Source organism: Arvicanthis niloticus, chromosome 5, assembly GCF_011762505.2.
Source record: "Arvicanthis niloticus isolate mArvNil1 chromosome 5, mArvNil1.pat.X, whole genome shotgun sequence".
NCBI classification, from domain to species: Eukaryota; Metazoa; Chordata; class Mammalia; order Rodentia; family Muridae; genus Arvicanthis; species Arvicanthis niloticus.
This window is the reverse complement of record NC_047662.1, coordinates 96,284,358-96,428,536: the sequence shown is the minus strand read 5'-3', so window position 1 is coordinate 96,428,536 and position 144,179 is coordinate 96,284,358. Positions and strand designations below refer to the sequence as shown.

The following is a 144,179-nucleotide window of genomic DNA, read 5'->3' as shown; positions in this document are numbered from 1 at the left end:
TTGGTCACAGGAACACACTGTGACTTGTCAAACATAGAAGCAAATTACTAATTCTTTAGAGGAAAAGAGAAGAAAGAGCCTTGATGACTTAGGGTCATCAATCTTTTATTTATTTATATTTATTTATGTATTTATTACAAATGGAAGGTTCTTGAGGAATCTAATTCTGGACCATAGACTTCACTAGAAAAAAAAACTGCAGGCTCGTTCAGTGCTATTTCTCTGCTTGTGGCTAAGGCAGCCTGGTCCTCTGTCAGTCTTCCGAACTACCCCCATCACTGAGAGATGCCTGAAGTCTCCCTGTTGTAGCCAACATAACTTTCTGGCCATTTTTCTCTTCTGCCACTGTAATTTTTGTGTCATGTGATCATCCCAGTGCTTGCTAGACTCATTTTCACTTCCACACACCTTCCATCTCTATAACAAACTATTGACAGCATGCAGCTTCCACAATTGCCCTTTCCAGAACCACTGGCAGGAAGATTTCCTTATCCAAAGCCATTCCTCTTTGTTTTCCAACGTCTGTACTTCCATCCTATCTGCCATCAAATCCTGGAGATCTCCCAGTACTCTCTACCACTGCCATTTTCATTGTCCCTTCCACCAAATTTCCCTCCAAACCAAATAAGCTCATGCCAGGTTCCCTGGGTGCCCACCACTCCCTGCTCTCCACAAGGTGGCAAGGGTACCCATTTCACAATGCAAAATGGAACACACCACCTCCTATTTAAAGAGTCCTGGTTCCTTCTTGTTCCTGAGATTAAAAACAACATCCCACCTTGTCATATGGCCCCAGACTTTGTCTCCAGCTTCATTTCATGCCTTTCTATCTTTTTTTGTTTTGGGTTTGTTTTGTTTGGTCAGACAGGGTTTCTCTGTGTAGCCCTGGCTGTCCTGGAATTCCCTCTGTAGACCAGGCTGGCCTTGAACTCAGAAATCCGCCTGCCTCTGCCTCCCAAGTGCTGGGATTAAAGGCTGCGCCACCACTGCCCAGCTTATGACTCTCTATCTTGCTCACTATATTCCATGCTTCCTGTCACCTCTGAGCCTTTGCAAACACTCTTCCCACATCTGAGATGCATTTCCTCTCCTTGCCTAGTAGACTCCTAATCATCCTCCCAATCTCAATTCAAAACATCTTCCCTTTTCATTTTTCAGAGAAGTCATGCCTGATCCCTGTACAGTCAAACTATTGGAAACACCATTGTTACATTCTCTTACATCTGTTTGAACTTTGCATTCATCAAGTGATTATAATGCGTGTTTATTTGCTGAGGTGACAGGCTCTGTACAGTGGCATGCCTATATGGCTTCTGGATCACCAGCATCAACCAAAGTGCCTTGTGCTTATTAAAAACTGGGAGAAAAACAGTTGTAGAAATATTAAAGAGAATCTTCCATATTTGCCTTTCTGTTTCTTACTGGTGCCACTACTATTCATGTCATATACATATATGTATATATATACATATATATGTATATATATGTATATATATGTATACATATAGTGTGTGTGTGTGTGTGTGTGTGTGTGTGTGTGTGTGTGTGTGTAATAAAGGTGACTAAAATAGCTCACACTCCATTGGTCAATTCTTAGTCACTTAGTTTCATGTTTAAGCAATCATCTCTAGCCTCTCCTTCCCAATCTGTCCCTTTCAAATTAGTATGTACCTTTCTCAACCAGTCATCTCAAATAATTTATTTAGGGTCTACAAATTGAAGTTGAAAAGTTCTTACCTTAACCTTTCCATCTCTCTACAGATGGTACCTGACCCTGCTTTCCTGTCTCACTTGTCTCCTAAATATTCCCACTTGCTCCTACTGCTGTCACATCTGCAGGCTTCCTCTATGATCTCATGCAAGTCGTACAGCAAACATGTATCAAACGCATCCCTGGAGTCATGTGGGGCACCTATGGTGCAGCCCAAAGTGAAAGACTGGTGAGCATCCCATTCTGCTTACCCTGTTAGGTCTCACCTTTGATCAGGCATTTGCTCATGTGAACCACCTTCCCTCATCCCATTTACCCTTCTCTATCCCATCTCCATGTTCCACCTCTCACTGTAACCAGTCTTCACCTTGAGATCATGTTGTGTTCTATAGTGTGAGCTCTCACATTGTTTCCTGCTCTTCCTGTCAATGAGAGAACTGGGGGAGGACAGAGAGGACAGAAGACACTCCCAGGTCTGCTTCAGTGAGAGAAGGCAGGGCACTTCAGTCAGCTCACATAGGCAGAGCTCAGGCAGGGGTTTACCACCAAATCTGTAGTTCCCAGACTGAACAGATTACTGTATCCTCATAAGCTATTGTGAAGATGCTTGAAGAATCTGGTTCACAGGCTGAGAAAGAAGAATGAGCTACCTGATGCCACTTTGTGAGCACGAGGAGAATGAGTTATCTGTGATCATAAAGGTCTGTTCATTTTACATGGCAACTAGTCTTAGCCACGGGACCAGATTCCTGGTTAAATTGTGTGTGTGTGTGTGTGTGTGTGTGTGTGTGTGTGTGTGTGTGTGTGTGTGGTGAGAAGTTGGGGTTGCATGTGCACATCTGCATATTGAAGAAGCTGATGTCCAGTGTCATCCTCAGGCATTCAGGCATTCCTGACTCCCTTTTACAACCAGGTTGTCTTGTTGAACCTAGGTCTTGACAATTCATTAATTGGTCAAAGATCACCAAGAACCCTCTATGTCCCCACCACCCCCAGTACTGGGATTTCAGGTTATATGATGCCCTGCCTGGTGTTCCTTGGTAGTGTGAATCAAACTCCAACCTCATGCTTGTACAGTAGGCACTTGCCCTGCTTTGTTGTCTTGTTAATATTTAAGCAGTCAGTGCTACAATGTCAGGCACTGCTCTGGATACTTTGCATATCTCAGCTTAATCCTAATAATTCTGACAATATTAGCTGGAGCTAGTGTCAGCTCCTTGTCTCACAGGTAAGGAAAATGGAGCAGATTTTAAGACACTCAGTCAAGATCACATAGCTAACAAATGGCAGCGCCAGAATTCCGACCAAGGCAGATGGTCTTGAAGCCTGCAGTCTTAATGCCGCAGCCAGCTTAATGAAAAATAAAAGTTGTCTTTTAAAATTTGCTAATTCTATTCACTGCTGCAAGGAGATCTCTTGCAAGCTGTGTGTGTGTGTGGGGGGGGTAGGGTCTTCTGTGTGCTTTGCATCCACCCCACTTGAATTTCAAATCATGAGTTCGAGTTTACTGTCTTCTTTTCTCAGAGTTGTGTCCTATGTAATCCAGTAGATCGGCTGCTTTTCCTAAGGCTATGACACCTGGACATTATTTTTTCTAAATGCTCATTAAAGTTTCTGATTTAAAAATATGACTAATAGCTTGCTCAACAGTGGGAGGGGGACATATAAGGCTGGTTTTTGGAGTTTTGTTTGTTTGTTTTATTTTGTTGTTTTTCTTGTTTAGCCATTTGAGAAGCTACTTAACTAACCCATTTTCCGGCCCATATCTATTTTGCTAGAAAGATGTGATACATACATTTTTAAACACTGATTTTATGGGGACTAGAGAGGTGGCTTCATGGTTAAGAGAACTTACTGTTCTTGCTGGAGACCTCTGATTGATTCCTAGCACCTATGTAGGAGCTCACAACCACCTGCAACTGTAGTTCCAGGGAGCTCTAAGATGCACTTCTGGCCTCCATGGGCACTGCATGCAAATGTGCATGCAAAACACTCATATGCATACACATAACTGTTTTAAACAATACTCTTTTTAAATTTTGTGTATGCGTATATATGTCTGTTTGGACATATACACATGAGCACGGGTACCCAAAGAGGCCAGGAGAAGATGGTTTGGATTCCCAAACCATCTTCTTTGGATGGTTTGGAGCGGGTGTCACGGGTGGTTATGAGCTACCTGATGTAGGTGTGAACTGAATTCAAGCTCTCTGCGAGAGCAGCACACACTCCTCATGGCCGAGCCATCCCTCCAGCCCTGTGATAAATAAGTTTAACAGACACGATAATAAAACCAGGGCACACCAAGAATGAAGAATTTTAAAGATTATCTACCTGGACCTCCAGTCAACAACAAATGAAGAGACTCTTTGTGAGCCCATGCTACTTTTATAGCAGTAATAGGCTACTCAAAAAGCACCTGTTGAGTCCTTTATTTGGAAACACTGCTGGAAGAGGCCATGAGACTTACTGACCTCCATTGCCCAATGTTCACATCACATAGTTGAGCCTAAGAACTAGGACCTACTTTTACAACTTCAGACACTTACCTACAATTACCTGCTTGAGATCTTTATTTAGGCATTGACAAAGTATTTCCAATTTACGTTTCAAACAGTGCTTCAAATTGTCAACCTGTTCCTAAATCTGCCCCTCCCACAGTCTTCCCAACCTCAATAAGTGACAAGGTAATGAGTCATCCTTATTCTCCTCTTAGATTCTGTGGATAATCCATTTGAAAATCCTGTAGGTTTTGCCTTCAGAATACATCCAGAACAAAACCGTTTCTCAACCCCCCTGCTACATTCTTGTCCAAGCCAGTGTCACCCCTCTTCTGGACTAGTGGGTCTGGGCTTCCACCCTCAGATCATATGGTACTGCTGCTGGAACCCCGGTTGGTAGATGAGCCCTTCCCCCAGCTGTGGCAAAGATCAAAGTCTATCAAGACTGGATAGCCTCTGGCTTGGAGCAATATTCGAGACTCCCTTGTTGGGAGGTTTTCTCCTTCTCTGACCATGTCCAGGGAAGCCCCCACACTTGCCTCTGCCTAAGGAATGTCACATAGGTTCAGTTAGTTTGTAGGATCAATTTCCTTTCTCCTGACAAAACCTGTTCAGCCAGCAATCCTGAAATGCTTTCCCAGGCTAATGAGGTGTGTCAGGTACCTTAAGACCCCAGCCAATGACCCTTGCCCATCCTGGATATCCTTGCCCTTGGTCCTTCAAAACTTTATAAGACGTCAGGCACCCTAAGTAAAGTTGATCTGCCTATTGACAAGCTGTCCCGGTGTGGTCATTCACTATATGTACACACAGAGTTTCCGAACCCCCTGTTCAACATCTCTGTTCCCATTGCCCTCAGGGACTGAGAGCATCCAGGAGAACCACACACAGCTGCTCAGTGTGAGCTTGTAAGACTTATCCACAGGCAATGGAGACCACTGCTCCCAGAGGTACTTGGGATTTACACTGTCCAAACAGGATCCTAAGAGTCGTTAGCCAATATCCAGACTGAAGATAAAAGCTCTTGCCTGTTGTATCACCTATTTCTTCAGGAGTCATTTCTTCAGCCTGAAGCTTCCCATCACCACACACCACTCCTTATCTCTCCCCTTCCCATCTGCTGCCCAACTCCCCTCGCCTACTACAGTGCTCCCTGCATAAATTATACTCCTCTAGCCACAGCGACTCTATCGGAATGTTCACATCATTCCTCTGCTGAAAATCCTCCATCAGTATCGTCTCAGTAATAAAATAAATCTCTAAGGATTGGGACAATGGCTAGCTGCTCCCGCAGAAGACTTGGATATCAACAGGGCGATTCATAACCATCTGTAACTGCAGTTCTGGGGGGATCCAACACCCTCTTCTGGCTTCTGTGGGCACTGCATGCGGTACGCACACATACATATAGGCAAACACACATCCACATAAGATAAATATTTTTGAAATGAGTAGTCAGTCTTCACTGCGGCCAGAGGAAGCTGCATGACCTTCCCCACCAAGCATCTGCTTCACCTCCTTTTGTTCTCCCTGGCATCTGTTCCACTCCACTCTCACAGCTGCCACGATATTCCTCAAAATACAAGGCAGTCACCCCTGTCAACATCTTGTTACAAGAGTTTCCTCCACCAAGAAAGTTCTTCATGTGGACGCACTTGCCTAGTACATGTCTCTCAGATCTCTGTTTAAATGTTGTTTGCTATAGATGCTTTCTGTAACTAATATAAGCAAGCGGCAGACACACCAACTTTGTGTCACTTTTTCTCCACAATCTGTCTCTTCCTGCCATCGGGACATTAGTCCCCTAAGAACAGGAGCATTGCTCTGGATACCCTTGAATCCTCAGAACATAAAACAGGTCCTGCATACATTAGGCATTAAACATATTTGGGGAAGAAAAGGTATTGGGTGTTGAGTAGAATTTCAGTACATCATGCACATGTATGAAAATGTCATAAAGAACCCACTATTCGTAACTGATATATGCTAATACATTTTTAAAGTATTGTCTTATTCCAACAAGCTATCTTTTGAGTCTCTGGATACAAAACACACAGGCACAAGTTCTGCAAGCAATATTTATTCTGATTTGGGTTTTTTTGTTTTGGTTTTTTTTGTTCTTGTTGTTTTTTAATTTTATACCTTGGGAACCCTCACCTGGGGGAGAAACAACAGAAGCAAAATAGAAATTGAGTTGTTGTGACTTTGCTCCCTCACATTTGCCAGTGTCATAAAGGAGGGGAAAGTGGATAATATGCGGAAGTCAAGAAACAATAGAGCTTTGCCGTCCAGAGAGCTTGAGGATTGTGCTGCTGGCTCACATGGCTCCTAGTCAGGTTGCTAGGCAGAAATCTCCAAAATATGGAGCACAGTTGCTATCATTAGTGAAAACTCAAGAAATGAAATTTAAAGTCGAGAAGATTTTGTGTAACAGAAACCGTTGATATTTAGAACCAACGAAAGCCCAATAAACTACTCACTCAGTCATACAGAAAGTAGACGGGTTTCTGTGCCCGTGGGAAGGGCTTTGTGACAAGTTTTGGAATGTACAAAAAGTGAGATGGAAAAGTGTTGGATTTGTAGTTCCGTGAGGGATCAGTGGACCATGGAAATGAAGCCAATGTGCATATCTCTCCATCTTCACACATATAAAACTTCCCCTTCCAGCAGCAGGGCTGGAGATGGCAGGCACAGTTGACTTGTAGAGAGATACCACCCTCCACTTAGCTCAGAAAGCTACTACAACAGTCCTTCCCCCATACTTAGCATAGCTCCCTCCCTTCTCTAAGAACTGTTGTAATTTCTTCTTTGTTAAAAAAGTAAGTCAGCGCTTCTAGCAGTCAGCCTGCGTGCACGCACGCACTTGTAAGCAACTGCAGATGAACTAGTGTTTGCTGTTACTAAAGATGGTGGGTAAGTGTGGGCTGCTTCCCACACCAGGCTCCACAGAACACTTCCTGGTGTTCAGCTCTACCCTGAGGCTTCATGATCTCCCACAGTGAAGTCCCCAAAGGCCACCTCTCTTTTACAGCCCCCCCTGGTTTAGCTGCTCACCCTCACAGTCTGCTTCCTCAAATGCTTCCCCAGTGTCCTGGAGAAGTGATATCCCCTGCCACCTGCCTTCTGCTCTCTCACACACTAAGTCCCTTTGTTCTTTATTGATCCTAGTGGAGGAAACTTCCCCATGACAGATAGATTCCTCGCCACTCCCAGAGAGAATCAGTATTGCTTCCCAAAGGGGGCCTCTCTCCCTCTTTGACTTCTCCCAACAATTCCCTCTACAATCTGCTGCAGTATTTTCCAAAGAATAGTCCCAGACTCCCTGAGCCAAGAGACTGGGTCTGGGCAGAGATTCTAACAAGCTGCCTGGGGGAGTTTGCAACATGAGTAAGTTTAAGGATGTGCACCCGTCCACCATGAGGGAGCATCTCCACTGTCCCTGCTTCTGTCCCAGAGGTCACCACTCCTCCTGTGTAGAGAAAGTCAGGCTTGAGGTCACATAAAGGTCAAATCAGGTCTAGTTTCTGAGAACACCAGTATTTTAGGAAATGAAGAAATGTCCAAACTGCGTTACAAAAATACGATGATCCATCCTAAATGGTTAATATGAAAAGATAAATTGATACATAGATACAGAAACATGGGTATACACAAGTGTATAAATTACAAAATTCACAGCGCCCAATAGCTACTGTCATCCTGTCAAGGAGCACAAGTTTCAAGTCAAGTGTGATGGTTTTGTTTTCCATTAGACCCAGTTCATATCTAACCCCATTTGGAAAGAATATCAAAAGCCAAACTTTTGAGGCTGTTGTCAAAGGTGAGACAACAATGTGACCCTTTCCATGAGGGTCATTACTCTGAAAACAGTAAGTATACCCTTCCATGAATGTGCTTCTGGACCAGAGTAGTGAAAAAAAAATCATACTCCCAAAGAAGAGGTATGCAACCCCCCACGCAAGCAGACAGCTGGAATCACTGAAGGCAGCAGTCCCTTAACCACGTTGTTCTGCTTCTGGGAAACTCTGACTCAGCTGATGCACTCCTCGGAGAGGAAAGCATATTCGCTGGGTCAGGGCTGCTCTCCACTGTGGCCACATTCTCTTATCCCTTTTCCTACTTGAACCCCATCTTGTAGGCAAGCCTTGGTTAGACTTTCCAGCCTGGTCTCTGTTGTGTGACAGAAAATGAAGAGAAGCTGGACCAGTGTGGTACTTTTTACAGCCACGACAATGGGCAATGAGAAGCTCCCAAGGAGGAGGTGAATGGCAGGGTCCCAAGTCCCTCCTCACCAAGCCTTGGCACCCTGGAGGGTTGGGGTTTGTATACAGGAAGGGAGGCTGCTCTGCCTGCCTTGGTGACAATCTTCCTTCTAGCTCACCTCATGTGAGTCCTGGCAACCAGCGCCACTCACTAAGGAAGAGAAGTGCGCTAAGGGAAGGGAAGAATAGACATACCTTGGGACCGTACCATGACCCAGAAGAGGCAGGATGATATCTGACCGGCCTTTGGAGTTCTGTTTGTTCTCTCGGGATATTTTTCTCCCTAGAGAAAAATAAAAATCTCCGTACCTGAAGGCACTCTGCTTCGCTGCCATCGTATCCTAGGAAAGCAGAGTCTCCTTGGCAACTTGTTCCTGGGTTAAGAACGGAGGAAAGCCTGAGGCAGATGCCTCCAGCAGCCAGGGGTGAGGACAAGGGTCTCCACACAGACTCCTTCCTCCCCGCAAACCCGGCTGTTCCGGCACATCAAGCCATCCATAACAGTGGATTTATTTAGCTGTGATGTTTCATCGCCATTAAGCTACAAAGAAGAGACGATTCTCTGATTTTATTTATAACCTGAAGGGATTATTTTTGAGTTAAGGCTTTAAGAATTCAGATCTATCAGGAAAGAACAGCTTGTGTAACGAACTTCCTGTTTTCATCATATTTGGACACCGAGCCTCCTTGTTGCCTGTTATTATTACACAGTTAATATGAACTGCCTGGCGTTTATTTTTAGCAGGACTGACTCTATTGTAAGGACTGCATAACTGCTTTCAAAATGGGAAAATGTAATTACGGGATCTAACACTAAGTTGGGGATATTCTTAGGTCTTTTCATGAGGCAGTGGCTGAAAAAAATGAAAATAGACCATTTTAAATGGCTAAAGAAAACAGAGTTATTTGATCCAAAATAGCCCATTGAGCCTTTTACAAACTACACACCTCACAGAATAAAGTCTCACTTGAGTTGAAGTGACCTAAGCATGATTTATTTCTTCAGGGTAGCAAGAGAATAAGAGGGAAAATCAGTACAGAACGAAGGCAGGAAGGGTATGACACCATTTTACAGATTAGAAAATGATTAAGATGGCCCTAGAAGTCCCAAAACACCTACGAAGAAATTGAGCCCTGGAGAAAATAAATGTTCACACTGTATTTCTTCTGCTGTGTGTGCACAGCAAGCAAGTCCACTGTTTCGTGGGCACAGATGAAGTCTCTGGCCAGTGTACTGTTTAGGATTGCCTCTTCATACTTGCTGTGACCTGAATTTAGTTTTTCCCACAAGTCACTCTGTCACTACCCACCTCATCCATGGCTGTTCATGCTTTCCATCCCATTATTCATTCATTTACTAAACAACAAAACTCTTTTAAGTGTCCAGATATGCCAGCCTCTGGGGAAAACTTTTGACATGTTCTAGAAGCACAAAAAGGAGATACCTAACCCAGGGGGTGGGGTGTGGAAAGCCTTCTAGAGAAGACGACATTTGAAGCAGAGTCTGAACTTCAAGTTAGACTTATCCTGGAAGTAATAAATAACAAATAAAATAACATATCAATATAAATAAAAACATTACAAATCAACGAAGAACCTTTGGGCAGAGAAAAGTCTGGAAAAGTCTGGCAACATCAATTGGAAACTGAACGAGAAGAATAAATAGGGTAAAAGCTATAATATCCGTGGGGGTTTTGCCGTACAGAGAGCAATGCAAAGAGGTTTCTGTAAACCTGTGAGTGATGGTTTAAGTAGTTTTGTGGCTGCATTGCTGTGTAAATGGCCAGACAAGACATGGTACACACACACACACACACACACACACACACGCATGCACATACACACACTCGACTATCATTTGGTTTTAAAAAGGAAGAGAGTTATCTAATCTATTCCCCAACACAGACAAAGCTTGAGAAGATTGTGTTAGTGAAATAAGCCAGTCATGGAGAAAAAAAAAACAAGTATTGTATGATTTTACTTATATTATATGTAAAGAATTTTAACTCATAGAGACTGAGTCAAATTGTAATTTTCAGAGTCTGAGGAATTACTGTTGAAATGTGTTCATAGTTTGATACAGTGGTGATGGCTGGCCAACAACATGAATGTACTCGATGCTACTGAATTGGGCCCTGAAAATGATTAAGTTTTATGGTATTCAAGTTTTATCACAAGTTTTACATTTTATACAAAAAGAGATATCACTGCAGCTGCTGGGTTGATCTATCTGTCTAGAGAGAAAGAGGGAAGAGGGAAGGGAGAAGGGAGAGCACAAATCAGGAGACAAACCAGTCCATTAGTAGTTCTTATAATTATAGGACAGATAAAAATTACTTGAACATAGACTATATATAAATAAAGACAAAGGAATAAAGCTGAGATTCCTTTTGGCTGTAGCACTACAAGAAAAGAAAAAAATATATAAAGTCTAGATTTCTGGCCCAGAAACTAGATGGATGGTGACTGAATCCAGTCACCAAAAGAGTGAGTGAGTGGGGGAAAAAATTATTTCTCATGGAATCATTCTGAAAGTAGATGAAGTTGTGTCATGTGAATAAAGAACTTTGCAACATAAATAATAAAATTGAACACAGTTGAGGCTAGAACTAGAATTCAAATTCGCCTTGTGAACCTTCAAAGGGAAGTCAACAAGACCATAGATGGGACAGATGAAGCTCATAGACCAGGGTAAGACCTGGGGATGCTGTGTCACATATAGACCTGGGGATGCTGTGTTACATATTGTAAGTAGTTTTTCAAGTGATTTTGCCTTTTGACTAAGTGTTTTCCTGTGGCTGCTTTCAATGGATCCATCAACATGTCCCGCATCATTCCTGAGACAACTTCCGCTCCCTTATCCACATTCCTCCACCGCCTTCAGAACACACGGTGCTCTTTGCTTCCCTCACAGGCTCATGTGTTCCATCTTGGATGTTTTATCCTGCTTGGCCTGGAAATTTTCAACTCATTCATCAAGATTCACTCTTCTCAAGTCTGCTAACTTCTTTTGACCTATGTTGGAAACTGTGAGGATACCAATGAACACGATACAACCTCTGCCCTGGAAGGGTCTATGTCAGGTAGGGCAGGCCATAAAGAATTATAATAAAAAAGGTTCTGCCGTAAGACGGTAGAATGGAAAAACAGCAGAGGAAAGGAAACTGCTTCACTGGGGGGGGGAGGGGTGAGAAAGAAACACACAAACATACACACAAACACACACAGAGATAGACACAGAAAAGCACAAACACACACAAAACAACACAAACACACAGAGAGACAAATACACACCCAAATACATACACATAGAGACACAGAAAAATGAACAGACACCAAAAAACACAAATATATATACACACAGATAAACACATACACACAAACACATACAAACATACACACAAATATATACATATATACAGACACACACACACACAAATACACACACACACACAAGAAAGCTCTCACAGCTTTCCAAGAAACTATCTGCCATTTCCTGTTGAAGCTCATTGATCTTTGTTTTGCCACTGTGAAGAATTTAGCAAAGAATACTATATTGTTGCATTAGTTCTTCAATTCAGCTGTGAGCCTCTGAAGTTCATAATCCTTCACTGAACTCTCATAGTGCTTAGTCCAAAGTATGTATTCATTATACATTTGTTGGTTGGTTGGGTGAGTGGGTGGGTGGGTGGGTGTGGGGGTGGATCAATGAATGGATGGATGGACGGATGAATGGAGATGTATTATTAAACCTCTAAGTTGCTGTGACAAGGAACTCATTGAAGTGCTGTTACTAGCTGCCTGTGAAGTCTATACACATAATAGACATAAATTTATGTGATTCTCTCATTATTGGAAGTACTTTAGGAAAACAGGACTGATCTTTGATAGTGTTCAATCCTTTTGAAGTCACCAATGTGACATCGTTAACGTTCTAATATCACACTAGTTGGTGGGTATATGCTTTAGACTTGTTGGTTAAACTTTATAAAGTAGACTCACGATGGAGAAAGGTGTGATGTAGACACATTGTCTTCTCTTCATTAACACTTCATTCCCTGAGAATATCAAGATTGGACCTAGCTCTGTTAACTCAGCCACTCTAAAGGGTTAAGCTGAGTATGAGTTTCCCATCTCAGTGATGTGTTCATGGTTTGAAGAAAGATGGATGCCTTAGGGGCAAAATTCCCAACCAGCAATCCTTCTCTGAATACTGGCTCTACACAAAGTACACAGCCTGTGAGTGCTTCTGAGAATACAGAAGATAATGCATCCCTGTCCTCAAGGGTTTGATGGTCTGACTTAGGAGGAAGTTATAGACTGATGAAATTTGAAGACATAGTGCTTAGGATGTTCACAGCAGTGTGTGGTACATGGAACGGAGAGGAAGGAAGAGAATGAACTCCTGAGGCTACCTCATGACTCTGCTCCTGCCATACCTGTCTCCCGCTTTCCTCAAATGCACCAAGCACACACCTGCTTTACAAGTTTTGCACAAACTGTTCCCTCGGCATGCAAACTCTTCCTGAGACACTTGTGTCTCTCTTTCCGATCTCTGCTCAGATGCGAACTGATCACGCTGCTTAAAATAGCAAATTCCACCCCCACACCATTCACCCTCTCCCTTACCTACTTGACTTTTTTCCATAGCAATGAACACCAACTGTCAGACCATATAATTCTTAATTTATTTTTATTATTGACTGTCTTCCCTCCCTAAAATACACATTCTGTGAGGGCAAAGGGTAAGGGTCGACCTGTTCTGTTTGGTGTATTCTAGGCACCTAAAATGATCTCTACATGATATTAGGACATTTTGTTGAATGAATGAAAAAGTAAATGAATGAATGCTGTTCCCAGTATGTTTATAGAGGTGAGACATAGAAATGATTCTCTGCAGATTCTCCACAGTTGTTCACGGTTTTCCTTCATAATACTCACCTATCATCATTCACTAATTTCTTCCTGGGATTTGGCTGAGGATATTGACTTTAATTCAGTTGTGAACCTTATGTCATGATTTCCTTAAATAGTAATGCTTTAGATGCTATAATAAAATGAATCTCCTTAAGACTCAAAAATCCACGAAAAACATCCTTATCTAATTTTAAATTTTAATGAATAGTTATACTGATGAGTAACTAATTTTGATATTTATAGGAAATAAAATGCATCTTTTTTTTCCTTTACAAAAATCTAGCACTTTAGGAACAACAAATTCTTGGAGGAAAAAATTCTAATGAGATCATTAAAGTTGAAAAACATATCTCCTAGGTCAGCATATGCGTTGCAACTGAACAGACAACGATGGGCTCTTCCTCCTTCCGCCCATCAGTGTCTCTACATGAGAAACTGTCCTCAGAAGAGAAGGATGGTTAAGCTTTGTGTTTCACGGTAAGTGAAGCATAAAGAGAAACACAATTTAGCAAGCTAATGTTTTCAATTCAGAAAGAACTTGTTATCTTCTCAATCCAGAAAGAACTTGGGTTTTGTTTTATTTGTTTTTGTTTTGTTTTTGTTTTTGTTTTTGTTTTTTAAACACTGGGTCTTACTACATACCCCTGGCTGAGCTGGAATTTACTATGTAGAACAGGCTGGCCTTGAACTCACAGAGATCCACCAATCTCTGCATCCCCAGTGCAAAGATTAAAAGTGGACAACACCACACCCAGCCTTCACATCATTTTTTAAAGGATAGATTTTTAGGTGACACTATATAAAACATCCACAGCAGTCATATTTGGGGGTGGGGGGAATCAGGAAAAAAGGGGGGTTATTTATTCCAAAGGACAATTTCTACACTGATTCTCAAAGAGGTTCAGAGATAATACTATATAATACTAAGGTGTGGCTCCACGAGAGAACAACTCTGTCAGGGACAGAGACAATCCCGTGTCTACTTCCTGACACTACACCAAATTACTACAGTGCAGAGATACAGAATGGAGACTGTCTATTAAGTGGTCTCCCTGCTGCATCCTGAATCTCAGGTGAGCCTTTGGAAGGCACACAGACACAAGGCACTTCAGGTTGGGATTCTGTGACAAGTGCCTGAAGTGCCGGTCGTCTGCTCTGCTGATTATGCTTGAAACAGCAGATGTGCAGGAAGAGAGGCTGGCGTGCCACTGGCACGTCTCTGAGAACCTGCCTTGTGCTCTTGCCACCGTATTTGTGCACAGAGGTAAGCTGCAGGGGTTCTCACGGGCAGTGCCAACGCTTCCCTCAAGCTGCATTCCAGCGCACTCCCACACTGACAAACCCTCTTCACAGGACCCGGAGATGATTTCATCTTATGCCTTTCTTGAGTTGAGTATGGCCAATCAACCACATAAAATTTTTCAAATTAAAACAACAAAATCACCCCAAACCCTCATTATGGCCTCAGTTGAACTCCTGTTAGGTCTGTCAGAATGAGTTGACAGTGGTGAAAAAAAATCTTCAAATGGACTGGAAGGAGCTGACTTCATGGCCAAGGTTATCTGACGTCAACTGGAATACTGGAGAGTGTCCGCCGCAGTCAGCAGTCCCAGCTCTGAGAGAGCTGATGCAAAGCTGCTCTTTCTAACAATAGTTAGTCAGCAGGTTCAGCTGCCTCTGTTACAGTTTTGTTTATTACAAACATTACAGAAACATTAACAAAACTCAAAATTATAAAAAGGAAAAATTCGCCCAAAATTCTGCCATCCCACAAACCAAACTGTTGACAGTTTTTCCCCTGTTCCCTTGCAGTCCCTGTCCCTGTCCATATGCAGACAGAATTTTTAGTTGTGATCTTAGCACAGCTACAATTTGGTGTTCAGGTCTGTTTCCATTAGGGTTTTTTTTTAAAGCTTTTTTTTTTTTTTTTTTTTTTTTTTTTTTTTATGGTGTGTGTTGTTGCTGTTGATTCTGGGGCTGTGAACACTTTACCATTCTTAATGACTCCTGTAAGATCTGAAGGAGTGGTGATGGGTTTAAAAGAACCATCAACAGAACAAGAGCTATTTTTAAATTCCCAGTTGAAAGGATAGCGTCTCTAGAATTAAATCTGAATGGAAAGGATTCCTCTCACCCTTTGTTCTCCTATCTGGAAATCTTTATAAATATTTTTTTTTCTTTTCCCCACCATCAAGCATGGCTTTGTTGCCTTAAGAAAGTGTTCTTGCCCGTGTTTTTCTTTTCAAGGGCTTCATTTTGAAATTCCTTTTCAATATCTAGGGCATTCACACATAGAGACGTCTTTCCTTGCATCTGCCCTAAAAGATCTGTGTAACTTGGAATTTCAAAGGGTAGGTACTAGATGCCATGCCCTGTGACTTCAAGGTGGTGTGTCGAACTGTCGACGAGTTGGGAACCCAAATGCTTCGCATTTTAATATGCAGCACATCAGACTCCAGGTTCAGAAGTCTCAAAACCTCAGACCTCACAACTCAGCCACTGCATGGTTTGAGGGACAGATCTCCTGGGGCAGAAAGACCGACAGATTTAAACTTGTAAAATCCCTCTGGAAATCTGAGGTTTCTCAGATACCCACAGACAGTTTCTCAGAAAATTGGAAATCTGAAGACCCAGCTATACTGCTCCTGGGTATATTCCCAAAAGATGCCCCACCATGCCACAAGGACATGTGTTCCACTATGTTCATAGCAGTTTTATTCATAATAGCCAGAAACTGGAAGCAACCTAGATGTCCCTCAACCAAAGAACAGATACAGAAAATGTGGTTCATTTACACAATGGAATACTATTCAGCTTTTAAAAACAGGACACCATGAATTTTGTAAGCAAATGGATGAAACTAGAAAATATCATCCTGAGTGAGATAACACAGACCCCAAAGAACATACATGTACTCACTGATAAGTGGATATTAGCCAAAAAGTTCAGAATACCCATGATACACCCCGCAGACCTAAAGAAGTTACACAAGAAGGAAGGCCCAAGTGAGGATGCTTAAACCCCACTGGGAAGGGGGAACAAAATAGTCATGGGAGGTAGAGAGAAAAAGGAACCTGAGTGGAAAGGGGAGGGGGAGGGGAAGAGGAAAACAGGATCAGGTATGGGGAGAGACAGAAGAGAGGCCCAGAGGGCCAGGAGAATGAATGGATATCCACCTTAGTCAAAATACCCAACAGTGGAGATATGGTACCTGAAGAGACCACCTCCAGTAGCCATATAGAACCTCTAGTGTAGGGATGGGGACACCAACCCACCTATAAAACTTTTGACCCAAAAGTGGTCCTGTCTAAAAGTAATGCAGGGACACAGATGGAGCAGAGACTAAAGGAACAGAAGACTAGTGATCACCTCATTTTGAGACCCATCCCATGGGCAGGGACCAATCTTTCATACTACTAATGATGCTATGTTGTGCTTGCAGACAGGAGCCTAGCATAGCAACCCTCTGAGAGACTTTACCAAGCAGTGGACTAAGACAGATGCAGATACCCACAGACAAACATTGGACAAAAGTCAGGGACCCCTGTGGAAGAGTTAGGGGAAGGATTGAAGGCCCCCTAGGAGATGATAACCCCAACAGTGTCAACTAACCTGGATCCCTGGGAGCGCCCAGAGACTGAACCACTAACCAAAGAACATACATGGGCTAGTCTAAGGCACTTGGCACATAAGTAGCAGAGGGATGCCTTGTCTGACCTTGGTGGGAGAAGATGTACCTAATTCTTCAGAGACTTGATGCACCAGGATGGGGGAGATACCAGGGAGTGGCTGCTCCCTCAAAGATGAAGGGGAGAAGAGAAGAAGGAGAAACTCTGAGAAAGGGGACAACATTTGGGATATAAATAAATAAATAAATAAACCCTGATGCCCCCCCAAAAAGAAAAAGTAAAGAATGAAAGAGAAAAGACAGACACACAGACAGAACATAAACCTGAGGTAGGGTAGATTGAGATCTTAGATGAAGAAAACACTGCACCACAGAAGCTCAGCATGAGAGTGCAGAGTTGAACAGAGGGGATGTTATTGGATGTGACTAGACAAGGTGGAGGGTTAACAAACAGGAAGGCAGGGTTTATGGCGTACACCTAGATCAAGGAGACAGCATAGCCTTTATAAGTAAGCAGTCTTCAGGGCATAAATACGAGCATGTGGTTATGGAGGGCATTTACTGCACACATTATCAATATCCACACATGAGCCAGAAGGGAAGGCTTTACCGTTTCTCTCTAAGCCTCACCCCAGGATGGGCAGAAGGGAGGCTTTGCCATTTTCCCTTGGGCCTGAGACCTGCGTCCTTGACTTGACCACGCCCATATCAGATAACACACATTCACTCAGGACTTGATGCACCGACTGCTTCCCCTTCATCCTACACTCACCCTTGACCTTGTAAAGTAGAATCTCAGACTCACCCATGGACTGATAACATGTCACAAAATGTCCGGAGTCTCTCCTTCCTGATAATACCTCTGATTATTATGAGTTGTGCCTTTCAAAGTGAAGGAAGGAAAAAGAACTGGAGGATGGGGGGGGGGGGAAGCAGTGAGAGAAGGGTGTGACAGCTGTGAGCAGTGTTGACACCTCTTGGAGATAGGCAGACATGAAGTGCAAATCACCTGCCTGGGTAATCCAGACGTGAAGCACGAAGTCAAGAATGCCCCATGTTTTGATGAGTAGCCTAACGTCAGTCTTCTATATGCAACCCTAGAGCCAACACCCAGGGCTCCAAAGGGGGATGGTGTTGAGGTAATACCAACTTGGTTTTAATCACAACACTTTGCCTCTAGGACACTTTCATTTTTAATGCTATAGTCTGTACTGTTTGGTTTTTTGGTTTTGGGTTTTTTTTTTTTTTTTTTCAAGTACAGGATTCACTCACTAATGAAGTAATTGAAGAGTAGGTTGTACCCTTATGGATTGGCTTTTCAGAGAAATGGACCTCCCCACTTCACACTGGTTCCAATCGGCATCCTTAGATCTTGGTCAATCAGATTGCTCACCCCTCTTCAGGGAAAACAGTGAAAAACAGAGAAAAATAATTAAAGCAATATGGGGCAAACAGAAACAAAGGAATTGAGGTACTTGGTAGCCTAGTGTGTACAGAAAGTTAGGATTTACCACCCACACACAGTTTATAAGTTCTGGGGCGTTTTACTCCCACCCTCAAGGACATGACATGAAGCTAGACCTTAGGAAAGGCTTTCAGATCAGATTTAGCTCAAGTCATCCAAGTCCTGTGTTCTGATTTTGCTTTCAGTTCCCAAAGCTAGAAGAAGGGGTTAGCATGGAAAGCTATTAGGGACAGGCCAGGGGTGTGGCTAAAACACCCCACAATGCACAGGTAAGCACCACACTACATCAGTTCCCGGACTCACAATGCCAAGCATGCTGAGGCCAAGGAACCCTGCTACAAACTGACAGGTGCAGGTGGGAGACACACTGAACAGCAGGTAGGAAACAAGCCTGATGAAAACTGGATCGTGATAAGCTTTGGGTTTCATGCCAGGAAGCTAGGACTGTTGGTGAAGAGTCATTGAAGTCGCAGTAAAACTTAGATTTTCTTCAGACACACTGAAAACTAAATCAGAGGAGGCTGAGTAGATGCTGCAAAATCCCTTAGCTATAGCGTGCTGCTATAGGTACCCAGAGGGAACTGACAAGCCTCAGATAAAAAGGGTTCCCAGAAGTCAACACGTATGTTAGATGTGAAACAGCAGGTGCTGGAAAATGACCCGCTGTAGGGAGGGCATGGAAAGCTGCTGACTAACTCCCAGGTTTCTCACATTATTGGTTAGATTATGTTTAGAGGCAAGGAACACAAGAAGGGGAGGGTTGAGGTGCGAGTATAAGGCATCTAGGTAGAAGTTTCACAAATGTCTCAGGAATTCTTTGGAGGAAATAACTAGATGACAGAATCCATGCAGTCAACAAGTACTGTGCTAGCAACGATCAGTGGTTAGCGGTTTGCACCTCACAGTGATTAGCTCCTTATGCAAGCAAACTCTTAGACGAAAACTTAGCTTTTCAGTTGAAGAAGAAATTTGGCATTACTTTTGAGGAGGTTTCAAAGAGCCTTAATGGTTCTGTAATTTCATGAGATGGAGGGTTTCCCTTTTTGAATCTGGAGTCAACTCCACTTAGAGTTCCTCTTAAGGGAACCATACCTGTGGAGTTAATTAAGGTAAATAGGTTGGCAAAGGCTTCAGCCAACTACTCAAGCAAAGTTAAAATAATTTTGGCAGCAGAGCTTTCCTTCTGGAGCCTCCAAAGATGGGATGATTTTAGGGTGAATGAAATATTGGGTTGTAGCAATGAAGAAAGCTAAGGACAGAAAAATGCAGAGAGGTAGGGTAGGGACATAGATGATGTGTTTGGTAATGGAGTCACACACGTGATTCCGAATGTCTTTGGACACATATGATAGCAAGGAAGTAAATTCCCCAAATATGCATCACTAGTGTCCCCATTGTTGAGCCCAGAACAAATAATAGTTTATGTAATTTAATTTTGGGAAAAGATGAATTGTTTTTGAAACAGTTATAACTTAATGAGTCCTTAGATGTCTTGATCTCCGTTATATCTGAGATAACATCTTGATAATATGACCTGGAATTTATTTATTTTTGTTGCTTTCTGATCTCTTTTATGAAGCAAGAGATAAAAGGTTGTTCTTGGATAGTCCAGCGACATGGTAGTATAATCACCATTTGTTAGGACTGTAAAGAGTTATTAGTGAAGCCTTCAGAATAAAATATGCTTCCATAAATTTTTGTAGGTAATAAATGTGTTCCCTTCAGTTTAACCTTATCCCTAAGATCTCACAGACTTAATTGCATATAGGGGCAGATGTGGGTGAGAGTATATGTAGTCCAGTGATTGAGCCCTTGCCTGGCATGTGTGGGGCCTTTGGGTTCAATCCCTACCACCACACATACACCAGAAAGTTACACAGGGGACAGAGGCAAGGACAATTTTGAAAGTTCAGAGCAAGTTTAAGGAAAATTGTTTATTCTCAACCAGTCGTTTTATATTCAACACAAAGATGAAGATAAGTTCCAAAGAGCTAATTCTCCAAATCGGCACAGTGCTGCTCCTGGTTGAAAATGTAACGGAGGCCTCCGAGACTGCCCCACAGCCTGCCATCTGCCTTTATTGGACTGTGATTATAAGTGAGTTTGACCAGATATTTTCCTCTTTCATTCAGACGGTCGTTCCTGGAGAAGTACCTTAAAAGGAAGAATAACTATTGCAGTTTCCTAATAGATGCTGCCCTGGTGGAACTGCTGCCAATTCTGGCTCTCAAGTCCCCTGAAATTATGTCAGCTAATGAATAATTAGAAAACACAAAGTTCAGAAGGCTGTCAAAATACAGAATCGTCTAAGGTATCAGTACACCCTGACAGAAAAGTCGTATATAAAAAGGCCCAGATGGGCCTCCCCAGGAGCTGTGGTACTTTACGTTCTGCGAAATCTACACTGAGGATTTTTATTCATTTAGTCAGCACCGCCCCGTTTTCACATCAAAGAATCTCCATTAGTCTCTGCAGCAGTCTTGTGACCTAGTCTCTGTGGCCTCCCATTTAGAGACTGGAGAGCAAACGCTAAACTCCAGAGTCATCTTTCTAATAATGGTGCAGAATTTAACCTTTTATTATTATGATGTTCTATAACCCATTATGCCAGGTAAACTCATCATTTTTCTTCCTGATTTAGTTACTTGAAAAAGTATCACAACAAAACAAACAAAAACTTTGCACCTCTTTTCTCTCATGACCAGTGAGTCTTCAGACTCTTGCAGGTGTGACCTATGGCATCATCTGTCTGTTCTGCTTGAGATCTTGTTACTGGTGGCAGCATCTCTGGGTCCATCCAGACTAATCAAACAAGAAACCTCATTCTGGTTCACTGGGTGATTCATGTGCACGGGAGTTTGAAGACCATATCTCCAGTGTAAACGAGGAGCTTCTCTCTACCCCTCCTACCACTCTTGCTCACCGGGCTCTCGAGTCTTGAACCAGAAGCGTTTGCTGATGTGCTAACAAGAGTCTTATTCACTTCTGGTCTCTCTTCAGTGCTTCACCACTCAATTCCTATTTGGAAACCACAGACAGATTAGAGTCACTCTACCACACTGGTTCCTCACCCACCTTCCTGCCAACCCTCCACTCAAAGTTACCACTAGATCTCCTGTACCTGCTAAAAGTCATCATAAGGGTTGGAGAGATGGCTCAGTCAGTGAAATGTCTGCCTGGGAAATAGGAGGAGCAATTTGATCTCCAATATCCACATGGAAAGATCAGGCATGGGCTTATCATCAATCCTTCAGCTCTAGGGATGCTGAAATAGGAGGGTCTCGGAGACTGTTGGCTGGACAGTCTAGACAGTCAGCTAGCTCCAGGTTCAAAGACTGTCTCAAAAATTAAGGTAGAAAGCAATTGAGGAAGATACCAGACATTGACCTCTGACCTCTATACACACACACACAGAGACAGAGAGAGAGAGAGAGAGAGAGAGAGAGAGAGAGAGAGAGAGAGATTTTTAATTTAAATATGTCATTTTTAATCATTTCCATTTTATTTTATGTGTATGTGTACCTAAGTGTATGTCTGTATGTATACAACATGTGTGCATGCGGGCAGGTACTCTCAGAGGCAGAAGACAATACAGTATTCCCTGGAAATAAAGTTATAGGATGCTGTGGGCCACTTGATCTGCATGGTTGGAACCAAATAATGTGTCTCTGCAAGAGCCGCAAGCTCTAGTAACCATCTGACACCAGTAGTGGTCATTAAAAGCACATACTCCAAACCACACATTCTACAAGCCCTCTATGTGGACTAGCTTGTATCTTGTTCACGTGAGTTCTATAAAGTTGTTGCCATATCGTCCCCGTCGATAGCTATGAAATAACTATGGTTGAGCAAGTTTTGGAAACTTTCTCAACCAACCAATAAATAATACAATCAGGATGAAGTCTGCAGCACACTGCTTAGTTTTGTCGCCAATGACTTCTGCACACATGTGCTAGAGGAAGACACTCCATCCACCCAGGAGCCGGGCAGATCATTTGCATTTGATTAATCCTTTGTAACCTCCAAGGAGCCTGAAGCAAGGTTCTGCTGCCAGCATCCCACATATTACAGATGAACTAGGAATTAGAGAAAATTGAACCAAAATTCAGTTCATTCCAAACCAAATATACTTTCTACCACGTAGTAACGTTTTCCCGTCCCTACATTTTCCATGTGCCCTAATTTCACTATCTTTTAAGAAAAATACAGAACTTTCTCCTTTCCTGAAATGCCATACAGATCGTCCCTGCTCTCAGTTCTAGCCAGGTTTTGCCGTTTCCTTCGGGCCCCATCTCCACCTCCTTGAGCGTGTGTCAATGTGCCTGTGCCTCAGACCAGAACCCACTTCCTTCCAGCAGCTGCTTACTGTTCTTGAGTCTTTAGAAGATTGATCTAAAGAGACAAGTACAATTAGAGACATGGCGGTAAGAAATCTCAACGTGAATATTCATGAACAGAAAAGAAAGGCAAGTGTGATCTTTAAGAATTGAAACAAAACCTATTATCCCCGGTAAGAGGCTGAGAAACAGACAAAAATTAACATTTACTATTTTATTACTTCTCCTAAAAATCAAGCAAAACCTTGTTAGGAGTTGATTTCCATGCAGAATGCCCTCTGAATTTCCTACTAGCTCCTCGGTCACTTTCTGCCATGCTGCCTATGTCATTCCTTCTATTTTATCTTCCTTGGTAGCCATTACCTATTATAAACAGTCCTTCTGGTTGGCTCCCATCTGTAATAGACCCAAAATGACCTCAGTGTAATTCCAGCTTTCTCTTACTCCCCGCCCTACGGCATCTCAACAACTGTCCCACTTTAGAGTAAATGAAATGCAAAGGAAAAGAAGCAGCATGCTTGCCTTAAAGATTTTAAGGACTCTGGAAACACTAATAAGCCATGGATACTTAAGTTCTGGGTATGCTCCTCGAGCTCTCTCTGCCTTACCTTTGGATACATAGTCTCTCACTAAGCCTAGATCGAACTGATCCACCAGCAAGCTCTTGAGATCCTCCTGTCTCCACCCCTCCAGTATGGAGAACACAGGCCTACACCGCCATACCTGGATTTTTACGTGGGTAAGGGATTCAGAGGTCAGCTCCTCAGGCTTGTGCCAAAAGCACTTTACTGACTGAGCCATAGCCACAGGCCACAGATAGCCTTATAATTCAGTAACTATTGTGCCAATACTGACTCCCAGGCCTAAATGAAGATCGGTGGCACCTGTTGTTTTAATTCTTCTCTTTAAAATAAATAAGTGCTTTAAAAGCTGAGATCCGAAGTACGTTCCCAAAAGTGTTGAGAGACAAGCGATCAAATGGGATGCAGCTTTTGGGCCTGCATCCTTTCTACACAGGGTGTCTAACAGAACTCTTTAATGAAGCAAATTAGAAGTATATGGTGGCTATTCCTAGTTGTCAACTTGACTACATCTGGAATAACTACAACCCAGAAATGGAGGGCACACTTGTGACTAGATCTTGAGCCTGAAGTACACAGGCTTCTGACCTGAATCTTGACATGGGAAGACATAAGCTTTTGATATAGATCTTGAGTTATCCTGGCCAGTACACACCTTTAATCCCAGGAGACAGAGGCAAACAGATCTCTGAGTTCAAGGCCAGCCTGAGATAGAGCAAATTCACCTTTAATCTGGGCCACACCTTCTGCTGGAGGCCAACATAAGGACATTGGGAAAAGGGAGGCTCACTCTTTGCTGGCTTGCACTTACTTGCCAGCACATCTGTTAGAGCACATCTATTTCTTCAGGAGTCCAACTTCTACAGAAGACCAGCTGAAACACCTAGCCTTGTGGGATTGGGCAACAGCTAGATTCTTGAGCTTCCCATTCACAGCTGCCGACTGTTGGGTTAGTTGGACTGTAAGTCATTCCCATAATATATATCCCCTTAATATATAGAGACATTCTATAAATGCTGTGACTTTAGAGGACCCTGACTAACACAGAAGTATTTGTTAGAAGTCAAAGGAAGCCCCCAAACCCAGAAACAAACTTCAGTTATACTGTGGGATTTTTTTTCTATTCTTCTCAAAAGATCATTGGAAGTAAGTAGACAGATTATTATATATACAGTGCTGTGACATACATACATACATACATACATACATATGTATATACATACAAAGGGCCTTAGAGTCTATGATTTAAAGCTAGACCACACATTTCCCAGTGCAGCACAGTACCCATCACATGGCACTACCTTAAAAACATCTCTTCTAAGTTTTCAGACAAGGAGATCGGAAACCCCTAAGCAGTGGAATGATTTAATGTAAGTCACTGGATGATTTTGTAGCAGATCACACCAGAACATCAATCCACCATCCCTTATTTGGTGTCATGGCCACCATTGGTTTCAACATAAGCAAATGTATTGGGGTGGGGCTAGATGTAAATGAATAGCAAAATAAAATATAAGCTGCTTGGGGGACTGTTCTTATCACCTGATCAGAAGTTACAGAATCAAAAACACAGTTGTACATAAGACTGGGATGAGAGATCATTCGCTCCAAAACCAACAAAAACTCTTCCAGGAACAAACAAACAAAACTCACTCTGTATAACTGATGGCCAAAATGATAACTCTGGGGATAAAAATCAGTTTTTAGTGATAGAAAATTAGTCCATATAAGGAAAACACATAAACTGGCAGAATGCAGCAGGTTGGCTGTAAACTGAAATCTAGACCAAATAACACTTGAGGATACTTTGAAAAGACTCCAAAGATAATAAAAGTACTTTTTATGACACATTTTTAAAGCACAAAACGGGCTGAAGAATCTGCATAATGATTTAATAATTCAGGTCTAAAACAAGTACACGCAGGAAAAACCATCAAATAACAAGTTGAGTTCATTAATCATTTTTTTTTTTTGGTCATCCTGTGGTAGGTGGGGGTGCGGGTAATCCAGGAAGAGTCATGAAGCTTTGTAAGCGTTTTTAGTGGGTTTTGAAGCCTACTTCTGTGTCAAGTGGTGCAAATGTCCATGAGTGGGCAGGAACCTGGTAAAGGCTGAGTAATATGTGTAATGAACATATCTGCACCACTAAAAGGAAACTATTCTCAGATCTATATTATGAGACCACTTCCGTCCAGGACAGAAAAATGCCTTGTCACTATTGGTATAGAATACCACAGTCCAAATTCCAATTAAAATACTGCTAACTAGCACCAAGCATGGTGCTGGAGGTGGGCAGAAAACACTGCCAAATTCCATTCTAGGGAGAAACTCATCTCTGCCTACTTACTTAAGTAATAACTTAAAAGAACTGGACAAGAAAAGGCAAAACAGAGGAGAGCTAAAGTAGTCAGAAGGAACATGAAGGGAACATAGAATATCAAGACACTTTTTTGAAAGTCATGCTAATCTAATTAGTTAATAAAACTTCTGGTGTTCCAGCTGGGCACTGCTGGCACACAGAGGCAGGCAGATCTCTGTGAGTTTGAGTCCAGTCTGGTCTACAGAGTGGGTTCCAGGACAGCCAGAGCTACACAGAAAAAAAAGCTGTCTCAAAAAAGTGAAAAAAGGAAGGAAGAAAGGAATGAAAAAAGGAAAGAAGTGGAGGAGAGAGAGAGAGAGAGAGAGAGAGAGAGAGAGAGAGAGAGAGAGAGAGAGAGAGACTGACTTCTGGCATTCCAGTTCAGTCTGTGAAAGAGGATTTTGCTATATACCCTGAAGAAAACATGAGTTTCATTTACAAGTGGTGCTGGGGAAATTAGATTTAATGTATAGAAAACTAAAAGTAGATCTCTTTCTACCCAAAATAGACCAAATGACTTCACATAAGACCCCTGGGCCCTATGAGCAGAAGGCATGGGGGGAGCATTCGGAGCCAGGCATAAGCAATGCTTTGCTGAATAGGACTGAAGCTCTTCAAGAAAGAGCAGTGAGTAATGGGAATGCATAAAATGACAGCATCCCTACAGAGCAAACAGGACACTTAAAGTAGAAAAACAACCTACGGGACAGGAGAAAATTCTTCTCCAGCTATGTGTCCAACAGAGGATTAATGTCCAGAATACATAGAAAACTAAAAAGCAAAACAAACAAAAGAAAACCAAAGAGCAAACAAGGATCCATGGATAGGCAGATGAATAGAACAGATAATTCTCAAATAATGACTAGATGTGAGGATGATCAGACTGTGACATCTGTCACCCTGCAGAGGTTGATTCAGCTGGCCTGGCTTGTTAGGCTGGTGTCTCCTTCCTCTCTCTGTTCCATATGCATCCCCCTCCCTCCTCAAAGCTACCCTATCCCAAACAAAGGAGGCCCAGCCTTCAGTCAAGGGCATACAAGTAGCTCTGCTTCCTGCTAGAACTGCCAAACATGTCCTCAAATAAAGAAGAGAAAATGGCAATATACGAGAAAATGTTCACCATCTTGAGCCGTCTGGGGAATGCAAAGGAAAACTTCATGACGGTCCCACCTCACCCAGTCAGCATGGCTGTCATCAAAACAATAAACAGCAACAAATACTGGTAAGAATCTGTGAGAAAAGGGGTCTTTCTTTTACAGTGTTGGAGGATACGTAAAGTAACCCAGCCACTATGGAAACCAGTATGGAGGTTTTTCAAGAAACTGTGGACACAACTGCCATCTGGCCCTGCTACACCTGGCTCGCTGAGATAACTTAGCATGTTTTTCTGGTATCTGCAACTTAAGAGGGGAAAAAAGAAAAGTAAAAGGGAGGTTGTCTTGAGCATGCAGGTAGGGGAAGAGAGAGAAGGTCTCTGTGTCACGCTACCTTCCCCTCCTCAGTGCTAGCCAGCCAGTAGGTGAAATGCTTCCTCCCTATGGCCAAGCACTATGGTGCTGGATCATCTGGCTGCAGCTCACTATGTATAAATTTTTTGTGACTGAATGTCAAGTTCTCTATCACGTGGCTATAATTCTAAGTACATCAGTCCTCCACATTAATGAGTTCAATAAAAATAAATAAATAAAATTATTCTCAGATTTGTGTCTGAACTGAAAATCCATAAACGCTACATAGAATTTACATTGCATTAACTAGTATGACAAATTTAGAGATGATTTAAATTTTGTAAGAGGGTGCGCCTATGTTGTAGGCAAATACCATCTTTTTATTGGACCCAATGGACTTAAGATTTGTAAATTTAGTATGTGGAGTCCTGGAGCCAATCCCTGCTACCTACAAAATGACAAGTGTTATGCACCAGAAGCACCATGTTCTATCTAACTTTATATCTTTCAAGCCTAACCATCACCTAGTTAACTTGGAATCTTCAAACCATGACCTAGCTAGCACAAAGTAAATGATCAAGAGATACTTATACATCAAACTTCTGATTAAAAAATGCAGTCAGTTGCAGCTGGGTATGTAAAGCCCAGACTTTTAAAACTGAAGCTTAAAGGACTGCAAAGAACAACAGAGGGAATTCTCTCCAGTCAGTGCATTTGCAGAGACATAGAGGACCCCTCTGTGGCCAAGATAGAACAGGATCAGGGGCTCTCAGAAAATCAGCACACCAGAAAAGCTTCCAGATGTCAATCAATGCAAGCCCAACCCTGGCTAGTTTCAGTGAAAAATAATTTCAATGAAAGCCAAGCCTACAGCAACTCACAGAATCAATGCAGCAGCTAAAGAAACGGGCTCAAAATGCAAACAGAAATCAAGAAAGGTGACCAGAAGTCCTGCCAGGACTGCATATCAGGGACATCTCAGATCTTGGGCCCTCCCTGCTGAATTCTGAGGCATCACTTCTGAACCTCATTGCCACAGCAGGTTTTACCACAGACTGAAGCCTGGGGGCTCTGCTAAAAGTGCTTATGTAGCCACCACCAGGACCACAGGAAACCTTATCATATCCCTGCTTCTTTAAACAACACCTTGAAGATTCCAACTCTCCAGCAGGAGCAGCTGGGGTTGAGGCCAAGTTAGAAGAAAGAGCAAATGCCTGAGGGCTTTGTCTTTGTAATGGGCCTTGCTTCTCTCTGAGATACAGACATGGAAAAGAAGAAACAGAATGCTAGAGAATCACAACATAGTGTTTTCTACAAAGTTGTGATCTGAGGAAAGGATCTACAGTCAGGTTAGGAGGCCCACCCAAGTTTCATAAGGACTACTATACCAAGCTGACCCTGTTCAACAAGAAAGCAGAATGCATTCCTGGAAAAAGTAGTCTTTTCATAAAGTACAACACAGTAAATTGGAAAATTGAGTTTCGTTCCTCTCCAAGACCCTGACATGTCTGTGGCCATAATTTCTTAACCACACTGTCAGGACACCTGTCAAGTACTTCTTCCTTTATCCGCTGATGTATGTGATGCTATTCAATAAAACAGTGATGGTGGTTACATTGATTAACTCTTTGCTAAGTACAGAGGAGTCATGCTACAGATATTAGCTATGCACACATTTCACATTCTAAATGACTTTAGTGTCATAGCTCTGTGAAATAAACCCTGTGGTGATACCCATTTTTATGGATGAAGAAAGTGAGTTGAGAGATTTCTTAATTCGCCTAGAGAAACACAGCAAGTTAGCCACCAGACAAGGAGGAACAAGGGTCGGCTTCCACACCTGCTCTCTCCACCATCGTGTGTGTGTGTGTGTGTGTGTGTGTGTGTGTGTGTGTGTGTGTCTATGTCGGTGTGGGTATGTGCATGTACACATGCATATACATTTGTGCACATATGAGCAAGTTCGGAGGCTGAGAGTCAAAGTCGGTCATTTTTATTTTCTGTATTTCTTTAATCTCTCTTGTTCTGTAGCTCTGGCAGATCTGGGACTCCCTCTACAAAACAGGCTGGCCTCGAACTCATAGAGATCCACTCACCTCTACCTACAGAGTGTTGGGATCAAAGGCATGAATGACCAAGCCCAGACTCTCTAACTTTATCTTTTGAGACAGGGTTTCTCACTGGAGGTGAAGCTCATCAACCTGACTAGATTAGCCATCCAATCAGGTTCAGGGATCCTTCTGTCTCCTGCCTCCCACTGTTAGTGTCACACATGTGTGCCACCAGCTTTTGACATGGATGCTGAAGAACTGAACACAGGTCTTCATACTCATACAGATGACTGTACTGACTAGGCCATCTCTGCAGCCTCACCACCTTCTATTTAAAAAATTTCCAGCAAGTCCTGTTGGATGGCTGGGATTTATCATTCACCTCTTTAACCTGAGATACCCACAACAGAAAATCAGCCTCTTCCACGTCTACACAAATACGCCGCTGCCGCTTTCTGTACTTCCACAAGCTTGCCTTAACCATCATCCCTTGAGACCAAACAGGTCTGTGGCTGATTGTGAGCTGCTGATGGATCTCAACATGCTGCACTTACTGACAAATCAGAAGAATGGTCTACATTACCATACTTTCCAGTGATACCGTGTCTACCCACACATGTACATTTTAATGTAGAAGATATCTGAGATATCACTATTTGATATCAGCACTCTCTGGGGCCAATACATTTTTTGTCACTTACTATGAGTTGGCAATAAAATTATAGTTAAGTTGGTTGATGAGAAGCATTCAGTAAATCAGTTCAAATTAACGAATATATTGGATATCTTTTCTTGCTGCTCACTTGTGCTCTCTTATTCTTCCAATATTTTACTGTGTAAAATTTCAAAAATACAATAAGTTGGAGGAAGCTTAGGAGGAGATCCCAACTCCCACCAGCTGGACCCAGCCCCTAGCATGTACTTTACTGACCTTCTCACATCTATCCATCTGTCCAAAGCTCTCCTTGTCAGTCCACCCTATTGTCAGTCCATCCTATTAATGCTTTATAAAGTAGCCTGCAGTATCAGAGCCTTTTCCACTCCTGTACTCTGCCATGCGTGACATTAACTGGAGTTTAGCACGTATTTGCAGCTCCTCCTTGAGACAAAAATACCTGTTTGGTGAAATACAAAGTCCCCAGTGCAACACGGAAGAACCTGACGACAGCCTGTCTGATGAATCCAATCTTAATCAAGTTATATAATATTCTTATCACATAGAAAAGTTCCCTTGTGTTCCTTTCCATCGTCTCTCAACCCACACTCCCCCAGAGATAATCATTCTTTTTTTTTTTTTCAGTTTGTCATCACAGGTAACTTTTTCTTGCTCTAGAAACTTTATAAAAATGGAACCATAAAATACTAGCTTAGTCTACTTTTTTTCCCACTGGGAATACATCTTGAGTTTGAGATTTTTTTTTCATGCTCCTGCATATATGAGTAATTTGCTATCCTGATTGCTGAGTGGCTTTCGTCGTTTGAATACATCATTTTTACCATCATTTCTTTACCCACTCACTTGTAGTTGGCCAGCTAGGCTGCTTCTCACCTTTATTTATTAAGACTTGAGCTGTAATGAGCACCCTTGTGCTAAAGCTTTGTGGATTATATTTTGCTCCTCTTGGGAAAATACAAAAATGAAGTTCAGTGCTGTCGTTGGATGACAAATAAGGTCCATGTTTTGCTAGTAAAGAATTTTCTGGCTACTTCCCTAAGGGGTTAAACCATTTTAGACAATTTCCAATAATAAACAGACGTTCTAACTGCTCCCCATCCTGGCTGGCATCAGATGAGACCAGACCTTTTATTTACCCATTCTGTTGTATAAATATTATTCACTGGGTTTTTTTTTTTTAGTTTATTTTTGCAAATTTCAGTTACATGTGTCTATGTGTGTGTGCGCACACATGATTTCAGGTAACTGTGGAGGCCAGAAGAGGACACTGGCTCCCGAGGAGCTGGAGCTACGAGTGTACCAGAGCTGCCACATACACACTGAGAGCTGAACTGAGGTTCCCTGCAAGAGCAGTGCATGGTTTTAACTAATGAGCTGTCTCGCCACCCCCAGTTACGGTTCTAAAGTACATTTCTCAGATAATATTGTTCTTGAGCATATTTTAGTGTCCTTATCATTGGGCATTTATACATTCTATGAAATATAAAATATCTTTCAAATCTTCTATTCATTTTTATTAGATTGTTCTATTGGCATGATACGTTAATAAGAATTAAATTAAAAGAAGTCTTTCAAGTGCACAAAGCAAAATATATACACTGGCTGCCTCGGGTCACATTCATTAGCCCTCATATTAGCACACAGATTAATAGAAATTTAATAGCCTGTTAAGAAATTCAAGCCCCAATTTTTCACCAATATAAAAAAAAAACAAGTTTAAATCTTGTACAAAACCTTCACAGAATATATGAACTAGATGTGTATACATGTTGAACTCTTCACTAACTGTTAAATTTCATGTTCTACATAAATATTCTGTAAAACTAGACATAGTTACAAATCCATGCTTATAATCCTCTAAGGTCCCTACATTTTATTTCAGTTGTCTGGGCTCTTGGAATTTCAGAGATTTGATTCCGATTCTGTCTGTCTGTCTGTCTGTCTGTCTGTCTGTCTGTCTGCCTGTCTGCCTGCCTGCCTCTTTCTGCATGTGTGTGTGTCTGTATCTCTTTCTGTGTGTATCTGTGTGTACGTGCACATGTGTGTGTGTGTGTGTGTGTGTGTGTGTGTGTGTGTGTGTGTGTGTGTGCCTGTGATCATGAAGGCCAGAAGAGGGCAGCAGATTCCCTGGAGCTGTTGTTGCAGGCAGCTGTGAGCAGCCTGATTTGGGGCCTTGCAGTATAAACTCCACTCCACCCACTAAACCATCCTGCCATCTCCCAGATTTCCTGTCTTCCAAAGAGCAAACCTTGACTGATCTGTCTATGTGACTCAATTCTCCTAACCAATTTTGGTATTCTGGGATCATCTCACTTATGCTCTCTGATTTCTAACATAACTCACTTTGGACACAGTCTACATCACATCATCCAACTTCACACATCAGTAGACGTGTGATAAGTGCAACTCAACAATATCATAAGGGGATGAGTAAAATAATAGTAACAAAAAGCACAGAGCTGGTTATACAGAGGAAGAGATGAGGAGACTGGAAGACCTGGGATTATTTGTTTTGTGAATAGGGTGAGCTATATTACACAAAGGGGAGCATTATTGGTCTGAGTGCCACAGGAAGAAAGGGATCACAGTTGGGCCTCAAGACAGAACCTTTAGTATGAGCAACTTCACAACCAGGAAGCTAAGTCCTAATAGGACTTCCTAAATCCTTGCTGATTTTTTTCTTCAAGTCTGTCTGATTCTTTCACACCATCTGAAAGCATATGGTCAGGCAATGGTGGAAGGGGCTACTATTACCACCTTTCCAAGATAAAAACACAACATGGTTTCCCTGAACCCAATTCAGAAGCACACATGATAACATCTGATGCTCCCAGCCATCAGCTGAGTCCAGGTGCAAAGTCTGTAGGAACATGATGGCTCACAGCCAAATCAGTTAGCAGAACTGCAGAGAGGAATATTGCTCATGAGGGTGGAAGAAATGTGAATGAATATGATGAAGCAGACAAGTAATAGAGATTCCGTATAAATATGACCAGAATCCCCAAAAGACTCCCATGAGTGAAGGCAAAGGAGATCAAAATGTAAAGGGGAAATGAGTCATAATGTGACCCATTATTGCTGAAAACAATGATAACTGACTCCCTTTATTGTGCGATGTAGTCACCCTCCAATCACATGAATATACATACCATGCACTATATGAAGGAGAGAAATGCAAAAACAGCTGAATCAAGCTGTTCTTTGGGTAAAACTTAGTAATTTACCTCACCTCATTTTAAGTAGGTAAGTGAAACTTTTATCAAAATAAAAGTATTCATATGCTGAAGTCAAAAAAAGGTTTGCTATTTAGTTTTTAATACGTTTCTATTATATTCCACGTCTTCAATAAACATTTATTATATAAATAATTCAGGACTTATGGAAGCAGAAAGAAAATGAATCTTTTCTCCCCTAAGATAAGACAAAGGCTTTCGAGTTCATCAAGGTAACAGGGCAAGCCCAGGAGCTAAGGGAAGTCCATGAAGTCTGAATAAGCACGAGATACCAATGAGCTCTCTGCAAAATGACAGAGAGAACAGACATAGGAGAGGTGAGATTTACAAGCGGAAATGCTGAAGGAGGGGGACTCACAAGAGCTGTGCCCTAACAAATGATGAAGGGGTTCTGAACGTTTTCAAGTTGAGAGTTGACGAGAAGGGGGACAGTAACCATATTTGCAGTTTTCATGTTTTGTTAAAAAAAAAAAAATCATGCTGAGAAGCTGAAGAGATGGCTCATCTGTTAAAAGCTCTGGCTGTTTTTCCAGAGGACCTAGGTTTGATTCCCAGAACCCACATGGTGAATAACAACCATCTACAACTCCAGATCCAGTGCCTTCATCTGGCCTCCACAGACACTAAGCACACGTGTGGCACACAGACATATTTACAGGCAAAACACCCATATACTTAAAAATAACAAAAAAAATTAAATCATGATAAAAGGATTGAAGACATAAATTGAAGAGACTGAGCCAGAAGCTTACAAAAGGGTAATTTATTATGCGACAAATATAAATTTATATGAAGTGCTAAGAACTTCAAGGAGTAACTATAGTTAATGGAGCACCTATCTTACAAAATCACGAATGGGAACACTCAGCTCAGATGGGTAATAGGTATGGGAAGAGCAAAGGACTCTTGTGTGGAAGTTCTCCCTGGCAGCCATGTGTTAGATGAAGGGCCTTTACTAGTACCTGAGTTGACAGAGAATGCCTTGAAGGTCCTATGAATGGATTGCACTATGCCTAGCTCATGAAAGGCAGCCATAATGAACTAGGAAACAGGGAGCTGCAAGCCCTTGCTCTGAAGGTACTGAATGATGTGAGAATGGGAAGATGTAACAAGAAACTCTACAGCAGGTAGAAAGGCAGACCTCAGGATGTCCTGTGGACCCATGTCAATGGCTGGATTGATAGGCAGAGTGGCAGTTATAGAACTTGGGTGTGGACATAAAAACAACTGCCCTCTTATTAACTTGAACTTGACAGTCTTTAAGAGTCAAATGAGTTGTGGTCTTGGATTCTCAAATAATGCACTTTGTCTTTTCATTTGACCTACAGATACTGCAGGAAACTTGTGGAAGGTATACAAACCAGAGACACAAATCAGGTCACCCAAGAAAACCATGCTTCCTCGGGCCATGCATTCTCATCCGAGAAGCTAGTTGTTGGATGGAGTTGCCAGACTCAGAATATAGTCCAATTCTTCAAAGTATTCCAGGAAGAATGCTGTCAACCCTTACATGGCGCCCTCGCCCAGGGAGACAATAGGTGCCATTGCTGTAGTACTATGGAGTACGTACCATCTGTCACTAAGAGTAAAACTCACTGCAGTCTCTGTATAGTGAGGTTACATGGTGTGTTAGCAGTCTTTTATCACTGTGACAAAATGCCTGAGAAAGCAATTTAAAAAGGAAAGATTTGTGTTGGTTCCTGGCTTCAGTGGTTTCAGTCCATTGTCAGTTGGCTTCATTGTTCTTGGGCCACAGTAAAGTAGAACATTAGAACATGAGGATGTGTAAGGAAAGGGTAGCTTACCCTGTGGTGGCCAGGAAGCACAGAGAGAAACCAAGAGATCAGGAAGGTGCTATAGACAAGACAAATCCTTCCAAAATATACTTCATGTGACCTACTTCCTCCAAAGAGGACACCCCCTGCAAAAAAAAAACAACAACATCCAATTGTGAATCCATCTAGGCATTGACATGTTGATTAGGTTCAGGGCTTCCACTCACAGACCACAATCCAATCATTTCTCAAAAGCCCAATGTCGGAACATTGCTTTGGAGACCAAGATTTTCAACTTACAAGCCTTCTGAAGAGACATTTTTTATCCAAGCCAGAGTGTACGATAGAATGCAGTAGAGATCCGAAACACCGTGCCAGGTGTCACTGGCTCCAGTGCCCATGGTTTTTCCCTGTGTCCTAATGGCCAGTTAGGGGGCCACACACAGTGACCATGCTGATGTACCAGATGTCTTTCCAAAAATGATTTTAAAAAATTATTTTTTACAAGAAAAGCAAGAGCACCACTGTGAGAGCTGATAAACGGCCGTAATGTTGAGTTCATGAGAAGGAAGAGCCCTGAGTCTGGGGCAGCAAAACCATCAGGTTCCAGCACCATTGCTTGTTATTCTGGTGACAGACATTGGACCCGAGGTAGACCATCTGCCTTTCCACTGAGAATTCTCTCCTGTCTGTGAGAATATTGTTTGGAATTCTTACTACAGACTTACCAATGGGGAGCAAACAAATGTGTATGCTAACCATACAGACTTGGAGAAAGCCAACTTAACTTGAGCATACAGTTAAAAAGTAGCCACTCTTGACTTGGTTTTCAAAGGCAACATGGGGGAGACATAAAAATAAGACTACTTGTGGGCAGTTACTAGAATTTTAGGTGGATCATAGAGCTTAGTAAGCCCAAACAGAGGTTCATGCACAGAGATGTCCAATGCCTTGTGGCAGAAGCTACACTCCTTAATTAGGAATACCTCTGAAATACAGACTACCCCTTCCTAAGCTGAAACGTATGAGGGAGAGGAGGAACTCCACTGTTCTCTGTGCAATTATAAATCAGGAAAGGCAGAAGTAGTAGATTAGTACGCATATGCATGTGTGTGTGTCACACCCATGTAGACATAGGTACCATGAGCATTGAATCTACTCTCAGGAGAAGGTCTGCTAGTTCAGAAAAACGTTAAAGGTTTCAGCACCGACTCAGTGGGAAGGCACTACTGAGGTCTCCCTGGAGCTCAGCCAAGAGGTCTGAGTCATTCCTTTACACCTCCTGGGCGAGCAGCCAGGACAGTCTCTGACCCCACCTCATCCTGAAGCCCATGGACATCACGGATGGCATGCCCATCTGCTGTCCCAGCAGGACGAGAAATAACCAGTGAGCACAATGTACTTTGAAAACACAAAATGTCAAAGACTTTCTTCTTTTTTTCGGGAATCTCATCCTCTTTAGTTTCAGCAACCAAAGATGGAAAAATAAGCAAGCAAGCAAAAATCTGGACACAACAGGGCAGTTGAACACACAGACTCACAGTGGTTATGACAGCATGCACAAGATCCATGCAAGATCAAGCCAGACGGAATGCCAATATGGCTGGGGGAGTTGGCCACAACATCCCACCCCTAGCTCAAGGACTACTGCCAATCCACAACTGCCTAGAGAGGAAGAACAAGTTTTCTTTAAGAGTGTGGTCTCTGGGAGGTAAAGCGCCCTCCAATGAAGGACCACATACCCAAGAACACACAGGCTGCACAAATTGGTCTTGAAAGGCTTTAGAAACAAAAAAAAAGGGTGGATTACAAGTCAGGTGGGTAGAGAAAATAGGTGTGGATCTGGGAGGAGCTGCAGGAAGGAGATGAAGGTCATCAAAATACACTGTGTGAAAATCTCAAAGAACTAATGAAAATAAAAGATAATCGTAATCTGGAGGCTTTTATAGTCAGAAGTAATATCATCATACAGCTTAGTGCTGCAGCTGCCTGTTCCGTGACTATTCTAATGTATATGGAAATGGCATATCAGGGGCTTCAATCATTTGGCTCCCAACGGTCACTTCTGAAAGGTGGGAGAGGAGACACCCAGCCTCGCAGAGACTTGAAGTGCCAGGGTGAGGGGCATACCGAGGGGGTTCCCACTTGATCAGAGGAGAAGGGGAGGGGGAGAGGAGTGTGGGAGGTAATGAGCAGGAGAGGAGCAGTGAGCAGGGTGTAAAGTGAATAAGTAAAAAAAAAAATAAATTCATTTTTTTAAAAAAGTTATTATTTGATGCTGGCTACATACGAATGAGGATATCCCTCCAGAGCTACCTCTGAGGGGACTTGACCTTCCCCAAACTCTTCTGAGAAATGAGTCCTCAGACATTCAAAACTTCATTTGTAAGATGGCACAGAAATTTAAGGAACTAAATCTTGAGATCTGAGAATACATTAAACATTGTTATAAACACTTTAAATGTTCTCATTCTGTTACCAGAAATGACCGATTCCTCTGAACCTGTGATTTCCATAGCAAAGCTGTAGACTTTCTGTTTGTTTGTTTGTTTTGTTTTCAGGTTGATTTATTTTTATGTGCATAGATGTTTTGCCTGTTTGTATGTCTGTGCACGGTGTCAGATACTTTGGAACTGGAGTTACACACAGTTGTGAGTTGCTATGTGGGTGCTGGGAATTGAACCTGGGTCCTCTGGAAGAGCAGCCAGTGCTCTTAACTGCTGAGCCATCCCCAGGAAGCAAGCCCTGGAGTGTCATTCCAAAATGGTCATGGTAGCAATGATAATGAGTGAACAGGCAGAAATTACATAGAAACAACACACACAACTTTCATATGCAAAACTGTAATTGTTTAAACATTTGACAGAATAGTCTTACCCACACCACACACTCTGAGATACAGAATGCTCCAGAATTATCTCTCACGACTCACTTGCTCACTCCCTTCCATGGATGTTTGTCCAAGAGACACAGGCACTGAGCTCTTGAGTGGGTCGCATTTCTGATTTAACCAGCTCCCTCAATTAATTTTATAAGCAATCATCATACCTATTTTCATTCAGAAAGTAGGAGCCGGGAGTTAGAACACCACCAACAGATTCATGAGCAAGGTGCTGAAATGCTTTGGAATTCAATTCTCAGTAAATCGATGTGGGTGGGGGAGGGGTAAGCTGTAAAGTTGGGCTTTCATTTCTTGATTCATCTCTGAATCCCTAGCTGTGTTTGTCGCCTCATCACCCCTGTGAATGCTTCTTTTGCCTCTCATCAACATCTATTCCATTCCTTTTGTGGTCTTGCAAAACTTTCTCTTCCTCTAGGTGCCCAAAATCCCCCAATCACAAGACCTTACTTGTAGCTTGCTACTGCTCTGAGGGATTTTTTTCACTTCCCTTCTCTTCCTCTCTGAATTCCTCTGTACTGTGTATTTTCCTCCTTTCTGTCTTTGGCTCCATATCCCAAGTATCTCTCTTAATAAGTTTATCTCTTTGACCGTCATTCAGAGAGAAATCAGGGCGGGTGGGGCAGGCGCCAGTCTCCCCCCACCCCAGGTGGATCAGAGAAAGAGAAAACAAACTGTCTTCTTGAATCCTGTTTCTTTCCTAAAGTCTTCCCTAGGCCCTTTGTCGTTCTTCTTTCTGCACCAGTGTTCAAAGCTAACTCCCCAGAGCACTCTTTCGGCTTCGCTGTGCTTTCTGTCGTGTTTCCTTCGTTTATCTCTTCGATACCCAGATTGTAATAATGGTCTTTGCTTATTTCTTCCATGGCCCTTTACTCATAATTCCTCCTAGGATCATGAATGATCTATTATACAGCAAACTTTTTACCTTCTCCCAAGCTTTCTACAGCATTTACAATTACGAATGGCCTGTTGATATAAGCAGCTTGTACTGCCATCGGAGGTCATGTCAATGTCCGTGGTCTTTACTGCCATCAGAGCCCAGGCTTCGGTGCTTGGCATGTGATGATGCCGTAGTCCATGTGGATGCCTGTGGTCCATGGTGTCACCAGAAACCACCCAGAAGTCCATGATCCATCCTTCTACTTACTGTAAAGGGGCAAAGAAACTACTTTTGCAATGATATTGATGACTCCAGACTCATAGTTGAGAAAGAGGGACATAAAAGGCTTCTGTGACAACTCCTACCCCAACCCCCCCCCCCCCAAAAAAGTAACAGCTTAGAAAGAAAATCATTGAAGGGAACTCTTTGAAAATGTAATGAGAATACTGTAGCTCTCCCCGGTCAATGGCTTCTGCGCAGGTGTGCAAGTGTGGAAGGTATCAGTTTTCTTTAAGGAGCTGGCCACTGGGAGTTTGACCATGTTCCAGTGAGTATATGGGCAACACAAATTGAACTTGTTTTTTTCTTTTTAGACTTCTTTTGAGGAGGGTTACAAGGGTGTGAACAGACCTGGGAAGACTGGGAAGTGAGTGTGACCAGGGTTCATGACGTAAAATTCCCAAATAATCAATAAAAATACTATGAGAAAAAGATTACAGATGGCCTTGTGCCTCCTCCATCCCTTCTGAGACTGTCCTGACCCTACTTCTAGTCCTCCGTTAAGGTGCCCCTGTTGCTTTACTCTCAGCTCTGTCTCTATACCCAGCCCCCACTCTATCCTCTAATGCCTCACTTCTTTAAGGTTCTGCTGGTCCATAGATCTCTCGTCTAAAAGTTCCCTCCTAAGTATAAATGTAGGGTCTCTTCAAAGGCACTGGCCATCTGACCCGGTTATCTACCATAAAGAGCTAGGGGCAGGGTAGCAGAAACTCATCAAAAGCCATTTAAACGGAACTAAACAGTCTTTAATGTAAAATCTGAAAGTCGACAGACACAAAACTAAACATCTTCCAGGTTTCCCATACCCCAAAAACACCCTCAGATAGCTTTAACCACCTCCCACATGCATTACCTTAATAATTTCCCCAATCAATTTCTCATCTTTCTTCCATTCTACTGCTGGATTAATCTCCACTTAATATGCTTAAATGATTCCACATCTCAAAACCGTGATTGCTTACCCCTTGCCAATCAAACTCTAAAGTTCCTCACAATGTGGCCCCAGATACCTACAGGCCAGAAATCTAATGCCGTTAGGAAGGGAAAAAAGAACTATGACAACTTTCAGAACATACGAAAGCTTTACAACTCAACCTTTGACTCACGGAAGGTTGGAACTGTCGCTCTGCTGCTGGGTTTCTCTTCTCTGTGTATCCAGCTTCCTCTGTGGCTGGGTTTCCAAGCCCAGGTTTCAGTTTCTGTTCAGCACAGCCAAGCTACTCCCCACACCTTCTGAGCCAGGAGATCTGACGCTTCTTCCTCATGGTTTCTGTCTATGCTCTTCACCAGTTTGCCCTTCAATTTCCCAATCACAAATTCTAAAGACTGCATATGTTCATTGTTGACCACAGACATGTCACTTCACAACCTGTGGATGGTCATCCACTCATGTCACATGCTCAGCTGATCTCAGCTGTGACTGCCACTGACTGGCGAGGGAAAGGCAGGAGAGAATGCTCAAGACGCAGATTCCTGAGGTAACTCTATGGGCAAAAGGGTCTTTATGATATGGAGGACAGACAAGACTGGAATCTCACAGACCAGTACCCTCCCTGAGGTTCACATTCACTGAAATACCTTGCCTGCCCTAAAAATATGTGATTGTGCATCAATCAAAAGGAAAAAAAAAAAAAAGAAAAAATGTAGAAGAAAGAAAAAAATAGAAGACAGAAATGTTAGCTACTCTGATTTTCTCATTATACACAGTTTTCACATCTCACAGTATCACACTTATTCTATAAATCCACGCAATTAAAATAAATTTAAGAACTTTAACCTCTAAATCATTACTTTTTCTTGCCTGGTCTAGGTAGGTGTACATCACAATCCTGACAAAATGAATTGCTCTTTCATGAACTCATTACACAGCTTTGTTATTTTGGTCCACACTTCTGCTCACACCTAGAATAATCTCTGCCAAAATCTGGTGAGGTCAAAATCCACTAACCAAGGGCATGGGTGAACATGAAACAGTGCACACACACACACACACACACAACGGTGCACAACAAGAAATGAAAGGCATCAAAAATCACTTGGGCACAGAGAAAGAAAGATGAAAATAAAGCACGACTGTGTCAGTTAAGGTTGTATGTACACTATGGTGATTTTCTGGGAAAGTCCATGCATAGTGGAGAGCAAATGTGTTTAATCCATGTCAAAATTCCACACGTATGTCCAAATACACATTTTAGGAGAAGTGCACCTGACATCAAGAATTTTTAAAACAACAGGCCACACAAAGCAGTGCTGTGAGTCCGTGAAGGCCGCTGTCTTTGGAAGTGGCTGCTGGCGTTGGACAAGAATGAGGTGGGCTTAAAGAGCACTCCCCTGGCGTGATTCATTTTAGAAACCATGGAAAGACCTGAAAAGGGAAACAAAATCACTCTGCAATCTGGACATCTAGAGAAAGCCACTCTCAGTATTTCCACTCTCTCCTCTTACTATGTCCATGCTTCGTTTCTTTCTCTTCTGTCAGCGCGACCTGAATCAAACTAAGTCCACAGCTAATTGCTTGGCTTAAGCTTTTGTTTATATTAACATCACTTCAAAAACAGTGTTTTTAATCGTTTGAAGTATGAACAGTTACAATTTGGGGTTGGGTGAGCTTTGAGGATAGATCCTCGCTGTGCTGCCCAGGCTGACCTTTGACACCTGGGTTTTAGCAGCCTGCCTATATCCAGTTCCTGAGGAGCTGGGGCTAGATTGTTAACAGCAAAAAACCTTTTAGTGTTGGGTTTTTTAATGCCAGTTTATGGTTTTATAAGAACTCATAGACTATAAGGAGAATCTATACAAATAAATATCTTACATGCCTCTATAGTCTCTCAAAAAAAAGTTCCAGAGATTTACTTAAGAAGAAAAGAATAGAACAACTCAAAAAGAATTTCAAGGACTTCCAAATGTTAACATAAGGACTCAAGGTCCAGTGCTTGCATAGCATACATGGTGCCAGGGACTTTCTTTCCAGAACCACACATAAAAATGTGTCTTGCCTAAATATCAGTTTAACCAAAACCTTGACTGGCATTTTCTTTAACACAATGGAAAGAGACCGAAGGAAAAGATGGTAGCAAAACCTAAAGCTCAATCCCCATAGTAGGAAGTCACTAACACATAAAACACATAAAAAGTTAGTGTAAGCTCGCTATGTACAGCTGACAAAATAGAAGAACGGACAAGAATCCAACATGGAAAACCAGGTACAGGGCATGCTGTGTTCTTTGTTAAGTCTTGTTCTGTTTGAATTTTCGACCTAACATTTTATATACATTTTAGAAGATAAAAATTAAGTTTAAAAGCTCAAACCAGCAGTAAAATTCAGGTCGGAATTTTCAGTAAAATGGGAATTTCAGGAAAATTCAGTAAAATGGGTTGGAGCAATGGCTTAGCTATTAAGAGTGCTGGTTATTCTTCCAGAAGACCAGAGTTCGATTCTCAGTGCTGACACTGATGGTCAGCCTATTACTGCTTGTAACTCTAGCTCTGGGGAGTTCAACATGTTCTTCTAGTTTCCTCAGGCACCCAGATATACAAATCACACACAAACGCACAAACACAATCATACATACATGAATAAAAATAAAATATGCCTTTTAAAGATGATATAAAATACAACACACACATGTTTTTGTCTACAAACCCACAATTCTCCCATCAGGTAAGAAAAAAATGTCATACATAGGACATGATCTACAAGAAGCTTCATAATATTATGAGTTTTTACTAAAAATCCATGTGAACAAAGCATGAGGCTAGATACTTTTATAGATACTTAGAAACACCCTATATTTTACTCTCTCCAGAAAGGAAATATTCCCTCCACATGTCTCAGCCAGGGCATGATCGAGAATTGTCTGTGCAGAGAACCTTCAAATTCTTCCTCACAAATTGATTAAAAACAAAACAAGATAAAACAAAAACAAACAAGCAACCAAAAATAAGAATGAGACATAGGTTTCCGTGACAACCTCTGCCCATCCCCTACCCCAGCTTCACTCCATCCTCATCCCCACCCCTGCCTCCACCCCAAGGAAAGAAACTCTAGACAGGAGTTCATTTAAGAGAACTCTTGTGATAAGGATGCTGAAGTGTAGCTCTTCACAACCAGTAGCTTTGGAAACTGGCAACAGGAGAAGGGTGGGAGAAGGGGACAGGGCAGGGACGGACGCCATTTTCATTAAGGGGCTAGAAAGACATTGAGAGTTTGACCATGCTACAGTGAGTATAGGAGCAACACAAATTGGACTTGGCATATTTCTTTTCTTCTTTTTGGGGGGAGGGAGGGTCACAGGGATGGGGATGGACCTGGGAAGACTGGGAATCTGTGTGTGTGATCAGGATGTATAATGAGAAATTCAGAAAAAAATCAATAAAACCATTGTTGCCAGAAAAAGACACTAATTCCTCAAGTTGGGTTTCAGAGCGGTGATTATTTTTTTCTTCAGAAAACCTTCCCATTTTCCACATACTCCAGGTGCATCCTGGAGATAATCCTCAGCAAAATGTGTCACACCTTGAAAGGAAAAAATAACAACAGACAGACATGGGGAGGCTGGTGTCGTCGGAGGAATGGATGCTGTACTGGAACCTTAGTTTTCAGGAACTGCCCCAGATCTCTGTCCTCCTGGCTGCCCTGATCCATCCTCAAGCCTCCTCTCCCTCCGCTGAACATCTCTCCTTCAGTCCCCTCCCGGTTCTTACTGCTTCTTACTCTTCTCATACCTCATTTCTGGTTGCCCCCTTTCTGCTCCCACTCTCAGATTTCCATGTAATCTGTGTCACAGAGGAAAAATGAAGAAGAAGAATGTTTCTGTTCTTCCAAGTTTTTCCCTAAATGAACCATTATTTTGTTTTGTTTTGGTTTTTTTGTTTTGTTTTGTTTTGTTTTTTTGACCACTGGGCAATAAAATTAGACATGAAGGCAAGTAACTGAGACCACCTAGTGTGTAAATACTGCTTTGGCTAAATTATTAGAAAGCTGGTGAGCACTGTATAGCAATGTCCTTGCAATCAAATGTCTACATTTGGGTACATTGGCTAGTTGGGTATATTGCTTTTATTCTCAGTGGCAAACTACATGTATCCCATTCTCTATTTCTGTATTTGTCAAATTCCCTTTGCAATGTTTTGTCTAAGCAGAGCATGGTGGGCACACATCTATTATCCCAGCACTCGATAGCTCGGGTAGAAGGAATTGAAAGTTTGGGGCCAGCCTGGGTTACATTAGGACACTGTTTCAAACACACAGACATACAAACATACACACACAGACACACATAGACATGCAACACACACACACAAACATACACACAGAGACATACAAATATACACAGACACACAAACACACAGAGACACACAAACATACACAAACACACACACAGGCTAAAATAAAAAATGTTAATTATTATGTACCTTCAACATCTATTCCACCGTGTTTACTTGTCTACTCATCTCTTGCGAAGAGCAGGGATTTAAAAGAAAAAGGTGGCTGTTCCCTAATCTCATCCAGTATTCTCCTGATTAACATTTGTCTCTGGGCCAATGAGGAAACAACATAATGTGAATTTCTTGGGAGCAGCTATATCTAAACGCCATATTAGGTAAATCAAAATGGTAACCTGCATTTAAAAAAAAAAAAAGTGACTTAGAATCAAGGCAAACTTGGCATTTGCATTAGTTTAGTTGGTGGGCTGGCTGGTGCCTTAGCCTCCCACATGCTGGGATGAGAGTCAGACACCTCTAGGCCTCCCTATGGTGTAGATCTGACTTTTGGAGTAAAGGGTCCATCTCCAGTCTGGATAGAAACTGACAAGAACAAGATTAGTCTACCTCATGAATACATTAGCCAAGGAATGGAGAAGATTCTAGAAGTAGTTACATTACACACGCAAGTCTTTCCAGACAAAAATTTGAAAAAAAAATTGATCAAAATTATACTTAAAGTATAATAAGTTCCAAAGAAGCACATTAAAACAGTTCTATGAATTAGGATGGTAGTCACACAGCCAAGATAAATTCATCACCAGCAGGGTTTGGTGACTAGAGAGACTGATGAATATATTTGGTGCTAAACTTCAAAGTTAGACAGTTTTACCTTCTAACAGAATAGTGGACTGGCTTCTGTCACTCACAAGTTTTCTAATTTCTCCCCTGAATATCAACTTCTGGCCCACAGGCTAGATAGCTTTCCAACCCCTAACCTACAGAAAGTTCCAGTTATCCGTGCTAGAGGATAAAGAAATTGCCAGTAATATTGACTGCACGAAATTACTGCTGATTCTTTCAGAGACAATGTTTATTATTTAGCCAACTCGATCAAAACTAAAATGAACTAAAAACATCCTTTTTGATTTAAACGTTCTAACGCAGAAAAACACATTGTAAACATCGGGTAAGCCTACCTGGGCACTAAAGCACAAGAATGGAGAGCTCTGGGTGAGCCTGGACCAGACAGTGAGGCCCTGTCACAGAAGAGCTTCAAGAAGGAAATACTGAAACACAAACTAGAAATCAGTAGGCATTACTGCAAGACCTGTGAATTACCTTCTACTCTCTTTATTCACACTTTATTCTATCTTTACTAAGGAGCTGGGTCGTAGGTCAGTTAGCACAGTTCTTGCCTAGCATTCATGAAGCCTTACATTCGCCCCCCCAATGCTGCACAAGACTGAGTGTGATGGAGTACACATATAATTCTGCCAGCACTTGAAGATGGAGACAGAAAGAGTGAGTGTGAGGGTCTGGACCAAATGAGACCTTTTGTATTAAAAAAAAAAAAAAAAAAAAAAGTGAAAAACAAGGAATTGAATTAACCTCCAAATTCCAGTGACCTAAGTCCACAAAGCATATTTACTCTCTTACTACCTGTCTACCTGGCTAGTAAGAGTGTAATCTCTCAAGACCTAGGCTAATGTACACTCCACAAGATGCTAATGTAGCCGTAAGACCCAAGACCAGCTTAAGGGTTCATCACTCTTCTGTGGTCCATCCTAGAATGAGGCTCCTTACCTCCACAGTCCATGAGCTGGAGCTACCGATGTAAGCCCAGGCCAAGGGAGGTAGAGAATGCTCAAGACCGAGAGTGGAATTCTTAGTGGGTGCTGCTCTCCTTGCCATGCACACACAGTAAATCACACCACATGAACAACTTCATTCCTCTCTTCCTTAAGTGTTTTTCTCACAGGCTTCCCACACACCCATAATTAAATCTCTTCACAAGCACATAGGGACAGCCTTCTGCTATCAAGTCATTGTTTGGCTGTTACAAACATTGTTTTCTTTGACCGCCTCCGGTGGTCGCACCAGGCCCTAGACATCCACAGAGCCTCCAGTGGCATCCCAGACCACAGACATCTACATGAACCTCCAGTTTCAACAGGTCTTGGGACAGAAGACATTGGATACCAACATGGCCTTCAGGGGCAGCATGGACCATAGAGGTCTTTTGAGGAGTTCCAATCCAGGAAACAAGCTGGTCTTCACCTCAAACATCCTTGTTTGTCTTCTTGTTTGTTTGTTTTCTTCCTGCTCCTCCTTCTTCATTTTTGATGGGAAGGTCACAAGGTTGGGGGGTCAGACCTGGGAAGACTGGAGAGTGAGTGTAATCAGGGTACATGATAGGAAATTCCCAAATAATCAGTTTAAAAATATTATGTTGGAAAAAATGAAAAGAAATATTGCTTTCTGCTATGTGTTTTCATGAGTACCTAAATGCATTTCTCATTTAATGCATATAATTAGCCTATGAGGAAGACACATAGGATAGTGCTGGGTATGCTATTTATAGGGTTGAACAGAGACGCCCCTTGAACTGGAGTTACTTTTCCAAGGTCTCACTGCTAGTAAGTCACATAGTAGGGATCAGGATTTTCAGACTTTAAAAACCTATCCTATTTGTTTGGATGTGTGTGTGTGTGTGTGTGTGTGTGTGTGTGTGTGTGAGAGAGAGAGAGAGAGAGAGAGAGAGAGAGAGAGAGAGAGAGAGAGAGACTTAAGATCTGTGGTCTGGAAGGAATCTAGTGACAGTTGGGCTGGCTCTGAGAAATGTAGCCTATGTAGCAGTTTAGGAGGAAAGCAGATGCATGGGAATAATTTTTTTTTTTAAAAAAGATGAGTTCATTAGCGTTGGATGGTTGATTCAACCCAAAGGGATAAGAGAAAGAAAAGAATGTTACAAAGACCTGAAGGGAACACAAACATGAAAATTACCCTTTTATTGGAGTGTTATTTGTGAGCTACTTCTAGAAATGAAATAGGTCTGTATTATAAAATAATGCATAATAAATTATAGAGAAAAATTTAAAAAGATCTGTGGTCTGAGTATGGGACATACTACTGCAGCAAGGTTGACAGGGCTGAGAAAGATTTCAGAAAAAAAATGGGGATGGTTCAGTAATGACCAGTAACCTGTAGATGGCAGGGACTACGGGACCAAACAGAAGGCTGGTAAAGTTTTCCATAGCTGGAACTTGCCGAGAGAGCCTGTGTTTAGCATGCTTGAAGTTATGAGTCCAATTCTTAGCACAAAAATTAAAAATAAAACAAATTTCCATCCTTTTTCTTTTTCTGTGAGATCTTTGGAAAGATAGCTGGTCTCTTTGAATTCATTAAGGTCCCTGGATCCTTAGACCATTTGAGACGGTGGTGAGCCAAAGGATCTGATGCTATTGCTACTCCAGAAACTTGAAATTAAACCATATTTCAATGAGGAATAGAAAAAAATAATAATAAACAAAAAATCTCTGAAATTAGGTGTACATAGTTTACTTAATATGTGTTCTCTGTTTAAAATGGCCCCAGTTATACAGTCTTTAGTGCTTTTGATATATTCTTGTCTTGTTAATAATTCTACAAATTGTAAGGCTGATTATGTATTATCATATATCTTAAAACTAGTAATGAACTAATAGATTCACATTTTAAAATGCTAATGTCAAAATCATTTAAATATTGCCATCGCAATTGTACTCTAAAATAGCCAACTAAATACACACCAAGTTTCATCTCAATAAGGCTATTTCAAAAATTATCATGGGGCTGATAGACATGACAAATTTTAATAGTTGTCCTAGCTAGCTTTTCAACAATTTAACAGTAGCTATAGTCATCTGAGAGGAAGAAACCTCGATGGAGAAAATGCCTCCCTAAGATCAGGCTATAGACAAGCCTGAACAGTACTTCTTAATTGTGGTTAATAGGAGAGATCTCAGCCCATTGTGGGTAGGTAGTACCATCTCTGAACTGGTGATCCTGGGTTCGATTAGAAAGCAGGGTGAGCAAGCCGTGAGGAGCAAGCCATTGAGCAGCCCTTCTCCATGACCTCTACATCAACTTCTGTCTCTAGGTCCTTTTCTTGTTTGAGTTTCTGCCCTGACTTCCTCGGATGATGAACAGAGATGTGGAAGTGTGGAATGTGGGAAGACACATAAACCCTTTCCTTTTCGAGTTGCTTTGGTCATGGTGTTTCATCACAGCAATAGTAACCCTAACTAGGACAGATATCAGTAACAAGATAGTGAGCTATTGCTGTGACAGACCTGACCATGTTGTTTTGGGAAGGGTTGTGGAAGGTCTTTGGAACTCTGGAGTAGAAAAGCAATTGAGTATTCAAAAGCTTGGTGAGTTGCTCTAAGAGAACTTGTGAGCTAAAGGTTGAGAGAAATGGAAGCAATGGAGCTTGGCTTGAGAAGTCCCAGAGGGGAGTTTTGGGAGGCACATAAAGACTCTATAACAGCCATTGCATATTCTGAGTTCAGAGTGTGTGGTTCTGGTCAACTACTAATGTGAAATCTTAGTAGTGAAACTTTTGCTTTATTGAGACAATCAATGCTGGTCCGCTGGAGCTGAGAAATTAGGGGTGATTAAGAAGAGATCATCTTTGAGGTAAAATCTTTTTGGAAACTGTTTCCCAGGAGTCACCACACAGAGGCTATGTTCCAGGGGAAGCCAAGGTTGGACCAGGAACTGGCAGTCAAACTTGATAGTGTAAGAGTCACCCACGTGATACCGATTTTGAAGGCATGAAGAAGTCATGAAGATCACCTGAGGTTTGGCACTTGAGAGGGCAAAAAAGGTCACTGGTGAAGCTGCAGCCTCAATAGTAGTTGAAAGCCCAGGATTGGAGGAGTCATACAGAGAAGCTGAGCCTTGTTGGCACCGTGAAGAAAGCCCATGAGAGGCTTACTGGCGAAAGCGCAGCCCATTTGTAGCAGAGACACAGTACTTTGGAAATGCCACTACCTTAGGATAACAACAAAGAATGCAGTGGTCATGGGGTGGAGCCGGGCTGTGCCTAGAAGACAAGCTGTGTGTGTTACAGAGGGCTGAGCTCGCCGAGTAACCCAAGCCCTTTGGAGAAGCCCAGAAGATTGTGAGTAAATCCCAGACATTGGACATTGAGTGACTTACACTGTTAGAGTTTGGTTTTGCTCTGTTCAGATTGTGACTGTGCCTTGGTCCTTCCCTTCTCAAAGTAAGAAAACAACTTGCATTCTATTTTATAAGAGCCCACAGTTGAGAGACTTCATTAAAAAAGAGATTTTTTTTTTTTTTTTTTTTTTTTTTTTTTTTTGTATTTTAAAAGAGAGTAGATCTTTTTAAAGAGACGACTTTGGAAGTGTTTGAATTCGTATGGTTGTGACTTAACAGTGATGTGTCAAGTTGACAAAGGGTCAGCTGTGCAATAGCAACCCTAACTAGAACAATATCAAACATTGTTTTCCTCCACACAAGGGGTTGGTAAAGAAGGCCCCAGATACCCCAATACAATAGAGTTTATTGCCATTGTTGTTTGTCCTCCAGAACTAGATGATAAGACTAGATGATAAGACTCCATGGCTGAAGACATCACACATTTCGGTTGCAGAACATAAACAAATCAGAGTGGAACTGAGCTGGCAATGTCCTCCCTGCTGGGTGACTTCCACAGTACTAGAAGGTGCTATGCAAGCTGGTGGGGAGAAGTCACAATGGTCACAATCAGCTGTGAACCTCACCAACTGTAATAGCAGGTTTCAGGGCATGTGTCCACTGGGTCAGTAATGGGTGACTAGTACAGATGTACCAACCACCTTTTGAACGGATGAGGCCCACTTCACAGGCAGGAATTCTGCTAACCTAGTTGAGAACCAACAGCTGGGGAGACCAGAGGCCCTGGGGGATGGGGGGTGGTAAACCTGTGACTGTTGTCTTGGCAACTGGACACAGTGCCAAACCATCTTCTAAATAACTTAGGCTTATGCACGTAGACTAGTGCGTTCTCAGCCTTGATGAGAGAAGCTCTCCTCTGTAGTGATCAGCAGTTATAACCAAGATCCACAGTTGGCCAACAAATGCTAAGGATAAATGACTGTGGAGAACCCACTTCTAAACAGGACACCCATATTAACTCACCCAAAACTCTGAGAATAACACAGAAGGGGTGGGTGGACAGAGTGTGAGCGTCAGAGGCCAGGGAAGAATACTGCAAAACTGCCTTCTGGGTGTGCTATGCCGCTGTACCCAAGAACTCACTGCCGCTGGGGCCACTGCACAAAACGTGCATAAGGCTGGGCCCATCGCCATTTCAGCATGCAGGGCAGAGGGGTTTATGAGGCCCATCCTTCCCAGAGGGATTATGGGAAATTAATGGTTGCTGGAGGAAAGTATATAATTCTCTTATGTCAGTGCTTGTCAACCTTCCTACTGCTGCCACGAGGAACTTTAATACAGTTCCTCGTGTTGTGACCCCCAACCATCAAATTATTTCATTGCTACTTTGTAACCATAATTCTGCTACAGTTATGAATTATATTGTAAATATCTGATATGCGGGATATCTGGTCCGTAACCCCCCAGGGGGTCACGACCCACAGGTTGAGAACCACTGCTGTAAGTCGTTGGCCCTGCTGAGAAGTTGCCCATGCTCTAGTAAATAACCTCCCACTCCTGCTCAGGCGAGCACAACAGTTATACTCAGTGAGTCAAGTGACAGAATTTAGAAATGAAAGTAGGAGGGTTGCTCTCTGGGAAAGGGAAGAGTTTTAGCAGGAAAGAGAGGGCTGTGAGAGCAGAAAATGGGAGGTGAAAATGACCAAAAATACATTATATACTCAAATGAGATTTTAAAAAATTAGAAACAAAAAAATCTCTTTGAGACAAAGCAGGCCTTGAATCTAGGGCTAGAATTACAGGCCTAGGCCACCACACACAAATAGTCACACGTTGTTCACTGAAAAATATTTGTTTCCTAGGACTGCCATAATAAATTATCATAGAATGAGGTGGATTAAAACAACAGAAATATACGGTTCCTGAGGCTAGAAGTCCAAACTCAAGGTGGCAGCAGGACCATGTTCTTGTTGAAGGCTCCAGGAAGGGTCTTGTCATGTCTCTTTCTAACTTCTGGTAATTCCTGACAATTTGGGGGGCCCCTTGATTCTTGACCCCCATACCCAATCTCTGCCTCTATTGTTATGTGGTTTTCTCCTTATATCTGTGTACAAATTTCCATCCTCTTTGAAGACACAGGAGTCTACCCAATTCAAAATCACCTCATCCTAAATTATTTGCATCTACGAAGACCCCCCCCCCTTTTCTTTAAACAAGGTCATATTCACAGGTTTCAAGAATAGGGATTTCATCAACTATGGGGAGAGATCATTTGACTCACAATGGCAGCTAATAACACATCTGCATGTCTTCCTGAAGGGTAAAGGCAAAGACTATAGAAAGAGAGTGTAGACATGTGTTCCCAACTCTAGTGGAAGACTCTGCTGGGTCAGCAGATTTTACCAGCAGACCTCAAAAACTCTCTCATAAGGTGAAGGTGAAACACATGGACTTGTAGCCTTTCAGTGGGTTTAGGAGATAAAAACAGTAAATAACCACCTATCTATTACATTTTTTACTTCTTATTAATCAGTTTTTTTTTAAAGGCTCCAAACTGCATGTGGGGTTGCAGGCCTTTAATCCCAGCAGCCCAGAAACAGAGACAAGTGAAGCTCTATGACTTCAAGGCTAGTCTGATCTTCACAGTGAGTTCCAGGCCAGTCAGGGCTACACAGGAAGACCCATCTGTCTATCTGGATGGATGGATAGATAGATAGATGGATGAATGAATGAATCAAGCAAACTCCCTTACAAACAAAATTTGACAATTAGGCCATATGCCATCCCACAGTTAAAAACTCTGACCCAGAATTGTTCCGGTCTGAAAGAACTGCAGGAACAAAAAAAATGGATAAGAGCCTAGGAAAAGGAGGTCCAGTGACAGGCCCAAATTGAGATCCAGCTCAGAGGGAGGCTCCAAGGCCTGACACTATTACTGATGTTATGGTGTACTTATAAACAGGGGCCTGACTGCCCTTCAAAAGGCCCAACAAGCAGCTGAAAGAGTCAGATGCAGATATTTGCACCCAAACAATGGACAGAAGCTGGTGACCCCTGTGTTTGAAATTAGGGAAAAGCTGGAAGAAGCTGAGGAGGAGGGTGACCCCATAGGAAGACCAGCAGTTTCAACTAACCTAGACCCTGAGAGATCTCTTAGAGCCACCAGCCAGACAGCATATACCAGCTGATATGAGGCCCCTAACACACACACATCAGAGGACTGCTGGGTCTGGACTCAGTCAGAGAAGATGCACCTAACCGTCCAGAGACTTGGGGGCCCCAGGGCATGGGGAGGTCTGATGGGGGGGGGACATCCTCTTGGAGGGGGAGGAGATACAGGATGCAGAACAGTAGGAAGGTGAATCAGGAGGGAGAGAAAGTTTGGACTGTAAAAAAAGATTAAAGAATAAATAAATAAATGAAAAAACAAGAAAGTTAAGAACTCCTATCATGTTGACTATTAATCCTTTTTCTCTGTTTTTCTAAAATCAAAAACTCTTGTTATTCAGTCCATGATATTTAAATGTTATTGGATCAACCTTATGGTAGTCCTTGAATGAAATAATTAGCTACCAACACTGACCAGATGCTGATTATGATAGGGACAATGGTGACAACGTTGATAACAACACATCTAAAGAGACGTTGCTAAGAATTTGGTAGCCTTTGTTTTTATCAGATGCAATAACTTAAAAGTAGACAAATGTACTCAAGTGTTTATCATCTCTTATATAATAAGTACAGATAGGGATCTAGAGCTTATTTTTAAAATAAAAAAAAATTAACCAAGGCTCAAAATAAATATATTCATCAAGGAACAATAGCCTTGTAACAATGTTGCCTTTAGCAGAGCACCTTGGGGTGATGAATCATTGTACTTGCTGCTCTTACGAGTTCACATGTAATTACAGAGGCATGGAAGTTGGGGGCTGCTGTGGCTGTTTCACACAGAGACCTAGTGGCAGATATCTAATAAACACAGAGAGGTTTGTACTCAAGTTATGTAAGAATTACAACAACCCTAGCAGGAAAAAAAAAAATCTCTAGTCAAACTGTAAACTGATTTTTCACTTCCGTTTCTGAGTCATTTATTGCAAATAGCAATCCCAAAATAAAAGCACACAATTGGGAAGGGAATCAAGCTAATTTTGTAAAAAATATATATGTATGTGTGTGTGTGTGTGTGTGTGTGTGTGTGTGTGTGTATAAAACTATTGATTTCCAGAAAAACAGGATCTATCTTCCCCCTTCCCTCCCCTCTTTTCCTCTCCATATTTATATGTCTGAATAGATTTGTTATATATAGTCTTTAGTGTATATGTTTACACACACACATACACAGAGAGAGAGATCTTAAGACAAATACATAGATTTAATAAAGACATGCTTATACACCTAAAATTTGAGAAAAGTTTACAGGGAATACTAATAATATGGTTTTCTTTTGTCCTATATTAATTAAAACCGCCAGTTAACAAATTTTAGTTTACATTTGTATTTATGTCATATAATACATGCTGCTCCTTTCTTTTAAAAATTAAGATCTGAATAAGGCCTCTGTTTTGCAAAGCCCAGCTCTTACTGCCCTGCCATCTTGCCTGATTCTGAGAGCTAGTTGACCCTCTGCATCCCTTCGTTCTTCACAGCCTTATTTCCTGCACTTAACTGTGGGTTCCCTACTCAACTGTTTCTCTGTTGGAACTTGTCACCATTCAAGACCCGGACCTCTCAGCTTCACCTGATCATCTTCGAATGATGTTGCAAGATGCCCAGTAAACTTCTACCTTGGTGCCAACAAGCAAAGCAGAGAACGAAAACCCCCACTTTCCAGAAGCAAACAGAACACAAGATCTAAACTAACAAGAGAAGCTTAACTGTGTCCAGCCTTCCTCTTACTTGTTTACCCTCTTCCTGGGTAGCTCTTCACTGGGGCTTGAAAGTCCAGCCACTGGGACATCTCCAGAAGCTGGGAACTCAGCCTTCTGGGTAGTCAGTCTGTGATCCCCATGTTACCAGGCTTTGGAAACAAGTACTGCCTATTTTTCACCCTGTCCTAAACCTACTAAAGAAACCTTTGCTATCTTAGGTAAGGCTATCAAAAATCTATCCATTCCACCAATCCTGGAAATGTCAAAACTCCAGAAATGAGTGTCTAATTCTCCCTGGATCCCCAGGTGCCTGCCCAGGAATTCTTTACTATGTCTGGTCCCCAGTCAACACAAAATCTGCCTGTTTTCACACAAACCTTCAATGGTTGATCCTGTAACCTCAACAAGTCTACATCCATTGATTCTAATAAGTCTCCTTTTTCCATAGTATCTGAGAATCAAGCCTCAGCTGAACATGTTAACTCAACGGGGTTGGCATTCCTAGTTGTGTTGAATGAAATCGGAAGTGTAGCAGTTTGGTGACTTAAGGTGACAAACATCCCATGCTTATCATACCAGAAGACCCAGGAGCTGGCAGAAAAAAAAAAATCCTGAACTTTGCTCAAAGAAATTTATGAAACTAATTTTTGATGCTCTACTCTCTAGCAATAAACCAAGGCTTCCTTTGAGTCATCTACAATAGGCAGACCCAGGATCCAAATGAAGGCAGAGATTGGATATGTTGATCAAAAGCTGAAAAAGCTAGTTAGAGCATTCTTCTGTAAGGTCGAGCCACCAGCATGACTTAGCAGCTACAAAATTCACAGTGAGTTATCAGGAGGCAGGCAGGATCTTTGTCCAGAGATCAGCATGCTTGACTGAAAGGAGTCACTTTTTAAATAATGTCTAGAAAAATTAGACTTCTAAGCACAGATCTGAAATAGCTTAATTTTGAACATGCATGCTGGCTAAATACAGTCTCATGTGTAGACAGATACATCATTGTTAAAGTGAGAAGAGAAATTCTATTAGTGAAATTAAGGAAGACATATCCTTACCAGGCTTCATCATGTTCAGTCTCACAGTTCTGGCCCCTTGCCTTGATGTGATGGATGAAGCTGATAATAGAAGAATTACAAACTGGGTATAAGGGCAACATTTTTCACTTGGAAAATCGAATTTGCTGAATTAGCAGCCACCAGCCCATTGGACAGGAAGCACAAACATTACGCTACTTGCAAGAACAAATGCAGCTGCGTGATAGCAACTAACAGCTCTAGAAAGGGTACAGAAGCAGGTGTTCTCTTCAATTCGCTCGCCTCACTGATGAGACTAAACAGAACATCCATTGTTTCTTATCAACACCCACGGTGTAATACTTTGACCCCTTAAAAAAAAAAAAAACTGAGTTTATATTTGCAGGAGATGACCAGAGTGCCTAAAAGAGATGCTATAGGTAAATACTCAACCCAGAAACGCAATATTCACATTTCAACACTCCAGAGCACTGAGAGAATCTCTTTGGCGTTCTTGAAATCAGTAAGTAAAAGCGACACATAACCAGAGTTCAGCACGCATGAGTTTCATACATGATCAGAGCAGACCTTCAATCAGTGCGCCGCGGAACTAGAACACAATAAGGAGGCCTGTGTATACATGTGTCTCGGCCTCACAAGTAAGTTTCGGGGGCTAAGCAGAGTTCAAGATACCAAGCATGCCTACAATTAAATATAAAAGTAATGGGCAAAAAAAAATGTACAATGGGAAAAAAATAATGATAAGTAATCTTAGAGTTTATGGAAGTTTTTAAAGCAGAAAAAAATCAAAATGCAAAAGACAAACACAAATGGAAAAAGGTAGAGTAAACATAACTGATAAAGAATCAATATGGTCAGAGAATGCACAGATTTATAAACAAGCTATCAATGGCATAAGTAAATACTTCACCAAAGTAGCAATGGCATTCACAATCACAGAAACATGTTAAATCCCACTTACCACCCCCCCATAAAAAAGACTAATTCGAAGAACATTTTTTTTTGCTTACCCAACTAACAATACTTTTTTTTTCAACAATACTCAATTATACATCATCCCTGCTAAGGTCAATAGAAAGGAGATAAAGAGAGTGAGACTTGTGGTCATAAGGAAGCTGTAGGGACCTGTCTTTTATCCTCCTTCCCTGAGGCAGGGAACTCATCTTTCAAGTCCAAGCCGTACTGTACTACACTAATCTTTACTTTGACCTCAACTCCTGATCTTGTACCTCCTTGTCTCTTCCTTAGAGTCGCTGGCTTCTGCTGAATCTTCAGAATTTGAACTCTTTCCTGCTTACGCCATTGATAGATGCTTTTTCTAGCTGGTAGAATGCCCTGTCCTGGCCTCCCCTGTCCAATCTTGACATGTTGTAGTAGAACATTAATCTATATCATAGAAGGGACAAAAGCAGCCAACCCTACTGTATACTGTCTCTGGCTCAGCATCACACACTATTCAATGGAGTGCTTACAGTTTCTGAGACCAGTGAGAAGTATTGTTGGAAAGGTACTTCCCAGCCTCACATAGCTGCTGACTGCAGCCCACAACATTTTGACTCCAAAGTGCTTCCCTCCCCGATATAATCAGACCTAGAGCTTTGATTATACACAACACATACGAAGGCTGTGATTTTATTTACAGAATAAATCTCTATTATAACAAACAATACAAATGTTATTATTATAACAAACAATACAAATATAAAGTCTTACTGCTTTTACAGCATCTAGCTAGGACAATCAAGTATTTCCTGGGAAACCAGTCAATACTAAAGCAAACAGAGCTTGATATTATTTTTATGAGCCATTATTTTCTATGACCTTTTTAGGAATAGGAATTGACAGGTTAAAACAAAAGCAAACAAACAAAAAAGTCATCCCATCCCATAACACTGAATGGCCATTAACAGATGGGCAAACACAGTCAAGTGTGTGTGTGTGTGTGTGTGTGTGTGTGTGTGTGTGTGTGTGTGTGTCAGGGTGAGGTCTTCTCTGTGGTCCCAAGATGGAGATTAGAATTTACAGATGAAATTCCACACAATAACTCTCCATATACAGAGGTAAGACACCTTCCTTGGTCCCCAGAGGATAAAACAACCATACTTCCAACCCACCCCTTTGTTGTACTCCACCTGAGAATAATTAGAGCCCTCCGACCTCTTGGAGTGCCTTATTCATAGTGAGGGCATTGCCTTTACCCTATTCCACAAAGCCAAGTTCCCTGAGGAGGTGAAGCATTGCCACTCCCAAACGATTCCATGCAGAGCCAGGAAAGGCTGTAAGATAGAAACTAGGCATCCTGCTCAGAGTGGACACTGTAGAGCTTAGTGAAGGAGTTCTGGGGGAGTTCTTGATCCCTAAGACTTGAACCCACTTTACACTGCAGATTTCTGAAGGCAAAACTTTAACAGAGCAGTTCCCCAAAAGAAGAGACACCCTGGTGGCAGGCACCTCTGCCCTTCCCACCCCACAGTAGCAGAAGCAAATCTCTGTGGCTTCTATTACAGAGGAAGGGAAAATGGGTGGACACTGCCATGTATGCAGCCAGGAAAGATGAAGTGATGCCCTGCTCAATAGGGGGTCTCCGTGTGTCATGGCAGACCTTCCCCTAATCTCTCTAAGAAGGTCAAATTAGAAGTTGGAGGCCATTGTATCAGCAGAACCAGGTGACCAAATCCAGGCAAAGGCACCTGCAGACCAGCAGGTGGGTGAGTATGTGAGTCACTGTTACCCCGTGTATCCAAGTAATTCCTCTCCAATCCTCCATCCTCCATGGCCTACAGTATAGAGAAAACAGGAGGATAAGTTTGAGAAGCCGTGTTTTCCCTTTCTTTCCTCCTTCCCCTGTCCTTCCCTTGCTTGCTCTCTTCTCTACCCTGCCCTTCCTTCTCTCCCTCTCTTCTCTTCCTCCCCTACTCTTCTCCTTTCTCCATTTCCCTCTTCTTCTCTCTCTTTTCCTCCAGTTTTCTTTCCCTCTAGTTCATTCTCTGGATCCCTCCAGCAATAAACCAAGGGAAGAATTTCACATTCGCTGAGAGATGACATTGATCAGGATGTTGGTGGTTACAGGCTGGTTAAGGATAGAAACACAGAGAATGAGAGGTTGAGGGCAGAAAAAGATTTTATATAATAGTCTATTGAAATGATACTCAGATGAGTATCCCATTATATTTGTCCAAACCCAGAGAATGCACACCACCCACACCACCAGGACTGGCTTCTGGGTGCCTTCATGTTGGCACAGGCTTACTGGTTCTAAAACATGTGCCACTCCCGTGGAGGATGCTGATTGTGAGGAAAGTAATGCATGTGTGAACTCAGGAGACACATAGGAAATTGATTTAAATATAATAAAGTAGGGCTGGAGAGATGGCTCAGATGTTAAGAGCACTGGACTCTCTTCCAAAAGACCCAGGTTCTCAGTCTCCACATGGTAGCTCACAACCATCTGTAACTCCAGTCCCAAGACATCCAACACCCTCTCCTGGTCTCCACAGGTACTGCACACATGTGGTACACAAACATAAACATGCTTTCAGACAAAGCATTCATACTCAGAAAATAAAAATAAGCTTTAAAATCTCAAATTATAATAATCATAATACAGTGCAGAGGAAAATAACCTGGTGCACGGTTGGCACCCAATTTATGTTTCCAAAATAGGTACCTTGTATGTAAGAATTAATCAAAAACAATAGTTCTGTCTGTTTAACTTCAGTAAAGTGACATCAGGTCAAAAGGAATGGGCTATGGATATGCATAACTGCAAACACTGATCTCAAGCTAAGAATAGAAAATGAAATGAGCCAGATTTTGAGTGATACATGTTTTGTGCTTCAATTTCTATGAAAGTCCAGAAAATATGGACTCATTTCTAGTAATGAGAGGCAGCACGGAAGTCTGGGGGAAAGAGGGAAGGGACACACAGACTATAAAGTGCACCAGGAAACTGGAGAGCATCGTTGTTCACAAGTACATACTATGTCAAATCCATCCAATTGCACTCTCTCGACATGTGCGGCTTCTTGTGTGTCAGCTGGACCTCAATTAAGACTCAAAATATTAAAGATGCCGTGAAAGAAAGCAACAGATTTCACAGGAAGAGGGTGGCAGGCTGGGATGTGGGAGGGAAACTCCTTTACATACCCCATCTGAGCTGTCAGCAGATAAGTCTCAACACACTATATTGCACACGTGTGTTTCTGAACCTTCCCATAAGTGATCCATGTTAAAGGGCAGCGTGTAAAAGCGAAGAGTTAACTCCGGTTTTCTAATCTTATCCAGGAAAATAAAAACTGGTACAATTTCCTTTCTACCACTTAATACAGTCACTAGAAACCAGGCTACCACAAGTTAAAAACTAAAGTGAAATCAAAGAAAGAAAGAAGCCATATTTCAGCATGCCAGGTAAGCCTTAGAAGGGACCTAACGTGTGAGTCACCTTAAACCTGCAGAGAGCTGTGACCCTTTCTCCAGGAGAGTCAGCCATATTGTGCCACAGTGCAGATGAGTCACAAGAAACCTGGCCAGCTATGCTTGACAGCCTCTCACCCCCTCCTGGGAAGCTGGCCCCTTGCTTTCTGCTCAGCTTTCTTCTGTTCTCACTGATATTTCTTCCCAGAATCCATCCCTATTTGAATTAGCATAATAAGAATATCCTATCTGCTGCCCTATGAAAAGCACTCTAAGACTCAAAAAATCATTCTAACTACAAAGTGACTCTACTATATGTTCCTTACTTACAAAACTAAAATGGATCTTTCTTTCTGTTCCACCATAACATGGTCCAGATTCTCAACAGTCTCCCATCTCAGTTTGATACCATGATTGCCATAAATAAATTTCTTACGCACTCAAACCAGTTTTGCCCTTTTCCCAGGAGGCTTTTGCAATGCTCAACATAAACCCAGCTCTCTCATGTGATGCAATTGTGATTTAGGAAAAGCAAAGACCATCATCAATACACAGTTTCGTCCGCCCACTCCAACAGCCCAATCTAACTGCAGCCAAGTCCCCAAACCCTGAAACTCCCACCCACAAGCTGCCAAACCCTCTGGTTGCCCTATCACTGGCAGATGCTACAATGCTCTGTCAGGAAAGGTTTGTGAGAAACTGAAAAGTGTACAAAATCAAACAGAATGCAAAGACATTTTTACTGAATTCAGTGTTTTAGGTTTCTGGAATGCTTGATGCTTCAGAATTGAGAGATTTGGGGTCTATAGTCCCCTGATCCCCTTTCACCCACACCCCATGGCTTTTAGCAATTAGGAAAGACTTTGAACTTAAAGCCATGAAATATATCAGATACCCACAACTCTACCAAATAGTCTAACCACTGAGCACTGGCACCTGCTATGGCCATCACTTCTACGTTGAAGAACTATGACGAATACTCACAGGTGGGACACAGTTCCTCCGCTGATGGGAACAGCATATTCCACTGTTGACCACAGGTTCTAGATGGGGCTGAGCCCAAGACACTGACCTCATACTACTGAAATGCTGTAGTCACAATTACATTATTCCTGAAGACCTCACTGGAGACCTTTACTAAGTCTCATGGGCCTCGTTCCACTCCGCAGAGGAATACCAATGCTCTGTACCCCTATTTTACACGTGGGAAAAGTTAAGATGAGAACTTCTCAGCATCTGTCCCTGCCAACGCACTTGGATATAAGTGCAAACACCCCATTCTTCCACAGCCTTTCTGTATCCCTAACCCATTACAAACCCTCCGTTACCATGTGTACTTTCCCATCCAAGTGTCATCTCTATGCGAATAACTCCTCTGTCCCAAATCTCTAAAACTGCTTCTAAGATTTTTTTCTGTTTAAAGAGTTCTTTTAATAACATTTATTTATTTATTTATTTATTTATTTAATGTATGGATATGTATGGGTACATGTGTGCCATGACACGTATGGGGAGGTCAGAGGACAGCTTGAGAAAATCAGGTCTCTCCTTCCAACATGTGGATCCTGAGGACTGAACTCGAGTCTTCAGACTTGGCAGCAAGCATCTTTGCCTACCGGGACATCTTGTCAGCCCCTGAACTGGATTCTTGATGCCTTCCTCCCTAACACAGCATTCCTTCTCCTCAAAACCCTAAGGCTTAAGCTTCTTGTCTTTGCCAACCCACTACCTCAGAGTTTGCTTCATTCTGTCTGATGACGCTCTTTGCTGACTCCTAAGCCTTGGGTGTCCCTTAATTACTAAAATAGTACTGCTGCAGTAGTGTGTTTGCTACCATTTGTATCAGAATGGCACCTGACTTCTACTGTGCTGCCACAAATTACTACAAATCCAATTGCTTAAAATAGCACTAATGTATTATTTTACATTTTTATAGATCAAAACCCCAACATGGATGTGACTTGACTAAAATCAGGGTGCCAGCGGGCTGCACTCCTTTCTGGAGGCTTTAGAGAGAGCACATTTCCTTTCTTTTCCTAGCTTCCAGAGGCCACCCACATTTTTTGACTCATGGTCCTTTCTTCCTTCAAAGCCAGCACTGGAATACCCAGCTGTCATCCCATTGCTTTTTCTGCCTCTTTTTGCCATCTTTAAAGACCTTATGACTATGCTGGGCCATCAGCATAGGCCATGGTAACCTTCTTGTACCGTGTAAGCTGATCAGAGTCTTAATTCCTCTTTGCCATGTGACCATGTTAAGATCCTAGGCATGGGACAGAATTATTTGAGAGGATAAAGTGCATTACTCTGCCTACAAAGGTTATTTCTCCATTATTTTCCTCTTCCTTTCAGAACCCTCAATATTTTCAACCCTTAAGTTCCCTTAGAGAATAGAGTCTACATTGACTGAGTCCTCAATGACTACAAGACCGAATCCTATTCTGTTGACTTCCCTTAGAAATCCAAGCAAGCCATTGGCCAGGCTACTCTTTGTCCCTTTGTATGAATATCCCAGAGCAGGGAGGGCTGAAAGCAGAGAAGTAGAACCTGACTTGGAAACCTGACATTTAAAAGGGTCAGCACCCACTGTGTGATTGCTAAGGTCAGCACACACTGTGTGATTGCTAAGGCTGGCCTGGCTGTTCATCTACATGTGCTTGATAGACAACATTATGAAAACCCATTGCACAATAAGCACCATAAAGTAACCTGCATTTTATGGGGAGTAGGGAGACCCCAACTTACACAATTACGAAATCCTCCTTATAGAATCTTATAAACTGCCTTGAAAGACTTACACATTTTTTTTTAATCTTTGAAACAAAGACTCCCAGGATATGACAATAGTAGAATAAAAAGGTCCTTCCCTCCCATCATACTATATCCCTAGATGGTCAACATCTTACCTACCTAAAGTACAATATAAAACTCAAGAAACTAATACTTTTTCAGTATTATGTATAGTTCTATGCCATAATTCTTACATTAAAAAAAATAACTGTTAAAATGTCTACACCCACCACTCTGTTGGAATCCTATACAATTGGCAGCATAACTCTGTGGGACTTACGGACATAATCTTCTAGCAGCAGGCCTGGATCAGATAGCTTCTAAGTATATAGTAAAGCACAGAGAATTTAACAAGAACCCACACCGTAGTGTAAAAACAAACCACAGACTTCCCCTCCACTGCTGGAAGCCATCAGTCCAACTAGCACACCTGCTGAAATGAGGAACTGATCCGGGAACACTTCACATGGTTGCTCCCTGTATACGGGAACTGTCTCTAAAGATGCCAGGCATCTCAGAGAGGAAAGACAGGAGAGATGCCCAAAATGTCTCCATAGGCCTACTTCTACTCCTTGTCTCCAGCTAGAACTCCAGAAAGCTCCTCTACACCATTTCCACAGAGCATCACAGTGTTGCTCTCTAAAAACATCCTGGAAGACTTCTTAGTTTAGTTGGATGTTTTTATTCACAGATCAGAAAGTGTAAACTTGAGGAGATTAGAGGAAGGATAGCTTAATCATGGAGCTAGCTAGTGATGCTCCAGAATTGGAACCTGAGTCTTCCAAATATGACCAACCAACACAGTTTCTAATATCCACGTTACCTATTTTGAGGTAAATGCTTCTAAACCCTCAACAAATTGTTGAAACTTCAGTAGTTAGTATCTGAAGATAGGTTAGATGCACAGGGTTGTGTAAAATGAATCTGAGTGAGACCAAGTTGTTAGGTCAATAAAGAGGCTAGTGGAGGACTGGGGCTGTAACTCAGCGGTAGGGGGCTCTTCTGGTATGCATGAGGCCCTGGCTTAATCTCTCAATCCCTGAAAAAACAGACAAACAAAGGCTGGTGGCTTCAACTACAATAATGATAATAGTCATAAGAATCAAAAGCATTCACAGTGTTTGTTGAGAGGAGAAACAGAATCGGTTGGCCTCCATCATCTCACTTGTCAACTATCCCCCAAAGAGACCTAAGGTTGCAGAGTGGTCATACTTTTTGACATTGAAATGGTGTTGTTGTCTATGGATGCACTGGGTTCTGCCTAGACTCATCACCATCCCAGGATATATGCTATCCTACAGATCACACATTGGACACCAGATTGCCGTGAGTATCCTGTTCAGGGTTAGACCTGAAAATCTTACCTTGTTTTCACTATCATTGTTAGGATAGCCCTAACCATCTTAGCTGTTCCAGTTGTACTTACAAAAACACCCAATGTTCTCATGTGTTTACAGACTGAGCTTTTCCAGTGTGCTTAGAAAGATTCCTGGCTAGGCATAACAGCAACCATCTGCAGTCCAAAAACTAGGAAGCCTGGGGCAAAGGAATCAGGAACTTGAGCAAAGCCTGGGCTACAGAGTGAGATATCCCCGAAAACAATAACACTGAGTGACGTAACACAGATTGTGTCTCATAGAAATGCCAGAGAAGCTATAACCATGAAGTCTCACCAATATTGCTGCCTAAACATGACACGGTATCAATATAAACATGCTAAAATGGGAGGAGAGATGCTCATGGGGCTCCCACTCTAGACACAGAGCTATAGGCAACTAAGGAATGCTGAGAGCGGAAGAAATTGTCTCCCCCAGGGAAGAGCCCCCAAAGTGCTCATCCAATACCAAGTAGTCCGCCCTGAAATCATACAAATGCAAGCAACATTGCACGGGCTAGGCAGACGTTTTTACTGATTTATCTTTGTGAATTTCATATCATGCAACCAAATCTTACTCATCTCCCCATCCCTTCACCCTTGCAACTTCCACTCAAAAGAGAAATAAAATAAAATAAAATAACTAAAAAAAAATATCTCTATGGAAGCTTTGATGTGTCACCCAATATATCCTTTTGATTTACTTGTTCACTGCAGTGAGACATTGGTCTGGTCTGATGCCTGTGATTTCTGTTAGACTATCAATAGTGGACTTTCACCAGGACTCCTCTCAGGATCTGTTGTTGCCTTGTGTCGTAGAGATCCTGCAACTTTGCATCTGCAGGATCACTCCTTCACATACTCCACCAGTTCATAGATGGACTGGATGCTGGGGTAGGCCACCTCAAAGTCTTGGATCCTGGCCTGGGTGGAAGCTGAGTTGTTCAGCCCACCTGCTCTCCCTATGCTTGCACCACCAAGGCCAGCTCTCCCACTTTGCCCAGGCAAGAAGCAGGTACAGCTTTCCTTCTCTCATGCCCTTGGGGTTATCTCTCTCATGCCCACACAACCAAGGCCAGGTCTGCTGCACTGCCTAGACTAAGGGTTGGTGCCTGCTCTCCAAAATGTGATAGCCAATGAGGGGTGGGACCAACTCAGCATAGTGCTTGGACATCAACATGGCCTCAAGTGCAGACTAGACCAAGGACATCTACATGACCTTTGGTGGTAACATAGGTCTCAGCCATCAACATAGATCTTGGCTACAAAAGGACCATGGAACCAGATACGATCCCCAGTGGAACCATGGGCCTGCATTCACCATGGCCTCAGGTGGCAGTGCAGGCTACTCAGATCAGTTATGTACCCCCCAGTAGCAGCACAACCCTCAGGCACTCAAATTGTCTGCTGGCAGCATATACCATTGACACCTGCATGGCCTTTGGTGGTAACTTGGGCCACAGACATCAAAACAGACCCCAGCTGCCGCAAGACCATGGACCCAAACATGGTCCTCAGTGGTGGCCTGGACCAGGACATTTATTTTTACTGTGACTTGTTGAGTACCACATCTTACAAAATGCCTTGTTTCCTTTACTATTGTTTTGGAAAGGAAAGCTTTATTAAAATTGTTTAATTTGAATATAGTTTTATTAATTATGGCTTTATTTTGGAAAACTCTTAGGTTTTAATTCAATGGTTTGCCAATGTCCTCCAAAGTAAGGTGACATACAGGGACAGTTGTTGAGATCAACTGCCTTATGGACATTTCTGAGGCATTCACATTTGAAAATTCTTTATTAATGGATGTTTTTGACTTAACTCTAACCAAAAACTCAAACAATTTCTTCTTAGCACATTTTTATTACATTATGCTAACAAGCTTAATGAAAAAGAAATAAAAATATTTAAGCTATTTATTTAAACTATTCTGTTGGTAGTTTGAATATGAAGGGTTCCTGACAACCCATGTTCTGAAAGTTATTTTTCCCAGCTCTGTAGCATACTTGCAGAAGTATGTTAGTATGGGAATGCCTTTGAAGGTTATACCCTAGCCCATGACTCCAGCCTCCCAACTCCATGATGTGAACAGCCTCTGCCACATGCAATGGCCACCATAACTGAGGTGCTCCACCATACCACCCCAAGATGGACAGAGCCCTCTGAAAGCATGAGCCAAAATAAATTGTTCCTCCCTTAAGTTCTGTCAGGTACTATGGTCATGGGCACAGGAAAGCAACTGATCCATGCTCCTTGGACAGCTTCCTGCCTAGAGAATGGGCATGTAAACTTCTCCAGGGCTTGGCTGTGCATTTGGGGTGACTACTGATTACCCCGTGTCAACTTTGCCCTTGCCGTCCATAAGATCTACCTTCAAGTCCAAGTCCACAGGAAGGAGGACAGGAAGAACTTTCTACTTTGTGTGCCCAGAAGAACCAACAGCATCAGCCCTGGTGTTGAGGTAAACACCAAACAAAACATGGAAGATGTGAGGACGGAACTCATGGCCGGCTCAAGGATCTAAGATCTCTAGCTCCCTAAGAGACCAACCAGCAGAATAGCCACCCTGCCTCTCATCTAATATCAACATTCCTTTCCTAAGACTGGCTTTCCACACTCCTCACTTTCTCCCCCCACTCCTCCTAGGCTCGTAACCCGAATTCCCACTGCAACCCAGAACAGTAGCTGTAGCCAAATTGCAGCTGTGGTCCCCTTCATGTGTCTCTTGAATGAGATCCTGGATCACATGAGAGGTCATTTTTGTCACATTCTCTTGGGTTTTGGTCTTCCCATAGAGAAAAGACTGCCTTGTCTATTTACTGTGTGCTGGAAAAAAAAAAAAAAAAGTATGAGTAGCTGTCACACGCTGCAATTTGAAATGCAAATTCATGCAAGATAAATTTGGCAAAATCCTGAAAAGTTGAATCTTATGTCTAGGTATATTCCCCAGAGAAATGAATGTGTCCACCAAAAAATGTTGTTCATAGCCTCTTAATTCTTGTGTGTGTGTGTGTGTGTGTGTGTGTGTGTGTGTGTGTTTGCTTGCATGTGTGCATGCATGATTGTGGAGAGTGCACATGAACATGGTGAGTACACATGAACATAGAGGCCAGAAGTCAATGTTAGTTGTTTCCTTCTATCACTCTCCCCCTTATTTTTTTGAGACAAGGTCTCTCACTAAGCCTGGAGCTCACCACGTGGCTCAACTGGCCAGCCAATAAATCTTAGGATTCTCCTGTCTTCATGTTCCCAGAACGGAGATCACATATGCGTTGCCAAACCCAGCTTCTCACATAGGTTCTAGAGATCCCAATTCACATTTACACAGCAATCACTTTTCTGACTAAACCACCTCTCTCTAGTCCCTGTGGCTACTTTATCCATAATGATAAAAATTGTAAATAGGCCAACTGTAAGAAAGAAAGCAGAAACAAAGAAAGAAACAAACAAACAAACAAAGTGTAAACTTAAGATAGAATGTTTTCCAGGATTTTTATAGAAACTAGAAGTCACAAGAAAATGGATAAATCTCAAAACCATTATTTTAAGAAAAACAAAACATACCCCAGAGGTCTATTTAGAGGCAGTTTTTTCTTCTAATTTATTCTTCCACAATTTCATTATAGATCTATTAGAAAGGGGGAGGGGAACTTTGATAGTACTCACCCTCATTCTCCTCTTACCCCTTTCTTCCTCTCACTACACCCTTCTTCCCACAACTTCCCCACCTATCTTCATGTCCTGTAAGCTTGATTGTGGCAAGCTGCATTTAATAAAGGTTGTCTTCAGGGGCACAGGCAGGGGAAACTTCCTTGAACAAGAACAGGTTAGGAGTGGTTACAGACTGGGGAATGTGATTCCTCTCCTCAGCAATCACTAACCAACAGAAGCTTTAGAACGGGTAAAATTAATCTAGTGACTACCTCTGGTGAATGAGTAGGCTCTCAAGGGGACCAGGAAGTGGGGGAACTCGCTGGAGTGACAGAAATGCCCTATATTGTGATCTGGGTGGCCTTTCTGTGAAGAGTTACTAGCTGGCCTGCTTTCAATTTGTGTGTTCTACTCCATGTAGACCAATAGGCAATCACTATGGTGTGCTGACTGAGTAAGACATGTAGGGTTGTTCATTTCCTGTGAACCAGACAGAACTATTAGGCACATTATTTGGTCGTCGTTTTCGCATAATGCTTTTTGAATCAATTCTTGCCTGTTGAACATTTTCATTACTAATTCAGTGATGAAGTTCAGGGGTTTTCCCTGATCTACATATATCTGTGTTTGTTCTATAAACCAAGGGGAGAATTTTTCCCCTTATGCCTTACCTCAGACACACTTTCTCTATCTGTGTGGGTGGTAGGGGTTTGTGGTATGTCATGTCGCCTGCACATGTGTGTGTAGTTGTGCATGGAGGACAAAGGTTAACGTTCAGCAACGTCTCCATCACTCTCTACCCAACCTTTTGAGGCAGAGCCTCTCTGCTTTGACTACACTGGCTGGCCACCAAGCCCTGGAGCCAGTCTGTCTCAGTCCTCCCTCTACCCAGTATAGCCCCAAAAAGCACCGGAATAACAGACACACACTGCCATGCCCAGCTTTTATGTGTGTGCTGAGGTTCTAAACTCAGGTCCTTCCTTGTGCTCTGTACAGCAAGCACTATACTCACTGAACCAACTCTCCAGTCCCGGATGTTCCTCCCCAGATGGCTTTCCAAACACTTGAGTGAAGCACATATATATGTTTTTGTTATACACAATAATAGGTATTAGTCTGATAGTTTCCAGCCTTTCATACACTGTACTTTGACCTTGCTCACTATTCCCATTGTCCTTTCCTTTCTTGTCCACTCTAGCTTCTGGGTCTAAGAGAAAATAAGCCATATCTGTCTAAATCTGGCCTATTTCTTTGAATGTGATAACCTCTATTTCTATCAACTTTTCTTGCAAATAACATCATTTCAGTGTTCATTATGGCTGAGTATAACCCCACTGTTCATACACATCTGTTATTCCTAATCTGGCCCTCTGTTGACAGACACCTAAGCTGGCTGTGGTTAGTGCGGCTGCGCTAAATGTGAGCGTTCTGGGATCTGTCACATGCTCTCACTTAGATCAAGCTGCTTTTGTAAGAAGTACGTTTTTCATCTCAGCATTTCAGCTAAGATCTAATGTAAGAAGAAAGCATGTTAGTAAGCATGTCTGAAACAAAATATCCAGGGTTGAGGGGAGCAGGAGAATAACGAAGGGTAAATACAAGCAGAGCACAGTGATATGCATGTAACAGTATACATGCATGAATGACGAAATCCATTGTTGTGTATACGAGCAAAAGCAAACATTACTATAGCTAAAGCATACTTCAGAAGCCAAGCCTGCCCGCCACGTTTCTTCCCATGCCTAGTTTATTTCATAACAACATCCCCCAAGTTCACTCATGTTGCAAATGACAGAATTTTTTTTAACAAAATAATATTCTCTTGTCCATTTTATGACAGACATCTAGGTTGCTTCTGTGTCTTAGGTGTTCTGGATCAGGTTGCAATGCTTTTTGCCTCCTCCCTCGGGAAGCCCCTGAACCATCTAAGAATGCCCAGTTGGTCTGAAATCACTGTCTCCACTTCACCTTTAATAACTTCAAGCCAGTTCACAAGTGATCCACACTAACTCTAACACTGAGAGCTCTAACAATGAGGAAACATCAGTATCTCTCTTTTCATCCACAAAAGAAATCTCAGCACTATTTGATGATAACTGACCCCATTCATCAACAAGCCCACCCTAAATGAACCTCAAGAAGGAATATTTTGTCCAATCTAGTAAAATAAGAACAGTTTTATGTAGGTGAGACATTAGGCTAAAAGACTCCTGAAGTCTCATACTGAAAAGGAAGATAATTATTAGCCTAAAATTTAGAAAAAGGAAAACTAAGAAGACAGAAGATAAAGCCAGGTCCAAGAAGGCAATGCTGGATAAAGAGGTAGTTACAATGTCCTGAAATGTGTTTCCTTTGTTTCCTCTGGCATCTTTACTAGTTCATTAGGTACATCTTGGATCCTCCTGGCTCTGACATTTCTATTATTAAAACATTTATCATTTTGTTTTGATCCATAGATAATAATTGTATGTACTTACAGGGTGCAATGCAGTGCTTTGATATATGCTTATAGTGTGTAGTGATCAAATCAAGCTAACAAATCTGCCACCACACTTGGGGTTTTCTTGCAATTTCTAAATTGCCATTTATGTCATTTTGAAGTACATAGAACATTGTCATCATAGTCACTATTGTGTGCAATAGATCACTGAAGTGCACTCCTCTTGTCTACTGAAACTTTGTACCCTTTGATTGACATAGTCCTTCCTCTGTTCCCCCACCCCAGACCTTGACAACCCTTTACTTATATGAGTTCAACTTCTTTAGATTCTATATTCAGTCATGGTATTTGCCTTTCTATATGACTGGCTTGTTTCACTTAACATCATGTCCTCCAGCTTTACTCATGATGTAAAGAACAGGTTTTTAAATAGTAGTCTAATGAGTATCACATTTTGATTTAAGTGTGTGTGTGTGTGTGTGTGTGTGTGTGTGTGTGTGTGTGTGTGTGTGTGTCTGCAGCCTGCAGCTCCATCTAAACTTTGGAACCACACTGTCCAATTCCCAAAACCTACCTTGAGGATTGTGTGGGTTTGTTGAATGTTTGGCAAATTTCCACCTTTATATTCAAAGCTTTACTCTGTCCCTCCAGATTTCTAAGTCTTCCCATCTCTCTAAAAGTGTTGTTGATTTTTTCATATACTTCAAAACATTTCTTGTTAATTCTCAGGGTCTTGCATTTTTAATGTGATTATGAAAGGAATGTTTTCTATTATATTTTCTGGTTAATCTGTATTATTAGTCTCTAAGAATACTATTATGAACACAGGCATATATATGTACCTATGCAAACACAGATGTCTGTACATACACACACTTCCTTTGTCTGTCTCTGTCTCTCTTGTCTCATTGTCTATCTATTTGTATGTCTGTCTCTGTCTCTAATCTCTGTCCCTCTATCCTGGCTGGCTCTGGCGCTTGCTCTCTCTCTCTCTCTCTCTCTCTCTCTCTCTCTCTCTCTCTCTCTCTCTCTCATATTCTTGATCTCTCCATATTTTCTTACTATTTTCCAGGTGTTGATTTTTGTCTCTTCCTTTCCAATACTTATTCTTAGTTCAAAACCATAGTTAGGAAACCACCTGGTAACATTAAATATTTTAGTAATATTTGGCACTTTTAATGGAATACACCTAAAACTTCACCATTAAATAAAATCTTTACTCTTAGTGTCTCATGAATGGCCCTTAATGGGTCAAGAAAAACCTGCTTTCAGCCCTCCCTCATGGAGCTTCTGTAACTATGAGTAGGCGTATTTCACAGAATGCCTTTCTTGGGTCTCTTTTAGTAGTAATAAAATGGATTAATCCATTTTGTGTTGAACTATAAAAAATGCCTGATGCTAGATAATTAAATAAGCCTCTGATGCTAGATCAATTATTTTAGTCTAGCCCATGAGTTGGTTTTCTAATATTCCTGTAGAATATTTACACTATTTTTGTAGGCATAGGTGAGCTTGATACATTTGTGTGTGGCAGTATACTAGCTTAGTGATGTTCAGAACCTAAATTATACACACTTCGAATAGTAAATTGAGTCAAATCTGGAGCAGCACACCTTTATTCCCAGCACTCAGGAGGCAGAGGCAGGCCGATCTCTAAGTCTGAGGCCAGCCTGGTCAGAGACAGAAAGCAAGTTCCAGGACAGCCAGGGCTACACAGAGAAACCCTACCCAGAAAAAAAAAATGGACTTGAGAGAAGCTCTATTTATTCCTAATACAAAAATCATTCCTTTGGAAGAGATGCTTTATTCTTGAACATCCCCAGGTACTTCATATACACCCCGTTCATCTAGGAAACCCAGCTTTCTGGGTGGAATAGACCTTTTTTTTTAAAAAAAAAATAACTGACCATTTTTTATGATTTCTTGGATGGCTCCCATTGTGCACATGCTTTCTTTAGTCACCTGTGGAAAAGTGATTTTTGTTTCTTGGACAATCACATTTTGTCATGATTTTCCCACCCCTTAGTGACACATGTGTGTCATGTCACTCCTGTCTATGGTACCATGTCCCTTCCCAGTTCATTGTAGCATCCATTTTCCTTTCTTCTTTGATTTTCCTGGAGGGAAAATGTCTAATGTTTCTTTTTAGTGTAGCAAATGGATTTATTATCCATTCTCTGTAGGTTTGCCAACTCAATGACTTTTTGCATTTAATTATATTAGTTCCCATTTCCTAATCCTCAGTGGTATTCACAGTTATGTTCCTAATTTCTCCTTCCATTCTCCTCATTCTTCATATGTAATGGTAAGACATCTGCTCTGAATTCTACTTATGACACACACAATAAAGAGTTTTTTTCTATTGTCAGAACACTGTGGTCAGAGGCAGTGTTGTGTATATTTACTACTTTGAGACATTTTCTATTTGGCTCAGTATATAGATTTTGTAAATGTCTAATGTGGACATTAGGAAAGGTATACACTGCTCTTTCTTGGTCCTAACATTTTTATATATAACTTTCTCTGAGAATCTTGTATGTGAGCATTCTATTGACCTCATTGCTCACATCAACTCCTCCAAAACCTCCCATGGGTTCAGAGAGATTTGCAATTTCATCTTCCCACCAATAGTTTCTCCACAGCCATACCATTTGCTGTTGTCTACCTTTTTAATTTTAGCATTTTATTTTAATGAAACAGTGTCTCCTTATAATATATATTTTCCAAAGACCAACAGTATTGAGCAATTCATGTGCTTATTGACTTTGTATATCTCCCTTCCTGAGCAATCTGTTAAAAATTCCTGTCCATTTTTAATAGTTTGTCATTTATTGCTGATTTGTAAAGTGTTTTTTCATTATATACACAAGTCCTTCATCAGGTCAGATATGTGCACTGCAAATACTTCCTCCTACACTGTTTTATTTAATAGCATCCACAAACAATGTTTTCAATTCCAACTCATCAATTTTTTTCTTTCTGTTTGGCTCCATGAATACCTTTTCAAGGAAATCTTCACCTACCCCAATTTGTGAAAATACTCTCCTGAGTTTACTTCTAGAAGTTTTACAGTTTAAATTTCAGGTCTGGGTCAGTGATGTATCTCTAAATATTTCATGCTGTTGTCTTATGAAGAATCATATTCTTGTCTTTTCTAATTACTCATCAATAACTTAGAAACATAAAGTTAATTTTAGATGAACTTATTTAGTTTTGTGTGTATGTGCCTGCATGTGCACTGTGTTCATGCCTGCTGCCTGTAGAGATCAGAAGAGGGTGTTGAATCGCCTTGAGTTACAATGGTTGTGAGCCAGCCACCATGTGGATCCTGGGTGCTAAACAAGAGCACCAAAGTGCTCTCAACCACTGGGCCATCTCTCCAACCCCACAAACCATTTTTTCACATATTAACTTTGTATTATGTGTGCTTTCTTTCTAGATTAACTTATTAATCCTAATTGTTTTGTAGCTTAAGATTTTTCTGTGAAAAAACATGTTTCTATTTGAAAATAAAGGTTTGGGGTCTGCCTTTCTAAGTTTTGTGTCTTTTAATTCTGTTACCTACCTCACTACAAGAGAAAGAGCCAAGACCTCCAGTGCACCCAGGTAGAAATGGGCAGAGAGGAAGTCCACAGGTCACTCTCGGCCATAAGAGGGGAGGTTTCCATCTTTTCAGTGTCAGATATGATTCCACTCTAGGAATTTTGTAGGCTACATTTCCATTTGTAGCTTAAGGAGTGAAGAAGTGTTGTATCGTGCACAAAATGTCTCTAAACTTGGAAGAGCTGCATCTGAACATGTGAAATATAGTTACTGGTGTTTACAATAGCAATCTCAAATTCTTGGAAAATCCACCTGATCATGATTGCTATTTTTGACCTATTGATGCTTCATTAAAAAATTTTAGAATTATTTTTAATTACGTGTGTATGTTGGGGGATGATTTATATACTTGAATACAGGTGTCCAGATTCTAGAAGAGGATATTCAAGCCCCTGAAGCTGGAGTTCCAAGCATTTGTGAGCTACCTAATATGGGGTTGAGCACCAAAATCAGGTCTTCCGGAGAGCAGTATGTGATCTTAACCAATGTGCCATCTCTCTAGTCCCTGCATTAAGAATGTTTTGTTTATAATCAAAAGAAATATTGATAATTAAAATATTTTTCTTGGATTGTCATTACTGAGTAATGTTTGAGTCACTAAATGGGCCCCTCTATTTTTAATTTTGCTTAACATTCTTTTTATTTCTTCTTAAAATGTTCAATAGTGTTTGCCTGATAAACTTTATCATAAAAACTAGTAATTTAGCCACAAACTCAATTTTTAAAAAGATATGGTGCTATTTATTCTATTCCATGTTTTATTGGTTTCTGTTACAAAGTTGTGATTAAAAGTATTGAAATATATATAATTTGTTGAATTTCACTATGAAATGTTCACATTTTTTTATTCTTTGACTGTTAGGATGGTCCATTAGTATACTCATATTTCACTGCTAACACTAAACATTTCTGTTTTCTTTCTTTCAGTGTTTCAAGGGATTTGAAAAGTTTATTACATTCTTCAAAGAACAGATCTTGCACTTGGTTAATCTCTATTACCTTATCTCTTCTGCAAATGTCTAGTTTCTGCTCTCTTTACTTACTTTGGGTTTAATTTGGTCATCTTTATCCACATTGTTAAGGTCTGGAGACAGAGCAGGCAGGGAGCAGATCTGTATGCAGTCACAACAAATTGGCTATCATTTTGACTTGAATCGTGAAGCCAATCTCCAGGCCACAGACACACCCCTTCACACTAGATGCTTGGAAGTGGGCATTCCTCATCACTGGACACAGACTGAGTGATTCCACGCATTGTAACAGGTTGAGATTCAGAACCAATCAAAGGTTTGAAGGGCCAGGCTCACTAAACTGAGCACGCCTAACTAGTCAACTGATGCACCCATGTGGCCCAGTCTGAACATGGATATGACATTTGGAAAAGGTAAGGTCCTAATGTTTGAGCTTGTTTCATCACATTTCCAAAGGCTTTCATAAAGGAAAAACAAACAAAAACCAGCAGAAGTGTTCAAGGAGGTCCCAGCATCACTGTCTACACAAATCCAAGGTCTCTAGAAGTCAAAGTAGTGAAATTTGTGTATTCTAATCACTAGTTACAGCTATAGCTATAATTTTCAGCACACTGTTCAACAAGTGATGTCAATCAATATGAAGTAATTAAAATCTAACACTATATTTGCAATGACGGAAGAAAAGAGATGGACACATTAAGGTTGGGGGACAAGATTTCAAAAATGTTGACAGTGCAAGCAAGAGCTGAATAAAACTTTAAAGTTAAGAGAATTCTGTTTGCTGTCTGCTGGTTAGAAGTCTACAGTAAGTGATTTTCACAGTCTCTTAACCTAGAACGTGCACTGGAACAGTTAACTTAGATTTCTTAGTTATTCTCTAATTCGTCCAATTATTTCTACAACCCCTTCCCACCACTGTGTAGTATGTCTATTCTAATTATTACTTTCCCTTGTGGTCTTATGCCTGTGGAGACTTTGCCACTGTGAAGTCATTCAGATTGCAAAAGATCTTGGAGGAGTAGCAGATGTCACAGAGAAGACCAGCCTCCAGTATGGAGTTCCTCAGTATTCTCTTCACCACTTGGGGTAATCACATGATTAAAGATGGTGTGTAATCTCTAAGGATAATGTGCTCCATTAAAAAAAATAATAATAAAGCAAGGTAGATTTTGTGCTTTCCATAGTATGCTGAGGTACAAAATCTGCTTGTTGTGTTTCTTCTATTCTTGCGAAATTATGTATTGAACATCTATACACACAAGGTATTATGCACGTGATAAGAGAGTCATAAATACAAGAAAAATACAAGAAAAGGAGAAAATCAAACAGACAGTTATGAATGGAAAGGGTGGGAATGGAAACAAAAGTCAGGAGCTGGAGCATCCCCTTATTACTAAAAATACTGCATGTTCTTGGGCCCTTGAGTAAGAGATAGAAGTAGTGATGTTAGACCCATGCCCATGATGCTATATACGGCAGGAAAGGTATGCGTGTGTGTGTGTGTGTGTGTGTGTGTGTGTGTGTGTGTGTGTGTGTGTGTTGTGTGTGTGTGCATGCACATGTAAACGTGTGTGTGTATGCGAGCATATGTGTGTGCATTTAAGAGTGTGTGTGTGGGGGGTGGGTTTTGGAGAAGACGAGGGAGCATAAGGAGAATACCTCAATTTCTGCCCAATAGAAGTGGGAGGATGGAATCACTGATGTTCCAGAAGCTAAGAATGGAAAAATGTAAATTATTTTCTTTATGCGTGTGGTTTGCACAACATCCTCCAACATAAGACTCCCACTTGGGCCCTAAAGTTGGAAAAAAGTCTGGGGAATATGGGGAAGGGGGGGACAGAACAGCAAGGCTTTGGCAGGATGTGACAGATGTCCAAGCTAACAGATCAACTCTTAAAGGGTGACCCGCATAAGATATTCGGCAGGCTTCTTAGCCATGAGTATCAGGAAACTACAACTAATGTTATTGTCTAAAGGACAGAGATGCATGTCTCTCAGAACTCCTTAGAGAAGCTGAAGACGCTTATGAAAACTCCCTATCCCAAACTGTATCTTCAGAATAACTGAGATTTGTTTTATTTCACAGGCTCAGAACCTAACTCTCTGTAGTCATCTCACTGCAAGCATAGGTGCATTTATTTATAGCATGGTAATCAGACTGAGAATTTGAAGAGGGTACTGCTCACTCAAAGCCCACACAAGTCACTTGTGTGACATGGCAGCAGTTTTTCAATAATAGTTAATTTAACACATACTATGCATATAGACCTGATCGGACTGCCAGGCCACCGTACCTACATCAGAGTTGTAGCAACAAAGGTTAAGATATCATTTACATATTTGATGATCTAAAATGATGGTCAATGCCAACAGTAACTCTTAGTTATTATTTTAGATAAACTAATTCTTAAAAAAACAAAAACAAAACAAAACCCAGAGCAAACGCAATTCTACTTTACTGAGCCTTGATGACATTTTAAGCCTGTGTTAAGTGATGGGTAACAGAGACAACTTGATTTGTTTCCTCAAGCCTACAGAATCTAAAACTTCCTTAGACCTTATATTGTTCATCTAGCCAAAATCCTGTAAAGGTTTTACATTGCTTTACAGGTTGCACATCTCTGGCTCGCACAGGCAGCCCATCGCAGTTCTGCCTTCTCATTCTCTGTCTGTATCTCCATCCACTTCCCCAGTTCACACTCCAGACTCAGCTATGCTTAAATTTCCATGGCCACCTTTGCTGGACCAGTCTATACATTTACTTTCATTTCTTGCATTCCTCCATCTCTGATATTCAAGTCCTTTCCTTCCCCCTCCCCCCATCTTTCCTCACTCCCCCACTCCCCTTTCTTTCTCTCCTCCCCACCCCCTGATTCCCTATACACTGCTAAACTTCTTCCCTACTCCCACAGAACCCCCCACACACATGACACCTGCAACGTGGTACTGAAACTATCTGCTTACCAGCTTCCATTATTCTGTGAGCTTCTTAGTAGTTTCTTACTCAAACTCCCACAATAAGTGCACAGTAGATAGTCAACATCTGTGTAGGATGGATAATCAAATTAAGACCAGTGGTCTAACAGAGTATGATTTCATGAAAAGGTGTGTGGGGGGGGTGGACAACTGAGATTTAAGATTGTAATGACTTTGACAAAGATGGCATGTGAATTATTCCCTTTAAAGGAGATAGCCATATCAGGGTTTTCCTGAGAAATGAAACCAATAAAAGAAGAAGAAAGAGAGAGAAGGGGATGTAGGAAAAGGGGAAGAGAAGAGAGAGAGGGAGGGAAGAGGAGAGAACTTAAGATTGAGGCTGTGAGGAATCAGCTCACACGAGTAGAGCCTGAGGTGATCCATGAGCTGTGCTGGAGGCCCAGCAAAGGTGCTGGTGTGGTTTCACAATTAAGTCTAAGCCTGAGACTCCGAACTGAGAGTTCTAGCTTCAGTCCAAAGGCTCAAGAATAAGATGTGTCCCACTCCACCCAGAAGCCCAACTCTCAGCTTAGGCAGTCACGCAGGAAAAAGTTCTCACTTCTTGAATATTTTTGCTCTCTTCAGGCTTCCCGTGGATTTCATAATGCATATTAATGCTGAAGGATAAACTGCCTTAGTCCACAGATTCAAATCTCTTTCATCTCTCTATTTCTCTCTTTTTTTTCCTCCCTTTCTCTCTCTCTTCCCCCACCCCCATCCTCTCTCTCAAAAATACCCTACTGCCACATGGAGAAATAAGGTTTAGCCACATAACCTGACCATCATGTGGCCCGGTCAAGTTAAGAAATAAAATTTACCATCACACAGTAAAACCCTGATCGATGGTTATATGGAGAGGACTTCCCAAAAAGAAAAGGTCTGAGGAAAGTCCCTAGAGCAAACGTGTGGGCTGTGATAGGTGCTCCTCTTGTGACTACAGGGAAGAAACACACGGTGAAAATGACATTGGCAATAAAACTGGAACCAAGAGACCCCATCAAATGTACTCTCAAGAATAATGTTGCCAGCTACCCACTCCTTTGTGCTCTCATTCATTTGTAAGAGACATCTAATATTCTAAGGGAAAAACACATTTGAGTGTACAAAAAAATGAATGAAAATGGAGAAAGGAAAATAGTTACATAGTGAAGAACAGAAAGAAATGGCACTTTGTTCTATCCAGAAGACTGGAATATATATTCACAGTATCAGAGTGCCGACCATGTCATCGGCAGCTGGACTATTTCTACATTTTTTAACATGGTTGCTGCTTACTACATATGCTCCTGTGACTGTACCATGTGACCAACTTCAGAGACAGAGATCCCGGCAGGTCACCGGGATCATTTTAGAAGGGAAATATTCAGTACACGTGCTTTGAACTGCACCTTAAAAACCACAGGCATCACACAGAGTTGGTAGTCTCTGGGATTTGGTATTGAGTTTGGCTACATCACAGACATTTGCTTGTTGTGCTCCCTGCCCTAAGTGCCAACTCAGTATTTTCTGCAGATCTCTTACATAAAATGCACTGTTCATGGCACAGAGAGAAATGCCCAGATGAAGGGTGTGATCCAGAAACGCCAGGAGTACACAGCACATGCGCCTCGGATGTGTACATGGCAATGAAGCTGAGCACGGCTCATGTATAGGAAGAAAGGCACAGACAGAACAGTAAAAGAGGCATTTGCCAGTCTCACTAGACAAAACGGAGGGAGGCCATACAGCAGGGCTCAAAGACTCCTTTTTAAAGTTTCTCTTACCTTTGTAATTTTAAAAAATGTTTTTACAGGTGACATGTACATGATGGGAAGATTAAAAACATAGACAAGCAGAAAAACTCAAATAAACTACTGCATTTTCGTATGTGTCATTTATTTGAGACCGTACTGTCCACACATCTTGATAAAATATATCCCTACCTTGTTCATCCCTGTGGCTACCAAGTGCCGCCCCCCCAATGGATACACAATGGATTTTGTGTATCCCCAATGGATACACAATATTGTATTTATCCAGGCCCTTTCAATAGACACTTGGGATGTTTCTGATCTTTTATTACTGCAGAATTGCTAGGTGTATCTTAAAATATAATATACATATATTTGTGAGAAACTTTTAGGGGAAAATGATGAAAGGAGAATTTTGAGACCAAAGATGTATATATTCTCAAATTCAATATACATCGATACTGTGGCCTCTATGAAAGTGTTCCCAAACTCCACACCTGCCAGCCACAGATAAGAACGTTGATTTCCTTACCTTCGGCTGCCCAGCCAGATACTATTTCCCATTGCCTCCCAACCCACACACCTTGCACATAGGTAAGGTCACGTGTCTAGTCCTAGGCCATGGAATGTGGAACAATAAACAGAAAGTATGTGTGTCACAGAGAGGCCAAGGTGACCTGAAAGGAAACTGAATATCCTCCACCCTAGCTTGCAACGTCATCAAATAGAAACAGAAGAATCCAAGGCAGTGGGAAACAGTGGAGTCATGTGTGGCAAGCAACCTGCTTGCCCAAACCACCACACAAAGGACAGCTATGCAGCAACTTGGACTTACCACTGAGGGAAGAATACATTTCTATTGTATTAAACCACTGAAATATTGTTGTAAGATCTTTTTTTTTACCAAGATACCTTTTATCTAAAAGCCCAGATCCAGAGTTGTGGGGATACATGTTTAGGGAATCTTGCTCATGTAATTCAATATCAGTTTTCAATGTTAGTTGAAAATTGTTAAGTATGATGTTGGCTCTTTAAAAATATTCATTTCCTGATTACCAAGAACTTCTCTTGAATGGATATTAATTTAGCAAATATGTTTGCAAAATATGTGGAAGTGACCAAAAGATCTTTTCCTCTAACCTCTTTAATTCTTTTGTTTGTTTGTTTGTTTGTTTTTTCAAGATGGGGTTTCTCTGTATAGCTCTGGCTGTCCTAGAACTTGCTTTGTAGGCCAGGCTTGCCTAGAACTTGAAGATCTATCTGGCCCTGCCTCTCCAGTGCTGAAATTAATGGTGTGTGCTACCACACCCACCTTTTTTGAGCAGCTCAGGGGGAATCCCTCTCTTAAAGTTGTTATTGCACTAATATTTCCCCCAAAATAAACAGCCTCACATTTCTAATGTAGATAGACCATGTTTACAAAAGTAACCATGCTTTAGTTGCATATGTTATTGAATTCTAGATATAGAAATCAAAATAATAGATTGGCAAATTCTTTAGGCATCATTTATAAATTTTAAATTCCCATGGAAAAATAAAATGTATATAACAGACTCTCCAAAAGACAAATTTGTTGCTTTCAAAACAATGACTAGAAATCACACTATCCAGACCAAAAGTAAAAATAGGAGGGGTAGAGGAAGGGAGAAAGGGAGAGGAAGAGGGAGAGGGACAGAGAGGGAACAGGGAGAGGGAGAGGGAACTAGGCCTTCCAAGACTGGAGAAACAAGTTCCAAGAGGAGCAGAGAAAGGTGATCAACACACGCAGGAACACCCCCCCCCAAAGAGTCAGTCCCAGGCCAGGAACACCCCCCGGAAGTTGTCAGTCAGGCCAGAAAGGCTCTGGTCAGGGCTAACGAGATAAGCACACACCTTGATGTATTCTGGAGAAATTTCGAGAATAGCAGAGTAAAGAAAAAGCCTGAGTTTCCATAAAGAAAAAACAAGTTACATGCAAAGAAAAGGAGCAAGAAGTGGCCCAGTAATGAACAGACTGTACTAACATCCAAGAGTCTCCAGGAAATAAACAGTATAAGGCCTGGGGCTATCTGGTGTGGGTGTCGTCAGAGTTATGTCATTTATAGAAGTGCTGTCTGAGCATGCCTGCACCGGGAGCCTAACTGCATACAAGAGTCAAGTCTCTGTCACAGAATTTACATACATGGATCATCTTGACACACAAGACCCAAATGAGGCATTCTAACGTAATCTAATGTAAGAAACTGATCATCCAGACTGAAACTCATTACAAACATCTCTCCTTTCTCACCAATTACTTTTAATCCTGTCAGCCATACAAAACTGAACAATACTTTACTTTAGTTGTTCAGTCTAACACAACTTAGTGGAACTTCTGGATGAATTCCTCCAGTTCTCTACAAAGGCTTTCTCTATGATGGCTTTTTGAAAAGGTCATTTTTCACTTTATACCAACCAGATCACTCTGTATGCAGCTTACGTTGAAGAGATATTTGACCTCTTAAAATTTAACACCTACTTAGCACCAGCCAGAAATTTCTTAATGTTCCTCGACCTTCTCACTCAAAGTTCCCTAGCCCACTTGCCCATGTTTCAGACAGAAACTCACTTTCTCAATATAAAAGGAAGATGTATCATTAAATGCATATAATCAATGTATGGGTGGGGGGAGAGTGAAAAAATAGTCTATGAGCCCATCCATCCCCAGTGGCTGTATTACCTTATTTGGAAACCATCTTCCCAGGTATCACTGATAAGAGTATCCCCAGCTTCCCCACAGGAGCCTAAATCTAATAAAGTAGAAAGGCAGAAATGGATTTAAGAGAGACCACAGAGAAAACACAGAAAAGAGAGGAAGGTAACTACATAACCATAGAGGTAGAGAATGGAGTGAGGCTGCCACAAGCCAAGGAGAGCTAACGGCAGCAGGAGCTAGGGAAAGCAGAGATGTTTCCCTGGCCCTTCCACCCACTTACAGTTCTTTGCTATAGCAACCACAGGAAACAAGCACAGGGAACGGAAGGAGACATTTTGGTGGGGCCCTGGATCCCTCTCCTCCTCCTATCATTTTAACCCTAGCTGCTTTAATTTACTAATTCCATTACCCTCTCTGAGAATCAGATGCACCACCTTCTCTCGGAGATCTCACTAAAAATGAGAATGTGTAGATAAAAAGGCGAAACATACTGTCTCTATGTGAATATAAACTATGACTTATACTTACCCGAAATGTTAAATGAGGGTTGGAGCCTGGGCCCTCTATTCAAGCCTATTTACTGCAAATCTTTGCACAAATCAATGCATGCCTAATTTTGGCAATACCATCATCATATCAATTCTTAATATCAACTTTTATATATAGAAGCAAGCAGTCACTAATGCACAATGATCTCTCTTTGCCTCTGAGATCTAGTCACTTCCTCCCTACAGACAACCTTACTACAGTCACACTAATTCAGTAGGGATCACCTATCAGCCTACTTCTACAATAGACACAAACAAATCATTTGGAATTAAGTTGTTTTCCGAATTATCTGTGGACTCACTCACCATAATCCTAATTGTCGCTCTCACTGACCTAACTTACCCTACCGAGTTCCTTGCTGACCTCTACCTCCAGGTCCTGAGTTTCCCCACCAGGTGACCCTGACCTCCTTCCAGACCTAGTTCCTCTTAGTCCCTCTTGCCTGAGAGACCAAGTACCTCCATGGGGAGGGAACAGGCACACGCTCAGCACTCCAGCTCCACAAAAGTCTGTGTCAGACACTACAATCTTCCCTTGGCCATGTTCACATAAAGTGTGCATTTGTATTTTCTTATAATTACCACTACTGTAGAAATAAGAAATACCACCATACATATTAAAAAGTATGGAAAGGCTGCTCTTCTACACGCCTCAACTTCTTGGGGATAAGAATACTTAACATTTAAAAAAAATGAGGCTAGTCATGGGGGCATACACTTTTAATCCAGATGCACAGGCAAGTGGATCTTTTTTAGTTCAAGGTCAGCCTGGTCTACATAGTGAATTCTACACCATGTAAACCTACATAATAAAAACCTGTTTCAAATATATACATACATACATACATACATACATACATACATACATACATACATACACATACACATACACATACACATACACATACACATAAACATACATACATACATACATACATACATACATAAATGGTGTGCCAATAAATACATACTGCACTATAGTTTATCATCCTGTACCTTAGCCACTTTTTTCTGCACGGGAGAGAGTGCAGTATTTAAATCATCTTGGTTATACCAGAGTGTCAGAAAAAATACTATTCTCTGAAATTTTGCCTTTTCAAAAATCTTTAAATGAGCCTAAAAATTTCTTCCCAAGCAGGAATTAAAACAATCACAAAATAAATGGGCCAGTGTGGCTCAATAGGTAATGACACTTGCTTTCAAGCCAACCTGAGTTCTATCCCCAGGACCTACGGGATGGGAGGAGAGAACCAACTCCCACAACTTGTCCTCTGACCTGTACATGTGTGCTGTGGCATGACACCACACAGATGCACATAGAACAAGTAAGGCACATAAAAAGAGAACTGGCCTTTGAGATTTATAAACAACCACAGTGTCTACAACATACAGTCTCATCCATACAGCATACATCCATAACATGAGACATCTTTCAAGTACACTAAATCTTGGGAACTATAGTATTGAGTATACTTAGCTTCACTGCCTTTCCATAGGCAGAAGTTAAATCACTTCTAATAGGAAGATTCGATATCTGGTTTGCAGAACTACCATTAAAGAATTCCAATCAAATTCACACTTCAGAACTCTACAGTCAGAAGCTACATGAATATGGATGGATGCTACAGCATTACCTGCTTTGTAATTTTTAATTTTTTATATTTACTACATGTATGTGTGTGTGCGTGTGTGAGCACAAGTGTTGCCATGGCACAACTGCAAAGGTCAAAGGCCAACTTGCCAGAGTTGGTTTTCTCTTTCTACTGTGTAGTTCCGTAGTTCCAGGGATCAAGTCTAGGTCACCAGGTCTGACAGAAAGTGCCTTTGTCACCTGAACCACCTTGAAGACCCAACCCATGATTCTTAATAAAATATTCTCTCTCTCTCTCTCTCTCTCTCTCTCTCTCTCTCTCTCTCTCTGGATGGAATATAAAGACACTTACTGTATCGTTTCTTTCTAATAATAAGTTTAGCAATATTAGTCTAACTCAGGACCATTCCACAACCTTCATAAATATGGACTCTGAACATCTTCCCACTACCGCAACCTCTATGCTTCCCAGTGAGTTTTTATCCCAATAAACATGTTTCCCAGTAAGGAAACTTTCGCTAAAGATCTTAACTCCAGGGACTCGGGATTCCTTTTAGCAAGCAGACATCTTAGAAATCATCCACTCCAGCACTCAGTCACAACAGCCAAGTGTAGAATCTGGCCCCTCGCCACTAGAGGGGGTATTTCACTATCTCCTAATTTGGCTGACCAGAAATTCTGGTCCAACAAGAAACTAAGACCCAAGTCTGGCACCCAGCCCTTTACTTCTCTTGTAATGTGTGGCCCCGTCTCTTCTTTTTCTCTTCCTCCTCCTCCTCCCTCTTCTTCTTCCTCTTTCTCCTCCTCCTTATTCTCCCTCCTCCTTCTCCTTCTTCCCCCTCCTCTTCCTCCTTCTCCCCCTCCCCTCCTCCTCCTTCTTCTAATCCCTCCTCCTTTTCCTCCTCCTCCTCTTCCTGGTTTTTGGTAAGCAATAATACAAATCTCAATTCCTACTTTTATTATTCCCCACATCATCTTCACTGTCTTTTCCAGACTAATAAGCTACACAGAGCTCATCCTAAAGACCTAACATTAATTCACTGGAAAATAACCAGAAAACCCAACTAAGCTGTAGCAGATTTTTCTTTACTTTTTAAAAAATGTACCAAGTTCATAGACTTTCATTTAAGCCATAATAAGTACAAAAATAGAGGAAAATTAGTCAGTAACAAATTTGAAAGAAGAAATTCAATGTCTTTTGGGACTTGCTCAGAGTTTCAGATAGCAAATAGTGAGGCCACAGTAAAGACCATTTTGGGGGCCTCTTATTCTTTGCCTTGAATAAAAAGGAGCTGGGTGAGAAATAGGCCAAATACTGACCTACTTCCTCCTGACCTTAAGGGTCTAGATTCTAGATTCTTAAACATCTGGGTGGGTACTTATTTCTTTAAATTCCTTTTTACTCCTAGAAAATATGCACCGTCCCTATTACAGCATCCAGTCACTAAGTGAGAGACAAAGGAGGAGGGGGAGGGGAAGGAAGAGAGGCCAAGTTATCAGGTACCAAGCACAGCAGCACAACGCTCCAAGATCAAAGCCAACATCAGAATCAAAAGTAAGATTGAGTGGCAAATGGGAAGGACCCACCATAAGATACTTAAGGCCAAAAGGCTCTGTGGAGACAGTATTGCTGTCGTGTTCCCTGTTTTCTGCGAAGAACCCTGGTCTACAACATAGCACTGAGAAGACAGAAGCAAGAAATGGCCAGATAGGCTCTGCATCCAAGTTATGAAGTCAGAAGATAGACGGAAAGAGAAAAAAAAAAAAAAAACCCTCTGATAAGAGGAAAGCTATCAGAATAAGATCAAATCCTCATGACTTGGACCTGCCCCGGACTCCGGATGCTTTGACTGCAAGTGGCAAGGTCCCAGATCTCACCAACTTATACACGGAACTGTGTTATCTCAGAGAACTGCAAGTTCAGAGGAAAGGCACAGCGTGGTCAGCAATTCCACGAGGTCAAGCTCGGGTTTCTGCTGCCCTCTGTTCAGACATCTTTGAGATTCACTCCATCTCCAAGTGGCTTTTCTCAGCAGCCCAGGATGGTCAGAGTCGTTCTAGGCAGATACTCACATACATCAAATTAAAGAGGAGGAGCCACCTGTCTCTCCCCTCTTTTAATGTCAAGAAATTGCTTCCTAAAAGCCTTTGGCCATCTCTGTCCTCCACATTGTCCTCCACATCTTATTGGCCAAAACAACTTACTTGATGCTTTGTGGGCAAAAGAAATAGGATTCCCCATGCTGGTCTAGAATAATCATCTCAAGCAGAATGGTATTGGAGTACCTATCGCTATAGCACAGACTGAGGAGCCATGATGCTGAGTACTCCTGAGGAGCTCATGATGCTGAGTACTCCTGAGGAGCTCATGATGCTGAGTACTCCTGAGGAGCTCATGATGCTGAGTACTCCTGAGGAGCCATGATGCTGAGTACTCCTGAGGAGATCATAATGCTGAGTACTCCTGAGATCATGATGCTGAGTACTCCTGAGGAGATCATGATGCTGAGTACTCCTGAGGAGCTCATGATGCTGAGTACTCCTGAGGAGCTCATGATGCTGAGTACTCCTGAGGAGCTCATGATGCTGAGTACTCCTGAGGAGCTCATGATGCTGAGTACTCCTGAGGAGATCATGATGCTGAGTACTCCTGAGGAGCTCATGATGCTGAGTACTCCTGAGGAGCCATGATGCTGAGTACTCCTGAGGAGATCATGATGCTGAATACTCCTGAGGAGATCATGATGCTGAGTACTCCTGAGGAGATCATGATGCTGAGTACTCCTGAGGAGCTCATGATGCTGAGTACTCCTGAGGAGCTCATGATGCTGAGTACTCCTGAGGAGCCATGATGCTGAGTACTCCTGAGGAGATCATGATGCTGAGTACTCCTGAGGAGATCACGATGCTGAGTACTCCTGAGGAGCTCATGATGCTGAGTACTCCTGAGGAGCTCATGATGCTGAGTACTCCTGAGGAGATCACGATGCTGAGTACTCCTGAGGAGATCACGATGCTGAGTACTCCTGAGGAGCTCATGATGCTGAGTACTCCTGAGGAGCTCATGATGCTGAGTACTCCTGAGGAGATCATGATGCTGAGTACTCCTGAGGAGCCATGATGCTGAGTACTCCTGAGGAGCTCATGATGCTGAGTACTCCTGAGGAGCCATGATGCTGAGTACTCCTGAGGAGATCATGATGCTGAGTACTCCTGAGGAGATCATGATGCTGAGTACTCCTGAGGAGCTCATGATGCTGAGTACTCCTGAGGAGATCATGATGCTGAGTACTCCTGAGGAGATCATGATGCTGAGTACTCCTGAGGAGCTCATGATGCTGAGTACTCCTGAGGAGCCATGATGCTGAGTACTCCTGAGGAGATCATGATGCTGAGTACTCCTGAGGAGCCATGATGCTGAGTACTCCTGAGGAGATCATGATGCTGAGTACTCCTGAGGAGCTCATGATGCTGAGTACTCCTGAGGAGCTCATGATGCTGAGTACTCCTGAGGAGCCATGATGCTGAGTACTCCTGAGGAGCTCATGATGCTGAGTACTCCTGAGGAGCTCATGATGCTGAGTACTCCTGAGGAGCCATGATGCTGAGTACTCCTGAGGAGCTCATGATGCTGAGTACTCCTGAGGAGCCATGATGCTGAGTACTCCTGAGGAGATCATGATGCTGAGTACTCCTGAGGAGATCATGATGCTGAGTACTCCTGAGGAGCTCATGATGCTGAGTACTCCTGAGGAGATCATGATGCTGAGTACTCCTGAGGAGATCATGATGCTGAGTACTCCTGAGGAGCTCATGATGCTGAGTACTCCTGAGGAGCCATGATGCTGAGTACTCCTGAGGAGATCATGATGCTGAGTACTCCTGAGGAGCCATGATGCTGAGTACTCCTGAGGAGATCATGATGCTGAGTACTCCTGAGGAGCTCATGATGCTGAGTACTCCTGAGGAGCTCATGATGCTGAGTACTCCTGAGGAGCCATGATGCTGAGTACTCCTGAGGAGCTCATGATGCTGAGTACTCCTGAGGAGCTCATGATGCTGAGTACTCCTGAGGAGCCATGATGCTGAGTACTCCTGAGGAGCTCATGATGCTGAGTACTCCTGAGATCATGATGCTGAGTACTCCTGTGACATCATTTTCACTCCACACCAAGTCTACAGCTAAGCTGTTTTCATGATCATAGCTAAGATGGCTGAGCCTTGAGATTACTATTTGCTCACTTCCCATCATGAACCTATATATGTGTCAGCTATAAGGCACAGGAACTTGCTTGATCTGTCTGCTTTGGGGGGAAAAAATTTAACAAGGACTAGAGAGATGGGTTTCAGATCTCGACACCCATGTGGCAGCTCACAATCATTTGTAACTCTAAATACAGGGCTCCAATGCCTCTTCCAATCTCTGTGTACACATGTGGCTCACATGCACACACTTAGCTGCATGCAAATACGTGCACACGCATACACACACAGCCGGATAAAATAAATATTTTTTAAACCACAAGAACAGTAAGCAACTTACACAGCAACTGCAAAGAGGACAGCTTTCTAGGGCCCCATTTTGAAGATGATTCATTCCACCATTAGTTTGGGTCTGGAGAGATGTGGTAACTGGTGAGTTTACATGCTATGGACTCGGGCTCAGGTACAGCACATAGCATATATCAGACACCCTTGTTTTAGAGAAAATCTCTTTAGTTATTTTCCTCCATGCTTGAGTATAGTAGTACAGACCTGTTGTTCCTGCACTTGAGAGGTTAAAACAGTAGAATCTCAAGCTGAAGGCTAGCCTAGAGTCCACAGCAAGTGCCTGTGTCCAAGAGCAGTAACTCCCTCCATTGAGATGGAGTTCTCTGTGACAAACTGCATTCACTGTAAGGCAAACAACTTCCTTTGTATCTATTTCTACTATTTAACTTATACAAATAGTATGTAGCAAGCATGAACTTTAAAAATATCATATGGAGAGAGGGGAGGCTAAGGAAGGAGAAAAGGAAGGAAAGAAAGGAAAAAGGAAGGAAGGGTGGATTTCACAGGAATTCTCGGCTTGTCCCCTTTAGAAACTCAAAGGTTTGGAAGAATGGCTTCATTAACAAACTGTCCTACTTATGGCAAATGGGAGTCTTGAGCACTGAGGCTGAGGCAGAATGAACAGAAGAGAAGAGAATGACGACCTATAGATTAAGTCTAATAATAATTTATCAAACATGGCCTGGCCCACAGTTGTAAAATAAAAGGCAAAAATGAACAGAAACGTAATCTGGGGGGAAAGGTGATAAAATAATACTTGAGAGACTCTTGGGTCAGTCAGGGCAACTAATGACAGTAAGCAGAGTTGATGTTTGAAATGCCTTCAAATCACAGGGAGGGACAGCATAAGTTATTCATAAACTCATTTGCAGCTCTTTTTTTTGTCCTTCTATTCCTTATCTATATTTTTCTGAGTGTCCTGTACTGTGCAAGCATGACCTTTCTAATGAAGGAAAAAGAAAACAATCAAGCCAACATGGTTTTATCTTGCTACTAGATGTTTGAACCGTTCCAACTAAGCCTCTACTGCCCCTTAGTTAAGATCACATTTGTCCAGCTCTCTCCAGCTGCTGAAAGGCTAAGCTGACTTGCCTTAACGTTTTGATGTCACAAGCAACACCATGCTGCTGTAGCTAAATGTGAAAAGACTATTAAAAAAAAAAAGTTTCAAGAATGAGCCATAGTGCTTGACCACTCACAGATGCACTAATAACACCTCTCAAAACCTAATAGCTTAAGATACCTTTTGGAGTAAACTGATGTTGTTTTAACCAACTTTTCCAGTTAATCAATTTATATAAAGTATATTTGACCAAAATAACTTCTAAGCCAAACTGATACAGGGCAGAGTGTACCACCACCCTCAGAGGGAAGTCTGAAGGCAGAGATAGCAAACAGGATCAAAAAGTAAGGCTCAGTCATAAAGAACAGGCACGGTGGCCTGGGCAGGTTTGGAGAAGAAAGATGCCTGGGGCAGTAGTTCAAAGTGGAAGGAAGTCTTTTATTAAAGAGCACCGGCAAGAGCCAACAATGGAGTGGATTTAGCTCTAGTGGCCTGGATGCTCTCTCCTGGGAGGACAAAGCCGGGGTTCTCATTCAGTAAGAGGTTCATCCACAGCCACATTTCAAGTAGAGGAAGAAAAGGGTTCCAGAGCTGGTCAGTGCGGAATGGAAATACCAGCACTGCTTTCTGCCATGTTGGCTCCCCTGGAAATATAGGAGGTAAAAGCCCACTCAGTCAGACAAAGCAGAGGAGAGAAACAAGACAGACCTCAGGAGCAGAGGACTCTGGTAGTGTAGCTCAGCCTCTGGAGAGATGGTTCTCAGTGACCATCAAGAGCCAGGGGCTACCTTGGGTCTGAAGTCTTATGAATGAACCTTAGTAGATTTAGGATTCCTTTGGAGCCAATCTCTACACCATGAGAACTGGCACACCTTCTGGGCAGCCTGGATCCACTCATACGACTGCCAGGCTGTTGGGGCTGTTGAGGAAGGCAGAGGCAGCATGGTGAAAGACAGCAGTACCACTGCAGAGGTTCTCAGTGGGAGGAAAAGCAGGAGTGTGTTCATGTTCAGTCACGGCAAAGAAGGTGTGAAAACAGGAAGTGAATGAATCAGTCCTGCTTCCAGAAGCAGCAAATGGGAAAGAGCAGACTACTGACAAATGGGGCCAAGGCAGCTGGATGGCCAGCAGTAAAACACTACTACTCTGGACTGTTTCCATGCCATACACCAAGACAAATGAGTCGAATATGAAAATCTAAAATAGAAGTGGTAGAAGGATACAAATCAACATGAAATCCTTCATAGACCTGGAGTGGAGTGGGGCTTTCTAACTGACAAATTCCAGAAGTCCCCGAAGTGGATACTGACAAGTAAGACCATATATTTTACAATCTACATAACCACAAGACCATAAGCAAAGTTCAAATGCAAAGGAAAAACTAGGGGAATGTGGTGCAATTTGGATCACACAGGCAGATATTTATACTGTAACAGACACTGCACAGAGATGTTTTTAACTCCCTCCACCTCCCAAAACATGGCATAGGGTCGAAAAGATGCTTCACAAAAGAGGGAAGAGAAATGGCTCTTAAATATAGGAAAAGGTGTTCACACTTACTCATAAGAGTAACAGAAAGTAAAACCACACCAACAGTTTTCACTTGCCAGACTGAAAAAAATCCCAACATTAAAAAATGTGCCTTGTTGCCAAGAATATGCATTAATTGGTATTTGCCTTTATTTCAATGGAGGTCTAAACTTTCCAACTCCTGTGGAGGACCATTTGGCCTGGTTTATCAAGCTTCTACCATATTTACTCTTTGGTCCAGCAAACCACTTCTAGAAATGTTATAAATATATTTGCATAAGTATGAAATCATCCTCAATGTATTTATTGTGACAACACTTCTAACTACAGACTTAAACTTCCCAAATGTCAACCAGCATAGGACCAGCTAAGTAAATGACGATACACTGCCTGCCCTCTGGGGCAATCGCTAAGACACATTATAGTGGAAGATACCCTCCACTATTAGAGAACCAACTCCGAGATAAGCTGTTAAGTGAAAAAGGTAAGGACAGCATGGAAATGCCCTATTTGTCTAACAAAGAAACCAATTTCATGACGTATGAAACCTGTAGAAGAGATGGGCTTAAGGGTGCCCAGCTGCAACAACCTAGGAAAGCTGGGGCAGGACTGCCAGGACCTGGAAACCAGCCTGGCTCCAGTGTGACAGACCCTGTGTCAAGGAGAAAGCAATCTCTGGAAGTGGGAGGTGACAGCAGGTGGGGGAGGCAGCAAGTAAGAAGGGGGAAGGGCAGCAGGTGAGGGGAAAGGGCAGCAGATGAGGGGGGAGGGCAGCAGGTGAGAGGGAAAAGGCAGCAGGTGAGAGGGAAAAGGCAGCAGGTGAGAGGGGAAGGGCAGCAGGTGAGGGGGGAGGGCAGCAGGAGAGAGGGAAAAGGCAGCAGGTGAGAGGGGAAGGGCAGCAGGTAAGGGGGAAGGGCAGCAGGTGAGGGGGGGAAGGGCAGCAGGTGAGGGGGAAGGGCAGCAGGTGAGGAGGGAAGGGCAGCAGGTGAGGAAGGGAAGGACAGCAGGTGAGAGGGGGAGGGCAGCAGGTGAGGGGGGAGGACAGCAGGTGAGATGGGGGGAGGACAGCAGATGAGAGTTGAGAAAAAGGCACCCTCAGCCTGTGGGTGGCACATACATAATGACTTTAAGGCCTTGAAGAGAAGCATAAAGGGTCAGAAAGTACAGTGAGAGGCATGGTTGGAAGTCTACAACTACATGGGAGGAAGTCACCGATGCCAACACTTATATACCAAGGACAGGGGCAATGAAGAAAAGAAGGGAAAATGAAACCTTGCAAAGGCATCACGAATGGTTCATCAAAACAGAGACCAGCCAGAGATGAATTCTTGAGGGTAGGGGTGGGAGTCTCAAAGTAGTGCAGGTAAGAGGAAGATGGCTCAGTCTGTAAAGTACGAGCCACAGAAGCATGAGGACTTTAGTTCAGATTCCCCCACGCCCACATAGAAAGCCACACTACCTGTAATGGTGCACATCTACAATCTCTGATCTGGGAACCTCAGGTGGAAACACCAGGATTCTCAAAGCTCACTGACCAGTTACTCTGCCTCAAAAACAACATAAGTAAAGAGGAATAGACCTTACTTAATTACACACACACCTGTGTGCACACGCAAAGTCATGCAACAACTCCTTTGAATGGCTAGATTGGGTCTACATTTGAACACAGGTGTCAATATGAGTGACTCGGAGACATCCGGAAGTAGTCTCTGTAAGGTAGGCCCACTCACTGATGCACAGACAGTGTAGAATGGACTTTCTCTGCACCTCTTGTGTCTGAACCATGCATGAGTAAAATGACCTTAGAAGGCCCAGAAGGCTGCAGGTGGGTAAGAATAAAGAAAGAGAATATTCTGAATAGCTTCTTACAATCCAGTTTCATAGATTCATCAAATGCTTTACAGAGCGCGTACTCTGATAAAGAGCCGTTGTGAGGGCTCAGCAAAGTCACCCAAAGAGACCGTCATCCAAAGAATACAGAGGCCCCAGACAACTAGAACAAAAAGACATTTTTAAAGAGTCTGAGACAAGAGTCTCCCAAAAAATGTTTGAAAAATTAAAAAGTGAATTTCACAACTACAAAAAAGTACTTGTGCTATGGTAAATACATTGCAATTTCTATCCAGTTTTTCTATTGTTGCTTTTTTAAATGATGATTTAATAGAGGAATTTAAAATTAGATTTTTTTCAGAAATTAGAAAAAATAAGACAATTTATTGAATTTTACTACACTTAAATAGCAGAAATCTTTAAAATATGTCTTTCTATTCTCCTCACCACAGTTGATAAAACAGGAAAACATAACAGGAACAGGGAACTAATGTAGAACAGATGTCAGGGGAGAATTTTTCCAGTACTGAACTATAAACATGCAGAATAAATACTGGGAAATGTACTATGGTTAAAAAAAAATCAGAATCGGTTACTAATTACACGATCTAAGTAGGAAACCAGATACCTAAATATGTGGAATGGGCTCTTTAAAAATAGCCCTGACGGACAAATGGTCTTTACTATCCAAACTTGATTTCGACAACACAGAAACCTGCAATCTGCTAAAATTCAGAACTTTCCAGTGCCTACAAAGCTGGGTTATTCATTCAGAATATGAATCCAACCACAGGACCAGCACGCTCACAAGCAGAGTCTGCTGTGCTTCTTTTCATCACTTTGCCAGCGTTTCTTCCACTCGGTATGCTCTTGGAACTGCCCGGTGACCTGCCTGTATAGTTACTCGATGTGCTCTTGGATCTTCCCAGTAACCTGCCTCTATAGTCCACTCGATGTGCTCTTGGATCTTCCCAGTGACCTGCCTCTATAGTCTACTCAGACTCAACCGGACAGGCAAAGACTTTATCCCATCTCAGCACCATCCTTCTCTAGGAAAAAAACCAGAGGACAGCTCTAGCCCGGCTGCTACTCTTGAGAACCCGCTTGTGCCTAGCATGCAGGAAGGATCAGGAAGGAATGAAGAGCAGCAAACAACAGAATCGGCTCCAAGAAAGTTTGCTAATTTGTATGAAGTCAATTTGTGACTCATCCATATTCAGATGAATGTTCAAAGACAAATTCCAAGGCTAAATATAAAATGACTTTTGGACTATCCAGGCTTCTGCTCATTTCTAGCTTGCGGACAGGATAGGGCTGTGATGTTGGCAGTACACTAACTCTCTCAGACCACTGACATCCCACTCATTTGATGGCTGAAGTTCAGAGTTCATTACCATGAAAGCCAAAGCAATTTAATAAAATACTACTACCAATGTAACAGTACTACCAAAAGCAAAAGTGCCCCATAGACCAGCTAATGAGCCTCCTGACCACAGTGGTAACTCAGGAGACTGGGGCAAGGCTGGCTCATGATTCACAGAATTCAAGTGGTTCGAAAAAGCATTCAACTTTAGGACCTACGAGACCAGAAAGGGAACTCAGCACTGTCATTTACAGATCCTGGCACTGAGGCCCCTAAAAGATTAAGGTACCAAGGTTCAGTGGCTTCAGGATAGCCAAGGCCTGTCCCTGTCTCTGTGCTACACGGCCTCTCACTTTTGGAGGAATGGAAGGAACCAAACGTCTACATGTGAGGTAGTATTTTTTTCACAGCTGGGATAATGGGAAAGAATTGAGCAGCTAGGTAAAACCTAAACTGGCTTATTACACGTGAGCAATAACCCTTCCCTCCTAAATGACTGCAGTCTTCCACCTACCAGTGACGGGGGAGAACGTGACTAAGAAATCAAACAATCTTCTAAACAAGATTACAAGCCTATCCTGGCCATTATCATTACAGGTGGACTAATTAATTAATGTCATTAATGACACTGTAGAATATTACTAGCCCTTACACCACAAAATAGTCTTTCAAACTCAGGTTTTTACATCTTAGAAAATGTTCTACAAAACCAGAAATCCTTCCTCCTTTGTTGTTTTGCTTTTTTTCTTTGTTAAAGTAAGATTTACCACTTTAAGTTACATGAGCTTCTAACAAATCATAATTTCCAAATATTGGCCCACTTCATCTCCTCACATAACAGAGTGGCATACAAGTCTATTTCAACGTTTCAAAAGATAAAAAATTCAAGAATTTTTTGCATCTAACTCACTGAACATAGATGTCATAGTTCCCAGTTTTCTAAGTATTCAAGTAGTTTCCCCCAGAAAGACAGTAACACTTGCAAGCCTAAAGCATCCATCGTTCATTGCTGAAAGCAGCATAAGAGAAAGTAAAAAGTAGAGAGGAAAGAACTTAGAACAGAGTAAGAGTCAAACCAAAAGTCTGCCAGGAAAGAAAAGAAAAGATCATAGCAAAGCTTCCTACGCAACAAGCCAAACTGTCATTTCCTTGTATCACCACGCAGCTGTCTGCGCTTCTGGCGGGCACCTTGACAAGCTGTGTTCAGTCAGGAATATGAAAAGTTCAGGTAAAGCAAACAATGCTAGTGACCTCAAATATATCCATCCACGCCAAAAATGCCCTATCCGTATACCTGCCATACTATAGCTGCCTTCTATCTGCACTTAAGTTAGGCCATATTTTATGGCTACTCATTGTCTGTGAACATTCTTGGGTCCCACAGAATTCTCGGGATATGTGAAGCCTGAGATTCAGCATGGCTGTAAGCTATGGACAAAAAGAGAGTTAAAAAGCAGGAAAATGAGAATGTCATGAAAGACTCCAGCACAAGCTGGCTCTTCAGAAGCTCATTTTAGACTCGAGAGAAGATCCAACAAGTGTAGAAGGAGGAGAAGGCTATCCATAAAAAAAGAGAAAGAATGTGTGGAAGGCTGTGTGAAGAACAGTGAGGATAACAGTTCAGCCACCACAGGAAGAGTCTGAGAATAAGAGACCTTTGGCTCTGGGGAGACAGAATCAGCTGCTGAAGACTTTTAAGGCCCTAGGTGACAAAACAAAAGGTGTATTTTAGGAAGACTAATCTGACAAAGATAGAATTGATTTGATAGATTAATTCTGGGGCTAGGAACAACTGAAGGGTGTGTGTGTGTGTGTGTGTGTGTGTGTGTGTGTGTGTGTGTGTGTGTGTTTAGTATAGAACCTCTGCCCTGGTTTTAAAAAAAATACAGACTTAAAATTCAAAACCTACTTTCCTTAGGTAACTTCTGGCTTGCTATCTCAGTGTGTGTGTGTGTGTGTGTGTGTGTGTGTGTGTGTGTGTGTGTGTTACAATGCATGTAGGTGTGTATATGGTACATGAATGTGTGTGGGTGCACATACATGTAGAAAGCAGAGATGAGCATACAACTCCCTCTGTAGCCCTCCACCTTATTCGCTTAAGACAGAGTCTCATAGAAGCAGAGTTTCAAGCTGGTTTGGCTAGACTGGCTAACCAACAATCTCCCAAGATCTACCTGTCTCCTGTCTCCCAAAGATGGGTTATAGACACAGAGCCATACATGTCTTTCCACATAGATGCTGGGGATTCAAACCCTGGTCCTCATGCTTGTATACCAAGTGTTCTTTCCCACTGAGCCATCTCCCCAGATCCTGGATTGTATTTCTTTTTTCATCTTCCCTTACTTTTAACAGTAACCATTCTTTACACACTACTAAAATCAACAAGATTGCATGCCATTCTTCTTAGACAGTTGTTTTGAATCCTACATTGTTAAAAAATAATTGCTTTATATCAAACACACAAAATTTCCTCAAATCCCTCATTTTATTTTTCAAGAGAAATATATCTTTCTTTCTTACAAGTAGATTATAGGTAGAAATCCACATCAAAATAAAATAAATGAAAGTTATCTTACAAACCTATAATAATTACTGTATAGATAGCTTTAACAAACTGCTGTTGAAAAGCAGAAATTAATTTCTTAACGTTACAAACTAGAACATACATGAAAGTCCTTTTTTTTTTTCTCCAGAAAAAAAGGCCCAAAATTGGGATGTCTTCATTATGCCACAGATTAGGGCACTTATTCTATTCAGTTTCCCAAAATTGGAGATACAGCTGTAACCAGTACTGGATTTCACTTAAGAATATTATAATCATAAAAGTAATCTAGATTTCTAATAAATAAATAAATAAATCATTGCATAGGCCTCATAGAATATTATTTTCTATTTGTAGTAAGTCTGATCTTTATAGTCCAGAAAAGAATAGATACGAACATATGCTTTTTAGAAAAACAGGAAAATTCTGTTTGGCTAATAGAAAGAACTAGCTCTCCTTAGGGACCTTTGATGAAGCAGAGGAGAGTGTCTATAAGAAGGCCTAGACCTGTCTCTGCTTCCATGGCTTTTCTTCTAAGTTTCAAAAACTTGGCAGTTATCAATAACCACTGCAAACTCTCCAATGGTGGACATTCCCGCTCTTAGCATACCCAGCCAGGAACAGCAGACTAGCTCACCCTGACTGAGCATTAAGGAACTAAGGCAGGTGACCTGAGTGATCCTCAGGACTGAAAGGATATTAAAGAAAGCACAAGAGGAGAGTAACATAAAACTAGCCAGGATAGGTCCCAAACACACACCCACTCAAAGACAAAATCTGTTCCTGGAGAGTCCCAGCTAGCTAGGGGTGAAATTTATTTTTTAAGGTAAACTAGGATAATTGTTTCCTCTCCAGTACTACCGGGGGGGGGGGGGGCGGGGGGAGAAGCACTGTTTATATAGAGTCCTAAGTGCTAAGAGTTGGAGAAGATCCTCCTTCAACCCAGGAGTGTCCGTGATATTGGTTTTTGTTACCAACACACATGCAAGCGGCATTATCATGGATCTGGTAAATTACTTCTGTCTCAACTCAGGACACCGGAACCCTCCAATTCACATGAACAAAGTTAGTGACTTTATAATAAACTGAGTGAGCAAGGACCTTTCACATATTCAATTAGAAAATGGAACGTATTCCATAATTCCATGGAAAGATGTCATGTCTCCTAAAAATTGTACCTAATTTTAGGGTTCCTGAATTAAGTGATTCCAGCTCTGCATGAGATTTTAAAGTGAAGGAGAATGGGTGGGGTGCAGAACACAGATGAAATTTTTACAGCATGGAAATAAAATTATTTTTAAACCTTCTTAAGGGTGAAGAGTTAGGCAAGAAGTAATACGTGGAAAACTGTCAAGTGCTTCTCTACACACCCACCCACCAGATACCATCGCAGCCGGCTGGGGGAGTCTCCCTCTTCTTGCCTGACAGCTTCACTTTCTTTGAGGTCTGGAACTGGTGATCACACTGGTCCGTCATGGTATTTTCAGTTAACAAAGCAGTTACTCAATAGGGGGAAAAAGGCACAAAGGATCGGGGCAGCTGCTGCTGCACCCATGATGCAAGTGCAGGCTGAGCCCCGGGCCGCCACCGCCGCCTCGACTCCTCCGTGACGTCCGGGATGGGTATCCCCGGCTCTCAGGAAGTGGTGGCCGCAGGCAGCTCCGCCCCCTCGCGAGTCAGGGCCGGCCGGGCAGGCTCGGTGGCAGGACCTGGCCCAAAGGCTTGCAGAGCCCGGGCGAGCAGATGGGGAGTACCGCGCTAGGCCTTGCGGGCACGCGCGCCCCAGGAAGCGCGCCTCGCTCGCGCTCGCGCCTCCCTTCCAGCCCCCTACCCTCGGCCCCACGTTGCCCGGCACCAAACAGGGTCGAGCGGAGTACAAGATGGCGACCCTGCAGCCCGCTCTCCGGGCAGAGTCCGGGCGCCCCTTCGTGCGGCGCGCGCGCGCGCTCCCGACGCCCCACTAAAAATAGCCGGGACCCGTCTATATTTGGTTCGCCGGATCCCGGCGCGGACGCGCGCGTCCCACCCGCCCCGCCCCACGCCGCGCCGCGCTGAATGGAGACGGGAGGGGGTGACCGAGGGGAACCTACTCCGCTATCTGCCGCGCGCGCCGCCGCCTGGGCCCGGCCAACCGCCCAATTTAGTAACATCGCCTGCGTCAATCACGCGCCTCGCGTGCGTCAGCGCCGCGCGGCTCCAGGTCCTGCTCCCCCAACCCCCCAGCCTTTGAATGGATTCAATGTAGGAGCGCCCTCCTTCCTTCTGGGCTAGGATAGGAACGCACCCGCAGCCAGGGGGCTCGGTTCCTCTGGGCTGGGACAATTTTCGGAGCGTCCTCTCACGGTCTGAAGCACACTAGCTCGCTAAAGTGAAAGTGGAGGCGTAGAAGTACAGAGATACACTATGCACGTGTTGTTTTGTTTTTCGAGTTTCTGGTCCTAGTTCGAACCGTCTTCGATTCTGAAGCATGTGCTATGATTAGGGGATCCTCTTCCCCCAACTTTGCCACCCACACGCTCAAGTGTTGGGACAGGTCAAAAGAAAACGCCACTTGGGGTTCTAGCAGACCACTAGAGACCGCGTCTTTCTGCGTTGTTTCATTCCAATATTTCCTTCTTAAAAAAAAAAAAATCATTTCTGAGAGAGGTTACTTTCACTTAGCAGCAACCTTTGGAACTAAGCGTTCTTAATTCGAACATTTTGTTTGTTTGTTTGTTTTGTTTTCAGCAAGAAAGTGACACTAAATTCATTTCCAGGAAGAAATCGCTGTCCCTTATACTGTTGCCCAGACTTTCTGCATACTTGGAAGACAAATGTACCCCCCAGGAGACCGTAGGAAAGATCCCCTAGAGACAGCCTAATGAACCCCGTTGACTGGTTTTGAAATATTTCATTTGAGAGATGGAAGGGGAGGCGTCTACAACCCTCAAAAAAGTGAAAGTGCGAGTAGAGTTCCATGTCTGACCCGGTGCTGGGGAGGAGTAGAGAGAGGTTCTGTTTAACAGTCAGACTCACTCAGCTGTTCAACACGTGTGGTGTGTTTGTTTTATATATAGTTTCTCGTGCAGCGCGCGCGTGGCTGGATGTGCACCTCTTTGGATTATAAAGTGTCCAGTAAAGAACCCCACACCATAAGTGTAAAGAAATAAAATCTTGTCCCTGGAGCCGTCTGCATCCTAGGGCGAAAACACCAACAGCATGACAAGGAGGAAGAGGCAAATTATGCCTAGGCGCAGAGGGCCAGAGAGACGTAAACAGCCTTAGAACCATTGCACGAGGGAAGCACAGCTGCACCTCAGGGAGTCTTCGGGCTGGTGCCAGACTCCTTCAGTAGCGACTGCCAGGTCACTCGGAGAAGCTGGCTGGCGTAGCCTTCCCTTTCGGAAGAGCTGTCCTCTCTCTTACCCCCTGGACCTGGCTAGGTGCCTCGGGGCAGCCTCGGAGGCAAGCCAGCAGCACTCCTCCAACTCAACTCCACCCGGAGCCTGACAGCTGGGCGGTCCCGCCTGACCCGCGGGCGGGCTGCGGCACCCTCCGGTAGACCAGCGCCCTGGCAAGCGGCTCGGGTGCAGAGGGATTGGCAGCGCCAATCTGAGAAGCCTCAGGGCTGGGGTCGGCAACTCCCCGCGGTTTCCATTGTGCGGCCGTGAGAATGGCCGGGGAACGCGCACGCGCGCGCGCGCACACACACACACACACACACACACACACACACACACCCTCGCACACGCGGAACCGGCTGGGCCAGGGGAGGGAGGAGGAGGGTGACGTAGCGTCCCATGGCGTCACATTGACGTCTCGCATTCCAGGCACTCTATGGAGAGGCCGCTAGGGCTCCTGTGGCATAAATGACGTGCCGAGAGAGCGAGCGAACGCGCAGCCGGGAGAGCCGAGTCTCCTGCCTCCCGCCCCCCACCCCTCCAGCGCCTGCTCCTCCTCCGCTCCCCATACACAGACACGCTCACACCCGCTCCTTCACTTGCACACACAGACACACGCGCGCTCACACGCTCCGCACACACACTCCACTCTCTCCCGCGCGCTCACACCCCTCTCGCCCGGCGCCTTCGCCCCTGTCGCGCCGCGCCGCGCCGCAGCCGGACGCCCCTCCAGGGCTCACTTTGCAACGCTGACAGAGCCGGCAGTGTCCGTGGAGGTGGGAAACGTGGCGACATCCTACCCCCTGGTCGCAGTCGGAGACTGGACGCCAGCGGAACCTCTCGGCGGCGCTCTCCCATGAGTTGGGATCGCAGCATCCCCCGCCAGCCGCTCACCGCCTCTGGGAGCCGCTGGGTTTGTGCACCGCAGCCCTTCCGGGACAGCAGCTGTGATTCTCCCCCAATCCAGATTTCGGGGTCGCAATCTAGAAACTCGCTCTAAAGACGGAACCGCCACAGCACCCAAGTACGTACGATATGCCCAGTTAATATGGGGACTTGCTTAAAAGTTGGCGCGCTGGGAAGCGTCGCTCCTGAAATTGACAACTTTTAATGTGGGGTGCTCCCCTCCCGCCGCCTCCACTCTCAGGCTTTGCTCGCCAAGAGACCGGTGGGTTCCAATCGGAAACTTTTCCCCTGTAGCTGGTCCTCAGGGACTCTGGAGCTTGTGAGATTCCTCTCCCCACCCAAAGAGGCGAAAAGCCTCTAACAAAGAGGAGGACCTGGATTTGTGCTGTAGCTGCTCCAGCGTTGTAATTCAGGGTATTTCGGCTCTAGTTGTCATGGTAATGATGCTCTCGGCGGCAGCGGCGGCGGCGGCGGCGGCAGAGAGTTGGAGCCCCGGTGATGAACGGCAGTAATTTTCCTGCCTTTTAAGTGGGATTGAAAATAGGGACTCTGGTGGGTCCGAGTTAATGTGTCTAATGGTGAAACGGAGCTGGTTGTCTGGGAGAAAGCTTAGGGGGGACAGTGCCTGGGCAGCAGCGGCCGGAGTTTGCAGAGGCGCTGGAGGAGCTCAGCGAAGAGGGTGTAATTGTAGGAATGCGGCTTATTGTATTGAAATGAGCCCGGGGCTGCACTAGGCACGTCTGCCTGGCGTCGCCGACTTGCTGGTTTACACTTTTCCCCACGGAGGTAATCGGGTGTAATTGACGACTCTCGCGCCCCGACACGCGTGGGGACGGCGTCCCTCTTCTCCAGGCCTTGGCTGGTGTGGGAAAGGCTTGTGTTACTTTTCAATGCGCTTTCGGAGAAGTTCGGAGGGTGCTTTATTCTTAGTAGGAAGGAAAGTTCTCGATGATGAAAAAGGAGAGCTGAGCAGCAAAGTGCAGCCAGCGGAGACTGGCTTTCAAAGGCACCTCTCGAACCTGTTGGAGGCTTCCGGCAGTCATGAGGGAGCTCATGATCATTGGTCCCTTGATTTCCAAGAACGTTCTTGGAGGTGGCCTTTTGTTTATGTGCCGGGGTTCTCCTGAGGGAAGGGCCACGGGGAGTGTGGTCATTAGTACTCTCGAGCTGCTCAACCTAGGGCCTTGGAGTGCTGGAAGAGAGGTTACAGGGTTCGGTTCAGCCATTCCTTGGGTATTCCAATTCTGGAGATCCTTTTCCAACAATCGGGAAATGTTTCTTATAGAACCAAGTTGGAGAAAGAAAAGCTGCCCAACGCGCATACTGAACACAATGAATGAAATTACTTTATTGGAGTTGTTTTAATCCAGCAAGATAGGCGTAACGTGAACGCCAAAGACTGCCGGGGGCCACCACTCCCTCCCTCCACAGGCACCCCCCACCCCAAATCCCGGACCCAGCGCTCGCTCACAGAAATTCTCCCCCGGGGTTTGTCTCAGCTCCCTCCGTCTTTCTGAGAATCTCTGTCTTTCCCTTTCTGCCGGTCTCTCCTCCACCTCTCTTGCCCCCGCCCAGCCTCCGCCCCCGCTCCCCGATTGGAAACTCCGCGGAGGAGCCCGGGTCACAATGGTGTGTTTCACGGTTTCCTCCACACACTTCACCACGGGGAGAGGAACACGGGGGTGTTCCCTTCGTCTGCCCCGGAGAAAGAAAGGGGCTTTGACAGAGGTAGTTATTTCTTCCTAATTTACAACCCCGAGGCTCTGTGCTCCCGGCCCCAGCGGCCACGAGCCGGAGCGACAGAACGTGTTTCCAGGCGCAGAGGCTTTACCTAGGAAACCGGCCGATCGGGGGAGCGGAGAGAGCGATGGGGTGCTGGGCTGGGCTGTACGATGGGCGGTGTGCCGGCCTCTGAAAGGAACCCCTTCCCTAGGGAGGCGCGACCCCGGCCCACCCGAGTTCAGAGGCCTCCCCTTAGAGAAAGACTACTCTTGAAAGGCTCCCAGAGAGAGTGGGGCTAGGAAACCCAGTAGAATAGGGGATGGGGTTGCTGGAAGACCCCCCCTCCTTTGAAGATGCGAGAGGGGGAGGACGAGAAGCACATGCTACAGCTGTGGAAAGATCCACTCGTGCCAACGCTTCAGCGAGCGCAAGGTTTCCGTCGGAGTACCTCGGGTTGGGGATGGCAAGGGAATCCCCCATTTCCTGGCCATCGAGAATTTCCTAGACCTGGGGAACCCGAGCCTCTTTCTCTCTACAAGCAAACTCTGGGCGCGGGAGTGACAGGAGATGAAACTTACCCCACCCTTGACTCCAGCTTTCACCAGAGATCTTTTGGTTAGTTTGGGGGTTGGGTTCCCCTCCAGGGAGGAGGGGGCATGTTCCTAACCTTTGAGGTGTGCCCACCCCGAACAAAGGGGGCGCTATAAGCCGGAGTTAGGGGCAGCTGAAGCCCTCCTCCCTGCCAGTCAAGCTGCGCTTCCAACTTCAAAGTTTCACTAGGCTGTGCACCGGGACTTTCGCCCGGGAGCCGCTCTGGGCGCCCTCCGGAATGTACCCCCTCTGAGCCACCGGGTGGCCTGGAGCCTTGAAGCTGCCCACCCTCAGGGACACCGCCCGCTGAGTACAGGGGACCTCCCTGGGTCCGTCGCAGCCGCAGCCAAAGCTGTCTGCCCGAGCGCGGCTCCCAGCACAGGCCTTTCCTCTGTGCCCTTTTGTTTGCTTGACCCCTGGCCCTCGAAACTCGCGACTAATAGAAGGGAAGCTCCATTAGCATTTAGAATGAAAAGCGCAGACTTTCTTAATTCCTCCGGGCATTCATGCATTCGTTCCGGACCGTGTGCATTTCCTACGCGGCGTGGAAAATTTGTGTTTGAGGTGTGGGGGCCGTCGGAGTTGAAAAATAGCTATTTTCTTCAGTATATTCACTGACGCCACCAAATTCGGGCTTATATTCGTTCCTCAAGTGTCCCCCATTACTTCGGTCTTCCTGACTTCGCAAGCTGGGAACCAACAGTGGATGTAGAAAATATCAATTTCTTGGCGACGACCATGCGAGGATTTTAGCATCAGATCGTGTACCACAAAAGAAAGGGCTGTGAGCTCACTTGGTGCCGGCAACCTTCCCTTAGCTTCCTAGGACAATGTGATGCTTCTTGCCCAGTGGCTCCGTGAGCCCTAAGCACTTTCACTTAATCTTATGACAATTCTTTGTAATCATCTAGCGTTTCTACAGGTCCCCCACCCCCACCCCATTCACCCAGCCCTGGGAAAGATGACCCAGCTTAGCCTTAACCACAATCTCTATCCCCTCTCTCGGTGCCTGCAGAGCCTACTGCGGGAGAGCGCAGCCCGACAAGCCCGGGTGCTGAGCCTGGACCCTCAGCAGAGCGGGCCAGCACAGCGGCTGCTTCGCCTATCCCGACGTCCCCGCCTCCTACACTCTCAGCCTCCGCTGGAGAGACCCCCAGCCCCACCATTCAGCGCGCAAGATACCCTCCAGGTAGGTCTGAAGCCCTTATTTCTCCCAAGCAAGGGAAATGGGTGGAGAAACCAACAACCAGCGGGCAGTCTGGTCAACCTGCCCAGTACCAACATGCAGGGCTGCTGGCCCTACATTTCACAGCACAGGTGGCTTCCTGGCACGGAGCTCCACTGTATACCACACCCTGTTGTTACCAAGCAGAGCAGAGAGTTTATAGGAAGCATTTCTCAAAAGTATGTCTCCGAAGAAGAAAAGCAAATACTCCAAGCAATCAGGATATGTTATGTTTTTAATGGCTTTATTTTTGTCCTTTTATATCCAATATACTCACTTAAGGGATCAGTCGGGGAGATAGGGAACATTTTTATTGATCTAAAACCCAAATGATTTGTGATGCAGGAGTTTGGGTGGTTGAGGCTCAGAGGGAAGGGAAAGAAAGCCGTGAGAGCTACAAACCGAGAAGTAAAGGTGAAGGCCTCAGATTTGGTTTGCATGGCCTCTTTACAAATTTGGTAAAGGTTTAAGAAGAGGCGGGCCTGGGTGGGCACAAAAGATACACAGATACAGCCACTCTCCTGCTGGAGACTTCAGAAAGACAAAGAGCAATAGGGGGAGGACAGAATGGCAGGTGATTCTGAGGGATTCTGAGAGATGCAAAGGAGAGGGGAAATGAAAGGGCCAGGCTATGTGCACCTTCTTTGAAACAGCTTCCATTTCATCCTAAGAACTAGACACCAAGATAAGAAACCCTTTAACTCCATGCTAGCTCAGGAGGCCTCACTTGAGAAGGCAGGCATGAACTGTCCACTCCTCAACACTGCTTCTTCCAACAGGCCCTCAGCACCCCTTTTCACGCCAAGAGCTCATCCCATACACCCATGACTCAATCAGCTTTGGAAATGTGGGTAAGAGAAAGATGTCAAGGGAAATGTGAAGCACCCACTTTTCTGCTAATCACACCTTCACACCACACCCTCCAAGAAGAAGTGAAGCACCTGGGTTTCCTTTGACTCGGAAAAACCAACCACCAGAAACTCCCCTTGTTACCCCTTTGACTTAGCCATAAAAAAGGAAAATGATTAGAAAAGCCATCCACAACTCTCAGGGCCTTCTCGCCTACCTCAACCTCTGTGAATATAGCAAACACCCCTACCCTAGACCAGTTGCTTTGGGGGTCCAGCCTAGGCAAACTGGCAGAGAGAGTACATCTGTTTTGAAATTGCTTTCTTCTCTTCTCCCCCACCCCCCCCCCATGAGAAAGTACCTAGACTAATGTGCCTGTTAGAAGAGCTGTTAGCTGTTGTTATAAAATGGCTCTAATCTTACTAGGTCAGAGTAGCCTATTAGTCAGAATTGGGCAGTGTATACATCTCTGCATCCGAGCGTGCACACACACAGTGTATAGGAGAGAGCAGGTTTGGTGGGTGTGCTGTTACAGCTGATCTTTTTCTTTGCAGATGGCATCAACTCCCCCAGTCCATTTCCTGGGCCTACATGCCCACCTCACCACTTAAGCTGGCTGAAGTCATCAGTAGGGGTCCAGTTTGTGCAGGCTGCTAATCCTGTTTGGAGGAGTGGGTGGGAAGCAGAGACCACAACTTGTGTGGGCAGCCTTAGTTGGCACTCATAAAATGTTAGCATGTCACTGCCTCCCTTGTCCCACACAGGACATCTTTTTTTTTCACTAACTCACAAGGTTACAGACCAACATGTGTATGTCTTGGGGGGACCAATGGCCTCCTCTCCAAATTAATTAACAAGACATTTCCTTCTTGGCCTTTCCTGTGGCTAGGGAGACCACTGCAATGTTTTTCTTGTTGCTGTTGGTTGTTGTTGTTTTGTTTTGTTTCAGGTTTTTTTTTTTTTTTTTGGCAGGGAGGGGGTTGTTGTTGTTGCTTAGGACTTAAACTAATTTTTTAAAAATGACCTGGGCTTGTGAGGGAAACTATCTATATCCAGATTTGATGAACAGAGCAAGGGAGGGAAGATTGGTGTAACCATCCCCAGGGAGTCCATTTTTATCCCCCCTGGGGCCCCTTTGTCAGTCAGGGACTCAGCTGTCTCCCCAGTGAGGAAAGAAGTAAGCTAGGGACATTCAGTCTTTGCCAGCAGGTGGGAGAGGATGCCACTTTCTCTTGTTTCCTGATTCAAGAGCAGTGGTGGCTCCAGCTGGCGATGGAGTGTCAACTGGCTTCTGAGCCCTTTTCTCTGTCCCTGCAGATATGCCCTGCGTGCAAGCCCAATATAGCCCTTCGCCTCCGGGGTCCACTTACGCCACGCAGACTTATGGCTCGGAATACACCACAGAAATCATGAACCCCGACTACGCCAAGCTGACCATGGACCTCGGTAGCACGGGGATCATGGCCACCGCCACGACGTCCTTGCCCAGCTTCAGTACTTTCATGGAGGGCTACCCCAGCAGCTGCGAACTCAAGCCCTCCTGCCTGTACCAAATGCCGCCTTCCGGGCCTCGGCCTTTGATCAAGATGGAAGAGAGCCGCGAGCATGGCTACCACCACCACCATCACCATCACCACCATCATCACCACCACCACCAGCAGCAGCAGCAGCCGTCCATTCCTCCTCCCTCCGGCCCGGAGGACGAGGTACTGCCCAGCACCTCCATGTACTTCAAGCAGTCTCCGCCGTCCACTCCGACCACTCCAGGCTTCCCCCCGCAGGCGGGGGCGCTGTGGGACGACGAGCTGCCCTCTGCGCCTGGCTGCATCGCTCCGGGACCGCTGCTGGACCCGCAGATGAAGGCGGTGCCCCCAATGGCCGCTGCTGCGCGCTTCCCGATCTTCTTCAAGCCCTCACCGCCACACCCTCCCGCGCCCAGCCCAGCCGGCGGCCACCACCTCGGCTATGACCCCACGGCCGCAGCTGCGCTCAGTTTGCCCCTGGGAGCCGCGGCAGCCGCGGGCAGCCAAGCCGCTGCGCTCGAGGGCCACCCGTACGGGCTCCCGCTGGCCAAGAGGACGGCCACGCTGACCTTCCCTCCGCTGGGCCTCACAGCCTCCCCTACGGCATCCAGCCTGCTGGGAGAGAGCCCCAGCCTACCGTCGCCACCCAATAGGAGCTCATCATCCGGCGAGGGCACGTGTGCAGTGTGCGGGGACAATGCTGCCTGCCAGCACTATGGAGTCCGCACCTGCGAGGGCTGCAAGGGCTTCTTCAAGGTGAGAGCATTCCTCCTCCAGGTACTTCCTCCGCTCTGCAGTCAGACCCCTTGCTGAGGCATCTAAGTGGGTGTAGCTGGAGTCCCTGCCCTTGCCAGTGTGAAAGCTATAATCCCACACACTATGAATTCCGATTCCTAGGCCTAGACCTTCAGATCCATCTTTCCCAGGGTGTTTAAACTCGAAGTTCCCGCATTAGCTGTCCATGCACTTGAAGGGCCTGCATCAACCTACTGTCCTGACATTGCCTCCTGAGGGGTTTTGTTTTTGTTTGTTTGTTTGTTTGTTTGTTTCTAAACAGAGGTTTCTGCAGATTCTCAAAAAGGATCTAAACTTCCACAATGTCCAAACATCATCACCCCTTCGCTGTCCACCCAGAGTGTGAGAAAACAGCACTTACATGGCAGACCTGGGCATTTGTGTCTCAGTCTTAACAGGAAGAACCAGATTTAAGATTGAATTTTGGTTATTCACTGGATGTTTTGATTCAGTGTGCTTTGAAACTCGATAATTATCGTTGTTCCTTAGAGGAGAAAATGGAGGTTCAGAGAGGTCATTCAACTGCCACAGAACTCACACTCAGACAGTGAGGTGGAGACAGGAGGTCAACTCAAAAGCCCTGTGCTCCCAAGATGCTCTGCGGTGGCAGTATCGAGGGGTAAGGCAGCTGGCTAGAGGCAGCTTGGAACAGTTTAGTCCATAGAAGGGCAGAAGGTAGAACTCAGGCCTTTCCAATCCACCCTGTCCTCTAAGGGACGCTTAACTCCCTGCATTTGTGCACACCCAGTGCCCACGATGATCATTCTCTCACAGTGGAGTATTTTTCTGTGAGCGTATCATTGGCTTCCCCCATATTAGCAAAGAAACCAAACCCTGGAGAAGTATCCTGTGGTCGGGCTTGTGCAGTGATGTGGCTTGCATATGGGATAAGGGACAACTGGCTTCTCTTGACTCTGGAGTTTAATGGTGTTCCTCCCCATATATGGGGAGTAGTGGGGGGTGGGGGCTCAGCTTTCTTACTCTTGCTGATCTTTCTGTTGTCAGTGAGTCTCAGATGGTTCCAGACATTTCTGTGTCATTCTCTTTATACCCTAACCTACTGATACTTCAGGCACTAACAGACCCACTCGAATGACATAGGTGAAGTGGGAGGCTGATTGGGAGACAAGGATTTGGGAGGCAAAGAGAGTGTATATTTAGGAGCCGGAATCAGTGTTGGAAGATTCTAACAGGAATCCTGACTTGTCATCTCTCTGTTTATAACATTGGACATAGGCCTTCTTTCTAGATCTTAGTTCCTCAACCAATAGATCAAACACAAAGAAAGGCTGTACTAAATAAGGTATCAGCATACAAGAGCGATTCCTTGTCTTTTAGTCACAAAACAATAAGTATCGAATGAAGACTAGGTCTTCATTTATGACCATGCACCTGTTTGTGGCTAGACATAGAAGCCAACAGGCATCTGGTTGTCACATGACAATGGTTATCACATCACTCACTGAATTCTCTAGGTAAATGAAAGGATGCTTGGATAAAGATGTTGCCATGGGAAAGGCCCCACAGATACATACGTCTGTGATGTTTTAAGGGCAGAACTTCCTTTTAATAAGCCATTTATTTAGGTTAGCCTTTTTGTTTTCCCCCTCAGTGTTGGGGGCTGAATCTGGGGCTTTGTGCTTGCTAGGCTGGTGCTCTACCACTGAGCTAGTCTCAGACCCTAGCTTCCCCCTTTTTCTTCCATTCTCCCCTTCCTCCTGTTACTCAACATTCCCCACATGACTACATTCCTTTAGGGGGTTTGAGTTTTACAACATTTTGGTGGAAATGCTGAAGGGTGATAAACAGTCAGCAGGAAGGCAGAAAAGAAAGACATTCCGGAAAGAGATGAATAGACTCCAGAGCAGAACCATCCCTAAACACTGAGAACTTAGCACCACACGGGAGTGTAACATCCCAGCTAGGAATGCACGCTTCCCTTTTCTTCAGCAATCCCTTGAAAACAAATCTATACTTGAAAGGGTGGGGGCAGGCCAGGGTAGGACCACCCCCATGGATCTGTTAATTAAAGGAACTGGAACTGGATTTACACAGTGGCTTTCTACCATTAAATTGAATTCTTTAAAAATGTGACATGAAGTGCAGTTAATGATGGGAATTCGGTGATTGAACTGTAACGATCTCTCTGTCCTTACACTGTGCAGACACACACTAGTGTGGAGACGGCTTCGGGCTGTTGGGGGAAATGTAGACCTCCAGCAAAATGCCACGGGCACTTAGATCGGCACAGTGACTTGGGGATAATAGCAAGAAAGGGTACTAGAGAGTACGGGCATGTTCTGTGAAAGAGAGCTTCATTCGCAGGCTGGTATCAGTCCAGACCACTGAGAATGGAGGTGCTGAAAACTCAGATGCAGCAGCTGGGCCTTAGACTTGACATGGATTGGCTTTGTCATAGGTATAACCATTCATTCCCTTAGGTGAAATGAACACACGACAGGGTAAAACTGAATCCCTGGGAAATAAGAAGAGTGGAGAATAAAAGCCACAAGTGAAACTAGAATTTTGAACCCAAGCACAGCTTACCTAAACTTCTTTTAAAACATACCCCATGCTTCCCAAATACATTCCAGTGTTCTGCTCTGGGTAGAGTTGTATAGATTCTGGTCCTTTGGAACACTTCATCCTAATGGATAAAATACAACCATTTGCACAAAGGTTTGTTTTCGTGGCTTTTTAAGCATTATTTTACATCTGGAGCATGAGATGTTTAATTATTGCCCCATGTGTTATTTCAAAAATCCTATGTGATTAAAAAAAAAAGTGATGTTATTTTTATCTTCAACATCAAGTTTTATGATGTGTTTTTGAGAATGTGGTTCTTTTTGGTGTCTGAAATAATAGTCATTTATGAAATCCCGGGGTGTATATGGCTTTCATATTTATTTATTTCTCTTATTCTTAATTGGCTTTGGGTTTTCTTTCTTGAATATGACAGTGATTTTTCTACCCAACTTTAAGAATGTGCTTTTCAAAGTCAGAAATGGACTGTTCGAGATATATATTATATATATATATATATATATATATATATATATATATATTATATATGATAAAACAAACCAAGTAGTACAATGACATGAATTTATTTTTTAATTAAAGCACAATTTCCTATATGTCTTAGAATGAAAATATTATTTCCTATATGTTTTTAATAAGACAAACTCAGATTCTACTGTGTATGGTTTCAGCTCTATTGAGTAACAAACCCAGCTGTGATATCTGGCATACAATAGTGATACCATACATAGTACAGCCCAGATAATTCTGATTTTATTTTAATAAGGTCAGTGATAATCAGGGGGGTAGAACAAGGAGAAAATTGTTCCCAAGGGGATATTAAAAGTGGAGATGATCTAATCCTCCAAGGTACGATATGTTGACCTGGTAATTTCAGATATGATTTTATCATTCAGAGTTGGGTGCCTCCTGAGACTCGCTTCGGAACAACCCAAGATGATTTTCACTGTCAGCCAGGAACACTAATAAAATTGTTTCTCCTGCAGGCTAGCGTGTTAGGAAATTAAATTTATCTAATTATACAAATTGCACTGTCGCTTTTCACGTTGTAATTAAAATACATCTTGTCAGGTCTTGCCTCTTTCCAGAAACTATTAGTTGACTATCTCTGTGTTATATTTTCTCAGAGAACTGTGCAGAAAAATGCAAAATATGTTTGCCTGGCAAATAAAAACTGCCCAGTAGACAAGAGACGCCGAAATCGATGTCAGTACTGCAGATTTCAAAAGTGTCTCAGTGTCGGGATGGTTAAGGAAGGTAAGAGCGTGTGCTTTTCATCCAGCTTGCTAATACTTACCCTCAGACAGTGAAATCTGCTAATATTTACATTGAGGCATCACATTTTCCTAGTGTTTCTTTCTTTCAATCGTTTTCTTTTTTTAATGGTATGTATATTTGCACTAAAGTCACATTGAGGACTGGTTATTCTAATTTCTCAAAAATCAATTTTATAAAAAAAAAAAAAACAAACAAAAAAAAAAAACCATTGTTCTATTTGAGAAGATTTTTCAGAGCTACCTTGTCGCCAAATGTGAGTGTGGGATAGCTTTTCTTTTCCCTGGTGATGTCAACGCTCACTCAGTCACTGTTGAGCATCATTGCAAACGTAACACTGCTTTGAAATGGGGGCTCTCGTTCGTCATTGCCAGGCTCTAATGTGTTTGAATTCCTCTTCATGATTTATGCCTATTCCAAATGTGATCTTTAAACAGTGGTTTGTTTTTCCCCTCTCTGTATCTCATCAGTTGTGCGTACAGATAGTCTGAAAGGGAGGAGAGGTCGCCTGCCTTCCAAACCAAAGAGCCCACTACAACAGGAGCCCTCGCAGCCCTCCCCGCCATCTCCTCCGATCTGTATGATGAATGCCCTCGTCCGAGCTTTAACAGACGCAACACCCAGAGATCTTGATTATTCCAGAGTAAGTTCTATGAACGCTTTTGAGTAGATTATGATTTTTCATTCATGATAATAGCAATAAGAGTTGGTTGAATGACTGTGCCTGGCACTGTTCTAGTCAGTTTTCTACCTTATACTTCCCAATTTCATTTAGCAATGAGTGCATTCACTATACCAAATAACTTTCACTTTATTGAATCTCTAAATGCCTTAATAAGTAACCCTGACAGGGCTACACCTGTCACACCTGTGGTTGCAGGATTTCTGGTGGTGCCAATGAAAAGCTTCACAGGTGAACTGCAATTTGTAGGGTTTCTCTTCTTTCTTGATGCTTTAGAAATTGTGACTACTGTGTTTCTCACCTTGTGATCAGACAGACTCTCTTAGTGAGCCCCAAGTTATTCTTAAGTTGCAGCCTCACTAATTAACTTGCTGCTTATTTATGGGTGAGGTGGGGTGGGGGTTAGACCCTGGGGAGGAGTAAGACCTGGCTTTAGTGTAAGAGGCATCAGGAGGACTGGGAGGGAGGGAACACTGCCATTTCTGTTTCCTACTTGTGTCACCTGGCTCCTACCCTTGACTCTCTCCTCCCTGCAGTGGAAATGATTACCATATTTAACACCAGAGGAGGGTTTTGAGCATCAGTCACACAAGGATGACAAAACCATATTTGAAAAACATAAATGATTACCAGTGTTGTTATTTCAGTCAACCAAAACATATCAACATTTTAATTTCACATAGGACATTGTGTAAAAAAAAAAAAATCTCACCAGTATGAAGTCTGTTAATTTCCCTAATTATGAATGGCACTGGGAAGGGCTTTCAAAGATTTTTGAGAAAAGTTACAAACATTATGATAGGCCATTTTTATAGAATTTTGAAAAACCGAGTTCTAGTAAAATACAGTCTTATTACAGATGGAAGAGAAGGAAAAACTTATCCTCATTACAGAATAATTCCTCTTGTTAAACCTTGTGTCACACTGTCTCTTTGCACCCTTGAACCGACTATGAGCTCTAAGGGGCATGGATCACTTCCATTTGAAAACAAGCATGCTTAGAAACACAAAGAGAGATGGTGGTTTTTTTTGGGGGGGGGTCTCCTACTGGCTGATCTGATTTCCTTCCCCATGGCTAATTCAGCATTTCCAGCATCTGGGTGAATGCCTGGCAAAGAATAGTTCCAATGTTGACTGAAATGCTGGGTGTACCCACTGAGATCTTCTTGCTCCCTCCCTGCCATCAATCTAGGCCCTCCCTACACCTTATCACAAGACTCCCTATAAGTAGCATGGTAGATCCTTAGCATCAAAGGTTGAGGACTCTTACTCTGATTGTAAAGTAGCATCTCTTGATGAAAGTCAAGTCTCAAATCGTAGAACAGAATAGTTCACTAAGGGTTCAGGCTTTGAAAGCAGGCAAGTCTAGATGAAAATCCCAATGCCAGCATTTACTAGCTGGGTGACCTTGAGAAACTGATTATGTTTAATGCCTGAATTTCTTCATCTTTGTTATTTGATAATATTATCTGCTTCCTGGGATTGTTGGTGAAGAGTAAATATGATGGCATTTGTCAAAACTTAAGCATAGGACCCGGTGTATCGTTACCCCAACCAAACTTTTCACTCTGGACATTTATCAAATATGCTAACAAGTATAGGCACTGTGCAGTTGATACCATGTAGCAATGCCATTAATATAGGTAGTATTATCCCAGCGGCCCAACAAGAAAATCAAAACAGAGAGAGGTGAAAGAATTGAGTAGCCCAAGGTCAGGTATAAAACAACTATCAGAGGTCATATTAGGAGTGGCACTTCACTGACTCTCTGGCTGCAGTGAGGGTGGGAGCCACAAGAGTTTTGCACAGAAAGATTCTCCTCCCCAAAGCACCCCACCTCTTCCTCTGCAATTCATCTGCAGTAATGAAGCTTATAGTAACTGCCTTGGCTAAGGTTATAGCCCACAATCTGTCATCATCGCAGAGCATTTGATGTTACTTCTGATGGTCAGTCAAGAAAAGTTGCCCCCAAATGATACTGTGTCCCCCCAAACTATCTAGTTATCAGTGTCTATGGCCTAATTTTCATGCAGCAGCAATGTCTCCCTAGCACGTTGACTTGTCACAGCTGGGAAATGTCTCTACATTGAAAAAAAAATCAATCCAGTGTGTTTGCTTGTCTCTGCACCATTCAGTCTGTTAGTCTGGAGTCATCACCCTCATCAACAAACATTTATCCAATTTAATTGTTAGCTTTGCCCCAAATAGCAGATTGCCCATGCCAAAGTCTGGGTCGCACTGATGCTACCTTTGAGGCCTAGCTCAATTTTGCAAAGCATATTTGTTTTAATTGCATTGTTTTGGAATCAGGTTGAACTTCGTCGCTTGGGTTCTCCTGCATTTAGATAGCTCTACAAAATTATCAAAAATTGGACCAAAATCAACTAAATTAAAAAAGACTTTTAAAAAAATACAGTGAGCTTTCATCAAAAAACTTGGAAGAAGACACAGGAGCATGCTGATCACATTTGCAGATGACAGAAAGCTGGGAGGGATCGCTAATATGATGGATGTCAGTATCAACATTCAGAATGATCTCGACAGGTTGGAACAGGAAGGGCTGAAACCATCACGAAGAAAGTTAACAAAAATAAATGTGAAGCTCAACATTTAGATTTTTTTAAAGGGGAGAGCCTTGGCTTGTCAGTGGTTCATTCAAGAGTTTATTCCACAGACACTCAGTATGATCCAACGAAGTATGTGTATGTGCAAGGGGGGTGGTGCAAAATTACCTGCTGTGGTAGTGGAAGTACACAACCAGAATCTAATTCCATATGGTCCCATGGACTCTGTCCTTTCAGATCCCACTTCAAGGATTGAGTCCAGTCCAAGACCAGATTTAAGGGGAATGGAGACACTTTCTGGAAACTTGTGAAAGATGGGTGGAGGGGGAAAAAAAGAAGATACTTAGGAAAGGGGATTGTAAAAATTAGGTCACTCTCTTTTCCCTATATCAAAAAGAAAAAGACTACTTCTGTTCCCCCTGGCAAATCTAGAGAAGGAAGATGGTGGAGAGGGGAAGGATGCTTTCAAACCTGCTTTAAGGACAAGTTCTCTGGTCCACACCTACTGCTCTCAGAGTGAGGTCAGCAAAGCAAGAGTGGTCAAAGACAGTCCATAACAGGATTCTCCACAGAGGGAACAGTTGTCTTTTGACATTAAGTCTCTTCCAAATCTTAATTAAGATTTTATGATGCTGAGGTTTATTTAAGTACTTAAATGCAGAAATATGCAAGAATGAGTATATAAATACACACACACACACACACACACACACACAACTATTGACTTTGTTACCTATCAAAATATCAGAGTTACTGCTGGGGAGTTGTCTAAGTGCATACCACACCAGCATGAGGACTTGAGTTCAAATCTCCAACATTCATATAAAAATCCAGGCATAGCAGCAAACTCTTGAAATTCCAGAGCTGGTGAGGTGACAGTATCCCAGGATCCCCTGGGGTTTGCTGGACATCTGTTCTAGCCAGTGGTTGAGCTCCAGGTTCAATGTAAGACCCTTTCTCAAAAATAAAGTGGATTAGGGAGAGGAGTTGGGGGAGAATATGATCAAAATATCTTGTATGCATGTGGTGGTTTGGATAGTGATGCCTTGATAGGCTCATATCGTGTGAATGTTTAGCCGCCAGGGAGTGGCACTGCTTGAGAGGCATCAGAAGGCATGGACTTGTCCGAGGAATGAGTGGGCCTTACTGGAGGAAGCATGTCATTGCAAGCCCCCAGTTAAAAGTTTTCTTTTAAGAGTTGCCTTAGTAATGGTGTCTCTTCACAACAATAGAACACTGACTAAGACAATGCATTAACAATGTGACATTTTCAAAGATTTAATATTTTTTCAAATAATTAGAAAAATTTAAAGGTGGAGAGGTGACAAGGAAGTCACCAGATGCTGACCTCTGATCTCCACCCACACAGGTATACACGCATGTGCATATACCCTTGCATGCACATATACAGACACATAGAACACAAAATCAATGAAACAGGCAAGATGGCTCAGCGAGTAAATGCTTTTGCTGCCAACCTTGAGGGCCTGTGTTCAATCCCCAGAACCTCCACGGTAAATGGAGAAAACCAACCCCCATACCACAGCACTGGTATGCCCATTCACATATACACAAATAAATAAATAAGGGGTGGCGGTGGAATCTTTTCTAAATGAATGAAACAAAATGGCTAATTTGAGCCAGACATCATCTTAAACATTTTCATGTAAACCCTCATCTCTGTACCACAGAAATTATGGTGTCAATCTTTTAAAAAAAAAATTGTCACTGCCTGAAATTAAACTTGTCTAATACCTTCCCCCTAAGATTTTTTAACTATAAAATCATAGCACTGGATGACCTTGAGATCATCTAGGGCACCCCCTGTGTTTTAAGAGGAATACATGAAGGCTCAGCAGGGATAATTCAGTGGTCTAAGGCTGGTGGCAGGGCTGAGACGAGATACGAACCATCACTCAGGGGGATGGATCATGCTTCCCTGTCATCATACTATCCCAGCTAATTCATGACAACTTACGTAAAAACCTACAATAACAGAATATGTATTTATACCTCATCACCATGTTCATGGTAACATTATATCCCTTTTAAATCAATTTGTTTAGAAGTAAATACAAAGGAACATTGTTTCCTATACATTAGCAGCTACCCAACCCCTCTCTCAATTACTGATATTTACATTTTAGTATGCATTCATAGCTTAAGGTATGTTAGACAAGTTGCCCTGTCTAACAGTTGATTTGGCCAATAAACCTATTAACTGCTTCCCCCAATGGTCAGGTCACTAGAGAAAGAAGAAAGTGTCTGCCAGACGGTGCCTTTTAATCTCCATGTAGCAGAATATGTGCCTTAAAGGTAGAAACTGCGTGAACCCCCTTCTCCCCGAATGTGGAAAAAGGACGGGTTTTGTTCCAAGTCACAGAGGGAGTGAATGTTTTAAGAGGCCAGGATGAGCGCTCCTGAACTCCGTGACGCATTCCTGGCTCTGGAACCTTCACTTCTCCTGTGGGCCAAACTTCTCTCCCTCAAAAATGAGCTCAGATCATTGTACATCAGTGCAGTCAAAACATGTCACATTTGATTTGTTTCTACCCGTGGAGCTGCTATTCCCTGCCCCACAGTTGCTTTTAATTTAGCAATACAAGTATATATAGATACTGGGGCTTGGCTTCGGTGCCTGCATAATTACTAATGAGGAAATATACTTAATGTCCTCATTAGTTGGTCATTCCAAGTATTTTCAGCACGCTAGGATGTTTTCTGGTAATCAGTGCCACTTAGCGCAGCCACAGACTGCAGCTACGAGAACTATTGCTCACATCAAACCAGACACCAGCAAATGCCACTTCAATGCTAATGAGATAGCCTCCAAGACCCAACATGGCCAGCACATGCTAGACTTACAGAGACCACAGCATGAAGGCTGCAAACGCTGGTTTCAAGACGCTTTGGAGGGAGACATTTCTCAGTTAATTCACTGGGTGGCATCAGACAATTCCTTCCACCAGGGCCCTCAGTTTGAACGGTGAAGAGACTAGAGAAACCATTGCTGTGATCTCTTCTAGTGCTCTTATTCCCTAGTCCTCCCACCATTAAATCTGCTACATATGGTTCTACCATGAGTGTGCTACCCAGACTGCCTCCAGGCCAGTATCTCCCTGAGTGTGGTACCCAGACTCCTCCAGGCCAGCATCTCCCTGAGTGTGGTACCCAGACTGCCTCCAGGCCAGCATCTCCCTGAGTGTGGTACCCAGACTGTCTCCAGGCCAGTATCTCCCTGAGTGTGGTACCCAGACTGCCTCCAGGCCAGCATCTCCCTAAGTGTGGTACCCAGACTGCCTCCAGGCCAGCATCTCCTTGAGTGTGGTATTCAGACTGCCTCCACAACAAAGAATGGCAATGTTTGCTTTAACATGCAGGTCCCCCAGAGTCACACCCAGACCTACTGAATCAGGACTGAAAGAAGGAGACCAGAAAGAATCTTTATTTTAACAAGATCCTCAGATGATTATTTGGCATTGTAAGGTTCGAGAGCCACCAATACAGTTTAATAATGACAATTCAACTTTACTTTGAATGTTCCAATTTATCTTAAGGATGAGAAAGGATGAACTATAAAATTTCCAGGAAGCACTCAATTCACTTAACAAATATATAGGGCAGGGGGCACATGGATTGTGGGTCTGATAAAACTCTGCCCTCATGGAGCTCACATGCCAGTGAAAGAGAAAAGAAGGTACTGAAAACATGACCTGTAGTGACGCCAAACTTTTTTTTTTTTTTTTAGTTTTTCTGAGAGAGGGGCACAGACAAATCGAGAGAGAGAGAGAGAGAGAGAGAGAGAGAGAGAGAGAGAGAGAGAGAGAGAAGGAAGTTGGGAGAAAAACATATTCATCACTGATCTTTCTTCGTTACCAACTTTTAAAATAACACTTTAAATTTATTTTACTTATTCCCGTATGTATGTGTGTGTGGTATGTACTTGTGTTTGAATGTGTGTATGTGTGTGGGGGGAACATACATGTGTCTTGTGAAGTCCGGAGGTCTGCAGTCTTTCTTCATTACTGTCCTCCACACATATTGAGGCAGGGTCTCTTGTGAACCTGGTGCCAGCTAGTCTAGGTAGCCTGCTGGCTTCAGGAATCCCTTGTCTCTGCCTTTGTAGGTGAGGATTACGGGTGGCCATCATGCCCACGGGAGTTTTATATAAGTTCTTCATGGTTGTGTGACAAGTGCTTAATGCACATCTCCATCTCTGTGGCTCTAAAATGACCCTCTTTAAAGTGCAAAACCCCAAGACTATGTACAAATAATTTGGCTCATATAATGATCACATCTATCATCCGTAGTGATATAAAGGCCAAGAGAAAAATAACATACTAAGGGGGGTAGGGCGGGATTCCATTTCCTTCGGTTAGTTCACATGTTTATCGAGGGCTGAAAGGGCAATACACATTCAGCTCCATTCTGCTATTAAAACATCACGTGGCTAATTTTTCAGAGTGCTTTTCTCTACTTGAATAAGTTATAGGCCTGGGCCACTGCTGAAACCTGACCCTCACAGTTGCTGCTGAATGCAGTGTGCAGGCTGTTTGGGTTAAAATCATATCTGTTTGCTGTTAGTGCAGTTCCGCATTCTCCTTCTAGGGCCTTGGTAGAAATCTCCATCCTGCCCTGGCTGTCAATAAAACTGATGCTCCATCTCTGACTAGTGCTAAAGCCAGATTCTGATGGATCAAGTATCCTGATATGCTGGAATTACACATTAGCAGAATTAGAGAGAAACGTTCATTTTAAAAAGTCTTTCTGTATTTGGTCTATGTTTGAATGAAATAATCAATGAAAAATACCTTGGGGGTTTCTATCTTGCCCAGAGATGTAGGGACTGTAAAGAGGCAGAGCTGGGGAGCCAGCTCTTTGACTTCCAGGTTTAAAAGGCTAGACCAGGCAGAATATGTGGTAGCCTTGGTGGGTTTCTTTAAATTTTATGTTCAGAGGAACATATATGATTCATACATAGGAACACACCCATATTATTGGGTGCCCACCCACCCGTTACTGGGCTCGGGTTGTACTCAGTTTGGCTCTAGAATTCTGGGGCTTGGACAAGAATAACTGCAGGTGAATCCCAAAGGGTCTGCAGTCAGACAAGCTGGGACTGCTGAGTTTTTTCCTTGCTGAGGTCTGTCAAAATAAAAACCATACCCCAGGCAGGCAGGGACTGCTCTTACCAGTGCAGGAAGCATGGACCGCAAGCCCAGCAGGGCTCATCCCTGCAGAGCACCCTGGTGAAGAGTGCATGCTCTGCTGGAGTCTGAGCAAATACTAGAGGCAGAACTGTTGTTGATCCGTGAGTGCTGGTTTTGGGGAAGTGAATGCGGAAAGCAGTTAGCTGCAGCTCCTATTCCCAGGGGGACGCTGCATCCTTCGATCTTCTTCATTGCAACGCACTACTTAAAAACGAAATCGTGCTGGACTGATGTCAAATTCCAGGCCATAACATCCTAACTGGTGTGACTTCGCAGTATTTAGAACCTTCGAATGCAAGCGGCAGGGGAATCAGTAATTAGCTAATCTACAAGGCGCCAGAGACAACAGGTACAGAGCAGCCACTGTGGGATTTTTTCTTTCTAGAGATGCACAGCCAATCTCTTTGCTCAGCTCTCCTCTGGTTAGGAGAGTGTGTGTTAAAAAAGAAAGAGCAGGCTCACTCAGGGTCTCATGGCATTTTCAAATGTCCTTGGGAAGGGAGCTGCCTGCCTCTCCTAGACTTGTTCCCATGCCCCATGCCACCACCCACTCACTGTCTGGGGGGACTCATAATCCCAGGCAAACTGTGCCATGGTTGGGAACAAAGGAAGCCTGGCTTTGGACTAGACCTGATGTTACAAGATCTTGGAAGGTTGAGGTGAAAATCAGAAAGCTTCTGCTTAATGCAATATAGTCCTTAATCGATAAATGGGGAAGGCGAGAGGTAGTGGCATCAGTGTCATCTGCTATTTAGCTCCCTCTACATCTCAGCCCTTCCCATAGAAAGGCCATCACAACAGACCTTTAACAATGTTATTATCCCTTGCCCACAGAAGAGAACACTGGGCTCACTACAATATTTCACAAATCAGGAGCCCAAATAAAACTGAAGTTAAAGTCCCTGGGCTCAACATTTGATGTCTATATCTTTATGTCTTACTGCTTCTTGGGGAAAACTGGGAAAAAAAAAAAGACCCACTTACATTTAGTGTCTCATCTCCTAGCATAAGGGAGGTTTTCCAGCAGTGCCTTATTGGTCAGTGGCTGCTTCTCATCAGCTGTTTCTCCTCCAATCAGGTCTGGGCTTTCTGGCAAACATAGGCACCCACCCTGCCTATTGCACTGAAAGAAATAAAGTCAGGTGGAGATATAGCTTAATGATAATGCTCTTACCTCACGTGTATAGGCTGAGTCTGATACTTTGCATCATCAAACCTTTTTGGAACGGTTCAAGGGTGCTGAGGATTAAAGGTCAGAGCCTCAGTTGTTCCAAGTAAGTAGTAAGCTGCATTGCCAGCCAACATCTAAGATACTAAAAGTCAGCCTGTAGTCTCAGCACCCAGGAGGCAGAGGCAAGATACGGCTGCAAGTTTGACGCAGGCCTGAAATACAAGTTTGGGGCAGACCTGATATATGTAATGAGAGTCAGGCAAGCCATGGCCCCATAATAAGACCCTGTCTCAAAATATAAAGTCAAGAGGCATAGGACTTAAAATCTCAGACACACTTTAAACCCTAGCTTACAGTGGGCAGCTATGTAACTTGGGAAAGTCTCATAGCTTTCTTGAGCTTCAGTTTTCTTATAAAATAAGGGTTAAAATCCCTGACTGGTGAGAATCGGGGGGTTGGGGGGGGGAGACAACTTCACTCTTTCCAGTGAACATGAAGGCAATGATGCACTTATTCTCACCTATTCACACCTGTTCACACAGATTATCTCATGTCTCTGTGCTGTTGTCCCTCGATCTTGCTGCCTAGATCATCCTACCTGAAACAGAAGAGGTGTTGCCTCCTTTGGGAGAGGCAAAACTGCCTTTACCAGAATAGCCAAAAGCTTGGGGGAGACCTCCTCCCTCTCCCTTTCCTTCTCCTCCCCCCCCTTCTTTTCCTCTGTCTTCTTCTTCTTCCCTACCTTCTGCCCATCCCACCCCAAATTCCTAGCTCTGTGCAATCTAGTACGTCTTTCTTCAATGATGAGCATGTACCCCACCCATCTAACTTTTAAGCACCTAAAATGTGGCTAGTGTGATAAGAAACTAAATTTTTAATTTTCTCTAATTTTGATTAATACAAAGCAGCCACAAAGCCCCAAGTCTGGTAGCATATGGCTGTCTGGGCTCCGCCACAGAGGAACTCCCCAACCCAGCACGCCTACTTCCAGTTTTATCTCATAGAAATCCATCAACAGTGAGCAAAACTCAGTCATTTCTCTTATTAGTTAATTGTATGATTCACACATCAATGGACATGAGAACCACCCTTTTTGATAAAAAGCAGCCTGTTGGACCTACCCCCCCAGAGTGACCTGGGACTGCCATTTCTAGCAATTACTAGCTGTTACTGATTGATGTTACTCTGGCTCCTTATTGGGAGCAGCTTATTGGGAGATGACTATGCTATGGCAGAACCCACTGAGCCAGAAGGCCTATTCAGACCCAAGGTCCTAGGACAGTGGTTTCCCTTTGGACAGTGGTTTGTCCCATGGGATGCTCTGTGGAATCATCTATGAAGCTTTTAAAGTTCCCAGTGGGCAGACCCCACTCTGAACCACTTAAACTAACCTTTCTAGAGGCAGAACTGAGACGCTTTATAAAGCTCCCTAGATGACTTCAACAATCTCACTGATGGGTCTTGAAGGGATTTCTATCTATTGGATAATAACAATAAAGTCATTTTATTTTATGTCCCAGGGCCATTGCAGGATCAGATGAGGCTGTGAATGTTAGTGGTTTGTTAAAGGGGCCAGGATTTAGGCATTGACATCTAGGCAGAGCCAGTCTTAAATGATGGCACCATCCCCGTGCAATCAGGGTAAGGCTGCTCTCTGTGCATTACCTTCCAGTACTGTCCCACCGACCAGGCCACTGCAGGCACAGATGCCGAGCACGTGCAGCAGTTCTACAACCTCCTGACGGCCTCCATTGATGTGTCCAGAAGCTGGGCAGAAAAGATCCCGGGATTCACTGATCTCCCCAAAGAAGATCAGACGTTACTTATAGAATCAGCCTTTTTGGAGCTGTTTGTTCTCAGACTTTCCATCAGGTAGGTCCTATCTTCTCTCAGCCTCCTCACTTATAACAGTGAGAAGTTTGTTCAAGAAGCAAAGATAAAATGCAGTCAAACATTCAAACACTGAGAATCGGGGAACAGAAAGCACTGGGGTGGGGGGAGGAGTGGGGGCAGGGTGCCACTAGGACCCTGGGTTTTACTCTAGGATCTAAAAGGAGCAGACACCTTGTAGGGCTCTGAGCAGAGCATTACCTCACTAGAAATCCAGCTCTGGTCTATGAATAATAGAGGGGATGGATCTGATGGTCCCTCAAGTCTGTGGCCCCAGGACTGTTCTCATGGTGCAGGTGTTTGTGGAAATACTGGGTTTAACTTATGAGTTTCTATTTCACAAGTGGTTGTTGCAAATGGGCCTCTGCAAGCTCCACAGCTGAGCTCTCGGGTCAACAGATTTGGTTCACCCTTTAGTGTTGAGTGGCAGCAAGCACGAGGAGGAAGTGTATTATTTTTATTTTGTTTAATTTATCTTTATTTTATGTACATTGGTGTTTGCGTACACATATGCCTGTGTAAGGGTGTCATAACCCCTGGAACTAGAGTTACAGACAGTTGTGAACAGCCATGTGGGTGCTGGGAATTTAACCAGGGTCCTTTGGAAGAACAACCAGTGCTCTTAACCACTGAGCCATCTCCAGCCCTGAGGAAGTGAATTCTATCTTCTATCTATCTGCCTATTTGCCTATCTATCTATCTATCTATCTATCCATCCATCCACCCACCCATCCCATCCCATCCCATCTATCTATCTATCTATCTATCTATCTATCTATCTATCCATCCATTTATCTATCTACCTATACTTGTGGATCAATAGGTCTCACTAGGTAGTTTAGCTTTAGACTCACAGTGGACCTTGAGCTTGGAATCTTCCCTGTCCAACCTCTTGAGTGCTGGGACCCAGATGTGCACCACCATGCCCGCACAACAGGAAGTGATTTTTCAAATAGCCAAATAGCTTGAATCCAGGCCTAAGCTCTTTTCCACACATGTCCCTTTCTTAAGATTAAAAAATATATATATATTGGTTTTTATTCACCTGGGGCATATTTAATTCCATATCCCTTGTGTCATTTCAACTACACATGTCAGGGATAGACCCGTACTTCACTGGGTGTTATAAGAAAAACTGTCATTTCCCTCCTTCTCTTCTCTACCACCTGGTCCAATTTCATATTGTGACACCAGAAGCCCCCGCATAAAATGTAGCCCCTGTGCTTTGTTCCCAGCCACATTGACCTAGTAGTCTATAGAATAATACTGGAAACTGCACTGTAATTCATGTTCCCTTGATTCTGAAACCAGTGGTTAGAAGTCCATGTTCAAACTCAGTGGAAATATTCTGTTTGTCTGCCCCCCTGTGTGGAAGGATCTGAAGGAGAGATGGGGGCTTGTGGCTAGAGTTCCTGGTTTTCACTTAATTCAATGCCAGTGCAGTGCACATGAGAGTTGATAGCGAGGTGCCTGTCACCATAGGCGAGTGCAAAGGACTAAGCAGAGGGAAAGCTCCATGCAGGTGGGCGCCACAGCTCACCAAGCTCTCTGCAGTGCCTGTGTCCAGGAGCTTCTCATCCTTAGTGCTCAGTAACTGCCGTCTGACTGAAGGAATGAATAGAGCTATTCATCCAGAAGTGTAGACACGGGCTTGTGGATGCAATCGGCCTAGAGAGAGAAACTCAGAGCAAGATATTTAAAAGCTAAGGAAAAGCCAAGTTTAAAGCGAGGATCACACAAAATGGAGAATTAGTTACACCTAGTGCTCTCTGAATCAGTCTGTGTGCTAGAATGCACACAGGCTTTCAAAAGCCTTCATTTTATTTAATTCCCTTTGCAACCTTAGGAAATTATGATTAGATTCCTGTTTCATAGATAAGAGAAAGGAAGTCCAGAGAGATGAAAGGAGTGCCCAAGGTTACACTGCTAAGCCATCATGTCGGATGGAGGTTCCAGGGCTCCTTTTATAAGAAAGGGGATGGCTATGAACACACCGGCAAATTTAGAAACAGCCCTCTATAGCTCCCTTATTTAAGTTCAAGGAGATAATACATTCTGCCACCTTTGACTCTGTGATTGGCACTTGGAGAAACTTGTTGCTTTGTGTTTACATAATGGAATTATAGTGTCTAGCCTCAGGCCTTATCAGCTTCTGGCATTTAAGGGAATAAGGGAGCAGCCTTGACTGCAAGCCCCAAGGGGAACTCTCCCATTTGCTGCAGAGAGAGGCCATTGTATGACTTTACTTCAGGAGACCTCCTAACAGAGGTCTATTCACCCCAGATAGGGGACCAACAATAGGCCAAAGAAATGATTTTACCCAAGCTCAGGATGATGAACCAGTGTGTTTACTGGGTTAACTAATGGGAGCATATATGAGGGTTTGCCTACAGTAATAAGGCTGCCCCCCGCCAGGATGTATCACCAAAAAGTCATACCTAACATGAATAATAACCTCCCAAAAGTTGCATAGATGGATCCCCTGCTTCAGTCTCCTACCTCCTGTTCACTTCAGTACCACCCTTGCCTCCATGTAACTGGGTGGGGCAATGTTATGCAATTCTGAGTGCGGAAAGGCAGGGGAGTCAATGGTTGGTGTGTCTCCTGAGGGTTTTATATTCTGCTCCTCACTCCTGTAAGAGAACCTAGTAAGCCTGCTGTTGTGGCGGACTTCTGTCAATAATCACAGCGACGCTGAGTTAACATGGTGATAGATATGAGTCAGCCAGACGTCATGTGCTGGGCTTCCCCTAGACCAGTGGTTCTCAGCCTTCCTAATACTGTATCACCTAAATACAGTTCCTCTTGTTGTGGTGACCCCCAACCATAAAATTATTTTCATAACTGTAACTTTGCTACTATTATGAATTATTATGTAAATATTTGATATGTAGATGGTCTTAGGTGACCCCTGTGGACACCCACCTTCAAAGGGGTCACCACCCACAGGTTGAGAATCACTGGACTAGACATTCTCTGAGAATTTGCTTCTCCACATTCCATCCCAGACAAGCCAATAGCCTATGCTAGCCCTAGGAAAATGGGTGTGTTGGCCTATGTTCCTCAAGGACATTCACACAGAAGATGGTGCAGGCTGTCTAGTCCCAGGAGCACACCTCCGTTCACGGCAGTACTGCACACAGCTTCCCAGTGCTGCCCCGTGTGATGTCAGTACCCATGAATTAGGATGACACCATGTCAGCCAGACTGAGAAGACCTGTGTAATGTGTCTGTCCCTCCTCTGCCCACTCCCAGGTCAAACACTGCTGAAGATAAGTTTGTGTTCTGCAACGGACTTGTCCTGCACCGACTTCAGTGCCTTCGCGGATTTGGGGAGTGGCTCGACTCCATCAAAGACTTTTCTTTAAATTTGCAGAGCCTGAACCTTGATATCCAAGCCTTAGCCTGCCTGTCAGCACTGAGCATGATCACAGGTAAGCCCCAGCTAACGAAAGCCGGCAACTCTGGCCTTCTTCCTCTTACCTGTGACCCGGTAGCTTCTGCGCCTCTTTATAGCTGACCACCAAGTTTGACAGCTTTAAGCAAAGAAAGCATGTGTCCACTACTTACTCTTCAGAGCTTCTAGGGGAGAGAATCGGTGCTATGGAGTTATTATTAGAGCCCGGTTCCTCTGGAACCTGTAGCAGGTCACTTGGCTACTTCAAGGCTATTTTTAGAAAAGGTTTCCAGAAAGATCATTTTAACCAGCCTGCCATTCCTATGGACTTCTTCCCAGTTCTTGCGTAGAGACCTAAAGTGCATCAAAGAGCTACAGCTATGGAAGACAGCATCTTTTACTAATCCTGACTGAGAGAGAACGGGGAAAATTGGTATTTGTCGAAAAGTGAAAATGACTCAACTCCATGGCTTTTTTAAAAGTTCAAAAAAAAAAAAAAAAAACCAGAAGTATATAGTTTGTTCCATTTCTAGACTTGAGGAGATAGCTCAAGTGGCGAAAGGCTTGCTTTGCAAGCCTGAGGACCTGAATTCAATCCCCAGAACCTACATTGAAAACTGCTAGGTGTGCTAGCATGAGCTCGTGATCCCAACACTGAGGAGGTAGAACAGGATGGCCCCTGAGGGCTTACTGGCTAGCCAGTCTCACCTAACTGGTGCGCTCCCAACCAGTGAGAGACTTTGCCTCAAGAAGGGTAGGGGGTATTCCTAAATAAGATACCCAAGGATGCACGCACACACACACACACACACACACACACACACACACACCATGAAAACACACACATATAAAAGTGCTCAGTTTCTTTATTACTCTACGCTCTCATTACACGTCCATGACCCTGTCCCCTGGAGGTGCTACTCTGGGCCCCCTTCACCCTTCATCCTTGCAGTTTCTTAATAAGTTGTATCTTCATCAGTGATATCAGTGAGCCTGGGGAGAAAGTGTCTTGAGGTGCAAGCTCCAGAAGGGGTTAACTGGATCTGAAGATTCCTCCTCCCTTGGGTCAGACCCAAGCTCAACTAGGCTGATTGGCTGAGAGTCAACTTCAGACTGAATGTGCTCCTGGCTAGAGGAAATATTTCCCAAATAGGTGATACTGATCATACACCTCAGCAAAGCTGGCCTCTCCTTTCTAACACAGTCTTGCTTTGCAGAAGCCAGTGGTTCTCAACCTGTAGATCAAAAACCTTTTGCGGGTTAAATGACCGTTTCACAGGGGTTGCCTAAGACCGTCTTCATATTGGATATCTACATTACGATTCATAACAGTAGCAAAACTGCAGTTATGAAGGAGCAATGAAAATAATTTTATGGTTGGAGGTCACAACCACATGAACTGTAGTAAAGGGTCGTGGTATTAGGAAGGTTGAGAACCACAGGCCATAGCACCGATTACCTGCATCTGCTTATGTCATCTGTGAGCCAAAGTTAGACGTGTCTGTGTGCCCCCAGAAGCCAGGCTGGTCATGTGCATGACTCTCTCCTCCTGGTCTTTGGTCCTGGGTCAGAAGCTCGCTTCTTACTAGGGTTGGGGTAGTATTCCAAGGCTGTGAAACAAAAGCGAAGACAGCCTCAGACGGTGTGGATTTCACTGACAGGGCCTTTTGATGTCATAGAAAAACACATAAAACAAATCGGTGTTTAAGACTCAAACACTTCAGCCAGGCAGTGGCGCAAGCCTTTAATCCCAGCACTTGGGAGGCAGAGGCAGGTGGATTTCTGAGTTCGAGGCCAAGCCTTTTCTACAGAGTGAGTTCCAGGACAGCCAGGGCTACACAGAGAAACCCTGTCTTGGAAAACAAACAAACAAACAAACAAATCAAGCACTTCACTCCAAAGGCTCTAATAAGACTAGCCCCAAGGTCACTTTGTCATCGAGCTCTTCAGCTCCAATTCAGACTCATTCGGCATTTCTAGGACAGTTAGACAGCCAAAAACTGGAAAGTATAGAATAGGATTGAATTTGTTTACGAAAGACACAATTTTTTTTTGAGGGGGCTTTAGCTTTCTGCAACTAAAACCAGTTCATTGACCTATCACTGTGGGAATAGGAGTTGAGTATATATCCGCCAGTCTAGGTGCTGTCTCACATATGTCACTGGGTTTTCAAAGATGATGACACGCCTGCCTGGAGGAGACAGGATGTGTAAATTAATCCACAGGATGCAGAGGGTTGAACAGAATGTAGTGATGCTAGAGAGGGGAATTGAGTGTCAAGAGACCACAGGCTAGAGAGCAGAAAATGTTTGCAGGCCACTGTAGCAAGAAAAATAACTCAAAGCATAAATAAAAATCTCCTGAAGCTACTGAAAATATGATTGACCTAAGTGTCACAAAGGAAATGGCTAAAAAGGCTAGTGTTGGGAGAAGCCACTAGACCTACAGAAAGAGTGTTGCAGGACACCTAACATTTCCTCAGCCTTCCACACCCAGTGAGGCAGGAGGGGTCTGTCTTCAGATCAGTGGAGAGCCACAGAAAGCTTTGAACAAAGAGATGAGATGGCCAGACTTGCATTCTAGAATGTTCTACAGTGACTGCTGGCTCTGAGCACAAAGTGGGTCAGGGAGGAGAGGAGGAAACAGCAAGTCGTATTAGTATAGGGCCTGCAGCTCACAGGAAGGCCTGGCTTATGAGGCCAGTTCTTGTTTTGTTTTGCGCTGTGGAAGTTAATGGACACGAGGGTACCAGGTGTTCCCAACCCAAAGAGTCCACATAGCATCCAGAGTAGAAATTAAGCAGAAGGTGGTGCTTGTCTCTGCAACCTATTTGTGCTGTGTTGTGATCAGAGCTGACCAACCCACTGCCCACTCAGGTAGAGACTGCCAGAGGAAGAGGCAATTTGACACGGTAGGAAAAACATGGGTTTCTGGTTCTAGTAACCTCCTTATTAATCTGAAGTCTGGTGTTTTGTTAGCAAGGGCTATTGAGTAGCACATTTGTCTTGTCTGCATTTCTGTTTGCTCATCCACAAAATGAAAATAGTAACATCCACTCCATGGGGTGGCAGTGTAGGTTGCAATAGACTGGGTTTATGATGCAGCCAAACTGAACTCTTGGCAGATGTTAGCTCTCCTTGTGCCTCTCCTTGGAGTGGCATTGACAGAAGCTCCCTCAAGTTGGGCTCAGACCTGTCCTTCTCTTTGGAAGTCATGAAAAGTTGTGGTAGCTTTGTATGGCAGTAAGAACTAAGCATGATGATTCACACCTATAATTCCAGCACACAGGAGACTAAGGCAAGGGGATCGTGAGTTCAAGGCTAGCTTGTCCCACAGGGTGAGTTGCAGACCAGCCTGTCCCAAACAAAACAAGGCTTTATAGTATGTTTGTCGACTATTTCCTTAGACACGAGGGCGACTCAAAGGACAGCGATCACAAAACAGTGAGGAAGACTGGATGGGCTGAATGATTTGTATGTAGGTTTTTCTCACAGGGCAGCTCCAATTCCTGCCTTCATTCCTGACAGCTTCTATAAAGCAAGCTGTTAGAGATGCTGCCGATATCACACAAGCAGAATTAGCCCTCCAACCTCACAAAACTCTTGGGATTTGGTGGCTGGGAGGGATCTGGGATGCATGAGAGCATTGGACAACAGAAGAATAAAACTGCTTGGGAAGCATTCCCACTGTCTGGTGTATCCACTATCAGTTGAGTGGGCAGTCCCAAGAGCCTTGATGGCTCAGAATGCCTCATAGTCAGAAAGTGGTTGTGGAGCATCACAAGCCCTAGGGAAATTCACTCAAAAAACTGTCTGTTCTGAAACCAGAGAGGAGCCTGTGAAAGAGAAGAGGAATTTTAGCCCATTAGCCAATTTTGCTTCCACAAGAAACCTTCAGAAATTGGATAGTGTTAGTAGTTTCCCTAAACATGATGTCTCCCCCTCATTTATTTTTCTTCTTACTCCCCTGAAGTACTGGGTGGTGAGATGGGACAGGAAGTAGTCTTTTTTTGAGCACTCTCCCATCCTACAGTAACAGGGAGTTCCCCCACAGTTTGTGGTTTTCACATGTTTTCTGGGTCCCCAGTTCATCTGCCCTAACCATTGCCTCCTGTCAAAGCCACATCCCTGGAGCAATGTGAAGGTTTTGCTTCTTTGACATTGATGGGGTGCAGTGTGTGGCTATCAGCTTACAGTCCTCCAAACAGAAAGTTAGTGTGGAGTTACCACTTTACAAAGTCCAGGCAGTGGGGCCTCTCCAGGCCAGGTTGTCAATGTGCAAGAATGGGAAGGTGACCTGGGCATGCGTCCTGATAGCAGGAATTTTGTCGTCTACCAAGGAATAATATAAGGACCTCTATACATGGTGGTTAGCATTTAGGTTCTTTTGTTTTAGTTTGGCTTGGTTTTCGTTTGTTTGTTTGTTTGTTTGGTTTTTTTTTTTTTTTTTTTTGGTGTTTTTTGAGACAGTGTCTCACTATGTAGCCCTGGCTGTGCCAGAACTCACTCTGTAGATCAGGCTGGCCTGGAACTCACAGAGATCTGTCTGCCTCTGCCTCAAGAGCTCTGGATTTAAAGGCGGGAGCCACTATGTCTAGCAATATTTAGGTTCTTAAAGGGATAGATTCAGTGAAAGGAAGTCTGGGTAATTGCTACGTTATGGGGAATTAAGAACACTCAATGTACCGGTCATGAGTAACTTCCCAAAGCAGTAGCATTTAGATGAAAAGGTCACTCTAAACCAAGGAAGCCAGAGATCCAGGGCATGGCCAGAAAACACCCCAGCACAGTTGTGGGGAAATCATGGACAGCCAAATTACTTTCTTCATGTATTTAATCATATACACAACCAGAGTGGAAAGAGGAGAACATTTCAAAGAGTCCAGGTTGTGATTCCGAATGACTTCCTCTTCTGAAGCAAGCGGGAAAGCAGAGGCAGGAATCTACCCTGGAAGACAGCATTGCTGCCTCCGGAGGCTCTGGGAAAATGGAAGGGTTTTTCAGTGAAACCACTGCTTCATTTGGGATATTTACTTTGTGGCCTCATACTATGAACTAACCGTGAAGTATAAGCGTGTATTTTCTAAACAGTGACCGATAAGGAAAGATGATCTCAAAGGTCCTTTGGAGCCAGATAGCAGAAGAAATTTTGGTGCCTAAATGGAGGGTTTTTGTTTGGTTGGTTTGGTTTTTTTTTTTTTGAAAATTCCCCAAGGTGTTCTTTTCCAGACTCTAGTCTTCTGTCAGGTAGGACAGTGAGTTCTTTCTCTTCTACTTTTTCCTGGTCTTATTGGAACATGACCTCTAAGATGGAGGCGGAAGAAAGGCAGGTCTAGGGGTGGTGGCCAGATCAGCACTTGGCTGATCCCTCACTCTGTCTTTCCAGTGCTCCTCTGCTCGCTTTGAATAGCTGGCTATTATGATTTCTTTATCAAATATAGCTATCAGCAATGTGGCAAGGGCAAGCATGGATGAAATCTGGCAGAACGATATAGCTTGGAGAAGAAGGGGAGCAGTTTCAGGGTTTGGAGATTAAAGGTCTGAGTTCAGGTCTTCATCTGGCCACACTTGGGCTATACTTTGGGGCCCAAAAAAAGTCTAAGGGCAGGGAGAAATCCTATTAGTCTTTAAATTTACCTGTCTGGTGCACTACCGGTTTTAATTGAACAGATGTATTGTAAATATTAGCAAGTCCCTCAAATTAGGAAAATCTAAATTATTTTAAGCCCACCATTGTCATTAGAAAATAGCCTGACTCCCTGAGAGATGCAGAATTTAAGCTTAGATTAATTCAGCTGGTGTCTATGGAGCTCTGCCACATGCCAGATGCATAGTCCCTTCCCCTTAAGGAGTCCATGGTCTTAGAGAGACAGAGAAGACAGTTTTGTGCGCCTTGACCTGACTCGTGGCTCCCTGACCAGTGTGGGTTCTGGGACTGCCCAGTATTTGGCAGAGGACACATGGTTCAAAAAGCGGCAGCAGTGTGGCTTCCTAGAGAGAGGGGAGGGGCCCGGAGCAGGAAGTTCTGTGAGATGTTTGCTGTCTGGGGAACAGCCCATTTCTTTTCTTCCTCCTTGGCTAGAACTGTGTCATCATCTCAGAGTTGGCCAGTGTTCCAAGACCTGCTCAAAAGCTGGCTTGGGGGGATGGGATACTGCAGAATACTGTTCATCCCTGTCTCTATCCACTGCTTTCTGTGCTAAGGAAGAGATCCTGGTGCTTCTCTTAATCCACCAAGAGGCAGGAGTGTGAACTGTAAAATAGCAAAAATTAGCTCAATGTAAGAAACCAACATAAAACTGTTTGAAATAGGAACAAGTTTCTTTGGAGAGTTCTGGTAGGCAAGACCATGTGAAAGTAAAGTAGGATGCCTTGGGGAATGAGGTTTACAGAGATGTGGTGAACATAGGGTAGAGATGCTGCCCAGCAGCTCTGAGGGCAAGGACCCACTAGGGCTGAGCTTCTCCATCTGGCATACAGAGGATTGGACATAGTTTTAAGTTGCACATGCTAGTTGTATGGGCCTGGAGCAGGGCCTAAGGTTCTGGATTTCTCACAGGCTCCTAGGCTTTGTTGACACTGCTGGGATATGAGCCACTCTTTAAGGAACAAGGGAACTTATTGTTAATTGAGATCCTTTGACATTAATAATAGCTAATATTTTTTTAGACCATACCTGGCACTGTGCCAAGAGTTTTACACGCATGGTTTTAGGGTTGCTTAATAAATTTGGAAGTACCTGGGATGGATCACGGCAAGGAAGCCAGTCAAAAGCAATTAAAACAACGTAGGCAGCAGATATTAAAGATCTTGTCCAGGGGATATTGTCACTGAGAAAACACAGATGCAAGGAACACCACACAGAGAGTAACTAAAGTTTCTAGGATAGGACCCCAGGGAAGGAATCCCCAGAGGTTATTATGAGTTTGGGAGAAGGAAGATTTCTGTGCTATTAGCAGATGAGCTCAGAGCCATGGCTAACATGGAAGATAATGAATTGAGTTTTTAAAACAGAGTATTTGCAAGTATTTATTAAGTATCTACTATATTCCAAGTGCCTGACATTATTCCAAGTACTTGTCATGTAAAGATCATTTAATTTTCATAGCAAGACAAGAGGCAACTGGCATTTTTAGCCCTCTTTCACGAATGTGGAAACGGACCCAAAGTCACCCAGCTAATAACTGACAGGGCTGAGAGGTACGAAGAAGGGAGCTTCTGCCTGGGAAGTCTGGAAGTTTATAAAGTTCTTTTCTATTGTGAGCTTCTTAACAGCTCCCAGCTCATTCTTTTAATCTGAGCGACTTCCACGCTTAGCATTCATTTAATCATTTCCTAAGTGACTTTGGTCTTCCAACTTATAGACTCATCCATCAGGTGTGTATTAGGTGTCATTGGTGTGCTAGGTTTGGTGCAGGAGATGGAACCACGGTAAGCAAATATAGGATACTTCTCCAGGAAGCTTAACCCTAAGGAAAGAGGCAGGCAATTGTCACATGAGTATCAGATTTCAAACTTGCTTGTCCTGCAAAGGGAGATCCTGTACTAGAAGAGAATCTGACCCAGACAAGGATCCAAGGAGGAAGTTTCCTTGACAGAATATTGGATGTGAGACGAGTAGATCTTAACTGGCTGAGGGGGAAGTACATGGGCATAGCCTTGGGTGTCTCATTATTTCACTCAGTCAATCCACCAGCTCCCTCTCCTCCCCTCTTCTTTCTTCCTCTCCTCCTGCCTCCTCCTCCTTCCTCCCAACTCCCTCCTGCCCTCTTCACACTTGGCAGAGCCTTCTGTGACATGGATATCTAATATGCTAATATGCTAATAGGAATCCAGCCTTGTCTTTAGATGCGAACCACCCCACAGGGTAGAGTGAGTTGTTTTCTTCATTGCTCTGACCCCACTGTCTCTAGTACTGTTTGCCCCAGAGTAGGTACTTAATAAACATCTATTGGAAGAAGTAATTAACCACTAGTTAATTAGGTCCACAGAAAGTAGGAGGTTACTGAGAGAAGGCCAGTTCATCTCAGGATGATGAGAAACTTTCTAACAGAGGCAGTCGAAGGTAGGTAGTCAGCTAGTGGTGAATGAAATTCTCAGATTTGGTTTGAAAGAAACTGGCCGCTTGCTAATTTCAGCCCTAGGCAAGTGACTTAACTCTTTGAGTCTTGTTACATATTAATTAGAGAAAACATTTGCCTTGCCTCACTCTGAGCTAAAGCAATCTAAGTAAAAGGAGTATAACCTAAAGGCTATTAAATGGGTTCTGTCCGCAGGTTAAAATGTCTGACCTGCCAGGCTAGGTGGAACCTGCCTCTGGGTCTGTAGTCCCCTAAGTGGAGATTCTTCTCTTAGGTGGGAATTTAAACAAAGCAGATCAAATCCCTTCCAATGTACGTGCACAATGTTTGTGGTGTCTGTCTAATACTTAATCATGACTATAAGAGTTCTGTTTTGGCATCTTGGAAACATAATACTGAAATGTAGGCTTTTTTAAAGATTATATAAACCTAATGCAAAATGCGCATTTGGTTAAATCATTGGAGGGAGTGACAACAATTTTTTGGTTATTGTTGCTGCTGAGGATTTAACCCAGGGCATCATGCATGCTAGGCGAACACTCTACCACTAAGCTACCTGCCTCCTGCCCAGAAAAAAAAAATCTTAATCTTCCATGTATAAATCTCTATGAAATGAGAAAATCCCTGACTCCTTCTCTCCCTCTGTATTATGAACTCTGCATTTCAGCTCTGTCGCTGTTTGCCAATCTGCAAGGGGTGGGGGAAGTTCTCTTCAACTGAATGTCAGTGATTAGAATTTTAAGGAATTTTAAATTGCTGAGAAGGTCCCAGACAGTTGGTGACTCCCTGGTGAACTAAAAACCTTGCTGGCTGCTGACAGGAGTAGACACAGAGACTGAATTTTATCTTAGCTCCTATGGAAAACTAAGGAAGCCACAGATCTTGTGAGTGTTCACAACAACAAAGACAGGATGAGGTACCTTTGGCTCCTAACAGGAGTGTCTATGAATTCCTCAAGGAATTCCAGGCCCGGTTGATCCAGCTGGCAGGAGGTATCGATCTCCACTTCAATTCACTGAATAAATAATGGTTGCCATAGTTATTGAGCAGCCGCCACTGGCTGGAGAGCAGAGAAAACTCCATGCTCCCTTCTGTGAGTTTGGCCAAGAGAAAGTCTAGCTCTAAGGTCCCATAATCAATCGACACCCCCGCCCCCAGCCACCACATCACACCCGACAAATTGCTCAGTTTCTTCATCCTGATAATGAGCATGGAATCTTGGATGTTCTGTGAGGCAGGAGGCCCTGAAAGGATGGGAAAGCCTCAGTTAATGGACTGGCATTTGATTGTGAGAGACACCTCCTCTCCCCAACTTGTAAATCAGATTCAATGTCTCTCAATGCTAATAGAATTACATATCGGCAAGTTAGTGCTTGGTCGTATTGTCCATATGACAGATAAGACTTCATGAGGAACCATCTCCCATCTTCTTCTGTTTTAACAGTATTCTCCAAATAGCACTAAGCCAGACACTTTAAAAGAAAGGTAAAAGAGCCATCCAGTTATCTCACAAATATTTTCATCCTTTTTGTGAAGAAAAGAAAATACACTTCTTTATAGTATGTGTGTGTGTGTGTGTGTGTGTGTGTGTGTGTGTGTGTGTGTGTGTGCATTTGTGCACGTTCCACAGTGCAATTCTGAAGGTCAAAGAGGACAGTATGGGAGAATCCATTTCTCTCCTTCTACCGTGTGGAGACCAGGGACTCAACTCAAACCATCAGGCCAGGCAGCAAAAACCCTTACCTGCCCAGCCATCTCACCAGCCACAGATTTTGATTATTATTTTTGCACAAATGAGATCATAGCCTGGGAGCTATTTAAAACTCTCCTCTTCATTTAATGCTACCGGTATTCTTCTATATTGTTTAATAATCTTCATACTTACCTCTGATAGCTTCAGGATCTTCCAGTGTATGGGCATGCTGTTATTTACTGAACAGTCTCTCTGTTCTTCATCTCTGCCCCTCTTCCGGTGCTTGCTTTATTTGGGTTCTTGGGTGTAGGGTGGTAACAGAGAAGCGTTGTGCCCATACATACAGGGTTGTTGTTTTTGTTTTCTTTGACTTTCTTATTTGGATAAATTCCCAGGAATTGTGGTAGCTTGGTCAGAGGCTATGAACATTTTTATACCTCTTGAGTTTACTGCCGACCTTGCCACCTGGTTCTATGCTGTGAGAAGAACTAAAACTTTCAGCGGCTCATCACCGCAAGCAGGGTTTCTCAAGGTTCACTCCTAGCCTTCAGCATCGGGGTTTTGCATCTAGTAACGATAAACCAAGTAGGGAAGTTTGGCTAACCAGGTAATAGTGTCCTAGTGCAAGCAAAGTCCAGAGCTGCAAAACTTGGGGATACCGAGACTCTGCTTCTGTTTAGTCTTGCAGCTGCCACCCATTCACCATGAACCAGCCACTGTCTCAGGTGCTGACTATCCTGGTGTGTGGCACTCTACAGTTGGTATCTGTTATATCATCTTAGTTGGAGGACATCTTTATAGCAATAACACTTTTCTATCAATTCACTGTCTGACGTTTAAGATGAATAAGAAGAATAAGACTAAGACCTGTGTGTTTTCCACCCTCCTAGGAAGACACTGAGTCTTGAAGAGATTGGGTTCCAGGCAAAGTACAGAGCCAGAGTTGGGTTCAATTCCAAACCCTGGGCTTCTTTCTCTATAAAACACTTCATTACACCAGAAACCTGCAAGTCGTAATTCACTGAGACACTGGGGGCACTTTCCATGATGTACTTAAATAAATTTTAATCCAACAACTCTGGAAGGGGCATTAGGAGCCCTTAAATCCAGCCTCCTCTCTTAATAAGGCCTTAGTGAGGAAACGCTTACCTCAAGTCATATCTACTACACACACTGTGAGAACTCAAGTTTCCTGCTTTGCAGGCCTCTTTTATTTGGAACAAGAAAGAAAATGTATCCTAGTAGTTGTTTTCTTTAGCTTTTGCTTCGGGTAAATAACTTTTATAACAAAACCTATGACTAAAACATCTAAAGCTAGGGGAGGTTAGAAACTAATGTTTGATCACTGTTAGAAAGATACCTTCTGCCACACACACAAACACACGCACACGCACATGCACACACACATACACACACACACACATGAATAAACATGCTTTTTAGATATAAATATACCAATAAAAGAAAACTAGGAATAAAGGAGACCCTGCTCTTCCATTAGAATAGAGGGTCCTTTACCCCAGCTGTAAGTCACTCGTATGAGATGTCAGGCTCCTGTGTCATAGTGAGACCCAATACTTTTCTGTAGTTTTATGGAAGTAAGAGGTACCCTCCATGTCTTGATAAATGCCTGCCCCCATGTCTTCCTAGGCCTCCTTCTCTCTGGTGTGACTTTTCCTTATCTGCCTTAGGAGGACCTGTGTGTTTTGTAGAGTTCCAGGCATAGGTCAATGGGTGTTCTGAGGAAAGAAACAAAGCAAAGGAAGGAAAGTTGGCTTTTCTCGACACTGGCTTGCATGAAAATATAGGAACACACTTAGGATCAGGTGCTAAGGGGCTCATATCAGTGGCTCCCTCCCCAATTTGGGACAGAAATACTAGTTCACTTTCCTGTACCAAGCCAAGCGGGCAAGCCTGGCTGACTGGCCAACACTAGATCCTCCTGCTCCTGCCTCCCCATGCTGGAATTACAAGCGTGTGCCACCACATCTGGTGAGTTTTGGGGAATTAAAAGCAGGTCCTGACCAAGTTTCTAACTGAGCTATCACCCCAGTCCACAAAAGGCAATCTGGCTGTAAAATACCTAACCCATCTGACAGCAAAGGAGAGAGACCTAAATTAGGACATCTAATGCCTTTGACCTGCCCTAAAACTTACCAACGTCTCTCTGTCCTTCTACAGAGCGACATGGGTTAAAAGAACCAAAGAGAGTGGAGGAGCTATGCAACAAGATCACAAGCAGCTTAAAGGACCACCAGAGGAAGGGACAGGCTCTGGAGCCCTCGGAGCCCAAGGTCCTGCGCGCACTGGTGGAACTGAGGAAGATCTGTACCCAGGGCCTCCAGCGCATCTTCTACCTGAAGCTGGAGGACTTGGTGTCCCCACCTTCTGTCATTGACAAGCTCTTCCTTGATACCCTGCCTTTCTGAGCAAGGGAAGCCTGAGCAGAGAGCTACTTGCTCTGCTGGCAGCTGATCATTAAGTGAGCAAAAGGATGGGTTTGAACACCTGCCACGCTGTCCTTCCTTCAGGGGAAAAGCAGCTCCCATACGAAGCAAAGACTTTTTTTTTTCCCCTGGCACCTTTCCTTACAACCTAAAGCCAGAAACCTTGCAGAGTATTGTGCTGGGGTTGTGTTTTATATTTAGGCTTTGGTGGGTGGGTTGGGAAGGGGTAAATAGTTCATGAGGCTTTTCTAAGAAATTGCTGACAAAGCACTTTTGGATGATGCTATCCCAGCAGTGGGGTGGGGAGAAAGGATAATATAACTGTTTTAAAAACTCTTTCTGGGGAATATGATTATGGTTGCTTTGTATTTAAAAAATAAGAACAGCCAAGGGCTGTTCACCAGGGTAGGGCTGTGTCTTAAGACTGATCCCTTTAGGATATACTTCCTGTGTCAAGGGTACATACGTGGTGCAAACGAGGCAGAAAATTCCCTTTTCTTCATTTCTTTCTTCTTCTAAAAAAAAAAAAGTCAAATGATGGAAGATTATCTACAAATCAGACTTAGCAAAATGGTAATGGCTATTTGCTTCCATATACAAGTGCAATTTTTTTAGAGTGCTGTCTTACTAAGTCTTGTTTGTGAACTCTCCCTTATTTTGTATGAAAATAAGAAGGAGGCAGTCCTGTTATCAAATGGCACGCTCATTTTCCTAGCTAAGGCTTGATCCACCTGCCCTGTAGAACCCTTCGGAGGTGTGGCCCTTCTAAGACTTTCAGGCCGTTCTTGATGGAATTCGACCCCTGATCACTATCCAGCCGTCCTGAAGGGGGATCGGATTATAAAATGGATTGCATACAACTGTCTTCGCTGTGTTTTGTCAACCTGGACAGAGTTCTCTAAACCTTCTTCAGTTGTAGCAAGTTCCTGATTCATCCATTCAGAAGTCCAAGGAGCACTGGGTGACTCAATCAAGTGTTAACCCTAGGAGAACAAGCAGATAAGTAGGAACTGGGTCATACAGGGTAAGCACCAGAGATGATAAGGATTTATATATATATATATATATAAAATTTAATTTTTGTTATTGGTTAGAGACAATTTTGGAAAGCAAGAGAATCATCTTTTAAAAGAAAAGAAGAAAAGATAGTATTAATGTGCGCACTAGAGAAGATTAGTGGGTTGCGGTTCAACATTCCGTGTTTGTGCCCCCTTTTATATGTTTTTACTGTTGATGCCATATTATTATGAAATAATTTGTTGCATAGTGTCCTTATTTGTATGAACATTTGTATGCACGTTATATTGTAATAGCTTTGCCTGTATTTATTGCAAGACCACCAGCTCCTGGAGGCTGAGTTACAGAATAATCAAATGAGGTGTTCGTGGTGACTTGGATACACCAACTAGAAATTAAATAAGCATATATATATATAAAAACATAGCAGGTTACATATATATTTATAATGTGTCTTTTCATTAACCATTTGTATAATAAATGTCACTTCCCATGCAGTTGTCTTCCCCTTCATTTGCAGTGACCTTTAAGGCAGCACTGTTTAGCACTTTGATATGAAATTTTTGCTTATGTTTTGCTAAATTCAAATAATGTTTGAAGATTTTAAGGTCTAAAAGTCTTTATATTATATACTCTGTATCAAGTCAAGATACTTTTGACCGTTTTGCTAAGACTCAAAACTTTGAATGTCAAACTGATGTCATAGTAGCTTTTGTTAGTGTTTAATCATTTTTGCTTTAGTCTTTTTAAAAAATAATAACAAACTATACTGTTTATATTGTCATTAAATTATACAATCAAACAAATGCCAAATGAATTGCCTAATTGCTGCAAAGTGTAACCCAGATAACAAATCATATCCTCTCCTTTTTCTGCAACCCATTCAGATATTTGATTTTGTGTTTTGTTCATATACGATTTTATGAAATATATTACTTTCCTATCAAGATGACAGGGCTTGGAATGTTAAGAAGTTTTGAACCTCAGATTTGGAAGGGTCCTGGCTCATTATCTGATTAGATTTCCTGAAATTCACAAAGGAGAAAACTGGGGACCCATTACAGGGCAAACAGCTATCAACAGAATTAAGACTCAGACTTAATTCATCTTCCCTTAGTCTCTCCCACATCTTACTGCATCTATAGGAAAATAGACTTTTAAACACAGTCACTCATAGTAACATTTCACCTGCAGACAGCTTTGAGTAAAGTAGTACTTTCGCATTAATTTGTTGAGCTTATATGCAAACATAATAAACATTATTAAATATCAGGAAAGTTAACATTTCACACGAGATCGCTTCAGACCAAATTCAATTTGAATTTGAATAAATTAGAAGTACTGAGCGTACATAACCTTCTTGTGCACCTTGAGTATTGGAAAGTTAATCCTTTTTTTTTTTTTTCCTGTCTGAAAGGCAAAGCAAAACAGCAGCACGGTGCTCTGGGAAATGCTGTTCCCCATTCTGTCCTCACACCCACAGATTGAAGGGAAAGGACTGTCTAATCGTCTATCTGCTGGTTTGAAGAATGATGAAGTTGTTTTAGTTAAGGGCCAGACACTAGTGCTGAAAGGAAAGACTATACAGCCAGTGTTCTTTTGTCTTCCATAGTTATCACAACTATGAGAGCCTCTTAGGTCATCATTTTTAAATGTTGACACCCAAGTGTACCCAGAGTGGATGGCACACTAGCTCTGCAGAGGACAAGCATTAATGCAGGTGACTCCTCCCCCTGAAGGCAGTGCTGTCACAGTGTGAACCCACCCTCAGTGGGGAATGGGAATCCACTTGCTGTTCTTGGAGAGTGCCTTGCTTTTGTTTCAAATGGCCGAATCTCCCAAGCCCTTCTCCTCTAACAGCATTGCTTTTTAGTAAGTGTGTGTTAACCTGTGGTTTGAAAGAAATGCTCTTGTACATTAACAATGTAAATTTAAATGATTAAATTAAATTACATTTTACCAATGGCTACTGGTGTGTTGAACGAGCATGCTTCCTTTAACAGCTTTCTCTTAATCGGTATAGTGAGATTTACTGTGAAGTCTTTAAATGCATCCACAAATGGATTTTTTTTTAAAGGCTTAGTGATGCTGCAAAGTTAATAGATATTCTGAATTGGGAATAGATTAAACCTCAGCGATTGGGAAGAAGGACGCTCTAAATTCAATAACCATTTATTGACTGTTTCCTGGGGGCAAGGCATGCTGGGTGGGCCTAGAAAACACACACACACACACACACACACACACACACACACACACACACACACACACACACACACATTATAAAACTCCATTTCTTGTCCAACTGCAGATAATGTGGATGGAGCTAAGCATTTGTTAGCTAGTCTCAGAGGCAAGGAGAGATCATTTTTGCACCAGAATGATACTGTTTATAAACCCAAAATTATGAGAATTGAGGCTGTGGTTCTCTAAGACTGAGCAGTGAGCACAGCGCCATCCCCACCCACTCCTCCTGGTCCATTCCACTCCTTCTGCCTGGATCAGAAACCCCTTCTTTGCAAAGGCCACAGACACAGTTTTGATTCAAACTCATTCCAAAACCTCACAGAGTCTCAGCACAATATGTCTTTTTGTGTGCTGATACCTTGAAAGGAGAAATGTTAGGATTGTCCTAAGGCAGTTCATCCTTTTCTAAGGAAGCTGGGTATTTTCCGTGACATCTAAATCCAGTGAGAGGCTTAGGAGCCAGCAGACTCATTAGCTCAACTAAAACTATGCTTAGTAAGAAATGAAGAGAAGATACAGCAGCTTTCCATCTGTATATGCATTAAAATAAATGGTAAGCCAAAAGCAATACCAACAACAGCAATAAATAAATAAATAAATAAATAAATAAATAAATCCCTTTTTTGGAGAACATAGGAACAAAGGCCTGGTTTTAATAGAAAGGGACATGAAACCAGAAATAAATAAAACAGATTTGCCTGTACCTGGAATGTTATAAATGTGCAAGAATGAACACAGAAAGCTCTTTGTTGACTTTTTTCCATTGTGGAAAATACACATTACCTGAAAGTATCACCATTTTAACTACACTGTTCAGTAGTGTTAAGTACATTTACACTGAGCAAGGAATTTTCTTGCAATGCTGGAAACTGTACCCATTAAGCACCTTTTCTGTGAGCCTTTTCTGCTTCTATAAATTTGACCACAGTGTTTGTCTCTTTCTGTCTTGCTGATTTCACTTAACATGATGTAGCATGTGCCAGAATATATTTCTTTTCTAAGGCTAAATTCTCCATTGTAAGGCATAGTCTACATTTTGCTTATCCACACCTCTATCAGTGCATTCTGAAACCACACCCACCCTCTGGCTAAGGTGAATAATAGTGCTGTGAGCAGAGAAGTCCAGATGTCCTCACACCCTGCCCTCTCCTCTCTGGCTAATTGTTGGCTTCTGGGTTTAATTAGGATTTAAATGTTTTCCAAGGATAGTCTTGATTATATGTGCATTTTGTTATTGTTTTGGTTTTAGTGGTCTGGGGCTTTTGTGTTTGCTTTTGCCTTAGCTACTGATTTGGTGTGGGGGGGGGATCTTCCCCCAGTTTTTTCTTTCAGGGGAGATCTGAAATTTTCTCCCTAATTATAAATATTGACAAACCTTTGTTCTAGAGCCAGAGTAACAATTGAAAGAAACCTAAAATCTGAGAGGCTTTCTGTAGTGGTCCAGATGCTTGTCTGGTGAAAGCCCTCAGCCCATTGAAAGATTCCAAGTGTCAAAGGAAGATTCTGTAGTTCTGTTATTTGACAGCCTTACAGTGGATAGAGTTCTTCAGGAAATGAACCTTCCTTTGGGATTGTCCACACATTGCTCAGTGACACTGATGGGATGCTATGACTCCTCTTGCTGCAGGATGCCCTCCCAACCTTATTTATTGCCCCCACATCTGTATCAGGCCCATTCTGTGTGTCATCAGAGTCAAGGAATCATGAGCCCCTTCTGTCACCTGTTATGATGTGCCCACTCCTCATACCTCCAGGGGTATTTGATTTTCAGGGAAGAAAAGAGAAATCTAACATTGATTAATTGCCTACTGTTTACACCAGATACTCCAGCAAACCCATTTACCCATGACACCATTTAATGCTTAGTATTTCTCAGACAATGTGGTTTCCCTCAGTCTGAAAGGGAGGAAGGAGTCTGGTAGAGGTTAAAGCTATAACCCAAGATTCCATAGATAGCACATGGGATTTGAATGCAGGTGAGTACCTCCCCACCACCCCTCACTGCCTTCTGGAATTCAGTAACCACCTAATCTTGCCTCGAACTGAACCATCTAA

At 43.1% G+C, this 144,179-nt stretch overlaps 1 protein-coding gene and 2 long non-coding RNA genes across 7 annotated transcripts; 1 reads left to right on the top strand and 2 right to left on the bottom strand.

The window, feature by feature from the left end:
• Positions 1-39,126: 39,126 nt before the first annotated feature.
• Positions 39,127-98,912, bottom strand: LOC143442454 (uncharacterized). 3 transcript variants are annotated; one of them, XR_013110688.1, is made up of 4 exons: positions 98,298-98,912; positions 55,300-55,359; positions 44,418-46,592; positions 39,127-41,367 (listed from the first exon to the last, which is right to left on the bottom strand). It is a non-coding gene; the product is annotated as an uncharacterized LOC143442454 (long non-coding RNA). The 3 variants fall into 3 exon arrangements; XR_013110687.1 differs by lacking the exon at positions 39,127-41,367 and having other exon boundaries at positions 44,054-46,592; XR_013110689.1 differs by lacking the exon at positions 39,127-41,367 and having other exon boundaries at positions 44,054-46,592; positions 98,305-98,912.
• A 1,823-nt stretch (positions 98,913-100,735) lies between these two features.
• On the top strand, positions 100,736-141,838 carry Nr4a3 (nuclear receptor subfamily 4 group A member 3). Of its 2 annotated transcripts, XM_034501647.2 has the most exons (8): positions 100,736-101,323; positions 104,534-104,707; positions 106,910-107,871; positions 111,579-111,708; positions 112,197-112,369; positions 123,026-123,225; positions 126,499-126,677; positions 138,595-141,838. In XM_034501647.2, exons 3-8 carry the CDS (start codon positions 106,912-106,914, stop codon positions 138,840-138,842), a joined length of 1,890 nt encoding a protein of 629 aa, XP_034357538.1. In that variant the 5' UTR covers positions 100,736-101,323; positions 104,534-104,707; positions 106,910-106,911; the 3' UTR covers positions 138,843-141,838. The 2 variants fall into 2 exon arrangements, with proteins under 2 accessions (XP_034357538.1, XP_034357539.1); XM_034501648.2 differs by lacking the exons at positions 100,736-101,323; positions 104,534-104,707 and adding an exon at positions 105,526-105,594.
• On the bottom strand, positions 118,467-126,925 carry LOC143442453 (uncharacterized). Of its 2 annotated transcripts, none has more exons than XR_013110685.1 (5): positions 126,727-126,925; positions 124,784-124,924; positions 123,019-123,254; positions 121,167-121,305; positions 118,467-120,468 (listed from the first exon to the last, which is right to left on the bottom strand). It is a non-coding gene; the product is annotated as an uncharacterized LOC143442453 (long non-coding RNA). The 2 variants fall into 2 exon arrangements; XR_013110686.1 differs by having other exon boundaries at positions 124,784-124,911.
• Positions 141,839-144,179: the final 2,341 nt, after the last annotated feature.

Excerpts from the sequence above, each read along its gene's own strand:
- Nr4a3 (XM_034501647.2), top strand. The coding sequence starts at position 106,912 with ATGCCCTGCGTGCAAGCCCAATATAGCCCTTCGCCTCCGGGGTCCACT. Across the intron at positions 111,709-112,196 it reads TGTCGGGATGGTTAAGGAAG|TTGTGCGTACAGATAGTCTG; the intron begins GTAAGAGCGTGT and ends GTATCTCATCAG. Across the intron at positions 123,226-126,498 it reads GTTCTCAGACTTTCCATCAG|GTCAAACACTGCTGAAGATA; the intron begins GTAGGTCCTATC and ends GCCCACTCCCAG.